Source organism: Nerophis ophidion, linkage group LG23 (assembly GCF_033978795.1).
Source record: "Nerophis ophidion isolate RoL-2023_Sa linkage group LG23, RoL_Noph_v1.0, whole genome shotgun sequence".
In the NCBI taxonomy this organism is placed as follows: domain Eukaryota; kingdom Metazoa; phylum Chordata; class Actinopteri; order Syngnathiformes; family Syngnathidae; genus Nerophis; species Nerophis ophidion.
This window is the reverse complement of record NC_084633.1, coordinates 10,928,204-11,072,382: the sequence shown is the minus strand read 5'-3', so window position 1 is coordinate 11,072,382 and position 144,179 is coordinate 10,928,204. Positions and strand designations below refer to the sequence as shown.

General features: G+C 41.4%; 1 protein-coding gene across 3 annotated transcripts; it reads left to right on the top strand.

Moving 5' to 3' along the window:
• The first annotated feature begins 41,369 nt into the window (after nt 1-41,369).
• pdgfab (platelet-derived growth factor alpha polypeptide b) lies at nt 41,370-103,238 on the top strand. Of its 3 annotated transcripts, none has more exons than XM_061884793.1 (6): nt 41,370-41,851; nt 42,257-42,353; nt 66,046-66,186; nt 74,062-74,252; nt 96,953-97,079; nt 99,585-99,694. In XM_061884793.1, the coding sequence occupies exons 1-6, from the start codon at nt 41,789-41,791 to the stop codon at nt 99,650-99,652; spliced, it is 687 nt and encodes a 228-aa protein (XP_061740777.1). In that variant the 5' UTR covers nt 41,370-41,788; the 3' UTR covers nt 99,653-99,694. The 3 variants fall into 3 exon arrangements, with proteins under 3 accessions (XP_061740777.1, XP_061740776.1, XP_061740778.1); XM_061884792.1 differs by having other exon boundaries at nt 41,371-41,851; nt 66,040-66,186; XM_061884794.1 differs by lacking the exon at nt 99,585-99,694 and adding an exon at nt 101,953-103,238 and having other exon boundaries at nt 41,372-41,851; nt 66,040-66,186.
• Nucleotides 103,239-144,179: the final 40,941 nt, after the last annotated feature.

The following is a 144,179-nucleotide window of genomic DNA, read 5'->3' as shown; positions in this document are numbered from 1 at the left end:
ATTTTGACGCTTCATTTTAAGTCCTCGGAGAAGGGGAGGAGGAGTGTTTTTTCTGGTTTGGGTACCATAATGACAGAATTTAACTGGCATCAAAGGCCTGTCTAGGTTGTGTCCCACATCTCTGCACACACACACTTGTGCATGAATGCAACATTTGCCCACAATGTCACTGTTGATACAATGAATTGATTGAGGACTGGGGCACCAAGGGTGTCCTGGAGGGCTTGTGGACTGGTGCCATGCAGCTTTTGATTCTTTTCCAAAAGGAATTTTTTCCTCAATGGGTTGTGAATGCAAAGGGAAAAAAAATAATACATTCAAAATATATCTCTTAGAGGCCTACTGAAACCCACTACTACCGACCACGCAGTCTGATAGTTTATATATCAATGATGAAATATTAACATTGCAACACATGCCAATACGGCCTTTTTAGTTTACTAAATTGCAATTTTAAATTTCCCGCAAAGTGTCCCGTTGAAAACGTCACGGACTGTTAGGAAATATTAGCGCTGCACACACACACAGCTAAAAGTCGTCTGCTTTAACCGCATAATTACACAGTATTTTGGACATCTGTGTTGCTGAATCTTTTGCAATTTGTTTAATTAATAATGGAGAAGTCAAAGTAGAAAGATGGAGGTGGGAAGCTTTAGCCTTTAGCCACACAAACACACGGTGATTCCTTGTTTAAAATTCCCGGAGGTGAAACTTTACTATGGATCAGAGCGGTCAAGCGAACATGGATCCGGACCAAATGTCAACCAGCAGTTTTTGGTGAGAAAATTGTGGTAAAAAGTCGCCACTTACCGGAGATCAGCTGAGCTTGTGCCGTCCGTACAACTGCCGTTGACTTCCATCAGACACTGGCGTCAAGACACCCGTGGATACACCCTTCCGACTATAAGGTACTATTAAACTCACTAAAACGCTAGCAACACAATAGAAAGATAAGGGATTTCCCAGAACTATCCTAGTAAATGTGTCTAAAAACATCTGAATCCGTCCCAATGCAATTGCGTTTTTTTTTTCTAGTCCGTCGTTATCAATATCCTCAAACACGAATCTTTCATCCTCGCTCAAATTAGTGGGGAAATTGTTGTTTTCTTGGTCCGAATAGCTCTTTTTGTTGGAGGCTCCCATTAAAAACAATGTGAGGATGTGAGGAGCCATCAACGGGTGACGTCATCGTCTGCTACTTCCGGTAAAGGCAGGGCTTTTCTGTTAGCGACCAAAAGTTGCGAACTTTATTGATTGATTGATTGATTGATACTTTTATTAGTAGATTGCACAGTACAGTACATATTCCGTACAATTGACCACTAAATGGTAACACCCGAATAAGTTTTTCAACTTGTTTAAGTCGGGGTCCACGTTAATCAATTCATTCGATGTTCTCTACTAAGTCCTTTCAACAAAAATATGGCAATATCGCGAAATGATCAAGTATGACACATAGAATGGACCTGCTATCCCCGTTTAAATAAGAAAATCTCATTTCAGTAGGCCTTTAATTGACTGAGTGAAACCCTTAGTACTCGGGCCGGTTTGTACTTCACAATGAGTGCTGTGACATTTTTAGTATCTCCAGAGAAGCTGGCTGCACTTGGCATATTAGATTTCCAGGGGCTCGTGTTAACCACCGCTGAGCATTAGCACCATTCTTGCAAAATGGACCCATGAACCTGGGTCAGGATTCTCTCCTGAAGTCTTTCTATTGCCCATCAAGCTGTTGATGCCATGCTGAGGAAAATCCTGATGGGATCCAATATCATTTTAAAAGGCCCCCAAATGAGCAGGATTAGGTCCTGTTGATGTACCCTTTACAGTTCAGCAACAACAACATGAAAGTGTACCGTCTAAAACAGGCCTGGGCAATTATTTTGTCTCGGGGGCCAAATTTAGAGAAAAAAATGTGTCTGAGGGCCGGTATGTCTATTTTTAGGAAAACTAATACACAACCTCACAATAAAGTCTGATTGATGCTAAAAATGTTATGACAGACCGCCTTAAAAATAGAATGGATTTTTTTTCTATGAAAGATAAAACCCTGAATATTAAGAACATATGAACGTCACAACATATTTTACAATCAAGCCAAATGCAACAAAAATGCAATAAACAAAGCGAAATATGAACACGTATGGTAAAAAAACAAAAAACATTGACAATCTGGTACATCACAAAGCTTTAGAACTTTGTTAAAGAAATCTCCTTCCGCCTCCCGCATTTCAGGCTGGCCGCTTTGGAAACACTCTGTGGAAACGCTCCCCACCCACACTGCTTGGTGCCTTTTCTGACCTACTGTGAGAAAGAATACCATAGTCACTAGTAGGGCTGTACGGTATACAGGTACTAGTATAGTATAGCGATACTAATGAATCATATTCAGTGCCACAGGGCTGAATCAGGTCCAGAATTTTTTATTTTAATTTTTTTTCCATCCAGGCTGTAAATGTCAAAAATGTGTCCGGGATAGCACCCCCTTGGCGGCCACGGATGTCTGCGTGAGCCCCTGTCGCTCAGGGCCTGGAAGTGCCGTTCAAAAAAGAACCATAAAAAAGAGGGGGAAAATCCACTAATTGTGTCCCAAAATGCCTCTGAAAAGTACCGGTCCGCCACACCCTGCGATTTTTTGTTAAAATAAAGCCAATAATGCAATTTTTTTTGGTGCCCTTTACTTAAAAAAGTATAGAAAAGTACCAAAAAGTATTGAAATAATATTGATATCAGGACAACACTAGTCACTAAAATATCATTCGAAAGTGCAGATTCCAACCATTGAAGTACTTTGTAAAGTTCAAGACCTACGGTCATTAGAAAACATCACTGCACATCATAATGGAAGCTACATGTTCCATCTTAAAGATCTAAAAAAAAAAAATATTTGGGAATGTCCGGCGGGCCAGATTGAAAAGCTTAACGGGCCGCATGTGGCACCTGGGCCTTAATTTGCCCAGGTCTGGTCTAAAAGGACGGTACGATGCCAACAATGTGCCAGTCCGCTTGTGTCCGCTTCCCAGACGACTAATGTGGCTCAAGTCAAGCAGAGAAAATTCAAGAGGCCCCCAACCAAGATGTACATCAGCACCATGGTCACAACCAGAGAAAAGTAAAGAAAAAGTGAAAAGAAAATGTTCCATTGGTGTCATTTAAAGGCCTACTGAAACCCACTACTACTGACCACGCAGTCTGATAGTTTATATATCAATGATGAAATATTAACATTGCAACACATGCCAATACGGCCTTTTTAGTTTACTAAATTGCAATTTAAAATTTCTTGCGAGTTTCTTGTTGAAAACGTCGCGGAATGATGACGTATACGCATGACGTCACGTGTTGGAGGGGACATATTAGCGTAGCACCAAACACGGCTAAAGTCGTCTCTGTTCATGGCGTAATTACACAGTAGTTTGGACATCTGTGTTGCTGAATCTTTTGCAATTTGTTCATTTAATAATGGAGTCTATAAAGAACAATGCTGATGGTGGAAAGCGGTGGATTGCAGCTGTCTTTAGCACCGAAACACAGCCGGCGTTTGTTTGTTTGTTGTGAAGCAGAGCGGTCAAGCGAACATGTTTTCTCTACGTCAACCAGCATTTTTTTGGATGGGGAAATTGTGATATATATCTTACAAAAGACATCAGTGGATTATTCGTCGTCCTACAGTAGCTGTGAGCTTGGCTCCTCGGCTTCTCTCTGAGACGTTGTGTGTTCACCGCAGCCATCCGACCTCGAGGTATGTCTTTACAATCTCACTAAAACACTATTAAAGCAATAAGCAGATAAGGGATCTTCCAGAATTATCCTAGTAAATGTGTCTAATTACACCTGAAACGCTCACACTGCCGTCGCCCGGAGCCGTTGCTTTTTTTTTTTTTTTTTTCCTAGTCCTTCACTATCAATATCGTAATTCACGAATCTTTCATCCTCTCTCAAATTAATGGGGAAATTGTCGCTTTCTCGGTCCGAATTGCTCTTACTGCTGGTGGCTCCCATTATAAACAATGTGAATATGTGTGGAGCCCTGCAACTCGTGACGTCACGCTCACATACTTCCGGTAGAGGCAAGGCTTTTCTATTAGCGACCAAAAGTTGCGAACTTTATTGTCGATGTTCTTTACTAAATCCTTTTAGCACAAATATGGCAATATCGCGAAATGATCAAGTATGACACATAGAATGGACCTGCTATCCCCGTTTAAATAAGACAATCTCATTTCAGTAGGCCTTTAAAGCAACTGCCCACCAGATCTGATTTTTTTTTTTTTTGCCCTTAAGTGACACAGATTAGATATTTTTTGCCAGTCTAAACACTCCAAAGCAAGCCTGGGCAATTATTTTGAGCCGGGGGCCAAAATTTGAGAAAAAAATGGGTCTTGGGGCCAGTAAATCTATTTTTAGGAACCTCACAATCATTTCTGATTGAAACCTAAAACGTTACGACAGACCGCCTTAAAAGACGGAATGGAATTTGATTTTTTTTTTACAGAATGAGACACCCAGAATGTACATGAAAATAAAGAATGTTGGCTTTACAATATTAACAATTAACGATAAAACACTGAATATTGACAACGTATGAACGCCACTCCCCCTCTCGATCGACACATTTTACAATCAAGCTTAATGCAACAAAAATGCAACAAACAGCAAAGGGTAAAAAAACCCCACCACCTACAGTCTAATATATCTTAAAGGCCTACTGAAACCCACTACTATCGACCACGCAGTCTGATAGTTTATATATCAATGATGAAATCTTAACATTGCAACATATGCCGATACGGCCGGTTTAGTTTACTAAATTGCAATTTTAAATTTCCCGCGAGGTATCCTGTTGAAAACATCGCGTAATGATGACGTGTGTTTGTGACGTTATTGGTTGTAGCGGACATTTTATCCCAGCCCCACTCACGGCTAAAAGTCGTCCGATTTAATCGCATAATTACACAGTAATTTTGGACATCTGTGTTGCTGAATCTTTTGCAATTTGTTCAATTAATAATGGAGACTATAAAGAAGAATGCTGTTGGTGGAAAGCGGTGGATTGCAGCTGCCTTTAGCAACACAAATACAGCCGGTGTTTCTTTGTTTGTTGTGAAGCTTTAATATAGAACAGAGCGATCAAGCGAACATGTTTCTCTACGACATGTCAACCGGCAGGTTTCGGTGAGAAAATTGTGGTAATAAGTCGGCTCTTACCGGAGACATGAGCGGAGCTTGCTTTCTCCTGCTACTGTCAAAGACGCAGCTGCAACATTCTTGGCTCCTCCATTGCTTCCATCAGAGACAATGGCGGTCACCACACCCCTTCGACTTTCAGGTATGTTTTTATAATCTCTCTAAAACACTAGTAACACAATAAGCAGATAAGGGATTTTCCAGAATTATCCTAGTAAATGTGTCTAATAACATCTGAATCGCTCCCACTGCCCTGTCTTTTTCTTCTTCTTTATAATTCACTCTAACTTTCCTCATCCACGAATCTTTCAGCCTCGCTCAAATTAATGGGGAAATTGTTGCTTTCTCGGTCCGAATCCCTCTTGCTGCTGGTGGCTATGATTATAAACAATTTGAGGATGTGAGGAGCCCTACAACCCGTGACGTCACGCACACATCGTCTGCTACTTACGGTACAGGCAAGGCTTTTTTATTAGCGACCAAAAGTTGCGAACTTTATCGTCGATGTTCTCTACTAAATCCTTTCAGCAAAAATATGGCTATATCGCGAAATGATCAAGTATGACACATAGAATAGACCTGCTATCTTTATCTCTTTACCTTTATCTCATCTTTTTTGTAAGGGGCGCTGGAAGCCGGCAGACCAGTCAGCGATCCTGTTCTGTCTCCCTGTAATGTTTGTCTAAACTTGAATGGGAATGTGCTGAAAATTTAAATTTTCCTGAAGGAACTCTCCTGACGGAATAAATAAAATACTATCTGATCTATCTAATCCCCGTTTGAATAAGAACATCTCATTTCAGTAGGCCTTTAGGGACTAAATTGCAATAAGAAACATATGTTTCATGTCCCGTAAGATTTTTGGTGAAAAAGCAAATAATGACATTTTTTGTGGTCCACTTTATTTAGAAAAGTATTGGAAATAATTTTGGTACCGGTACCAAAATATTGGTATCGGGACAACAATAATCCACATACGATGGAGTCGAACTTGAAAAATTTTGGAATTGCACTGTTCACATATACATGACAAAACCCGATACAGGTCACATACGGGTAAAAAAAAAATTGGAATTGACCTGCACTGTGAGCATAATGCACCCTCCAAGATTTCAACATTCTTACTTGATATAAGTTTCATATAACATTTATTTGGATAGCTATTCTTTAAAAGCTATTTGTGCCCACCTTTGATGCAAAACACAATAAACTCCCATGTTTATTATGACTGCATCCCTGTATATGTCTCCCTCTCTGGGTCCCAATTTCAGCATTTTTCCCATTCCTTTATATTTGTGCCACGATACAGTTTTGATATGACCGCCCCCCCAACATGAAGGCACAGACTGTGGGGGCGTAGTGGGAGTTCTCATCATTTCCAGGGGAGCTATGTAAGGCGGGTGGGGGGGGAGTCGGGTCAGACCACCACAGAGTCGGGGAGACCTCGGTCTTCCTCCTCGCCAGTTCCCACCGCTCCCAACATGGCGCACACATGTGGAAAAGGTCAGGTCTTGATAGACAACAGAGCACCGGCAATTACTGCGCTATTTCTTTTAGTTGCTGGAAGTCCCCCCGTTTTCTTTTCTGTGTGTGTGTGTGTGTGTGTGTGTGTGTGCAAAGTTTTTTTTTTGGCGTTCATAAAGAATAAAGAGGCAGTGTTCAAGGAGGAAAAAGGTTAGATGGTGGGGGTCTGCATGTAAGGACTTGTGCAGGGATTGTAGATTGCCGTCTGTTCATTTGTGGAAATCGGAGAAACCACATGAGTGTAGGTGTGTGTGTGTGTGTGTGTGCACGTGTGTGCATGTGTGTGTGTGTGTGTGCTTATTAGAGAATGCGAGAACGTCTTAAGCAACAAGTCTTTCACAAATTGTTCCCTTTTTAGATGAACTTGGGACATTAAAAGGTGTTTCAAATTCAGCTTCCTCCATCTCTAAGGCAGTGTTTTTCAACCTTTTTTGAGCCAAGGCACATTTTTTGCGTTGGAAAAACCCAGAGGCACACCACCAGCAGAAATCACTAAAAAAAACTAAACTCAGTTGACAGTAAAAAGTCATTGTCGCAATTTTTGGATATGACTTTAAAGAATAAGCAAGCTTGCAAAACTAGAATGCTGGACGACAGCAAAGACTTACTGCGGAGCAAAGATGGCGTCCACAAAGTACATCCGTACATGACAATCAACAATGTCCCCTCAAAGAAGGATAATCCATCCATTTCTACCGGGGTCACTGGAGCCTATCTCAGCTACAATCTGGCGGAAGGCGGGGTACGCCCTGTACAAGTCGCCACCTCATCACAGGGTAAAAACAACTGAAATATTCTTGATTGGTAAAACAAAGTAGATGCGGGAAATATCGCTCAAAAGGAAGACATGAAACTGCTACAGGAAAATACCCCCAAAAAATAGAAGCGCAAGGCAAGAAGTAAAACACTACACACAGGAAAACCGCATAAATACAAAATAATTTGACAGGTGGTAACAGTACACTTACTTTGAGACAAGAGCTATAGTGATGCATGCTTGGTTATGGTTTAAAGTCATATCCAACAATTGTGACAACGACTTTTTACTGTCAACTGAGTTTCGTTTTTTTAGTGATTTCTGCTGGTGGTGTGCCTCTGGGTTTTTCCAACGCAAAAAAATGTGCCTTGGCTCAAAAAAGGTTGAAAAACACTGCTCTAGACAACAACGACACATCATTTGCAGACTATTGTTTACAAGTTTATTCACAATACCATATAACATTTACAATAGTGGTGAATGTCATCATTTAAAGATGTTGGTTCGTGAAAGGGTCCCCCAAATAAGCTAGAAGAAGCTTTTGACAGGGGGTCCAAAGGACAGTATATACATGGAAAGATCAAATATGGTAGCAAGCAAAACAACGAAAAACAAAAACAAAACAACAACAACGCTATATGATAAACACAAGATAATAGTACTAAAGCAAGCATACACATACATTCAACCATGCAAAACCCAACAGTAGACTACCCCACATGAGGCATTAAAGATAGGTGTTTAATAGGTAATTTTTCAGTTTCTTTTTGAAGTTGGAGAAAGGATACAGCATCTTGAGGGTCTCATTAAGCTGGTTCCAAATCTTTGGTCCCCTGCATACAACACTGTGAGCGGTACAAGCCAGTAAACGATATTTACCTGTTATCAGATCGAAGTTACGAGTGTTGTGGGCATGCTGGGGATGGTAGATAGGAACCAAACTACAGAGCCTAAGATTCAGCTTGTAAATGACTTGATAGGTTAAACAAGCATTTTGATAAATATTGAACTCTGTTAGTCTTAAGAGATGATATTTATGAAATAGATGACGAGTGGGGGCATTAAACTTGGACCATGACAGGGCCCGTGTAATTTTCTTTTGCATGGATTCTAATATGTGAAGGTAGGTAGGGAAGGTGTTACACCAGATGATATTACAGTAGTTTAGATGTGGTTCAAAGAGAGTTTTGTACAAGGTAAGTAGAGCATAAAAAGGAAGATAATGACGAAGGTGAAAGAACAGGCCAAAGTATTTGCATAATTTGTTTAACAGATGGCTAATGTGACATTTGAAATTGAGGTATTCGTCGATGATGATCCCCAGGAATTTTGTGGAGTATACTCTCTGTATTTCCTGCCCATTGATGTTGATATGGCAGTGCTCAGTATTTGTCCGTTTTTTATTAGAACAAAATAGAATAAAATTGGTTTTATTTACATTAAGTGATGTTGTGATCCGATGGTCGGATCATCACCATATTGTTATTTTTGTTCCATTTTTATATCACTCTGCGGTTTGACATACTTAGTTCCTGTTTTGTTCGTTTCCATGGTCACTCATTAGTTTCAGCTGCTACTCTCTTTTCCAGCACACCTGTCTTGACTAATCACCACCTGTTTATAAGCCAGCGTTGTTTTCTGTTCACTGATTGTCGGATCTTAGTTTGTTCACATACATCTGTTTATGACTTGTCTCTCACTCTCGTTTTTCGCTAGCTCTCACGCTAAGCTTTATTTTATTCCTAGCTTTCACGCTAGTTGTTTGGTGTTTCCTTTTGTGTGCCTTAGTGCTTCGGTTTGTTTGTCCTAGCTTTCCATGCTAGCGCTTTTATTTGCCTTTTCTATTTGTATCAGTGTTTTTGTTCATAGCTCCTTTTGTTTAATAAATCCCTTAGTTCTTACCTTTTTGCTGTGTTCTTGCTGACGCATCCACGGAGGACCAAATCCGGCATTACAATGCCACACAAGCGTAACAAGTGACAGCTTATTGCATTTGAACCCGGAATCCGCTTTCGCAAGCTCTGAATTGACAGTTTCTTGTAGATCGTGTAGGCTCCTGTGTGAGGTAAACACATTTGTATCATCAGCAAAAATTATTTTATGAAAAGTCTCGGAGGAGTTTACGAAATCATTTATGTATAGGATAAAAAGGAGAGGCCCCGAGATGGATCCCTGGGGAACCCCATAATTTATGGTCATACAGGGTGAGTTGGGATCATTGACGAATACACATTGTTGCCTTCCGTAAAGGTAAGAACGGAACCAATCGAGAGGTACCCCTCTGACACCATAGTGATATAGCTTGTATAATAAGATCTCAAAGTCTATTGCAGGGGTAGGCAACCTATGGCTCGCGAGCCAGATGTGGCTCTTTTGATGACTGCATCTGGCTCTCGGATACATCTGAGCTGACATTGCTTAACATAATAAGTAATGAATAATTCCACTTTTAATAAGTGTTAAAAAAAATGTTCAAAACATAAAACATTCTCATGCATTTTTAGTCCATCCATCCGTTTACTACCGCACCTGTTCAAGAAGTTGCGTTAAGAAGTTATTTATTATTGGTTAGTGTGGGGCTTGTCTTCCTGGGGGTTCTTCAGACCACCAAGCACCGACATGAGAGCCCGTTTCAGGGTTACACTATTGTTTAATTTTTCAACAAGTCTCTCAGTTGCTTTCCAGCAATTGTATTGTTCTCTTTCGTTCTCGTTCGCGCTCTGGCTCCAGCCCCAACCCCGTCTCTCCTCCTGGCTGCTGCTTATAACAGAGCGACAGGTGATTAGATTACAAGGCCCAGGTGGGCCATCCACGCAGCTCTCGCTGATTTCGAGGCCGATCCTGGCACACCCCAGTGTGCTGCAGGCCTGCGGGCCACGCCCCCTCCACAGTTAGCTTCAGAATAACAATGCTATTACAATGAATAAGAGACCTATTATACTCTAGAAATGTTGGTCTTACTTAAAAATGCACGCGTTTAGTTGTGTTCAGTGTTAAACAAAATATTATATGGCTCTTACGGAAAGACATTTTAAAATATTTGGCTTTTTGGCTCTCTCAGCCATAAAGGTTCCCGACCCCTGGTCTATTGTGTCAAAGGCCTTGGACAGATCCAAAAAAATGCCAATACCACATTTTCCTTCTTCAATACAGTCATTGACCGTTTCCAAGAGGTCAAGTATAGCCGTACAGGTGGTGCTTTTTTTACGAAAACCATATTAGGAGAGGACAAGGATATTGAGTTTTTCTAGAAAGCCATTCAGACTACAATTACTGGTTTGCAAAAAATATTTTATTACCCTAAATAGGTGAAATTAGATCATCTCGCACGGCACATTAGTGTGCCGCGGCACAGTGGTTGCAAACCACTCTTCTAAGGTGTGTTTAGGCTCCTTATTATGTTGGAAAACTGCCGCACGAACCACTTTCCCCGGGGCGGGGACGTCACCCTCTCATCGTATGTATGGTTCCACTCAACTGGTGACCTAGACTCTGCTACTATCGTGCTTGAATGGAGGCAAGACAATTCTCTTACTACTCACTTGTGTTACCAGATGCTGTCGACAATAATGATGTGTGTTCAGTGTAGGATTGTGCGGTATACCGGTGTTAGTATAGTACCGCGATACTAATGAATCCTATCCGGTACTATACCGCCTCTGAAAAGCACCAGTCCCTCGCCCCCCTATCGTCGTTACGTCGTATCATTGCTGGTTCTACGAGCAGACGAGCATGTTCGGCAGCGCACAATCACAGAGTACTTACAAGCAGACACGGTGTTTGGACAGAAGGGGAGAACGGACGCATTTTGGCTTAAAAACCAAAGAAAAAGGTAAAGTTATTACACTGAAAGAGGTGCTTTAAGACAATGTTTTTCAACCCTTTTTGAGCCAAGGCACATTTTTTGCATTGAAAAAATTCAGAGGCACGCCACCAGCAGAAATCATTAAAAATCAAAACTCAGTTGACAGTAAAAAGTCGTTGGATATGACTTTAAACCATAACCAAGCATGCATCAATATAGTTCTTGTTTCAAAGTAGGTCTACTGTCACCATCTGTCACATTACTTATTTTGAATATTTTTGCTCTTTTTTCTTTGTGTGGTGTTTTAGTTCTTGTCTTGAGCTCCTATTTTGATGATTTTTTCTCCTTTTTTGGTATTTTCCTGTAGCAGTATCATGTCTTCCTTTGAGTGATATTTCCCGCATCTACTTTGTTTTAGCGACCATAATGTTTTTGTTCCCTTTATCCTTCTTTGTGTGGACATTGTTAATTGTCATGTCATGTTCGGATGTACTTTTTGGACGTCGTCTTTTGCTTCTCAGTAAGTCTTTGCTGTTGTCCAGCATTCTGTTTTTGTTTACTTTGTATCCAGTTCAGTTTTAGTCTAGTTCTGCATATCCTTCCCTAAGCTTCAATGCCTTTTCTTAGGGGCACTCACCTTTTGTTTATTTTTGGTTTAACCATTAGACACCTTTTTACCTGCACGCTTCCTCCCGCTGTTTCCGACATCTACAAAGCAATGAGCTACTGGCTGCCACCTACTGATATGGAAGAGTATTACACGGTCTAGACAGCACCGACCACTCAACAACAACATGTAATTTACAGACTATAAGTACTGGTTTGCAAAAAAATATTTTTTAACCCAAATAGGTAAAATTAGACAAACTCCCACGGCACACCAGACTGTATCCCACGGCACACTAGTGTGCCACGGCACAGTGGTTGAAAAACACTGCTTTAAGACATGGCTAGCTAGCTAAAGTCCAGCCCCAGTCTGCAGTGTTTTAGTTACTTCTAAATCACTAATAGGTTGATTGGCAACACTAAATTGGCCCTAGTGTGTGAATGTGAGTGTGAATGTTGTCTGTCTATCTGTGTTAGCCCTGCGATGAGGTGGCGACTTGTCCAGGGTGTACCCTGCCTTCCACCCGATTGTAGCTGAGATAGGCGCCAGCGCCCCTCGCGACCCCGAAAGGGAATAAGCGGTAGAAAATGGATGGATGGATGGATGGATAAATCACTAATCCTGGCGACAAATAAAGCAAGTTTCTTACAAGTATCATCCCTGCAGGACGAGGAGTAGCGAAACATGCTTCACTACACACCGTAGCTCACCGCCGTCAAAATGTAAACAAACGCCTTTCGTGGATCTACACCTAACATCCGCTGTAATGATACCAAGTACAGGAGCATATCTAGTCCATACTATGATTACTTTGATATTTTTTAACATCACAAAATGTTTTTTTCCGTTTTTAAAAATGTATATTATGTTTATAAACTCAGGAAATGTGTCCCTGGAGACATGAGGACTTTGAATATGATCGATGTATGATCCTGTAACGACTTGGTATCTGAATGATAACTAAATTGGTGGTATCATAAGCAATATCAGAAGTGTGAGCACCAGAACTGGATTTAGTATGGACAAATGGGGCTAATTATTTTCAATGTGTTTTTATTTTTGTAATTGTCTTGATCCTTTTGTGTGTGTTTTACACTTTTCTCTACTTTTTTTTTTTTTAAAAGCCTAACCAGGGACAAGGGTTGCAAATTAGCCTGTGGCTAGAAGTTCTATGTACTTTGACATCTTGTGTTCCCATGTTTAATTGTACTTTCAATGTGAAATAAATACATAAATAAATACAAAACAAATCATCCAAAATTAATGGAAAGTATCAAACAACAGAAGAATAAGTGCCATCCATCCATCGGTATAGCTCGGTTGGTAGAGTGGCCGTGCCAGCAACTTGAGGGTTGCAGGTTCGATTCCCGCTTCCACCATCCTAGTCACTGCCGTTGTGTCCTTGGGCAAGACACTTTACCCACCTGCTCCCAGTGCCACCCACACTGGTTTAAATGTAACTTAGATATTGGGTTTCACTATGTAAAGCGCTTTGAGTCACTAGAGAAAAGCGCTATATAAATATAATTCACTTCACTTCACATTTTCTACCGCTTATTCCCTTTCGGGGTCGCGGGGGGCGCTGGCGCCTATCTCAGCTACAATCGGGCGGAAGGCAGGGTACACCCTGGACAATTCGCCACCTCATCGCAGGGCTAACACAGATAGACAGACAACATTCACACTCACATTCACACACTAGGGCCAATTTAGTGTTGCCAATCAACCTATCCCCAGGTGCATGTCTTTGGAGGTGGGAGGAAGCCGGAGTACCCGGAGGGAACCCACGCATTCACGGGGAGAACATGCAAACTCCACACAGAAAGATCCCGAGCCTGGATTTGAACCCAGGACTGCAGGAACTTCGTATTGTGAGGCAGACGCACTAACCCCTCTGCTACCGTGAAGAATAAGTGATGATTACATTTTAACAGAAGTGTAGATAGAACATGTTAAAAGAGAAAGTACACTAGTTCAGTCACAAATCTCTATCGCTTTACAAGCTGAACACTGACTGCTGTAAAGTAAAGTTACATAAGTTTATTTTTTTCTAATTCCCTTAAAAAGACATACTGGAGATCTTTGTGTTTACATTGCACAAGTAAACCACTTCACGCTAGGACCACCTGTGGCGCTGACCACACGTCGTTTAGATTTCGCATGAGCAGAATTTGAAAGTTTAAACCAACCTTTTAACCTAGTTCCCAACATATTGTGTCATACTAGACTAGCATCAGTGGTGATGCAACAAACTGATAATGAAGACACGACAAATGCAGAGGCTTGAAACCGTGAAGCAGCACATGCCAAATGATCAACCTTCGGCAAGCATAAAGGGCTATAAAAACTCAGATTGAATCTAAGTCAAGGTCATTTTGGACCGAGCATCCTGGATGCCAAGGTTTGCTCTGTGCTTGCTCAGACCCAAACAATGAACGTTCAAACCCTTGAACCCCACGCGAGCTGACTCTTGTGAAACTGGCCAGCGATCGAGCAAACATGCCCACGCTTTGGCTCGCTCTAACGACTTCCCAGTAATTTCTCCCTTTGGTGCCATTTCGCCCTCGCACCACACGGCTATTTCCAGTTCCCTCGGGATGACCTTTTCACGCTGGACGGGGTCGAGACACGGTTGATGACGCAGTACAGGGTAGGTTCAAAGGCGATAAAGGGTCTTTGACCAGTACTTTTGCAGTCAGTCAGGTCCGTCGTACAAACCCCGTTTCCATATGAGTTGGGAAATTGTGTTAGATGTAAATATAAACGGAATACAATGATTTGCAAATCATTTTCAACCCATATTCAATGGAATGCACTACAAAGACAAGTTATTTAATGTTCAAACTCATGAACTTTACTTTTTTTTGCAAATAATAATTAACATAGAATTTCATGGCTGCAACACGTGCCAAAGTAGTTGGGAAAGGGCATGTTCACCACTGTGTTACATCACCTTTTCTTTTAACAACACTCAATAAACGTTTGGGAACTGAGGAAACTAATTGTTGAAGCTTTGAAAGTGGAATTCTTTCTTCCCATTCTTGTTTTATGTAGAGTTTCAGTCGTTCCACAGTCCGTGGTCTCCGCTGTCGTATTTTACGCTTCATAATGCGCCACACATTTTTGATGGGAGACAGGTCTAGACTGCAGGCGGACCAAGAAAGTACCCGCACTCAAAACCTGTATGTACCTTTTAGCATTAATGGTGCCTTCGCAGATGTGTGAGTTACCCATGCATTTGGCAATAATGCACTCACATACCATCACAAATGCTGTTTTTTTAACTTTGCGTCGATAACAGTCTGAATGGTACCGCTTCCCCTTTGGTCCGGATGACAAGATGTCGAATATTTCCAAAAACAATTTGAAATGTGGACTCGTCAGACCACAAAAAACTTTCCCACTTTGCATCAATCCATCTTAGATGATCTCGGGCCCAGAGAAGCCGGCGGCCTTTCCGGATGTTGTTGATGAATGGCTTTCGCTTTGCATAGTCGAGCTTCAACTTGCACTTACAGATGTAGCGACCAACTGTATTTAGTGACAGTGGTTTTCTGAAGTGTTCCTGAGCCCATGTGGTGATATCCTTTAGAGATTAATGTAGGGTTTTGATACAGTGCCGTCTGAGGGATCGAAGGTCACAGTCATTCAATGTTGGCTTCCGGCCATGCCGCTTACGTGGAGGGCTTTCTCCAGATTCTCTGAACCTTTTGATGATATTATGGACCGTAGATGTTGAAATCCCTAAATTTCTTGCAATTGCACTTTGAGAAACGTTGTTCTTAAACTGTTTGACTATTTGCTCACGCAGTTGTGGACAAAAGGGTCCTTTCCATCGTTTCTTGCTTTTATACCCAATCATGGCACCCACCTGTTCCCAATTAGCCTGCACACCTGTGGGATGTTCCAAATAAGTGTTTGATGAGCATTCCTCAACTTTATCAGTATTTATTGCCACCTTAAGAGGGGACTATAATTCACCAACTGGAGTATTTCATATATATTTCATATATATATATAAATATATAAAAATGTATGAAATACTTGACTTTGAGTGAATTCTAGCTATATATTTTATTATATATATAAATAAAAGAAATAGTTGAATTTCAAACGTCACCTATCAAATACACAGTAACAAAAACACAGTTGTTCTACTAACTGTACTGTGCTTGCTGGTTACTAAAAAAACACAAACAACACTTACCTTTCACTATTTGAGTAACCTTTGTTCTGCCATTTGCGTACTGGCGAGAGTCACTTGCCGCCAGGTGCGCAACACCACGTAAATTGTTGGCCAATCAAAAATCAACCCCGTCACGCTATAGCCAACATTCACCAGGAGATGGCGACAGACAACATAGAATCACTCTATTACAGACGGTGTCGCCATGGCTGTAACTTCCTCGTTCTTCTGCTTCGTCTCCTTATGTGTGCAGTTTTTTATTAGAATCCGTAGATGTTGTAACGTGATTGAGCAGGAAAGCTGTTTATATAGTGGGAAGGCGGGCGCGAAAAAAGGCTTTCTCCACTCAGGTCCGCATGGAGCTGGAGGGAGCGTGGCCTCCAGCTCTGCTGAATTTCGGGAGAGGCGCTGAATTTCGGGAGTCTCCCGGAAAATCCGGGAGGGTTGGCAAGTCTGCTTAAAATGCAATTGGACATTGGAGGTCTTAAAGTGACACCCCGGGTTCACCGGGGGTACCACGGGGCCACGGTGCGTGTTGCTGAATGCCTGTAAAAAGGCCGCAGCTGACTCTTGGAGCGGTGGCAAGGGCGGCTGCTGTGTTTGGCTTCCCCCTGACTCCTTCACATTCAGGTGAGAGTGGCTGTAACTCCCGTGTATGTGCACCCGCTTGTTTGTGTGCATAAAAAAAAAGGTTGCCCGGGATATGCACTCTGCTCTGGATATGTCCCAGCACTGAGGCTGTATCGCAACCAGCCACTGGAATCCACCTTTGCTCTTGGAAATTTTTTTACCTGAATTATGCATGTGAGGTGTGTGTGTGAGTGTGTGCGTGTGTGAGTAAGCCAACCACAAATGTAACCACTGCTTCTAAAAAGGGCCCCATCACAAGACAAGCTCCTGTGAAATAGCACATTAAAAAAGCCAGGGGCAAAAGCCAGTAATGGGTCCGACTGTGTCATCACAGGCGGAGATAAGTGAGTTGAGGTTTAAAGAGAACAAGGAGGAGGAGGAGGAAGATCAGTGGAAGTAGTGACCTGCGTCTTTAGTTGGTGACTCACGCACATTTGCGATACCGCACGATGTGTGTATGTGCCGCCTGTGTGTGTGTGTGTGTTTGTCCGTCACAAGGCAATCAACATGGTCTTTGACATTACAAGGTGCGATAGAACGAGGATGCCTTCCCTGCCTTGAAAGCGTGCCGGTATCGTCATAGCTGCTGGGAACACACCGCTATCAGTTGGTAGAGTTTCTATTATCTTATTTTTATGGTTGCATCCATGTGTTACGTTGCCTGCTGTTTGGATCATAGCTCAGGTTGAGGTGGCAAAGCCTGCTTTGACCGGGATTAGGATAGGACTTATTTTTTTTCACGGCCTTCCTATAATTCTGACCCATTTCAAACAATTAAGAATCGTTACGCAGATTTAAAAAAAAAAAGTATGGGTATTTTTTTATATTTCAACTTTTCGATTATTTCATTGACATGACAACAAGCAAATCAAACATTCCGAATGTACAATTTGTCCAACACAGCATACACTACGTTGCCAAAAGTATTTGGCCACCCATCCAAATAATCAGAATCCGGTGTCCTAATCACTTGGTGGATGAAATCAAGCACTTAGGCACAGAGACTGTTTCTACAAACATTTGTGAAAGATTGGGCCGCTCTCAGGAGCTCAGTGATTTCCAGCATGGAACTGTCATAAGATGATTAACGTGGACCCCGACTTAAACAAGTTGAAAAACTTATTCGGGTGTTACCATTTAGTGGTCAATTGTACGGAATATGTGCAATCTGTTAATAAAAGTTTCAATCAATCAATGCCACCTGTGCAACAAATCCAGTTGTGAAATGTCCTCGCTCCTAAATATTCAAAAGTCAAAGGCTTTATTTTTAGAAAATGGAAGAGTTTGGGAACAACAGCAACTCAGCCACCAAGTGGTACCATGAATTGAATAACGTGGACCCCGACTTAAAGGGGAACATTATCACCAGACCTATATAGGCGGCATAGCTCAGTTGGTAGAGTGGCCGTGTCAGCAACTTGAGGGTTGCAGGTTCGATTCCCACTTGTGCCATCCTAGTCACTGCCGTTGTGTCCTTGGGCAAGACACTTTACCCACCTGCTCCCAGTGCCACCCACACTGGTTTAAATGTAACTTAGATATTGGGTGTCACTATGTAAAGCGCTTTGAGTCACTTGAGAAAAGCGCTATATAAATATAATTCACTTCACTTCAATATATACCTTGATGGTGCAGAAAAAAAGACCATATATTTTTTTAAACAATTTCCGAACTCCAAATGGGTGAATTTTGGCAAATTAAACGCTCTTCTGTTTATGGCTCTTTTGGCGATGATGTAAGAACGTGACGTCACCGAGGTAATACAGCCGCCATTTTCATTTTCAACACATTGCAAACACCGGGTCTCAGCTCTGTTATTTTCCGTTTTTTCGACTATTTTTGGAACCTTGGAGACATCATGCCTCGTCGGTGTGTTGTCGGAGGGTGTAACAACACTAACAGGGAGGGATTCAAGTTGCACCACTGGCCCGAAGATGCGAAAGTGGCAAGAAATCTGCCGCCAGACCCCCATATAATGTGCCGGAGTGTCTGCACATTTTACCGGCGATGATAGACATGGCACAGAGATGTATGGATAACCTGCAGATGCATTTGCAACGATAAAGTCAACGAAATCACAAAGGTGAGTTTTGTTGATGTTGACTTATGTGCTAATCAGACATTTGGTCGCGGCGTGACTGCCAGCTAATCGATGCTAACATGCTACGCTAATCGATGCTAACATGCTGTTTACCGGCGGTGCTAAAGCAGACATGGCACAGAGATGTATGGATAACCTGCAGATGCATTTGCAACTATATTACGTTTCCTTCCACTCACATTTAATGCGAAAAAAAACACGTACCAGCGTCACAAGATGTGAAAGTCCTGATCGTTTGGTCCGCACATTTTACCGGCGATGCTAACGCAGCTATTCGGCCATGCTATGGCTATGAATAGCGTCAATAGCTATTCGCTCAATAGCTTCAGTTTCTTCTTCAATACTTTCATACTCCAACCATTCGTTTCAAAACATGCGTAATCTGTTGAGTCGCTTAAACCGCTAAAATCCGAGTCTGAATCCGAGCTAATGTCACTATATCTTGCTGTGCTATTTGCCATTGTTTGTTTACATAGGCAGCACTGTGTGACGTCACAAAAATGGATAGTGTCTTCGCAGAGAGCGAAAAAAAGGCACTTTAAAGCTTTTTCTAGGGATATTCCGGGACCGGTAAAATTTTGAAAAAAACTTCAAAAAATACAACAAGGCACTGGGAACTGATTTTTATTGTTTTTAACCCTTTTGAAATTGTGATAATGTTCCCCTATGAACAAGTTGAAAAACTTATTCGGGTGTTACCATTTAGTGGTCAATTGTACGGAATATGTACTGAACTGTGCAATCTACTAATAAAAGTTTCAATCAATCAATCAATCAAAAAAGGTCGCATAAACTGACTGAGAGGGGTCAGCTGATGCTGAAGCGCATAGTGGAAATAGGTCGCTGAGTTTCTGCACAGTCAGTTGTTACAAAGCTCCAAACTTCATGTGACCTTCCAATTAGCCCACGTACTGTACGCAGAGAGCTTCATGGAAAAGGTTTCCGTGGCCGAGCAGCTGCATCTAAGCCATACATCAACAAGTCCAAGGCGTCGGAAGCAGTGGTGTAAAGCACGTCACCACTGGACTCTAGAGCAGTGGAGACGTGTTCTCTGGAGTGATGAATCACGCATTTCCATCTGGCAGTCTGATGGACGAGTCTGGGTTTGGAAGTTGCTAAGAGAACGGTACATTTCGGATTGCATTGTACTAAGTGTGAAATTTGGTGGACGAGGGATTATGGTGTGGGGTTGTTTTTCAGGAGTTTGGCGTGGCCCCTTAGTTCTAGTGAAAGGAACTTTGAATGTTCCAGGATACCAAAAAATTGCTTCCAACCTTGTGGGAACAGTTTGGCGCGGGCCAGTTCCTCTTCCAACATGACTGTGCACCAGTGCACAAAGCAAGGTCCATAAAAATACGGATGACAAAGTCTGGTGTGGATGAACTTGACTGGCCTGCACAGAGTCCTGACTTGAACCTGATAGAACACCTTTGGGATAAATTAGAACGGAGACTGAGAGCCAGGCCTTCTCGACCAACATGTCTGACCTCACCGATCCGCTTTTGGAAGAAGGGTGGAAAACTCCCATAAACACACCCCGCAACCTTGTGGACAGCCTTCCCAGAAGAGTTGAAGCTTTAATAGCTGCAAAAGGTGAACTGACATCATATTGAACCCTATGGGTTAGGAATGGGATGGCACTTCAAGTTCATATGTGAGTCAAGGCAGGTGGCCAAATACTTTTGTATGTAAATGAGAGCAATAGAACTAAACAAATAAGATTCTGCATTGCAGATGGCAAAACCCCTAAATAAGTGGAGCCACAATTCTTGTTGACTGACGAAAATGAAAGAAATACAATCACATTTCTCCCAGACAATAATAAAATACTGCAATAAGTGCCTGGCCCTAAGTAAGTCAACATTCAATCGTAGAGCATAAAGAAATCAGAGTTCAAATGATCATAAACTTTACTATCAGTTACCTCTGCCTCCAGGTGAACCGTGAGGTTAAACATAAACAACTATTCATTTTGCCGTCAAGTGCTTTCCTCCCAAAAAAACGTTTCTTTCAAACTGTTGCCTCTTATTAAATGCAATTCTCATCAGTCCTGTGGCTTTATGTTTGCTGAGGCTGCCCTATTAACAGTAGGTCTTGGCTTAGCAGCACAGGCAGCTTCTTCCTGCTTCCATATACAACCCCCAAAACCAGTGAAGTTGGCACGTTGTGTAAATGGTAAATAAAAGCAGAATACAACGATTCGCAAATCCTTTTCAGCCTATATTCAATTGAATAGACTGCAAAGACAAGATACTTAATGTTCGAACTAAACTTTGTTATTTTTGGCAAATATTAGCTCATTTGGAATTTGATGCCTGCAAATGTTTCAAAAAAGCTGGCACAAGTGGCAAAAAAGACTGAGAAAGTTGAGGCATGCTCATCAAACACTTATTTGGAACATCCCACAAGTGAACAGGCTATTTGAACATGTGGGTGCCATGATTGGGTATAAAAGCAGCTTTTAATGCTCAGTCATTCACAAACAGGGATAGGGCAAGGGTCACCACTTTGTGAACAAACGCATGAGCAACTTAACCAACAGTTTAAGAACAATATTTCTCAACCAGCTATTGCAAGGAATTTAGGGATTTCACCATCTACGGACCGTAATATCATCAAAAGGTTCAGAAAATCTGGAGAAATCACTACACGTAAGCGATGCTTTTAGGGGCCTCTGATCTCTCAGGCGGTACTGCATAAAAAAAAAGCAACATCAGTGTGTAAAGGATATCACCACATGGGCTCAGGAACACTTCAGAAAACCACTGTTAGTAACTACAGTTGGTCGGTACATCTGTAAGGGAAAGTTAAAACTCTACTATGCAAAGCGAAAGCTATTTATCAACAACACCCAGAAACGCCGCCGGCTTCGCTGGGCCCGGTTTATCCAAGATGGATTGATGCAAAGTGGAAAAGTGTTCTGTGGTCCGAACAGTCCACATTTAAAATTGTTTTTGGAAACTGTGGATGTTGTGTCCTCCGGACCAAAGAGGAAAATAACCATCTTGACTGTTATAGGCGCGAAGTTCAAAAGCCAGCATCTGTGATGGTATGGGGGTGTATTAGTGTCCAAGGCATGGGTAACTTACACATCTGTGAAGGCACCATTAAATGCTGAAAGGTACATACAGATTTTGGAGCAACATATGTTGCCATCCAAGCAATGTCTTTTTCATGGACGCCCCTGCTTATTTCAGCAAGACAAGGCCAAGCCACATTCTGCTCGTGTTAGAACAGCATGGTGGCTTCGTAGTAAAAGAGTGCGAGTATTAGTCTGGTCTGCCTGTAGTCCAGACATGTCTCCCGTTGAAAATGTGTGGCACAGTATGAAGCCTAAAGTAATACAAAGGAGACCCCGGACTGTTGAACAACTTAAGCTGTACATCAAGCAAGAATGGGAAATAATTCTACCTGGAAAGCTTAAAAAATTGGTCTCCTCAGTTCTCAAATGTTTACTGAGTGTTGTTAAAAGGAAAGGCCATGTAACACAGTGGTAAAAATGCCCCTGTGCCAACTTTTTTGCAATATGTTGCTGCCATTGCAACAACAACAAAAATCAACTTTCTCAGTTTGAACATTAAATATCTTGTCTTTGAAGTCTTTTCAGTTGAATATAAGTTGAAAGGATTTGCAAATCATTGTATTCTGTTTTTATTTATGATTCACACAACGTGCCAACTTAACTAGTTTTCGGTTAAGTAGTAGGGAAAAGTATTCAAACCCCATTAAATGTTTCGCTCTCTGTTTCTTTGCAGCCGTTTGTTAAAATCGAAAAAGTTACTTTATTTGTTATTATTGTACACTCAGCACCCCATCTTGACAGACAAAAAACAGAAATGTAGTAATGTTTGCAAATGTATTAAAAAAATAACAACTGAAATGTCACAGGGTCTTAAGAACTCAGACCCTTTGCTGTGACACTTGCATGTTGCCCTTGTCTTCTGATCCTTCTTGAGATGGTTCTGCTCCTTCATTGGAGTCCAGCTGTGTTTGATTAAATTGATTGGGCTTGATTAGGCACACACCTGTCAATATAACACTTTACAGCTCACGGTTTACGTCAGAGCAAATGAGACTCGTTGTCATGGTCGGGTCGCTTGATGATGCGGGATTTTGTTCTCCCAGGGATGCAAAGGACGATTCGGACAGGGCTTGAAGGTAAGGACTTGATTTAATGGAAAAAATAACACTGGTAAAAAACAGACAGAAACAAACGAAAGAACGGCGTGCCGAACGTACCGGAAGCTAGGGCTAACACTTAGCACTGACTAGGACAACTAACAGAGGCTAGGAGACGAGATAGACTTACATGGCAGTAGCGTGATGCAAAAAAGAGAAGCTACATCGACTTACTGGCAAAGGGAGGCTTAAATAATAGTCTCAATGATGACAAACAGGTGTGTGTCAGCAACACAAGCGGCAGGTGAAAATAATAAGTAACCACGGAAACCAACTGAGAAGTGCACACACAGGAACCGAAGGAGTCCAAAACAAACAGAAAAACACAAATGACCCAAAAAACCCAAACAGAATATGATCCGTGCAGCGGATCATAACACTCGTGAGGTTGAAAGAAATGCCCAAGGAGCTCAGAGACAGTCACAAAATACTTTCTGCAACACTCAAGGGTTTTAAGAGCACAGTGGTTTCCATAATCCTTGATGGGAAGACGTTTGGGACGACCACAACTCTTCCTCCAACTGGCCGTCCAGCCAAAACTGAGCAGTCGTCGGAGAAAAGCCTTGGTGAGAGAGGTAAAGAAGAACCCAAAGACCATTGTGGTTGAGCTCCAGAGATGCAACAGGGAGATGGGAGAAAGGTCCACAAAGTCAACTATAACTGCAGATGGAAGCCTCTCAGTGCAAGACCTATGAAAGCCCCTATGAAGGACTCCCAGACTATGAGAAATAATATTTTCTGGTCTGATGAGACAAAGATTTAACTTTTTGGTGCTGATTCTAAGCACTAGTATGTGTTGAGAAAACCAGGCACTGCTCATCACCTGCCAAATACAATCCCAACAATGAAACATGGTGGTGGCAGCATCATGCTATGGGGGTGTTATTCTGCTGCAGAGACGGGACAACTGGTTGGAATTGAAGCAAACATAAATGTGACCAAGTACAGAGATATTCTGGAATAAAACCTCTTCCAGAGTGCTCAGGACCTTAAATAAAGATTGAATATCTTGAAGCAATGTTGGTAAAACTGGGTCGGGTGTTTTTCTCTTGTTTTCATCACTTCCCAACCAATTGGGCATACTTTCTCATTTGTCTGTGTTGATGGGCTCATGTTGATCACTCCTTTGAAGCCGAAATTGTCCTACAACAGGACAATCGTCTTCTTTCCCTCCTTTTTGTTGTTACTTTGCGGTTCTTCACACTAGCGAAACATTCTCTCTGTGTGTGAGCTAAACTGAGGAATCGTGGGAGAAAAGCTTTGGTGAGAGAGGTAAAGAAGAACCCAAAGACCATTATGGCTGAGCGCCAGAGATGCAATAAGGAGATGGGAGAAAGGTCCACAAAGTCAACAATCACTGCAGCCCTCTTTGGGGCTTTATGGCAGAGTTGATGGTAGCCTCTCAGTGTAAGACCTATGAAAGCCCCTATGAAAGACTCCCAGACTATGAGAAATAAGATTTTCTGGTCTGATGAGACAACTTTTTGATGCTAATTCTAAGCAGGAGTATGTGTTGAGAAAACCAGGCACTGCTCATCACCTGCCCAATACAATCCCAACAATGAAACATGGTGGTGGCAGCATCATGCTATAGGGGTGTTATTCTGCTGCAGAGACGGGACAACTGGTTGCAATTGAAGGAAACATATATGTGACCAAGTACAGAGATATTCTGGAATAAAACCTCTTCCAGAGTGCTCAGGACCTTAAATAAAGATTGTATATCTTGAAGTCCAGTTGGAAAAAATAGGTTGGGTGTTTTTCTCTTGTTGTCTACACCTCCCAACCAATTGGTGTCACATTGGGGTCGCATCTTTTTGCGGTCTTTTTCCTCCCAGATGCAAATCGGACAACTACGGACGAAAGTGTGGAGTTCGGCGATGATTTATTTCTCATAAATCACACACCGTAGATACAAGCAGAACAAAAACAAGAATAAACAGAAAAGCGGGCCGATAGCACGGGAAGCTATGGCGAATCTTAGCACAGGAACAAGAGTCAAGAATCACAGGAATGACTTGTTGCGTGGAGCAAACAAAGAAGCCAGGACGAGGGATCAGAAAGGCAGGCTTAAATAGTGTCTCTTGATTACAAACAGGTGAGTGTCCCGCACAACAGAGGCAGGTGAAAATCATAAGTAACCATGGTGACTAAACTCAGGAGGTGCACAAACAGGAACAAAGGGGTCCAAAACAAACAGAAAACACAAAACATGACAATTGGGCATACTTGCTCATTCGTCCGTTCTTCACACTGGCGAAGCATTCAGTGCGTGTCAGATAACGGTCTTGTCTCCACAAACCGAGACAAAGATAATAGATAACTGACAAAAAGTTTCGCTCCATTTAATTTTGCTATTGAATAAATGCGCTCAGGTGCTGAGAGTGAACCCTCTTGCACCCTAATTGAAAGCAAAAGACAACGAAAATACACACAGATTATGCAATTCATCGATGACGAGAAAGTTACTAACTTCATTTTCATTTAACGTTTGATGTGTTAATCCATTGACTATCGGCCCAGGCCTACTAGTTTGTAGTTACTCTGATTTTATACACCCGGTGTTGTTCACAATGTACCATTCTTCATGGAAAAATGAGCTTTGCCCCCGGGACGCTTGGAGAGGCATTTTACTGCGTCGTTTCGGATTTTATTCATGAGTCGCTTACTCAAGAAGCTGACTCCTCTCTTGTGATGACGTCTCGCTCACCGCAGACAAAACGGAGCCCCGCCCCTTTTCCTCGCCTCCCCAGCACATCCAATCACCAGTCAGGACTCAGCTGATACACATTCACTGTATCACAAACAGAATGTTAGAACACGATCGAAAAATGTTCAAAAGGTATCCCCAACATAAAGGTTGACGAGTCAACCATTGGTTTAGACCAGGGGTCTCAGACACGCGGCCCGCGAGACGTTATTTTGCTGGCCCCCACCTTAATGTGAAAGTTTAATGTCAGTGCGGCCCGCAAGTTTTATATGAATGGTGCTTGACAGCGTTGCGTTATTTGGGTCCAAAATGGCTCTTTCAACGTTCTGGGTTGCCTACCCCTGCATTAGTGGAAAAGCGGCAAGTGAGTGAAAGCCACAGAGACGTTGCCATGGAGACAAGGGTTTTCTTATGTGCCCGGTTGCAGTCACACTGCGACACCTGTCTGTCAGTAATAATAGTCCCCGATAACCTGGACCAATTCAAATTTTTTTTAAAATTATTGTTTAATTTGCATTGCCTCACACGATGAACACTACATATATGTCTATATGACACAGAATATCGGGAAGTCCTGTGGGGAGTGCTCAGAGAGTATGGGGTATCGGACTGTCTTATTGTGGCGGTCCGTTCCCTGTACGATCAGTGTCAGAGCTTGGTCCGCATTGCCGGCAATAAGTCGAACACATTTCCAGTGAGGGTTGGACTCCGCCAAGGCTGTCCTTTGTCACCGATTCTGTTCATAACTTTTACGGACAGAATTTCTAGGTGCAGTCAAGGCGTTGAGGGGTTCCGGTTTGGTAACCTCAGGATTAGGTCTCTGCTTTTTGCAGATGATGTGGTCCTGATGGCTTCATCTGACCGGGATCTTCAGCTCTCGCTGGATCGGTTCGCAGCCGAGTGTGAAGCGACCGGAATGAGAATCAGCACCTCCAAGTCCGAGTCCATGGTTCTCGCCCGGAAAAGGGTGGAATGCCATCTCCGGGTTGGGGAGGAGACACTGCCCCAAGTGGAGGAGTTCAAGTACCTAGGAGTCTTGTTCACGAGTGAGGGAAGAGTGGATCGTGAGATCGACAGGCGGATCGGTGCGGCGTCTTCAGTAATGCGGACGTTGTACCGATCCGTTGTGGTGAAGAAGGAGCTGAGCCGCGAGGCAAACCTCTCAATTTACCGGTCGATCTACGTTCCCATCCTCACCTATGGTCATGAGCTTTGGGTCATGACCAAAAGGATAAGCTCACGGGTACAAGCGGCCGAAATGAGTTTCCTCCGCCGTGTGGCGGGGCTCTCCCTTAGAGATAGAGTGAGAAGCTCTGCCATCCGGGAGGAACTCAAAGTAAAGCCGCTGCTCCTTCACATCGAGAGGAGCCAGATGAGGTGGTTCGGGCATCTGGTCAGGATGCCACCCGAACGCCTCCCTAGGGAGGTGTTTAGGGCACGTCCAGCTGGTAGGAGGCCACGGGGAAGACCCAGGACACGTTGGGAAGACTAAGTCTCCCGGCTGGCCTGGGAACGCCTCGGGATCCCCCGGGAAGAGCTAGACGAAGTGGCTGAGGAGAGGGAAGTCTGGGTTTCCCTGCTTAGGCTGTTGCCCCCGCGACCCAACCTCGGATAAGCGGAAGATGATGGATGGACACCGAATAACACTCCGGGAGCCGTCACTTTTTTGGACTCGCTATCCCGGTACTCACATTCACACACTAGGGCCAATTTAGTGTTGCCAATCAACCTATCCCCAGGTGCATGTCTTTGGAAGTGGGAGGAAGCCGGAGTACCCGGAGGGAACCCACGCATTCACGGGGAGAACATGCAAACTCCACACAGAAAGATCCCGAGCCTGGATTTGAACCCAGGACTGCAGGAACTTCGCCCTAGTGTGTGAATGTGAGTGTGAATGTTGTCTGTCTATCTGTGTTGGCCCTGCGATGAGGTGGCGACTTGTCCAGGGTGTACCCTGGCTTCCGCCCGATTGTAGCTGAGATAGGCGCCAGCGCCACCCGCGACCCTGAAAGGCAATAAGCGGTAGAAAATGGATGGATCCCGGTACTTTCTCGGCTATTATCCGCCGACCACCGTGTTGCTGTAGGGAGGGAAAGCGGAACGACACACATTGCGTAAAGAACATTATTCTCCGTGCGTCGGCTAATTACAAATATATTCCATGCTGAGGAGTATGCACATTTTTTTTTAGGAAATCTTTTCTTACGGCCCAGCATCACCCAGACTCTGCATCCAGTGGCCCCCAGGTAAAGTGAGTTTGAGACCCCTGGTTTAGACCAGGGGTCGGCAACCCAAAATGTTGAAATAGTCATATTGGACCAAAAATACAAAAAAGTAATCTGTCTGGAGCCGCAAAAAACTAAAAGACTTATATACGTGTTATAATGAAGACAACACATGAGGTAAGTAGGTAATTAGCTATATTAGCCTACTATCAAAATGACTGTGTCACAGGCTGATGCAAATCTTTGACAGAAATATTGAAGTGTGATATTTATTCTACATATTTTTACAAGATTGGAAAACATTAGTACAACTTCTCAGAAGGTGAGTTCACTCCTGGAAATGACTGTCATAGAATGGCCAAAACTATAGATGTGTGTGTCCAAGTTAAAGGAAATGTCCGTTGGTCTTCTTCCAATGTATTTATTACAATCTTTGCAAGCTGGCTAACGTTTGCTGTGATCTGGAACAACATGGCACACTGACAACTAACAGAAAGGCAGCCAATATTACATACTTTTAATTTTCCTGAGGGAACTCTCCTAAAGGAATCAAAGTACTATCTATCTATCTATCTATCTATCTATCTATCTATCTATCTATCTATCTATCTATCCATCTATCTACAGAAAATGTGTTATGAGACATGCGCATATAAATTAACATCCATCCATCCATCCATTTTCTACCGCTTATTCCCTTTCGGGGTCGCGGGGGGCGCGGGCGCCTATCTCAGCTACAATCAACATAAGTAAAGGAAATGAAATGAGCTCAAATATACCTACAAATGAGGCATAATGATGCAATATGTACATACAGCTAGCCTAAATAGCATGTTAGCATCGATTAACTTGCAGTAAGCCCTGCGATGAGATGGCGACTTGTCCAGGGTGTACGCCGCCCTCCGGCCTATTGTAGCTGAGATAGGCACCAGCGCCCCCCGCGATCCCAAAGGGAATAAGCGGTAGAAAATGGATGAATGGATGTAACTTGCAGTCATGCAGTGACCAAATATGCCTGATTACCACTCCATAACAAGTCAATAATATCAACAAAGCTCACCTTTGTGCATTCACGCACAGTTTAAAACATTTGGTGGACAACATGAGATAAAGAAGGAGTGGCATAGAACACGTCTTTCTGTGGCAGCTTCGGAGAACGTCATACATGTAAATAAGGTGTTGAGTCACAGTCCACACAACGGTGAGTTCAAGGGCCGCTGAAATTAGTAGGACAAAAATGCGTTCGCCAAATACTCTCATCAGTGAAGCATGTACACAAACATATCAAACAGTGGGCTTTCGAACAATTAGGAAGGTTTGTGTCGTGTTTGTCCTCCTACAGAAACCATATTACAACAAAAAAATATATTTTTCACCCCATTTTTTTTCCAATTCCCATAAATAAAATAAAAAAAACAGGTTTAAACAATTGTATGAATCTAAATTTGTGGGAACAGTTTGGGGACGATTACATTTTAGATCCCCAGTAAACAACAAAGACTTTTCATCCCCCTCCAATCCCCGAGGCAACCCTGATATATCACCTTCTCACATCTTACCTCCAGAAGCCCTCCGAGCTCCTTCCGCTACACCCCCGTACTCCCGTGAGCGGGAGCGATATGTGTGGCCCGGAGGAGAACGGCAGTCCTCACCACTTCAGTCGTCCTCGTAACGGCTGCATTTACAGTGCCGCGGCGTCTATAAAAGACATTTTACGGGGTTAAAATGTTGTTAGGCACACTGTTGCCAGTAAACATGTTGCCTGTGAGCTCATGAAGAAGACTGGAATACAGAGTCTGGTTTTGGTCTGTAAAAAAATCCCAATGTTCCGGACTTATTTAAAAAAAAAAAAACCTAGCTGTAGTAATTTCTTAATGATTTTTTGTATTTTTTTAATTTTTTTTTACCAGGGATTGGATTGAGAAAAGTAAAACCTAATGTGCGTCCAAAACCCGCAACTAGTGTTGTCCCAATACCAATATTTTGGTAGCGGTACCAAAATGATTTCAATACTTTTTTTGTACTTTTCAAAATAAAGGGGACCACAAAAAAATTGCATTATTTTCTTTATATAAACAAAAAAATCTTAGGGTAAATTAAACATATGTTTCTTATTGCAAGTTTTGTCAGGCTTTTCCGTGACAGTGTGGCCGTGTTTTAGTTTTTCCTGTCTGTTTCCTGTCAGCGCTCTTATTTTGCCTGTTTTCCCTCAGCTGCGGCTGATTGGCAGCTGGCCACACCTGGTGTCAATCAGCCCGATCCTATTTGAACCTGTTCGGTCCTCCGGTCGAGTGCTGGATTATTGTCATGTATTGTCGCTCCTGTCGTGTCGTGCCGTGTCGTGTCAATGCAGCGTTGCGGTAAGCTATATTTGGTAGCGGTTTGTAGCTTACTGTCTTTTGTTCCCTGCTTCCAAGTTTGTTTGTCCATAGCCAAGTTTGTTATCCGCCTCGTGCGCGCTTTTTGTTGTACCCTTTGTTTGGTTTTGTTTTCGTATCATTTTAATGAAATCCTGTTTTCTCACTCCATGCCTGCCTCCTTCTCTGCATCTTGGGGTTCGTCACAAACTAACTCTGACAAGTTTGTCCTTAAATAAAATAGCAAACATATAATACAACATGTCTTTTATTGGTGAATAAGCAAACAAAGGCTCCAAATTTCTCTGCTGACATATGCGGTAACATATTGTGTCATTTTTTATTTATTTTAATTTTTAATTTTTTATTGTGTCATTTTCCATTCTATTATTTTGTCAACATTATTAAGGACAAGCAGTAGAAAATTAATTATTAATCTACTTGTTCATTTATTGTTAATATCTGCTTACTTTCTCTTTTAACCTGTTCTACCTACACTTCTGTTAAAATGTGTATGTTGTAGCGTCCCGGAAGAGTTGGTGCTGCAAGGGGTTCTGGGTATTTTGTTCTATTTGTTTATGTTGTGTTACGGTGCGGATGTTTTCCCGAAATGTGTTTGTCATACATGTTTGGTGTGGGTTCACAGTGTGGCGCATATTTGTAACAGTGTTAAAGTGGTTTATACGGCCAACTGTATGGCGTTGCATTCACTCGTGTGTGTAAAAAGCCGTAGATATTTTATGACTGGGCCGACACGCAAAAGCAGTGCCTTTAAGGTTTGTTGGCGCGTTGTACTTCTTCCTATGTCAGTGTACCATTCCGTACAAAGACGTTTTAAAATTTTACTTTTTGAAACCGATAATTTCCGATATTACATTTTAAAGCATTTATCGGCCGATAATATTGGCAGTTCGATATAATCGGACATCTCTAGTTGTGATGCCAATAAATATCGACATAATCATAGTACTATCGACTAGATACGCTACTGTACTTGGTATCATTACAGTGGATGTCAAGTGTAGATCCTCCAATGGCATTTGTTTAACATTTTGACGCCGGTGAGCTACGGTGTGTAGTACTTTTACCGGTACTTTTTAGAGGCGGTATAGTACCGGATATGATTCATTAGTATCGCGATACTATACTATACCGTACAACCCTACCCCTACACATTAATTGTTTTCTGTCTGCTAAGATGAGCACGCTATTTTGTACCTGCGTGCCTCCCTACCCACCAGTCACACAATGCATCATATTCTCCTGCTTGTTTTCTTTCCCCCCTCCTTTCCACGCTGAACAATCCCTTTCTCCCTTCTTCCTTTTCCCACCAGGATGTGAAGTGTTCACCTCCACCAAATCTGAGTCATCGGGCATGTCACCGACTGGGAGACTGACCTGTGACATCACCACATGGCACAATGGACCAGTCATCTTTAATGCATCATTGTGTATTTTCTTGCAGCGTTCATTATTGGCAGAGTGTGTCCGGCTTGCGTGGACCCTATAGGTCAGGGGTCACCAACCTTTTTGAAACCAAGAGCTACTTCTTGGGTACTGAGTAATGCGAAGGGCTACCAGTTTGATACACACTTAAATAAATTGCCAGAAATAGCCAATTTGCTCAATTTACCTTTAATAAATAAATCTATATATACACACACACACATACATATACATATATATATATATACATACATATATATAAAAGGTTATTTCTGTTTGTCATTCCGTCAAACATTTTTTTTCATTTTACGGAAGGTTTTTTTGTAGGGAATAAATGATGAAAAAAACACTTAATTGAACGGTTTAAAAGAGGAGAAAACAGGAAAAAAAATGAAAATTAAATTTTGAAACATAGTTGATCTTCAATTTCGACTCTTTAAGATTCAAAATTCAACCGAACAAAACAAGAGAAAAACTAGCTAATTCGAATCTTTTTGAAAAAAAAAAAATAATAATTTATGGAACATCATTAGTAATTTTTCTTGATTAATATTAATTTTAGAATTTTGATGACATGTTTTAAATAGGTTAAAATCCAATCTGCATTTTGTTAGAATATTGGGACGGCGTGGCGCAGTGGGAGAGTGGCCGTGCGCAACCCGAGCGTCCCTGGTTCAAATCCCACCTAGAACCAACCTCGTCACGTCCGTTGTGTCCTGAGCAAGACACTTCACCCTTGCTCCTGATGGGTGCTGGTTGGCGCCTTGCATGGCAGCTCCCTCCATCAGTGTGTGAATGTGTGTGTGAATGGGTAAATGTGGAAGTAGTGTCAAAGCGCTTTGAGTACCTTGAAGGTAGAAAAGCGCTATACAAGTACAACCCATTTATCATTTATTAATATATAACAGATTGGACCAAGCTATATTTCTAACAAAGACAAATCATTATTTCTTCTAGATTTTCCAGAACAAAAATTTTAAAAGAAATTCAAAAGACTTTCAAATAAGATTTAAATTTGATTCTAAAGATTTTCCAAATTTGCCAGAATATTTTTTGGGAATTTTAATCATAATAAATTAGAAGAAACATTTCACAAATATCCTTCGTTGAAACAACAGAAGCTAAAGTGAAGAATTAAATCATTATTTTTTAATTATTCTTTACCATAAAAAAAATATTAATTACTTGAACATTGATTTAAATTGTCAGGAAAGAAGAGGAAGTAATTTAAAAGTTAAAAAGTTATATGTGTTTGAAAATCCTAAAATCATTTTTAAGGTTGTATTTTTTCTCTAAAATTGTCTTTCTGAAAGTTATAAGAACCAAAGTAAAAAAATAAATGAATTTATTTAAACAAGTGAAGACCAAGTCTTTAAAATATTTTCTTGGATTTTCAAATTCTATTTGAGTTTTGTCTCTCTTAGAATCAAAAATGTCGAGCAAAGCGAGACCAGCTTGCTAGTAAATAAATAAAATTTAAAAAATAGAGGCAGCTCATTGGCAAGTGCTGCTATTTGAGCTATTTTTAGAACAGGCCAGCGGGCTACTCATCTGGTCCTTACGGGCTACCTGGTGCCCGCGGGCACCGCGTTGGTGACCCCTGCTATAGGTCCATCAGGATGGAAGGTGGACCACCTGGTGGGGTGACCTTTACGCCTCCAAATGCTAAATTGTCACCTCTGGCTGGATGTGCACCACGTCTACGCGTCTCACCGCCCTGCAGGGATGTTGTCTTTTATCACATCTCCTTACTCCCTCAGGGGCCTCTGCTCGGCTCCTGGCAAGTTAGGACCCGTCGACTGTTAACCTGCCGTTAACTAGTTTCCTCCATGTGTCCGCATGTCCCCACACGTGTCTGTTGCAGTCCACTGTAGACATTTGGTTTTTCAGACGTCTAGACCAGTGTTTTTTTAACCACTGTGCCGCGGCACACTAGTGTCGTGAGATACAGTCTGGTGTGCCGTGGGAGATTATCTAATTTCACATATTTCACATAAAAAAAAAAAAAAAATTTTTGCAAACCAGTAATTCTAGTCTGCAAATGATGTGTCTAGAGCTCGGCGGAGTAACCGTGTAATACTCTTCCATATCAGTAGATGGCAGCCGGTAGCTAATTATTTTGTAAATGCAGGTAAAAAGGTGTCTTATGCTTAAACCAAAAATAAACAAAAGGTGAGTGCCCTTAAGAAAAAGCATTGAAGCATAGGGAAGGCTCCCCAGAACGAAAGTAAAACCGAACTGGCTACAAAGCAAACAAAAACAGAATGCTGGACGACAGCAAAGACTTACTGTGGAGCAAAGACGGCGTCCACAATGTACATCCCAACATGACATGACAATCAATGTTCCCACAGAGAGGGACAAAAACAACTGAAATATTCTCGATTGCTGAAACAAAGTCGATGCGAGAAATATAAGAGATGAAACTGCTACAGGAAAATACCAACAAAAGAGAAAAAGCCACCAAAATAGGAGCGCAAGACAAGAAGTAAAACACTACACACAGAAAAAAACACCAAAAAAGTCCAAATAAGTCAGGGTGTGATGTGACAGGTGGTGACAACACACCTACTTTGAGACAAGACCTATAGTGATGCTTACTTGGTTATGCTTTAAATTAATATCCAACAATTGCGACAATTACTTTTAACTGTCAACTGACTTTAAGATTTCTGCTGGTGGTGTGCCTTCCGATTTTTTCAATGCAAAAAATGTGCCTTGGCTCAAAAAAGGTTGAAAAACACTGGTCTAGACACATTTTGACCCTTGTGATACTGTGCCAGCATCACCCGGAATACGGGAATTGGATGATCAAACGCGTCATAACATTATTGGAATATATTCTTTTTTCTAGAAGGGAGGTCTGGGAAAAAAGACAAAGCTGACTCAGCCTATATTTATTGTCGTCTTGTACAAAACCCAAAACTGGTGAAGTTGGCACGTTGTGTAAATCGTAATTAAAAACAGAATACAAAGATTTGCCAATAATTTTTAACTTATATTCCATTGAATAGACTGCAAATACAAGATATCTAATGTTCGAACTGAGGAACTGAATTTTTTTGTTGCAAATAATCATTAACTTAGAATTTGAAGGCAGCAATACATTGCACAAAAGTTGGCACAGGGGCATTTTTACCACTGTGTTACATGGCCTTTCCTTTTAACAACACTCAGTAAACATTTGGGAACTGAGGAGACCAATTTTTTGAAGCTTTTCAGGTGGAATTCTTTCCCATTCTTGCTTGATGTACAGCTTAAGTTGTTCAACAGTCTTCGTTGTGGTGTTTTAGGCTTTATAATGCTCTGCATATTTTCAACGGGAGCGAGGTCTGGTCTATAGGCAGGCCAGTCTAGTACCTGCACGCTTTTACTATGAAGCCACGCTGTTGTAACACTGAAATAAGCAGGGGCGTCCATGATAAACGTTGCTTGGATGGCAACACATGCTGCTCCAAAACCTGTATGTACCATCCATCCATCCATTTTCTACCGCTTATTCCCTTTCGGGGTCGCGGGGGGCACTGGCGCCTATTTCAGCTACAATCGGGCGGAAGGCGGGGTACACCCTGGACAAGTCGCCACCTCATCGCAGGGCCAACACAGATAGACAGACAACATTTACACTCACATTCACACACTAGGGCCAATTTTTTAGTGTTGCCAATCAACCTATCCCCAGGTGCATGTCTTTGGAAGTGGGAGGAAGCCGGAGTACCCGGAGGGAACCCACGCATTCACGGGGAGAACATGCAAACTCCACACAGAAAGTTCCTGAGCCTGGATTTGAACCCAGTACTGCAGGACCTTCGTATTGTGAGGCAGACGCTCTAACCCCTCTTCCACCGTGAAGCCCTGTATATACCTTTTCAGCATTAATGGTGCCTTCACAGATGTGTATGTTACCCATGCCTTGGGTACAAATACACCCCCGTACCATCACAGATGCCGGCTTTTGATCTTTGTGCCTATAACAATCCGGATGTTTATTTTCCTCTTTGTTCCGGAGGACATGACGTCTACCGTTTCCAAAAATAATTTGAACTGTGGACTCGTCAGACCACAGAACACTTTTCCACTTTGCATCAGTCCATCTTAGATGAGCTCGGGCCCAGTGAAGCCGGCAGCGTTTTTGGGTGTTGTTGATAAATGTCTTTCGGGTTGCATAGTAGAGTTTTAACTTGCTCTTACAGATGTAGTGACAAACTGTAGTTCCTGACAAAGGTTTTCTAAAAGTGTTCCTGAGCCCATGTGGTGATATCCTTTCCAAAAAATAAAGTTTTCCAGCTTGAACGTTAAGTATCTTGCCTTTGCAGTATATTCAATTGAATATAGGTTGAAAAGGATTCGCAAATCGTATTTTGTTTGTATTTACGATTTACACAACGTGCCAACTTCACTGGATTTAGGGTTCCTACTTGCATCAATACAGTAATATTGAGATCCAGTAGAAGAGCTCTGTCTTTAAAACAAAAATCATTTTGTCCGTGTGTATTTTAGACATTTTCTGCACTGGTTATTTATTACCTGCTGGGTCAAAGCTGCACTTTTGTCTCAAACAAAGTACTTTACATCATATTTACTGCATACACCATGTTTTTCTTTTTTACATTTGTGCAGCATGCAATGCTCCTTCTCAGTTTCTTTAACAATGTGTTTTGAAATTCGCTTTTCACTTGTTATTTATGGACATGTTTTTTTCTTTAAACTAACAAAAAAAGAAACATCTATCAGAACGGGCTGAAACTTATTGACTGTGGGAAAATGACCTCCTACGCAGTTCTGGTCAACATGGGCTTCAATGTCTTATTTGATGCCATTAATGATTTATTTTAACCGTTCTTTTTCCAGGAAAGAATGATTATACAATCTTCAATGATTTTTAACAAGACTTTTGGATTTTCTCCTATCACTTGGTCAAATGTATGATTAATGTTGAAGGGTTTGATGAAATAATAATAATAATAATAAAAAAGTTAGGAGTCTTTCTTACCTCCCTGTATTTTTATGTGACCCAGCAGGCCTGAGACCCTGAAACACTGTTAAGAACTTGTTGAATTAGGTCCTGATGTTGAGCGACCCAAACTTAATGTTAAAACAACACGCTTTCTGACGACGTATCCGACCCACGGGATGAGTTTGCCAAGTATAGAAATTAACCTGAAATTTTTGAATGAAAAAAAACTGCTGTTCTAAACGTGTCCACTGGATGTCGCTATAGCAATTCTTTGTATCTTTGTAGATGATGCTACATAGAGTGAGGCAAAAAAGTATTTAGTCAGCCACCGATTGTGCAAGTTCTCCCACTTAAAATGATGACAGAGGTCTGTAATTTTCATCATAGGTACACTTCAACTGTGAGAGACAGAATGTGAAAAAAAATCAGGGAATTCACATTTTAGGAATTTTAAAGAATTTATTTGTAAATTATGGTGGAAAATAAGTATTTGGTCAAACCATTCAAAGCTCTCACTGATGGAAGGAGGTTTTGGCTGAAAATCTCACGATACATGGCCCCATTCATTCTTTCCTTAACACGGATCAATCGTCCTGTCCCCTTAGCAGAAAAACAGCCCCAAAGCATGATGTTTCCACCCCCAAGCTTCACAGTAGGTATGGTGTTCTTGGGATGCAACTCAGTATTCTTCTTCCTCCAAACACGACCAGTTGAGTTTATACCAGAATGGATACATGGATGATACAGCAGAGGATTGGGAGAATGTCATGTGGTCAGATGAAACCAAAATAGAACTTTTTGGTATAAACTCAACTCGTCGTGTTTGGAGGAAGAAGAATACTGAGTTGCATCCCAAGAACCCCATACCTACTGTGAAGCATGGGGGTGGAAACATCATGCTTTGGGGCTGTTTTTCTGTTAAGGGGACAGGACGATTGATCCTTGTTAAGGAAAGAATGAATGGGGCCATGTATCGTGATATTTTGAGCCTAAACCTCCTTCCATCAGTACATCATGTGTTGCCTTCACTATGCACTTATATAAGACTTTTAAAGTAATTTTGATCGGAGACTAATATAGCTAATATAGACACTTACATCATGTTTTGCCTTCATTATAACACTTATATAAGACTTTTAAAGTAATTTTGATAGTAGGATAATACTGCTATTACAGACACATCATGTGTTGCCTTCATTATAACACTTATATAAGACTTTTAAAGTCATTTTGATAGTAGGCTATTGTAGCTAGTATAGACACTTACATCATGCGTTGCCTTCATTATAACACTTATATAAGACTTTTAAAGTAATTTTGATAGTAGGCTCATATAGCTTATATAGACACATCATGTGTTGCCTTCATTATAACACTTACATAAGACTTTTAAAGTCATTTTGATAGTAGGATAATACTGCTATTATAGACACATCATGTGTTGCCTTCATTATAACACGTATACAAGACTTTTAAAGTCATTTTGATAGTAGGCTAATATAGACACATCATGTGTTGCCTTCATTATAACACTTATATAAGACTTTTAAAGTAATTTTGATCGGAGACTAATATAGCTAATATAGACACTTACATCATGTTTTGCCTTCATTATAACACTTATATAAGACTTTAAAGTAATTTTGATAGTAGGCTAATACTGCTATTACAGACACATCATGTGTTGCCTTCATTATAACACTTATACAATACATTTAAAGTCATTTTGATAGTAGTCTAATATAGACACTTACATCATGTGTTGCCTTCATTATAACACTTATATAAGACTTTTAAAGTAATTTTGATAGTAGGCTCATATAGCTTATATAGACACATCATGTGTTGCCTTTATTATAATACTTACATAAGACTTTTAAAGTCATTTTGATAGTAGGCTAATATAGCTAATATAGACACTTACATCATGCGTTGCCTTCATTATAACACGTATACAAGACTTTTAAAGTCATTTTGATAGTAGGCTAATATAGACACATCATGTGTTGCCTTCATTATAACACTTATATAAGACTTTTAAAGTAATTTTGATCGGAGACTAATATAGCTAATATAGACACTTACATCATGTTTTGCCTTCATTATAACACTTATATAAGACTTTTAAAGTAATGTTGATAGTAGGATAATACTGCTATTACAGACACATCATGTGTTGCCTTCATTATAACACTTATATAAGACTTTTAAAGTCATTTTGATAGTAGGCTAATGTAGCTAGTATAGACACTTACATCATGCGTTGCCTTCATTATAACACTTATATAAGACTTTTAAAGTAATTTTGATAGTAGGCTCATATAGCTTATATAGACACATCATGTGTTGCCTTCATTATAACACTTACATAAGACTTTTAAAGTCATTTTGATAGTAGGATAATACTGCTATTATAGACACATCATGTGTTGCCTTCATTATAACACGTATACAAGACTTTTAAAGTCATTTTGATAGTAGGCTAATATAGACACATCATGTGTTGCCTTCATTATAACACTTATATAAGACTTTTAAAGTAATTTTGATCGGAGACTAATATAGCTAATATAGACACTTACATCATGTTTTGCCTTCATTATAACACTTATATAAGACTTTAAAGTAATTTTGATAGTAGGCTAATACTGCTATTACAGACACATCATGTGTTGCCTTCATTATAACACTTATACAATACATTTAAAGTCATTTTGATAGTAGTCTAATATAGACACTTACATCATGTGTTGCCTTCATTATAACACTTATATAAGACTTTTAAAGTAATTTTGATAGTAGGCTCATATAGCTTATATAGACACATCATGTGTTGCCTTTATTATAATACTTACATAAGACTTTTAAAGTCATTTTGATAGTAGGCTAATATAGCTAATATAGACACTTACATCATGCGTTGCCTTCATTATAACACGTATACAAGACTTTTAAAGTCATTTTGATAGTAGGCTAATATAGACACATCATGTGTTGCCTTCATTATAACACTTATATAAGACTTTTAAAGTAATTTTGATCGGAGACTAATATAGCTAATATAGACACTTACATCATGTTTTGCCTTCATTATAACACTTATATAAGACTTTAAAGTAATTTTGATAGTAGGCTAATACTGCTATTACAGACACATCATGTGTTGCCTTCATTATAACACTTATACAATACATTTAAAGTCATTTTGATAGTAGTCTAATATAGACACTTACATCATGTGTTGCCTTCATTATAACACGTATACAAGACTTTTAAAGTCATTTTGATAGTAGGCTAATATAGACACTTTTGTCATGTGTTGCCTTGATTATAACACTTATGTAAGTCTTTTAAAGTCATTTTGATAGTAGGCTAATATAGACACATCATGTGTTGCCTTCATTATAACACTTATATAAGACTTTTAAAGTAATTTTGATCGGAGACTAATATAGCTAATATAGACACTTACATAATGTTTTGCCTTCATTATAACACTTATATAAGACTTTTAAAGTAATTTTGATAGTAGGCTAATACTGCTATTACAGACACATCATGTGTTGCCTTCATTATAACACTTATACAATACATTTAAAGTCATTTTGATAGTAGTCTAATATAGACACTTACATCATGTGTTGCCTTCATTATAACACTTATATAAGACTTTTAAAGTAATTTTGATAGTAGGCTCATATAGCTTATATAGACACATCATGTGTTGCCTTTATTATAATACTTACATAAGACTTTTAAAGTCATTTTGATAGTAGGCTAATATAGCTAATATAGACACTTACGTCATGCGTTGCCTTCATTATAACACGTATACAAGACTTTTAAAGTCATTTTGATAGTAGGCTAATATAGCTAGTATAGACACTTACATCATGTGTTGCCTCCATTGTAACACTTATACAAGACTTTTAAAGTCATTTTGATAGTAGGCTAATATAAACACTTACATCATGTGTTGCCTCCATTATAATACTTACATAAGACTTTTAAAGCCATTTTGATAGTAGGCTAATATAGCTAGTATAGACACTTACATCATGCGTTGCCTTCATTATAACACGTATACAAGACTTTTAAAGTCATTTTGATAGTAGGCTAATACAGACACTTACATCATGCGTTGCCTTCATTATAACACGTATACAAGACTTTTAAAGTCATTTTGATAGTAGGCTAATATAGCTAATATAGACACATCATGTGTTGCCTTCATTATGACACTTATATAAGACTTTTAATGTCATTTTGATAGTAGGCTATTATGGCTAGTATAGACACTTACCTTCATTATAACACTTATATACGGATTTTAATTTTTATGCGGCTCCAGACAGATTTGTTTTTTGTATTTTTGGTCCAATAGAGCTCTTTCGATGTTTTTTTTGGTTGCCGACCCCTGTCCAAAACCCCGCATCAGAATATTTGACGAGTGCATAATAAATCTTGCATGGATTAGATTAGTGCAGGTGTGCCTAATAAAGTGGCCTGCGTGGAACCCTCAGGGGCTTCATCTTTACACTCACATACAAGGGGTGGGCTTAGTGGGGGTTTTGGGGGGGGGTTCCTGCTCTTGAGTCTCAAGGCAGCCAACCAGCTCCCCTGGTGGAAGAAGACGCACCATCAGGGGAGACGCGAGTGGGAGGCGCAAATTACGCGCACGCCGCCTCTCTATAACCAGCCGCACACACTCTCCCACTCCACTCCACGGACACACTCCGCCAGCTCTGGATGCCTTTTTTATGCATGGACAACTTTTCCCCCCCCCTACTCATTCTTTCTTTGAGGATCTTCTCCACTGGATTATATCTTTATAAACTTTGAAGAAAACCCCCTGCGTGTGCGTGTGTGTGTGTGCGCGCGCGCGTGTGCGTGGGTGATAATAATAAGTGACAAGTGCACTGCGCGCACGGGGATTGTCCCACTTTTTGGAGGAGCTATGCCGAGCTATGCAAAGGAGTAACTGGAGTTTTTTCCGAACCTCCACAGCTTTCTCTCCCTGAGGGGATGGTTGAGGGTCCTCGGGGGCCAGGAGCGACTTTGGGGCTCCTACACGCCTGCTTCGTCTCGTTTGGGGTTCAATCCAAATTAAAAGGGAGATGAGAGCCACAATCTGTTCCTTCCTGCTGTGGACGACCTACCTGCTGCTGGCCACCGCTGAGGTAAACTTAATGCAAAACAATAAGGGCCACTTTTGCGCGTTTCGGGGCCCCAAAAAGCGGAGTTGGTGCAACCAAGCCGACCAACTCGCTGGGTTATTTCGGGCTTTTGTTGCCTAATTTGTTTGTAGCCTGAGCCAAGTTGGGCTTATAAATAGCCCCTGTGGCCCCCGCATAGCCCACCGGGTGCAGGAGCGCAACAAGTGCGCACAACCCGCTGCGCCTGCAGCCCCGAACGCGTCATGCACGCTCCAGTTAACGTTTGCATGCATTAAACGCCTGTTTAGTTGGATAATATTGTTCATGCAAGAGTTTGTTTGCAGCCAGCAACGATTACACTAACACATATTCCACCTCTCTCTTTCTCTTCTTTTCTCTGCAACCCTCCTCTTCTTCTCCACGCCGAAGGAAGTGCAGTTTCCCCAGGAACTGATAGACAGACTGGCCCACAGTGAAATCCACAGCATCAGCGACCTCCAGCGGTTACTGGATATTGAGTCCGTAGGTAAATTCTGCCTCTTGGTACCTCCTTTTTTATTTTTATTATTATTTTTTTAAAACTCTTGAATGCCAGAACAATTATCTGTGATTTGTGACGCGTGCAAATTTTACAAAGTCAGCAATTTTTTTTTGCATCGATACAACAGATGAAAATGAGCTTCTAGCTATATCGGGTCTGTGCAATATGTGTATTGTCCTTATCAAATAAGAAAATACATTTAAAAAAGGGTGGAAGTATATGTATCAAAAATTAGGAAATTTTACCCCACCAATCATTTTTTTTCCTAAAATGTTTGCGCAATAATTTATATATATATATATATATATATATATATATATATATATATCTTGATTGGATTATCCAGAGAATAGTGCTCGATACTGTGGTAGAGCGCAATATGTATGTGTGGGGAAAAATCACAAGACTACTTCATCTCTACAGAACTGTTTCATGAGGGGTTCCCTCAATCATCAGGAGATTTTAATGGAAGCATTCACATACAAAGACAATAATGTTGAATATTCAATAACATGGCAAATTATTGCATCCAGCACACCTTACGACAGTGGTAATAAAAGATGGAACCTATGCTTGAAAGAGAAACTGTTTATTATATATCATCCAGACCTGTCATCCCTCAACAAGCGCAGTGAAATCATATCAACATGCCGTCACGGACGGAAACACCTCCTAGGTAACACATGAGCCAATCACCACGCCCCTATGCCTGCCTGTACCCACCCACTCTGTGCCCTATATAAACCATTGTTTGTGAATGCTTCCATTAAAATCTCCTGATGATTGAGGGAACCCTTCATGAAACAGTTCTGTAGAGATGAAGTAGTCTTGTGACCCCCCCCCCCCCCCCCCCACACACACATATACATATATATATATATATATATATATATATATATATATATACAGTGGGGCAAAAAAGTATTAAGTCAGCCATCGATTGTGCAAGTTCTCCCACTTAAAATGATGACAGAGGTCTGTAATTTTCATCATAGGTACACTTCAACTGTGAGAGACAGAATGTGAAAGAAAAAAATCCAGGAATTCACATTGTAGGAATTTTAAAGAATTTATTTGTAAATTAGGGTGGAAAATAAGTATTTGGTCAACCATTCAAATCTCTCACTGATGGAAGGAGGTTTTGGCTCAAAATCTCACGATACATGGCCCCATTCATTCTTTCCTTAACACGGATCAATCGTCCTGTCCCCTTAGCAGAAAAACAGCCCTATAGCATGATGTTTCCACCCCCATGCTTAACAGTAGGTATGGTGTTCTTGGGATGCAACTCAGTATTCTTCTTCCTCCAAACACGACGAGTTGAGTTTATACCAAAATGGATTCTGCTAAGGGGACAGGACGATTGATCCGTGTTAAGGAAAGAATGAATGGGGCCATGTATCGTGAGATTTTGAGCCAAAACCTCCTTCCATCAGTGAGAGCTTTGAATGGTTGACCAAATACTTATTTTCCACCATAATTTACAAATACATTCTTTAAAATTCCTACAATGTGAATTCCTGTTTTTTTTTTTCACATTCTGTCTCTCGGGGAAACCTGCGAAACACACTTGTCGGGATGAAATAGCCTCTGTGTTTTTTCCTGACCTAACGTATATTCCGCTTTACCCTGTAACGGACAACGGATAAACCACAGGTAGTGTAGTTCAGGCCAAATGTTTGGACACACCTTCTCATTTCAATGCGTTTTCTTTATTTTCATGACTATTTACATTGTAAATTGCCACTTTTGGCCTGTCAAAAGTTTACATACACTTGTAAAGGACATAATGTCATGGCTGTCTTGAGTTTCCAATGATTTCTACAACTCTTATTTGTTTGTGATGGTTATTGGAGCTCATACAGTACTTGTTGGTCACAAAAAACATTCATGAAGTTTGGTTCTTTTTATGAATTTATTATGGGTCTACTGAAAATGTGACCGAATGTTCTGGGTCAATAGTATACATACAGCAATCTATTTTGGTGATGTAGAAAAGTTACAATAAAATCAAATTAGCTTCATGGCATGGCCTTTTAACTTCATGTGAGTGATTATGATTGACGACACCTGTTGACGTCTCTGAGCCCATTTAAAAAGGGCTCATGTGATGCAGTCATTAGACTCTGTTACAAACGCGACAATGGGGAAAGTCAAAGGTACTCAGCACAGATCTGAAATAACAAATCATTGACTTGAACAAGTCAGGAAAGTCACTTGGAACCATTTCAAAAGCAGCTTAAGCTCCCAAGAGTAACTGTGCAGACAATTGTTCGTAAGTATAAAGTGCATGGCACAGTTTTGTCACTGCCACGATCAGGAAGAAAATGCAAGCCATCACCTGCTGCTGAGAGAAAATTGGTCAGGATGATCAAGAGTCAACCAAGAACCAGCAAAAAGCAGTTCTGCAATGAAATGAAAGCTGCTGCAACACAGGTGTCAGTGTCCATCGTCAAGTGTTTTGCATCGCCATGGACTGAGAGGCTACCATGCAAAAAGAAAGCCCTCGCTCCAGAAGCAATACCTTAAGGCTCGTCTAAAGTTTGCTGCTGATTACATTGCCAAAGATAAGACCTTCCGGAGGAAAGTTCTGTGGTCAGATGAAACAAAAATTGAGCTGTTTGGCCACAATACCCCGCAATATGTTTGGAGGAGAAAAGGTGAGGCCTTTAATTCCAGGAACACCATTCGTACCGTCAAGCATGGTGGTGGTAGTATTATGCTCTGAGCCTGTTTTGCTGTCAATGGAACTGGTGCTTTGCAGAGAGTAAATGGGAATATGAAAAAGGAGGATTGCCTCCAAATTCTTCAGGACAACCTAAAATCATCAGCCTGGAGGTTGGGTCTTGGGCGCAGTTGGATGTTCCAACAGGACAACGACCCCAAACACATGTCAAACATGGTAAAGAAACGGCTAAATCAGGCTAGAATTAAGGTTTTAGAATGACCTTCCCAAAGTCCTGAGTTAAACCCCATTGAACATGTGGACAATGCTGAAGAAACAGGTCCAGGTCAGAAAACTGAACTCGACCAATTTTGTTAAGAAGAGTGGTCAAAAATTCAAACAGAAATGTGTGGATGGCTACCAAAAGCGCCTTAATTGTAGTGAAACTCGCCAAGGGACATGCAAGCAAATTTTAACATTGCTGTATGTATACTTTTGACCCAGCAGATTTGCTCACATTTTCAGTAGACCCATAATAAATTCATAAAAGAACCAAACTTCATGAATGTTTTTTTGTGACCAACATGAATGTGCTCCAATCACTCTATCACAAAAAATAAGAGTTGTACACATTATTGGAAACTTAAGACAGCCATGACATCATGTTCTTTACAAGTGTATGTAAACTTTTGACCACAACTGTGTATATATCCATCCATCCATTTTCTACCGCTTATTCCCTTTTGGGGTCGCTGGCGCCTATCTCAGCTACAATCGGGCGGAAGGCGGGGTACACCCTGGACAAGTCGCTACCTCATCGCAGGGCACTGTGTATGTATATATATATATATATATATATATATATATATATGTGTTTGGGAAAAATCACAAGACTACTTCATCTCTACAGAACTGTTTCATGAGGGGTTCCCTCAATCGTCAGGATATATATATATATATATGTCGAAGTTTCTGTGGTTTATCCATTATACAGTGCTCAATAGTGGGGTAGAGCAGAATATACGTTAGGTCAGGAAAAAACTGAGATTTCCCTGACCTTCAGGGGATCTCTCTTTTATTTTTACCCTGAAGAGCAGGGAAACCTGCGAAGCAGGCTAGTAGGGATGAAAAGTCTCTGTGGCATAAATATATATATATATATATATATATATATATATATATATATATATATATATATGTATATGTATGTATGTATTAGCGTGAGTCTCAATACTCTCTCAGCATTCACAGAACGAATGTTTCAGATGCACAACATAGCGCCAGTATGAATAATGGTTTCACAGCATACACCAAATAGCATTGGTGGGAATGCTAATCCCTCAGCATTCACACAATAAAAGGTTCAGGATGCACACAATATCTTCACCCTCAATGCTGGTCTCCCAGCATGCGGAAAGCACAAAAGATACTACATCTTTAGTGTTCAAAGTTAGTGCGAATGTTTGTCTCGCAGCATTCCCACAAACACGGCGGATGCCAGAACTCCCAACACTGCATAGCTCTGAGCCAGCGTAGTGAAGCGATGTTGCTGCTTTGGCACACACCCTCCGTGCTCTCCTGGAATCAAGTGCACAGGGCATCTCCACGGCAACGCCACTGGGCAGGAAACAAGCGTGCACCCGGCGAACCGCAACGAGCGGCGTCGCGTCACGATAAAACAACAACTATAATCGGCGCGGTGTATGTTGTGCGACCCCCTGCTGGGGGTTTTATTCGGGGGATATCATAGCTACTGTTACCGCGGCAACCTTGTCACATATACCGTAAACAGAGACGGCCTGCGCGCGGGCTTCGGGTTCTTGGAGGAGCTGCACTTTGGATTTCCAATCTTACACGAGCTCCTATTTACACAGGCGGCAGCCATTCATCAACTCTCCTTAAAGGCCTAGAGAAAAACCCACTACTACCGACCACGCAGTCTGATAGTTTATATATCGATGATGAAATATTAACATTGCAACACATGCCAATACGGCCTTTTTAGTTTACTAAATTGCAATTTTACATTTCCGGGGAGTTTCTTCTTGAAAACGTCGCGTAATGATGACGTGTACGCGTGAAGTCACGGGCTGTTAGGAGATATGAGCGCTGCACACACACACAGCTAAAAGTCGTCTGCTTTAACGGCATAATTACAGACTATTTTGGAGATCTGTGTTGCTGAATCTTTTGCAATTTGTTCAATTAATAATGGAGAAGTCAAAGTAGAAAGATGGAGGTGGGAAGCTTTAGCCTTTAGCCACACAAACACACGGTGATTCCTTGTTTAAAATTCCCGGAGGTGAAACTTTACTATGGATCACAGCGGTCAAGCGAACATGGATCCCGACCGAATGTCAACCAGCAGGTTTCCGTGAGAAAATTGTGTTGAAAAGTCGCTTCTTACCGGAGATCAGCTGAGCTTGCCCCGTCCATAAAGCTGCCGTCGACTTCCCCGAGACATTGGCGTCAACACACCCGTGGACACACCCCTCCGACTATCAGGTACTGTTAAACTCACTAAAACACTAGCAACACGATAGAAAGATAAGGGATTTTCCAGAATGATCCTAGTAAATGTGTCTATAAACATCTGAATCCGTCCCAATGCAATCGCGTTTTTTTTTTCTAGTCCGTCGCTATCAATATCCTCAAACACGAATCTTTCATCCTCGCTGAAATTAATGGGGAAATTGTCGTTTTCTCCGTTCGAATAGCTGTTTTTGTTGGAGGCTCCCATTAAAAACAATGTGAATATGTGAGGAGCCATCAACATGTGATGTCAGCGTCTGCGACTTCCTGTACAGGCAGGGCTTTTCTGTTAGCGACCGAAAGTTGCGAACTTTATCGTGGATGTTCTCTACTAAATCCTTTCAGCAAAAATATGGCAATATCGCGAAATGATCAAGTATGACACATAGAATGGACCTGCTATCCCCCTTTAAATAAGAAAATCTCATTTCAGAAGGCCTTCAAATTATGACAAGGTGTGGTAGAGTGGCCGTGTGCAACCCGCGGGTCCCTGGTTCAATCCCCACCTGGTACCAAACTCGTCACGTCCGTTGTGTCCTGAGCAAGACACTTCACCCTTGCTCCTGCTGGTTAGCGCCTTGAATGGCAGCTCCCTCCATCAGTGTGTGAATGTGTGTGTGAATGGGTGAATGTGGAAGTAGTGTCAAAGCGCTTTGAGTACGTTGAAGGTAGAAAAGCGCTATACAAGTACAACCCATTTATCATTTATCATTATAAAGTAATATAACAACAGGTTGTCAATTGAGAGTATTCCAATAGCTAAATTGGTAGTTAAAAAGGTTTTGGTATGTTTTTTTGTTTTTTTAAATATTGGAGTGAGAGAGAAATTCAAATACAATCATTCTATTATAGGCATTCTATCTTAAAATATGCACCCACAGTGAACCCAAATGCTTTAATCACATAAGCATCTGAGAATGTAGTACAGACTAATTTTTGCTGGAATTACTACCGCATAGTGAGACTCGGGTACATTTTAGAGAATGGACCTGCTATCCCCCTTTAAATAAGAAAATCTCATTTCAGTAGGCCTTTAAAAGACTTCTCAGTTATCATTCGCACAAGTATTGAACGCCAATCACATCCACTGTGACATATGCACGGTCCCCGGATGCAGGATGGACCCCCTAAAGGGGCTCTAGCATGAGAAGAAGTGTTTATAATTGAATTAGCATGTCTTGCTTCACACCGAGGAATGTTTCTCTCAGGGTAACAGTAGTAGGCTGATTATTATTACGAGGGCATAAATCTGTCGGAGGGCCAGCTCGGCGGCCCTGGCAGGCCCATTAAAAGATTTTTTTGACGCCAGCCGGAGGGGTATTTTCAGAGCTTTTCTTGCAAATGTCCGAGACTTTTAAAAAGTTGCATGGTTGGTCGAACTGGTCGAACCGAGGGCTGCAATCTATTTCGGGGATGTGGCAAAAAAAAAATAAAAAAGTGTGACAGAAATAATGTGGGAACCGTCGCCGGTAGAATGACTTCCATGAATCAGCCTCTAAAGATGTTTGGATTATTGGCAAAGGCCTCCGAAAAGGGGGAGGGGGGGCTGGATTTTTTTTTGTTTTTCGTAGTCTGCGGAAGACATTAGGAGACGCGAGAATCTGCTTGTTGGCATGGGAGTTACTGGATTCCTGCTAAAATATGAAGTTGTTGTGCGACCGTGCTCACTTCCTCCAAGTCGCTGTCAGCACATCCTTGGACCCGCTAAGCTCTTTTTAAAACAGTCATGATGTGAACACAAAACTCATTTTCCCGCAGAGAATCTGATCATCATCACTTTGCTTCAGATAAAACCTTTAATAGCAGTTTCAAGCATCATTTTAACACCGTATTTTCCGGAACATAGGGCACACTTGATACCTTGAGACCTCCGATTTCGGGAGGTGGCGGTGGGGGGTGTGGTGGAGGCGTGGTTGGGGCGGGGGTCGTGGTTAAGAGGAGAGTATATTTACAGCCAATAATTTTATATTGGCTGTAATATATATATATATATATATATATATATATATATATATATATATATATATATATATATATATATATATATATATATATATATATATATATACATATATATATATATATATGTATGAAATTCTTAACTTTCAGTGAATTCTAGCCATATATATTTATTTTATTATATATATATAAATAAAATAAATAGTTGAATTTCAGACGGCACCTATCAAATACACAGTAATAAAAACACAGTTGTTCTACTAACTGTACTGTGCTTGCTGGTTACTAAAAAAAACAAAAAAACATTTACCTTTCACTGTTTGAGTAACGTCACTTCCGAGTTTCCAGAAGATTGCGCCAATATGTGCTTTGCCCTGCCGTCTCTCGCTGTCAGCTCTGTTCGTTTTTGTGTTGTTTGCGTCCATTTTCGTCTCTGTCAGCTCACTGCTTGTGTTTGACCGCCAAACACTGTTGGATCTTTGCCCCTTTCCCACTGATATGATCAAGTTCGACGTTGGTTTTTCGACGTCCCAGTCAGCTTTTGCACCTGGCCGGATTCCTGCCTTCCTTTCCCCCCTCGTGGCTCCTCTACCCCGCCACCTGTGGGCTGCGCCCTTGGACGTGCTGCCCCCCGTCAGGTTCGGTCTTGTGAACGCAAGATCTTTGACAAACAAAATGTTTATCCTGAAGGGATTTCTTCACTTCCCGCGGACTTGACTTCCTCTGTGTGACGGAATCATGGCTGAGAGCCGGTGAGTCCGCCCCTCTTAATGAACTTCTGCCTCCGGAGTGTTCCTACTTTAAATCTCCGCGGTCGTCCGGTCGAAAAGGAGGAGAATTAGCAGTCGTTTTTAAAAATGACTTTAAATGCCGTCAGATCCGCCTGCAATCCCCCTTTTCAAGCTTCGAACTGTGCATGTTTGAGCTGGAGGGGGCGTGGCCTCCAGCTCCAGCTGAATTTTGGGAGATTTTCGGGAGAACATTTCTTCCGAGAGGTTTTCGGGAGAGGTGCTGAATTTCGGGAGTTTCCCGGAACATCCGGGAGGGTTGGCAAGTATGACGTAGGGCGCACGTCCAATGAATGGCTTATTTTTTATCCTTTTTTCATATATAAGGCGCACTGGATTATAGAGCGCATTAAACGAGTCATATTGTTGTTGTTTTTTTCTAAATGTAAAACAATTCCTTGTGGTCTACATAACATCTAATCTTTGGTCAAAATGTTGCATAGATGATGTTTTACAGATCATCTACAAGCCGGTTTCTGGAAGTCGCTTCCGGATGCGCTGTTTTGTGGGCAGTCTTATTTACGTGGCTCATCTTTATTGTAGCGGTGTAGCGTGCAAGGACGGGAGTGGAAGAAGTGTCAAAAGAAGGAGCTAACTGTTTTAATGACATTCAGACTTTACTTCAATAAATAACGGAGAACAATGTCCTCATCAGGAAACAACAACACCGGAAATGTGTCCCGTGAAAAAAAACATCCGACTGAAATTCTTGAGTAACTACAATTCCTTGGGTGAATAATGTGAACTCGCTACACCGGTATGTTTTAGCGCTTTCATGGCGAGTTTACTGACAGATATAAGTAAGAACTTTACGCTACTTTATATTAGAAATGGCAACAGCGGAGGATGAATGTCCCATAACAAGAAGATAGAGAAAAAGAAGAATATTATTGAAACGGACTACAAAGGCAGATGCGTGCAATTTTTTTTTCGGAATTTTCACATATCCCAAATACACATCAGCAGTTACCAGAAGATAAGAAAAGTTACTTTTGCTCAATATTGCGAAACAAAACGCCAGATAATCTGTCTACCCTTATACACACACTTCATGATAATACCAATTTAATGAGTTAATGTAGACAGGGTCTCAAAAGCACTTTGAATTTTCGACTTTTGCCCGACGTCTTGAACAGGAAAAACCCTTCACGGACATGATACCACCCCACGTATAGACCCACAGCTTTGCGGAAAGGGGGCTTCGCTACAGATCTGAAAAGAAACCCTATGGCCCCATTTACATTAAGCCGGATAAGGTTATCCAGGGTAAATCCCACCTAACCTTATACAGGTTCACACACAACAATGCCACCTTTTAAGACCCCCCCGCGTCCCTCCGTCCCCCGGTGCAATGCGACCTAGTATGCATGCGCACATCATAGTCACCTCCAGTGTTGCTATGTGTGCAAGTTCTTCAATTTAACTTATCTGAACAATATCCAGTGTTGTGGTATTTTAATTAACTGGAATCCAGTGTGTTGTGGGGCCCTATTGTAGTGAATCACACCTGAGCCATCATAAATTAATCAAATCTTTGTTGGACACGTAAATAATGTGATAAAGAACATTTTACATCAATCAATCTAGGGATGTAGAGATCTGGTCAGGACACTCCTCACCCTTTAGCCTTCACCTTCATTGTCCAATCCTTTTTGGTGACTTTATATACTCTGGACCTAGACGTTGAGTCCACGACATACATGGCGGACAATAACTGATACAGTCTGCTTTGCCATTCCGAAATCATTCCCTGTAGTCTTCCCTCGTCGACCAGGTAACACAAAGCACACACTACCTTATTTTAGTCACACCCACGGGGAGCTTGCATTTTCTCCTTCGACAAACGGACAAAGTTTTTCGCCAAGTAGAACCACAGCTGAGCTGGACGTTCGAAAGTTCTCTTGCCGTCTAAGAAGTGTTGTATCCCAAATAGCTGCAATCGCTTTCTCTTAAAGTATTCATGTGTGATTTCCACACATGTAGAAGAAGGACAAACACGGTCATGTCTGGATGACTCGCCTCAGTCTTTCAATTGGTTAGCTCCGAGTTACGAAACCGCTTTATGATGAAGCTGGACGTGGCGCGGTCTGTCTGCCGTCATTTCCTCTCCGAACTCAGTTTGTAAACGATCAATGAGTCCAGACAAAGCTAAGAGCCGGAGTTTCAAGAAATACAAAATTGCTACCTTAAACGACGGTTTAGTGTGGTTGAAAACGGGGCTTAGGCTGAATAATTATTCGTTTAAGGCAGGGGTAGGGAACCTAGGGCTTGCGAGCCAGATGTGGCTCTTGATGACTACATCTGGCTCTCAGGTAAATCTGAGCTGACATTGGAACTTGTAATCACAGTGGTAAAAATAATGTTGAAAATATAAAACATTCTCATGTATTTTCAATCCATCCATCCGTTTCCTACCGCACCTGTTTAAGAAGTTGTGTTAATGGTAAGAAGTTATCTATTTATTATTGGTTAGTGTGGGATTTGCTCTCCTGGGGGGGTCTTCACACCACCAAGCACCGACATGAGAGCCTGTTTCAGGGTTACAATATTGTTTTATTTTTCAATAGTTTCCAGCAGTTGTCTTTTTCTCTTTCGTTTTCGCTCGCACTCTGGCTCCAGCTCCAACCCCGTCTCTCCTCCTGGCTGCTGCTCATAACAGAGCGACAGGTAATTAGATAACAAGGCCCGTGTGGGCCATCTACGCACCTGTCGCTGATTTCGAGGCCGGTCCTTGCACACCTTGCTTTGCTGCAGGCCCGCAGGCCACGCCCCCTCCACAGTTAGCTTCAGAATACCAATGTAATTACAAAGAATAAGAGACCTATCATACTCTAGAAATGTTGGTCTTACCTAAAAATGCACGCGTTTAGTTGTGTTCAGTGTTGAAAAAAATATTATATGGTTCTTACGGAAATACATTTAAAAATATTTGGATTCTTGGCTCTCTCAGCCAAAAAGGTTCCCGACCCCTGGTTTAAGGGGTTCAATGACTTAGTGTAGCCATGGCCTATTGCTCTGCCAACTATCTGTAAATTCCAGCATGATGTTGGCGTTCAGATGTGACCGTGATGTTCGTCCGATCGCTCGCACAGCTACGGCAGTATTGCCCGGGCCCTCTCAAGTTAATGGAGCGAGTAATTAACAAGTCGTAAAAGTCTTTGACGACGCTCCTCCACGTTTGTTTTTACTCACTAACCAACAAGTGTGGACGCCTCCCTTCAAACGCTCTCCTTTACCGACATTCCGCTGACCACATTCGACCGTTTTCCCTTGCAATCCTGCTGACAATGAGATGGGAGGGGGGGCGAAAGAATTGGTTCGAGGATCGTTCTGCGGTGCTGAAAAATGGACTGTGCAGTTTATAAAAGGACTTCTTTATGTTCTGCTGCAGGCTCTGACATAAACTGTTCCTCCTCCTGACAGGAGGCGAGCGAGAGGAGGCACCCCTGGGGAGGGTTTTGGGGAGGGGTGGGGGGAAATGACCCGCGGTGTTTAAAAGGTTGTTAGGAAGGAAAATCACGTAGGGAAATGACAGCGGGCGCACATGCACGGTGTACACTGCAAAAACTGAAATCTAAGTAAGATTAAATATCTCAGATAAGGGTGATATTTGCTTATTTTATGTCTGATAAGATAATTCTTCTCACTAAGCAGATTTTATGTTAGAGTTTTTTACTTGTTTTAAGGGTTTTGGTCCTAAATGATCTCTGTAAGATATTACAGCTTGTAGCTGAGATGTTATGACCTATATTGAGTAAAACAGGCTTGAAACTAGAATATCAACTGTTGCAAAGCTGTGTCAGCAACACTCACAAGTATAATAATTTCCTATTTCAAGCATAAAAAAAAAAGACTTTGACACAACTTTGTCTCATAATTAAAACAAATGACTGCCAAAAGAAATTTGCTTTTTTTATTTTCATTGAAACAATAGAAACTACGTACTCGTAGAGTAGTTCAGTTGGCACAGTACAGTAAACCAATATTTAACCTTTTCTGCGATTTTTTTCATTGACAAAATTCTGAGGCACACCACCAGCAGAAAAGTTAAAAAATTAAAACTCGGTAGCCAATATTGACGATAAAAAGTCGTTTTCACAATTGTTGGATATGAATTCAAACCATAACCAAGCATGCATCAATATAGCTCTTGTCTCAAAGTAGGTGTACTCTCACCAGCTGTCGCATCACGCCGTAACGTATTGTGGATTTTTTTGATGTTTTCCTGTGTGTAGTGTTGTAGTTCTTGTCTTGCGCTCCTATTTTGGTGGCTTTTTCTGTTTTGTTGGTATTTTCCCGTGGCAGTTGTATGTCTTCCTTTAACGCTAGTCCCCGCATATACTCTGCAATCGAGTTTATTTAAGTTATGCGGATGCTATTCTTCTTTGTGGGGACATTGTTGATTGTCAAGTACGGACGTACTTTGTGGACGCCTTCTGCTCCACACTGTTTAAGTCTTTGCTGTCGTCCGGGATTCTGTTTTTGTTTATTTTGCAGCCAGTTCAGGTTTAGTTTTGTTTTACATAGCCATCCCTAGGCTTCTATGCCTTTTCTTAGCGGCACTCGCCTTTTGTTTATTTTTGGTTTAAGCGTTAGATACCTTTTTACCCTGACGCTGCCTCCTGCTGTTGTCTAAATATTGTGAGCATGTTCCCGACATCTACAAAGCAATTAGCTACCTGCCGCCACCTACTGATATGGAGGAATATTACACGGTTACTCTGCTGAGCTCTTAACAGCACACACACATTTAACAAGGGCACATTTGCGAATTACAACTACCGGTTTGCAAAAAATATATTTTTAAGCCAATTAGGTGAAATTACGTAATCTCCCACGGCACACTAGACTGTATCTCACGGCGCAGTAGTGTGCCGCGACACAGTGGTTGAAAAACACTGCAGTAAACTGACAGTTCATATTTAAACATTTCACATGTGACATTTCAAACAATTTTGAACAGAAATAGTTCATGCACATTCAGATAAATTCTTCAAAATTACAATTAAAAAAAATTTCGCCAGTGGCCAGGCTATATAATATATATATATATATTTATATATATATATATTAGTCCTTGCGCACTAATGACCGAAAGAGCACACACTTGGCGTGATGATGTCATGTTATTGATGGGAACATGCATTTTTAGACAATTAATTTGCCTGAGCAGCTAGTAAACCCCGCGAGTAACAAACGGTTACCTTGTTGCCTTTCCATTAAAAACAATAAACTAGTTTTTAGTACAAGTTTGCTGGTTTCAAGAAATGTAATGCCGAGCGCTTATCATTATGTCAAGATAATGTTACTAGAATTTACTTAATTTAAGAACATTTTTCAACATGTTGAGCAAAAAAATATTTTTTCTACCAAGAAAAATGCACTTGTTATTAGTGGGAATAGACTTATTTTAAAGGTATTTTTGGGTTCATTGAGGTTAGCTCATTTTACTTGTTTTGAAAAGTCTTGACAAGCCGCATTTTCTTGTTCACTAGCAGATAATTGTGCTCAGTTCAAGTGAAATACCCCTCATTTTTGTATTTTTTTCTTGTTTTTGATCACTGACTTTTTGCAGTGTATATTGAGTAAAACATGCTTGAAACTAGAGTTTCAACTGTTGCAAAGCTGTGTCATCAACACTCACAAGTATAAAACTACTTTTTTAAATTTCCTTTTTCAAGCATGAAAATAAAAATCATGACTTCGACACAATTTTGTCTCATATTTAAAACGGATGACCGCCAAAAGGACTTGGCTTTTTTATTTTCATTGAAACAATTAGAAACCATGTACTCATTTAGTAGTACAGTTGGCAGAGTGCAGTAACCTGACAGTTCATATTTAAACATTTCACATGTGACATTTCAAACAATTTTGAACAGAAATAGTTCGTGCTCATTCAGATAAATTCTTCAAAATTACAATTTAAAAATGTTTCCACGGAAGCCGGGCTTGTATATATGCGCACTAATTGACTGAAAGAGCACATACTTGGTGCGATGATATCACATTATCGATGGAAAAATGCATTTTTTTAGACAATTAATTTGCCTGAGCGGCTGGTAGAACCCGAGAGTAACAAACGGTTACCTTGTTGCCTTTCCATTAAAAACAATAAACTAGTTTTTAGTATAAGTTTGCTGGTTTCAAGAAATGTAATGCCGAGCGCTTATCATTATGTCAAGATAATGTCACCAGCATTTACTTAATTTAAAAAACATTTTTCAACATATTGAGCAATCTACCAAGGAAAGGGCACTTGTTATTAGTGGGAATATATTTATTTTAAGGTATTTTGAGGTTCCTTGAAGTTAGCTAATTTGACTTGTTTCAAAAAGTCTTGACAAACCACATTTTCTTGTTCTACTGGCAGATAATTGTGCTTAGTTCAAGTAAAATACCCCTCATTTTTGTCATTTTTAGGGTCCGCAGGCCCATGGCAAAGGACTCCTGTGGAGTCCTTTGCCATGGGCCTGCGGACCCTATTGAAACTGCTGTGTTGTATTATTATTCCGCACCTACGCGCTGTAATTTGACCCCCTTAACATGCTTCAAAACCTTCCCAAAACCTTCCCAACATATTAAGCAACCGATCCCCCAAAATGAAAATTGCGCTCTAGCGCCCCCTAGGAAAAAATTACAGACAAAACTGCATGAACTTCTGTTAGGAATGTCATAGCGACATGAAACCAAAACTCCTATGTAGGTCTGACTTAGACCCAATTTTCATACACTCACTTCTTTCAGCAAAAATCTACAGGAAGTTAGCAAAAACCCCTTCAAAATAAAATTTTCGCAAAAAAAGCCATTTTTGCCTCTTTGCGCTGCCATTTGACCCCTTTAAAATGCTTCAAAAGTCACCAAACTTGGCGCACACATAAGGACTGGCGAATATTGCGATCTAATGAAAAAAACAAACCCCGAAACTCAAAATTGCGCTCTAGCGCTATTTTTGAATAAAACACTGAAAAAACTGCTCCTAGAAGAAAACACAGACAAAACTGCTTGTAACTTCCGGTAAGAATGTCGGAGAGACGTGAAACAAAAACCTCTATGTAGGTCTCGCTTAGACCTACATTTCATAGATTGACAACCCCCAACAAAAATCAACAGGAAGTTTGCAATCCCCCCTTCAAAACAAAAGTTTTGTAAAAACCGGTCACCTTTCTTCAAACATTATCTCCTCTGAGTGTGTTTGTTATTTTGGCTTCAAACTCGCACAGGAGAGAGAGTGAACCCTTCTGATTAACAGTAAAGAACAGAGTTTTGATAAGTTCTCAGGTTTTGATTTTACGCGCCTTCAAAGAACCCCTGTGCAAAGTCTCCTAAAAAATGTCATTTTTGCCTCTTTGAGCTGTTATTTGACCCCCTTAAAATGCTTCTAAACTCACCAAACTTGACACACACATCAGGTCTGGCAAAAATTGCGATCTGATGAAAAAAACCTAACCTCAAAACTCAAAATTGCGCTCTACCGCCCCCCTAGGAATACAACACGGACAAACTGCTCCTAGGAAGAAAACACAGACAAAACTGCTTGTAACTTCCGGTAGGAATGTCAGAGAGACATGAAACAAAAAACACTATGTAGGTCTCACTTAGACCTACATTTTAATAATTAACATATTTTAGCAAAAATCAACAGGAAGTTTGATATTTTTACTTCAATATAACAACTGCATTACTTTCACAATGCATTAGATTCTCAAAATAGTGGCTCCAAGGCGTCTTCTAACGCTTATCCGGCCGTGTGCCTCGGGGGCAGCAGCCAAAGGCGGACCCGACCAACGCTGCTTGCAGCTTTAATTTTTCTTGTTTTTGAACACTGACTTTTTGTAATGTAGGACGCTTCCTCTGTCCGACTGATAGTTTGAAGTCAAATGTCCTCTCGCCGGGGCCGATTTCAGTTCGGGGTGGGGTGCGTAAAGAAGGCATCCAGAGACAATAAACACGGTGCATTAGTGGAGGAAATCCCATCAAGTGGCAGTCGTTTAGAGCACAAAAGGCGCTGGATGAGTGCTGCATATCTGGCCTGTGGCTATGCTTTGTTGTGCTCGGTGTACATTATAGGTTTCAACACGCAGCGCAGGATAATGAGGAGTTTATGTAGTTGAATGAGTTTACGTGAAGTGTGCAGGTGTGGGGACCGGACCCACCCACTGCACAAACATTCAGACTCTGCTCTCTGGGAAAGGCCGGCGTCGAATGTGAGCGCGCTTTATTATTTTATTACCAGTCTGCTGTGATATTCAGGGCGGAGACCAAAACAAGCTTTATCAGATGAGCGCAAGGGAGAGAGAGAGAGAGAAATAGCTGAGCTGGCAGCATTTGGAGAACAAAACATGGAAGTTCTTCATAGCCTGCAATGATTGCAGAGGTAAACATTTAGGGCTAAATGGGAGACATGAAACCACTCATTAGGCAGAGGGTTAATGGCGACTGAGTACCACCTGGCGAGTGACCACTTTGTGTGCGAAAAAGACTTGTTTTTTTCTGAGTCAGTGGTTGAGTTCTGACAATGAAGCGTTTAGTTAGACCGAGGGGTCGGCAACCCGCGGCTCTAGAACTGGATACGGCTCTTTAGCGGCACCCTAATGGCTCTCTGAACCTCTTTCAGAGATGTGTGAAAGTTTTAATATATTTTCTTTCGGAGAACAAACCTTCCAAATTGTTAGAAATCCCACTTGTTTATGTCATACAAACTTTACTGATGAGAGTATTTGTCAAGCAGCGTTTTGTCCTACTAATTTCAGCAGTCCTTGAACTCATCGTAGTTTGTTTACATGCACAACTTTCTCCGATGCTGCCACAGAAAAACGTGGGGCGGCATGGCGTAGTGGGTAGAGCGGCCGTACCAGAAACCTGAGGGTTGCAGGTTCGCTTCCCACCTATTGACATCCAAATCGCTGCCGTTGTGTCCTTGGGCAGGACACTTCACCCTTGCCCCCGGTGCCGCTCACACTGGTGAATGAATGATTGGTGGTGGTCGGAGGGGCCGTAGGCGCAAACTGGCAGCCACGCTTCCGTCGGTCTACCCCAGGGCAGCTGTGGCTACGGATGTAGCTTACCACCACCAGGTGTGAATGAATGATGGGTTCCAACTTTGAGTATCTAACAATAGAAAAAGCGCAATATAAATCTAATCCATTATTATTATTATTATTATTACTCCTCCTTTGTCTCATTTTGTCCACCAAACGTTTTATGCTGTGCGTGTGTTGATGTCGTTGACTTGCTGGCGTGCTAATCAGGCATATTTGTTCAATCAATGCTAACATGCTATTTAGGCTAGCTGTATGTACACATTGCATCATTATGCCTCATTTGTAGGAATATTTGAGCTCATTCAATATCCTTTACTTATGTCCTCTGTGCGTTTAAATTTATATTTGCATGTCTCATGACACATTATCTGTATGCAATATTGGCTGCATTTCTCATCGTTGTTTTTGTGCCATGTTGTTCCAGACCACAGCAAACGTTACCTAGCTTGCAAAGATTGTAATAAAGCTATTAGAAGAAGACATCCTGCCATTTTCTTTAACTTGGGCACACACATCTATTCCTTTGGCCAATCTGAGCCGGTAATTTCCAGGAGTTTTCTCATCCTGTGAGAATCCTCTGTTTTACTAATGATTTGCGTCAGCCTTTGATAGTAGGCCAATACAGCTAATATAGACATATGCCTTCATTATAACACTTATATAAGGCTTTTCATTTTCTGCAGTTTCAGACAGATTGTTTTTTTTTTTTTTTTGCATTATTGGTCCAATATGGCTATATTTTGGGTTGCCGACCCCTAAGTTAGACCCTCAGTATAGGTGACATCATTTATTCTACAGAAACTTACAACTTTCAACCAGGAAAAAAATAATTGCGTCCATGTCATGATCCACTACTTGGATCATGACATGTTCTGGTTTTGATCTGTTTTGTTATCACCCTGTTTAGTATTTGACATCCTTAGTTCCTGGTGGCACTTCCTGTTTTGTTTCTGTTGCCTAGTTACGCATTCAGTGTCACATGTGTCTTGTTTGTGTCACGCACCTGCCTCCTAATTTTCTGTCCCTACTTAAGCCTGCCCTTTTTGTTCCTTTGTCCTCGCAGCGTAGTTTGCTTTCCATGCAACAGGTGATGTAGCTTTCCCGTATTGTGGTAATACCCTTTTGTACTCGATTAGCTTCCATACTATTTTGTTTGTTGGTTTCCCTAGCTCACATGCTAGCGTCTTTTGTTCCTTCTTGCTCACAGGCTAGTTCAGTTGGTTTCGTTTGTTAGTGCCTTCGTGCAAGTGTTTTTTTTCTTAGTTTGTCCATTAGTATATAAAGAAATCATCATTCTTACCTTCATGCTGTGTTCCATTCCGACTGCACCAACGAGAGAATGCAATCCACACTACGATGCCCACCAAGCATCACTGTCCAGGGTGTATCCCGCCTTCTGACCAATTGTAACTGAGATAGGCTCCAGCGCCCCCTGCGACCCCTAAGGGAATAGGCGGTAGAAAATGGGTGGATGGATGGACACTGGAATGTGCAAAATATTTGAGTGCACTACTTAGTTGGAACCTTCACAGGCGCTGTTGATTCAGTCTCAACCAGAGTTTTGTATAAAGAGACTATGGACAACCCGGTTTCAAACTCCGCAATGATTGGTTAAAATATATTTTTGGATTGATTGATTGAAACTTTTATTAGTAGATTGCACAGTGCAGTACATATTCCGTACAATTGACCACTAAATGGTAACACCCCAATAAGTTTTTCAACTTGTTTAAGTCGGGGTCCACGTTAATCAATGCATGGTCACGTGACTACAGGGCGCCATGTTGCGTACCAGTTTGAAGCAGCAGCTAAGCGACATTGCACTTCCTTGTTATACATTTCTTGTATTTGAATAGTATTTGCTGTGTAAACATGCCCTGTCGTGTGGCACTCGCAAAAAATACAGAAGCAATTGCATACGTTTTTGGAAATATTCGACATTGTGTCATCCGGACCAAAGGGGAAGCAAACCATCCAGACTCTTATCGACACAAAGTTCAAAAGCCAGCATCTGTGATGGTATGGGGGTGCATTAGTGCCCAAGGCATGAGTAACTTACACATCTGTGAAGGCACCATTAATGCTGAAAGGTACATACAGGTTTTGGAACAACATATGCTGCCATCTAAGCGCCGTCTTTTTCATGGACGCCCCTGCTTATTTCAGCAAGACAATCCCAAGCCACATTCAGCACGTTCTACAACCGTGTGGCTTTGTAAAAAAAAAAAGAATGCGGTTACTTTCCTGGCCCGCCTGCAGTCCAGACCTGTCTCCCAGTGAAAATGTGTGGCGCATTATGAAGCGTAAAAGACAACAACAAGACCCCGGACTGTTGAACGACTGAAGCTCTACATAAAACAAGAATGGGAAAGAATTCCACTTTCAAAGCTTCAACAATTAGTTTCCTCAGTTCCCAAACGTTTGAGTGTTGTTAAAAGAAAAGGTGATGTAACACAGTGGTGAACATGCCCTTTCCCAACTACTTTGGGACATATTGCAGCCATTAAATTAAAAGTTAATTATTATTTGCTAAAAAAAAAAAAGTTTATGAGTTTGAACATCAAATATCTTGTCTTTGTAGTGCATTCAACTGAATATGGGTTGAAAAGGATTGGCAAATCATTGTATTCCGTTTATATTTACATCTAACACAATTTCCCAACTCATATTGAAACGGGGTTTGTACATCACACTCTCAGTAACAGTGAATTAATACACTTTGCCCGGCAACAAAGTTGCACCTTTTCTGCATGTGTCAACAATAATCCAAACCAAACTAACAAATATTGCAGTTAAAAGCAGGACTATTTCAGTATTTAAGTCAATATCGTGATAAATAAATCAGGAAGCCATGACTCGCCACAGCAAAACTTATAAAAAATACTCAAAGAAGCCAAAGTAAAAGCACAGACATGTATAGCGCAGTGATTACAAATACACTGGAGGCAGTTGACATACTTCACACAAAAGTCATAATTTCTTTTTAATTTTTTAAAAGTTAAGATTCATTTTGGCAAAATGAGGGTAATACATTTATTTTTGGTTGTTGTGTATCTTTCGATGTAGGGCTATATAAATAAACATTGATTGATTGATGACTATCCTTCCATCCATTTTTCGACCGCTTATTCCCTTCGGGGTCACGGGGCGTGCTGGAGCCTATCTCAGCTACAATCAGGCGGAAGGCGGGGTACACCCTGGACAAGTCGCCACTTCATCACAGGGCCAACACAGATAGACAGACAACATTCACACTCACATTCACACTCACATTCACACACTAAACATTGCATTAATATAGTGGCGGAGTGCATCAAAAGCATTTTTTATCGTACGTTTATGAGCTGAAGTATATCTAGAACTCCGCTATGAACGGAACTCTTGCTGCTGTGTTGGATCCGCTTTGGACTGGACTCTCGCGACTGTGTTGGATCCATTATGGATTGAACTTTCACAGTATCATGCTAGACCCGCTCGACATCCATTGCTTTCCTCCTCTCCAAGGTTCTCATAGTCATCATTGTCACCGACGTCCCACTGGGTCATTATTGTCACCGATGTCCCACTGGGTGTGAGTTTTCCTTGCCCTTATGTGGGCCTACCGAGGATGTTGTAGTGGTTTGTGCAGCCCTTTGAGACACTAGTGATTTAGGGCTATATAAGTAAACATTGATTGATTGATTGATTGATATATATGGTTATTACTTTGGTTAGAACATCTTAATTGCCTGATTACCGGCACAGCCGCACAGGTTCAAGCAGTGGCGGGCTGTGCGTTCCTCACCTAGGCCTTCAGTGATGTCTTACTTAGTCCGACTTCACCTCTCAAAATACCGTAATTTATGTCACCACATAGACATGGCTGGAGATACTATACAGAAACACACTTGCACACTACTGAGTATTGAAACCCCTCAACAGTGTACAAAACAGTCTATTTTTGGGCGCATTTAACATTCAACAAACCCGCTTTAGCAATTAAAATATACGTTACGTGGTACTATCAAAATTAAAAGACTTGTGTAAAACAAATAAAAAAATATATATATATATTTGAACTCACAATTTGTAGCACCCATCCGACGCCGTATAAGCCAGTGGTAACGTCGTAGTAGTCGGTTGATTCGTGTAAAAGTGGTGGACATTTGCCCATTTTTCCACTGTTGTTGGGCCAAAATGTGATTGCCTGCTAAAAAAAAAATGTTTTCATTCGCGGAAGCGCCCACCACTCGCTAAACCTGCATTGCTTGGCTTCGTCTGTCCACAGCTGATTACCAGGTGCAAGACCAACACTTAAGCTTCATGGTTATTGTACCGATGAGTTTTATGTGGTTTTTTATTGTTCCAGTTTTCGGAACTTGTGATTGGATACTCACTTGGGACTCCCAAGTGAGTATCCAATCCCAGCGTTAGGCCAGCTAGAAGGTTTTTCTGACAACAACTCGTGATGTGATTGGTTATCGCAAATTGTCTATCAACTGAATGTTCTCGTTCACGCCTGCATTGTTAGTTCTGAGGGCTCCGGGCAAATTTCGTGCAGCATAGCAACATAAGCTAGCTGAATTCTGATTGGATAAAAACTCTAACTTAAAAACAACAGCACAGCAAGGCGCATAATATGACATGAAGAAAATAAAAATATTTTTAGATATTTAAGGAAAGTAAATAAAAAAAATATTTTATCTTTAATTATGATCATAATCAGGACCACATCATCTGCAAAAAGCAGAGACCTAATCCTGCGGTCACCAAACCGGAACCCCTCAACGCCTTGACTGCGCCTAGAAATTCTGTCCATGAAAGTTATGAACAGAATCGGTGACAAAGGACAGCCTTGGCGGAGTCCAACCCTCACTGGAAATAAGTTTGACTTACTGCCGGCAATGCGGTCCAAGCTCTGGCACTGATCGTACAGGGAGCTCTCACTGGATCGGTTCGCAGCCGAGTGTGAAGCGACCGGAATGAGAATCAGCACCTCCAAGTCCGAGTCCATGGTTCTCGCCCGGAAAAGGGTGGAATGCCATCTTCGGGTTGGGGAGGAGACCCTGCCCCAAGTGGAGGAGTTCAAGTACCTAGGAGTCTTGTTCACGAGTGGGGGAAGAGTGGATCGTGAGATCGACAGGCGGATCGGTGCGGCGTCTTCAGTAATGCGGACGTTGTACCGAGCCGTTGTGGTGAAGAAGGAGCTGAGCCGGAAGGCAAAGCTCTCAATTTACCGGTCGATCTACGTTCCCATCCTCACCTATGGTCATGAGCTTTGGGTCATGACCGAAAGGACAAGATCACGGGTACAAGCGGCCGAAATGAGTTTCCTCCGCCGTGTGGCGGGGCTCTCCCTTAGAGATAGGGTGAGAAGCTCTGCCATCCGGGAGGAGCTCAAAGTAAAGCCGCTGCTCCTCCACATCGAGAGGAGCCAGATGAGGTGGTTCGGGCATCTGGTCAGGATGCCACCCGAACGCCTCCCTAGGGAGGTGTTTAGGGCACGTCCAACCGGTAGGAGGCCACGGGGAAGACCCAGGACACGTTGGGAAGACTATGTCCCCCGGCTGGCCTGGGAACGCCTCGGGATCCCCCGGGAAGAGCTAGACGAAGTGGCTGGGGAGAGGGAAGTCTGGGCTTCCCTGCTTAGGCTGCTGCCCCCGCGACCCGACCTCGGATAAGCGGAAGAAGATGGAAAATATAAATATTTTTAGATATTTAGGGAAAGTAAATAAAAAAATACTTTTATCTTTAATTATGATCATGATTTCTAGTTATGTTAGGCCAGCAGAGAAGACCTTGCTGGCCCACCACTGGGTTCCAGTTACCCAACACGGCACACATCTGACAGAGATACACAGATTAATGTTTACAAACCTACAGTTTGAAGTACAGAACCTAAATACAGACACAAATTGGAACACATTCGGAGCCCGTTAGGGTCACCGTTTCGTTTTTCCACTGCCGTGTCCGATCGTTTTAGGCTATGGAGTTGAGTCCTTTGCAGTCCGTGTTGATAAGGGTGAGTCCACAACGCACCAAATGGCTAACTAAATGATTGTGTTAGTGTGTTTGATTTAACGTGATGGGCTCCAGCACCCCCCATGACCCCGAAAGGGACAAGCTCTAGTAAATGGATGAATAGAATGTAATTGGTGAAGCTTGTGAACCCAGCAAAAAAATCCATAAATTAACCACAGCACTGCATAAAGTACAGGGCTCATAGCATGGGAAAAAATAAATTTAAATAAAATAACCAAGTTGGTGCTGCTTCATTTCATTGAGAATTCAAATGGAGCGCACCAAGTGTGAAATTTAGTACTTCCCAGCAATTACCATCCACTTTAGTGGAAATGTAGAACTTATGAGTGTAAACTGTATTTCTATGGAAAATATTTATATATATATATATATATTTAAAAATTTTTATGCTCAATGTGCAGGAGATACATCAGTTTATTTCAAACTATTGCTGTAATGTAGCCATGAAGCACTGGGCCCCAAAAACTGAACAATTGAAATGCATGCATGGAGACAACCCAGAAGCCCTTTAGGGTATTCTAAGTCGTAGGAACCTAGCATCTCATTAGGAGTGGTGTGACGAAGCATATTTAAAACATCAACGGTGACTTGAGACCATTAAATCTTGAATTTCCAGCCAGGAGCGGGCCGTTAGTAACGTGACTGTCTCCTGTTTTGACGAGGTACAGGAAACGATGTTATCGAGGAGCCCAGGCACCACAAACACCACAACAACCACCACCACCATCCCAAGAACCACTCCCGTCACCCTGGTTACTATAGCGACCTGAAGAGCTCGCAGCTACACAGTCGTCGCAAAAGGAGCATCGGTAAGACACATTTTTACTCTTTTATCAATGTTGGTGTTCAACTTCCTTTTTACGGTTGGGTAGGTATGCTTCCACATGTCGGCTGTTGCTGCCAAATTTGGATTTGAATCCACATTTATGTTATTAAAAAGTGTGTTTTTAGCCATTTTTACCGTAGAAAATCGGGATCTTGGTGTCATCAGTCAACTGGATTCGATCCAGATTGTTACATGCATGTACCGAGCCCAATCTCATTTAATAATTTCAAACCCATACAGAAAAGGTCACCAAACTACGGCCCGTGGGGAACCCGAAGTTAAAAAAAAAAAAAAAAAAAAAAAATAATTTTTTTAAATCTAAAATATTATAATTAAATTTAAACTTTTTAAAGTCCTTTCTAATCCATTTTCTACCGCTTTTTTCTAAAAATATATTTTTTCCCATCGATAACGTGACATCATCAACAGCAAGTGCGTGCTCTTTCAGTCAATTAGTGCCGAGGAATACACACACATACATACATACATACATATACATATAAATATATGTATATAGTCAAGGTTTCTGTGGTTTATCCGTTATACGCCGTTCAATACCTGGGGAGAGCGGAATATATGTTAAGTTAGGAAAAAACACAGAGGCAATTTCCTCCCTACAAGCCTGTTTCTTCAGAAAATCCCCTGAAGAGCAGAGAAACCTGCGAAAACAGGCTTGTAGGGATGAAATTGCCTCTGTTTTTTCCTGAACTAACGTATATATATATATATATATATATATATATATATATATATATATATATATATATATATATATATATATATATACATACACATATATATCCATTTTCTACCGCTTGGAGATATAGATATATATATATATATATATATACATATATATATCCATTCTCTACCGCTTGTCCCTTTCGGGGTCGCAGGGGGTGCTGAAGCATATCACGTTAAATCAAAAACACTCACACAATCATTTAGTAAGCCATTTGTTGCTTTGTGGACTCACCCTTATCAACACGGAATGCTGAACATACATATATATACACACACATTATATATATATATATACACATACATACGTACACGTTAGGTCAGGAAAAAACACAAGATGCTATATCAGTCCTACAAGCCTATATATGGGGCAAAATTGTTTTAACCCAATGCTGCCCCCGAGTCAAAAAGTTTGGGGACCCCTGCCTTACAGTATATACAGTTATACAGTGTGTCAAAAATCTAATCCATTTTTTTTTTTTTTTTAGATTCCTAATTCAATTCGTTGATTTGGATCAAACTTAACATCCTATTCGTTCTTCACATAGGCTTTTAAATGTTACCACTGAAAATATTCAATAAAATTTAAAAAATGCGAATTTTGAAAAATATTCAACGAATATCTATAACTTATTTGACTTTATGCTGTAAGAAAGTTACATAACGACATAAATGACTCCATGCACTTCATTTTCATGTCCTCTTAAATGAAGTGAAACGTAACGCTAATTTCAATCCAATCTAATATTTAGTGGCTTTTTCACGCCGTTTAAATCAGGGCGTTCACCCAGCATTTATGCCGTGATGAAGCGTTTGGGCTGGTGCGTGAGGATGCACTTTTTGATTGTCCGGAGGGCTTCCAAGATGTCAGGAAAGGAATATGTCCTTGAGTGTGGAAATTCCAGACATTCAGGCTTCAAGTTGCAGCTCGCCAGGTGTTCTGTCAGATTTCTTCATAAAATGCCATGCGCTATGATATCTGATCGAGGTGCACAGAGTGCCATGGAGTGTGTGTGTGTGTGTGTTCCCAACAGCACCACACTTGAAAGGAAGATTTCATTCGGTCATATTTCATCGACATGCTTCTAAAGTGCATTGAGTATATGTTGGAAGAAGTCCAAATAGATCTCAAGATGTCTTTCCTTCACTTGAGCTCATGGGTTTTCAAAGTGTGGCACAGCGTGTTTGCCCTGGGAGAACTGAAGTACGTTTTGGGGGCTCCCTGACTCTCTGGAAAACTGATTTTATTTGACGTTTACTGCTCAACCCAGGCCGTTTACCCTCCCACCATAAAAACTAGAAGTATATTCCACTTGCAGGTTTGAAAAAATTTGTTTTCTTAATTTTACTCCCCTAAAGTCTGCCCTCGAGGCCTGTACAGTTTATACAATAATAACACCGCTGTTCAAGGGGAGCTGCACTTTTTTTTTTGGAATATTGCCTATAATTCACAATTATTATGAGATACATGTTGACAAATGGATATTTTCAATGCATTTTAAATATTAAATGCATTTGATCAAAAGTCCGGTTGCAATTCTGCCTGTAGAATTCCTAAAACACATCCAAACACCTCCATTAGGTTTTATATACATGATGTAAGTATATATGTAATGTAGTAACAAGCACAGTTATAATAATTTTTACATATTTTGACATTTTTAAACATTTGCACTTATTCCAAAAATTCATACCGTTTCTTTTTTTATTTTCTTCATCACTGATTTATGCCCAATGAAGATTTTAAGAAAGCCAACAAACATAATAAAACACCACTTACTGTAAAAGGTCTGCTGTCAGTAGGATGCAGACTGCTGGGATGTTCATACTAAATTCCCATTTAGGTGAATAATAATATACAATTTTCGCTAACAAGCGCTTATCACGTTGTTGTTTGCAGTTCCAAGTCCTAAATGGCAGTCAAAGTGTGCCAAACATAATAAAACACCACTTACTGCACAAGGTCTGCTGTCAGTAGGATGCCGACTGCTGGATTGTCCATATATTCCCATTTAGGTGAAGAATAATATATAATTCTCGCCAACAAGCGCTTTTCACGTCATTCTCGGCAGTTCCAGGTCCTAAATGGCAGTCAAAGTGTGCCAAATATAATAAAACACCACTTACTGTACAAGGTCTGCTGTCAGTAGGATGCCGACTGATCGGATGTTCATATATTCCCATTTAGGTGAAGACTAATATATAATTCTCGTTGAAAAGTGCTTTTCACGTCGTTCTCGGAAGTTCCAGGTCTTAAATGGCGGTCAAAGTGTACCAAACATAATAAAACACCACTTACTGTACAAGGTCTGCTCTCAGTAGGATGCCGACTGATTGGATGTTCATATATTCCCATTTAGGTGAAGAATAATATATAATTCTCGTTGAAAAGTGCTTTTCACGTCTTTCTCGGAAGTTCCAGGTCCTAAATGGCAGTCAAAGTGTGCCAAACATAATAAAACACTTACTGTGCAAGGTCTGCTCTCAATAGGATGCCGACTCCTCTAATGTTCATTTATTCCTTAGGGGAAGAATAATATACAATTCTTGCTAACAAGCGCTTTTCACGTCGTTCTTGGCAGTTCCAGGTCCTAAATGGCAGTCAAAGTGTGCCAACATGTCGGAATACCTACTCAAACCTCTTCTGTGCAGGTGAGATGTATGATTTAATGATTTAGAATAAACTTAAAGGGGGCAGGGAAGCGAGGAAGCAGCAGATCATTCGATGACGTAAACATAGGTACACCCGCAATTGACAACGGCGCCGCTCTAAATAGTTGGTCTGCGTTAGGGTTTGTAATAACAATATCACTAATACTTGGTTAATATTCAAGTCACGAAATGTACATTGAGTATTGTTGGGGCTTTTTGAATGGTTATTTGTTGGATTTTATGGGCGGAATAGTGGAGCACACATAGGCTCCGCTGTAAACCTGGCATTTATTTACGTTTATTTAATATTTAGTATGCTTAAAAAAATCATCCGTCGTCATGTCTTTTATATGATTTTATACTATATTTTTATAAAGTGCAAGTCCCCTTCAAGCTTCCACTATAGCTGGATAGGTTGATTGTCAACACTAAATTGGCCCTAGTGTGTGAATGCGAGTGTGAATGTTGTCCGTCTATTCGTGTTGGCCCTGCGATGAGATGGTGACTTGTCCAGGGTGTACCCCGCCTTCCGCCCGAATGCAGCTGAGATTGACTCCAGCACCCCCCATGAGCCCGAAAGGGACAAGCGGTAGAAAAATGGAAGGATGGATCAATATAACTGGCAGGAGTTCAAAAGGTAATCATTTGTTGGGAAAAAGCTTGAAAACAAAAGTAATTCTGCATTAATTCCGAGCCAAATGTTGCACAATCAGAGAGCTGTATGGGCAAAATTAAAAAGTATTAGGCCACTTAGCCATACAGGAAGTGGTCTAGGAACACTTTAGTCCAGAGGTCTTGAACCAGTAGCTTACCAGAGGATCAACATATATTTGCTTCTGTCATGCTTGGACTTGGTCTTGGGGTTTTTTCCTGAGGTGCAAAGCGAATGGAGTGGAAACGGCGTGAAGGTAAAGACATCTTTATTTTAACACTAAAACTAAAAACAGGAACCAACAAAATGGCGGTACAAAAACTGGGCTATGAAACAAAAAGACTAGCACAAAGGCAATTAACTATAAACATGAAACAAAAACTTGCACTGTGGCATACATAAAAAGTAAACTTACTGTGACAAGGGTATGAGAAAAGCAGCATGGGTGCAGGAGGTGATGTTGCCAGACTGACTACCTGGTAACTGTGGCTTAAATAATGAACATAAGTGCAAACAGGTGTGAGACAAGACAGGTGAACTGATTGGTCGTCATGGTGACAAAACAGGGAGTGAAAAAAAAGGAACTTAAAGAGTCCAAAGGTCAAAAAGCACCCGGTATTCCTAGGCAGTCTCCCATCCAAGTACTAACCAGGCCAGACACTGCTTAGCTTTGAGAACAAACAAGATTGGGGATGCTCAGGGTAGTACGGCCATACAAAAGCATGATCAGACATGACAGATGAAAACCAATGAGTTGGCATGGTAACAAGACAAACAAGGAAATGCAAAACAGAACTAAATATCCAAAAAACTAAACCGAACATGACCGAAACAAAACATGAAGCATCAACATCAACTTTCTTAAACTGCGAAATTGATTATTTTGACCGATTCGATCAGAAAACAGCTTTGATTTATATTGTTTTGCTTTGATCAATTGTTAGTCTGACTGATAAAAGTTGATTAAATCCGAATCGCATGAAACTTTTAATGCATACACAATGTTTCCGCACGGCCACTCCAGTGCACCACACTGAGTGGGGGTGTGCGGGTACCGTGATATGTGTAGCGGCCAATAGCGGCGCTATACATACCAAAAAAAAAGTGTGATTTACCCATCGATTTATTACTAAAATGTAATGTTTTGAATGTGAGGAAGTGTGTGTGTGACTTTTTTTTATTGACTCATATTTTATGCATTTTTTTTTTTTGCACTGATGATTGGTATTTAATTCCATTGTTAGCAATGACATTAAAGTGATTCTATTCTATTCTAAAATAATCGGTGGATACAGCCTCATATTAAATGACAAATTATCCCAAAATAGCATAGAGATGATGACCTCACTGTTTGAGTGGAGATCTGCTTCCTAAAAAAAGTATGTTTAAATTAATATAGTTTATTAATATACATTTTCAGTATATATTATATGTCAATACTACTTATGTTATATTTTATATTGCCACTGCGGTGCATTTTTAGTCTACTTTATACAATTTTGTTTTCGGCCTCTTTTTGTTCCCTTGTGTGCATTATCCTTTCCATCCTTTCAAAAAAAAATACAAGGTAGACAACACATAACATGAATCAATACAATGCATGTTATTTCGTGTTGTCTACCTTGTACTTTCCTTTTGAATGTCATTGCCCGAAATAAATGAATAAATGGAAATAAATGAAATGAATGAAAGGATGGAAAGGATAAGGATGGAAAGGATAATGCACTTAAGTGCGAAAACAAAGGTATAAAGTAGACTAAAAATGCACCATAGTAGCAATATAAAATATAACATATGTAATATTTACAATATATAATGTATACTGATATATTATATTATTATATTGTATTAATTTAAATGTACTTTTTTTTTAAGGAGGCAGATCTCCATCCTTTGTAACCGAGCTACTATGTGGAACAATTTCTCTTGTGGATCAATAAAGTTTGTTTTTTGTCTACTTTAAATGTTGCCTGTCGTAAAACACAAAAATCCCGTCTTTTACTCAAAATACCTTAACCTCTTAAGGCCCAAGTTGTTTGTTTACATGCTGTTTTTATTTCTCTTTGTTATTTGGGCTTTTTGGACCCTAATTAGAATAAAAAACTAAAACTAACTAACAAACGTGTACTTCATGTTTAGTGACTTACTAATTCTTATGTTTACACTTTTTTTTTTCTTCCAAATTCCATTGTATGTTATACTCTTCTGACACCACCAGATGAAAGTATAAGTGTCCACATAAGGGGCCATTAGACCCCAATTGAGTAGTGTACACAATTTTGGAAATACGAGCTAAGGGAATGTGTCCACACATGTGGCCACTAAGGCCTTTAGAAGTTAATTAGTATTTAAAAACAAACTGCACTAGAAATAAATGCATACTGAAATATTCCTTTCCGGTCATTAAATGACAAATTGGAAATGCAGTATGCGATATACCGTATCTTAACTGTATGTACAGTGGGGCAAAAAAGTATTTAGTCAGCCACCGATTGTGCAAGTTCTCCCACTTAAAATGATGACAGAGGTCTGTAATTTTCCATCATAGGTACACTTCAACTGTGAGAGACAGAATGTGAAAAAAAAATCCAGGAATTTACATTGTAGGAATTTTAAAACATTTATTTGTAAATTATGGTGGAAAATAAGTATTTGGTCAACCATTCAAAGCTCTCACTGATGGAAGGAGGTTTTGGCTCTAAATCTCACGATACATGGCCCCATTCATTCTTTCCTTAACACGGATCAATCCTCCTGTCCCTTTAGCAGAAAAACAGCTCCAAAGCATGATGTTTCCACCCCCATGCTTCACAGTAGGTATGGTGTTCGTGGGATGCAACTCAGTATTCTTCTTCCTCCAAACACGACGAGTTGAGTTTATACTAAAAGGGATACATGGATGATACAGCAGAGGATTGGGAGAATGTCATGTGGTCAGATGAAACCAAAATATAACTTTTTGGTATAAACTCAACTCGTCGTGTTTGGAGGAAGAAGAATACTGAGTTGCATCCCAAGAACACCAAACCTACTGTGAAGCATGGTGGTGGAAACATCATGCTTTGGGGCTGTTTTTCTGCTAAGGGGACAGGACGACTGATCCGTGTTAATGAAAGAATGAATGGGGCCATGTATCGTGAGATTTTGAGCCAAAACCTCCTTCCATCAGTGAGAGCTTTGAATGGTTGACCAAATACTAATTTTCAACCATAATTTACAAATAAATTCTTTAAAATTCCTTCAATGTGAATTCCTGGATTTTTTTTTCACATTCTGTCTCTCACAGTTAAAGTGTACCTATGATGAAAATTACAGACCTCTGTCATCATTTTAAGTGGGAGAACTTGCACAATCGGGGCCTGACTAAATACTTTTTTTGCCCCACTGTGTGTTCCAAATCAATTGAAACCAATAAATAAATTTAAGATTAACACAATTTTTTTTTTTATTAAAAATGTGACATTTTGTTATTGTTCTGGCAAAAGAATGTCTTTTCCCTTTGAGTTGCAATAGCCATGAACAGGGTTACCAAACAAGTTGGAGTCCATGTTGTGTACAAGATAAGCATTATAATGGAGATGTCTTCTGAATAGCGATGTCGGGCGTGGTCTGAGGTAAGACAGGCCGTGTCCTTTAGTGAGTGACTCATCAAATAATAGACGGCGAAGGAATGCAGCCAGCAGCTGAGAGTGAAAAGTCCAAATTACAGCAATATGTCAGCACGCATTGGAACTGTTTGATACCCAGGGCTCAATCGGTTCAATTAACTCCGCCCTTCAACTCACCTTGCAATCCTTCCCCTCCCGCCCTTAGTCGAGGAGGCGGTCCCGGCGGTGTGCAAGACGCGGACGGTGATCTACGAGATTCCCAGGAGCCAGGTGGATCCCACGTCGGCCAACTTCCTGATATGGCCGCCCTGCGTGGAGGTGAAGCGCTGCACGGGATGCTGCAACACCAGCAACATGCGCTGCCACCCCTACCGCAAGCACCACCGCACCGTTAAGGTAAACACATGCGTATTCTTCAATGTGATTGTCAGGCTCATTGTATCCCCTCTCAGGGGGTAAGTGAATGACTCCATCTTTCAAGGCATCCCCCACCCATACCCCCTCTTAGTCCCCATACGTCTTCCATTACAGAAGCCTTCATTACTTCATCACTCAATCCTGTGTTTGGAGACGGGCCAGTGTGCCAACTCTAGGGCAGCTAAGGGTGGGGGGTTGGCTGGGAGTTGTCGGCACTTGTCAGTCAGGGACGGGTATGCGGCCTGAGAGGGGTACTCCTAACACAGGGGTCGGCAACCCAAGATGTTGGAAGAGCCATATTAGACCAAAAATACAAAAAACAAATCTATCCGTAGCGGAAAATAATGAAAGGCCGTACATACAGTGGGGCAAAAAAGTATTTAGTCAGCCACCGATTGTGCAAGTTCTCCCACTTAAAATGATGACAGAGGTCTGTCATTTTCATCATAGGTACACTTCAACTGTGAGAGACAGAATATGAAAAAAAAATCCAGGAATCCACATTGTAGGAATTTCAAAGAATTTATTTGTAATTTATGGTGGAAAATAAGTATTTGGTCAACCATTCAAAGCTCTCATTGATGGAAGGAGGTTTTGGCTCAAAATCTCACGATACATGGCCCCATTCATTCTTTCCTTAACACGGATCAATCGTCCTGTCCCCTTAGCAGAAAAACAGCCCCAAAGCATGATGTTTCCACCCCCACGCTTCACAGTAGGTGTGGTGTTCTTGGGATGCAACTCAGTATTCTTCTTCCTCCAAACACGACGAGTTGAGTTTATACCAAAAAGTTATATTTTGGTTTCGTCTGACCACATGACATTTTCCCAATGCTCTGCTGTATCATCCATGTATCCATTTTGGTATAAACTCAACTCATCGTGTTTGGAGGAAGAAGAATACTGAGTTGTATCCCAAGAACACCATACCTACTGTGAAGCATGGGGGTGGAAACATCATGCTTTGGGGTTGTTTTTATAATGAAGGCAACACATGATGTAAGTGTCTATTTTTGCTATACTAGCCTACTATCAAAATTACTTCAAAAGTCTTATAATGAAGGCAACACAAGATGTAAGTGTCTATATTTGCGATACTAGCCTAATAATAATAATAATAATATTAATAATAATAGATTTTATTTGTAAAAAAGCACTTTACATTGAGCAAACAACCTCAAAGTGCAACAGTGTAAAAAAATAGTAATAATAATAATAATAATATATAAAATATAAAACTAGAAACAGCCCATTAGCTAGAACAGCATGCACATGTATAAAAAAGCTTTTTTTTTTTTTTTTAAAAGAAGGCTTTTTAAGCCTATTTTAAAAGCATCCACAGTCTGAGGTGCCCTCAGGTGGTCAGGGAGAGCGTTCCACAAAATGGGAGCAGCGAAGCAGAAAGCCCGGTCCCCCATAAAATCGTAGCTTTGTCCTTGGAGGTTGGAGGAGGTTAGCCTGTTTGGAGCGGAGGTGTCGTGTGGAGGATTTGGGGGTGAGCAGTTCTGTGAGGTAGACAGGGGCATTTCTATGGAGGCACTGGTGCCTACTATCAAAATTACTTCAAAAGTCTTATGATAAAGGCAACACAAGATGTAAGTGTCTATATTTGCTATACTGGCCTTCTGTCTAAATTACTTCAAAAGTCTTATAATGAAGGCAACACATGATGTAAATATCTATATTAGCTTTAGTAGCCTACTATCAAAATGACTATGTGTCGCAGGCAGAAGCAAATCTTCGTTGACAGAAATGTCGAAATTTAATATTTATTCTACACATTTTAGAAACCTTTCGTAAATCAGAGGCCACTTAAAAGTTAAGTTAAAGTACCAGTGATTGTCACACACACACTAGGTGTGGCGAAATTATTATCTGCATTTGACCCATCACCCTTGATCGCCCCTGGGTGGTGAGGGGAGTAGTGGGCAGCAGCGATGGCCGCGCCCGGGTATCATTTTGGGTGATTTAACCCCCAATTCCAACCCTTGATGCTGGGTGCCAAGCAGGGAGGTATTGGGTCCCATTTTTTATAGTTTTTGGTATGACTCGGCCGGGGTTTCAACTCACAACCTACCGATCTTAGGGCAGACATTCTAACCAGGTGAGATAACTCCTGGAAAGTACTCTTTTTTAATGGCCAATAGGTATGGACGTGTGTGTCCAAGCTGAAGGAAACGTCTTCTGTTAATAGATTCATTTCAAGCTTTGGCAAGCTAGGTAATGTTTGCTGTGGTCTGGAACAACATGGCACACAAACTACTATCTGAAATGCAGCCAATATTACATACAAATGTGTCAGGAGACATGCAAAACTAAGTTATATACAAAGAGGATACTAGTAAAGGAAATTAAATAAGCTCCAATATACTTACAAATGAGGCATAACGATGCTATATGTGCATACATCCATCCATCCATCCATTTTCTACCGCTTATTCCCTTACAGCTAGCCTAAATAGCCTGATTAGCACTCCAACAAGTCAATAACATCAACAAAGCGCACCTTTTGTGCATTCACGCACAGTATAAAACTTTTAGTGGACAAAATGAGACAAAGAAGGAGTGGAAGATTTTACATGTAAACAAACTGTTGTGTCACAGTCCACACTATGGTGAGTTCAAGAACCGCCGAAATTAGTAGGACAAAACGATGTTCACCAAATACTAGTATTAAACATATCAAACAGTGGGCAACAGTTGGGAAAACATATTAAACAAAACAATTATTTTCCCGTATCTTTTTCCATTTTCCATCCTATTTTAAAAATGCTCAAAGGAGCCACTAGGGCGGCGTTAAAGAGCCGCAGATTGCTGACCCCCGTCCTAACAGATACAAGACCACCCGTGTGAGAAATTTGACATTTAACTCCGTTTCTTTGATATACATTGGTGGAAAATGTATCAACTAATTTATGGTTTTGTTCAAAATATTTTGATTTCCTGTTTCCATGCCTGTGAAATTTAGCATGAAGGAAGCTATCTTCTTTGGATCATAAACTAGTAGAGATAGCAGCAACAGCGCCTCTGCTGGTTGCAGCCAAGTACTGCACTTTGCCTCAATTTGCTTCAAGACTCTACTTTTGTTAGTTATGCTCTTTGTCAGCCAGGAAAGAAAACATTTTTTGGGATAACTTTGACATTTCCCATGTCAACACTACTAAAGAGAGACAGGGAAGCTCAGATGCTAAAACCTCTACACCGAATCCGGCCCTGGGAATGACACATATTCCGCCCCCCCCTCCCGAGTTCAGTTCAAAACCTGTGGAGATAAACATTTTTGCAGCAAATTCCTAAAAACACAAGAGTACTCCTGTTGAATCAAGGAACTTGGACCACTGTAAACATATTGGCAGAGCCTTGTATTGACATTTGAACCTTGCGGGCCAACATAGAATACTCGGGTCCAAACGTGGGATTTAATCATCCTCAAGTCACTCCTTTTAAATCCCCTCCTTTTTGGCACATTTTTCGTAATAAGATTTATATAACCAAGGTGTTCCTGCAGCTTGTTTACTTCAGATGCAGTCAGTAGTCATGCACTTCTTTGATCTTAAGACTAGTGTTCCTTAAAGGCCTACTGAAACCCACTACTAGCGACCACGCAGTCTGATAGTTTATATATCAATGATGAAATATTAACATTGCAACACATGCCAATACGGCCGCTTTAGTTGACTAAATTACAATTTTAAATTTCCCGCAGAGTTTCTTGTTGAAAACGTCACGGAATGATGACGGTTATGTTGACGCGCGCTTGTGTCGTTATTGGTTAAAGCGGACATTTTAGCCCAGCACCACACACGGCTAAAAGTCGTCTCTTTTCATCGCATAATTACACAGTAATTTGGACATCTGTGTTGCTGAATCTTTTGCAATTTGTTCAATTAATAATGGAGACTATAAAGAAGAATGCTGTTGGTGGAAAGCGGTGGATTGCAGCTGCCTTTAGCAACCGAAACACAGCCGGTGTTTCTTTGTTTGTTGTGAAGCTTTAACACAGAGCGGTCAAGCGAACATGTTTCTCGACGTCAACCAGCAAGTTTTTGGATGGGAAAATTGTGATATTAAGTCGGCTCTTACCGGAGACTTCAGTGTATCATGCGACATCCTCCTGCAGTTTAAAAAGGCAGCTGTGATCTTGGCTCCCCGGCTTCTCTCAGAGACACTGGCGTTCACCGCAGCCCTCCGACTTTCAAGTATGACTTTACAATCTCACTAAAACACTATTAAAACAATAGACGGATAAGGGATCTACCAGAATTATCCTAGTAAATGTGTCTAATTACATCTGAAACGGTCCCACTGCCGCTGCCTGGAGCCGTCACCTTTTTTTTTGTTTTGTGCTTCACTCTAACTTTCCTCGTCCACGAATCTTTCATCCTCGCTCAAATTAATGGGGAAATTGTCGCTTTCTCGGTCCGAATAGCTCTTGCTGCTGGTGGCTATGATTATAAACAATGTGAGGATGTGAGGAGCCCTACAACCCGTGATGTCACGCGCAAATCGTCTGCTACTTCCGGTACAGGCAAGGCTTTTTTATTAGCGACCAAAAGTTGCGAACTTTATTGTCGATGTTCTCTACTAAATCCTTTCAGCAAAAATATGGCACTATCGCGAAATGATCAAGTATGACACATAGAATGGACCTGCTATCCCGGTTTAAATAAGAAAATCTCATTTCAGTAGGCCTTTAAGGTATCATTTTAGGTCATTTGATATTCAACTGGTAGCCCGCAAGTTCAGTTAAATTTTTTTTTGCAGAAGATTCTTTTTGTCATTACAGCACGCACAAATATGCATGTAAACACTCCTACAGACATCACACACACACACATTCTTGCCAACCCTCCCGATTTTCCCGGGAGACTCCAGAATTTCAGTGCCTCACCCGGAAATCTCCCGGGGCAACCATTCTCCCGATTTCCACCCAATATTGCGGGAATGCCTTAAAAGGCACTGCCTTTAGCGTCCTCGCTCACCTGAAAAGGAGACTATTATATACGTCTCAGTTATCCATAGCTTTATCTATAACCCATAAAGTAGGCAGGCCCGGAGCTATTTCTCAGCGTGTTTTTATTCCAGCCGGCACGTTAATACACTGACACACACCATCCGGAATCCCGTCATGCATTGCTTCAACACTACGGCAAGTATTAATGTCCAAAAACATAACAAAGACAAAGCAGAAAAACGAAGAAGAGACATTGCAATGATGAGTAAGAAGAATTAAGCTTGCAAGTTCCAAAATGATTGGAAAAAAATATTTCAGTTCATTCAGGACAGCTCGAAGAGGAAGGTATGCTGCCTGCAAATTTTGTAGATCAGACTTCTCCATTAAACACAGTGGCCGAACGGATATACTCATTCATGAACTGATTATTTATATATATATATATATATATATATATAAGAAATACTTGAAAATATATACACCCGCAGTTTTGGTTATTTTATGAATTTATTCTGGGTCTACTGAAAATGTGACCAAAACTGCTGGGTCAAAAGTATACATACAGCAATGTTAATATTTGGTTACATGTCCCTTGGCAAGTTTCACTGCAATAAGGGACTTTTGGTAGCCATCCTCAAGCTTTTGGCAAGCTTCTGGTTGAATATTTCACCACTCCTCTTGACAAAATTGGTGCAGTTCAGCTAAATATGTTGGTTTTCTGACATGGACTTCTTTCTTCAGCATTGTCCACACGTTTAAATCAGGACTTTGGGAAGGCCATTCTAAAGACCTCCAGAAGGTCTTATCTTTGTCCATGTGATGTCAGATGAAACAAAAATTTAGCTGTTTGGCCACAATACCCAGCAATATATTTGGAGGAAAAAGCTGAGGCCTTTAATCCCAGGAACACCAAACCTACCGTCAAGCATGGTGGTGGTAGTATTATGCTCTGGGCCTGTTTTGCTGCCAATGGAACTGGTGCTTTACAGAGAGTAAATGGGACAATGAAAAAGGAGGATTACCTCCAAATTCTTCAGGGCAACCTAAAATCATCAGCCCGGAGGTTGGGTCTTGGGCGCAGTTGGGTGTTCCAACAGGACAATGACCCCAAACACACGTTGAAAGTGGTAAAGGAATGGCTAAATCAGGTTCGAATTAAGGTTTTAGGCCATTCTTAAACCTGTGGACAATGCTGAAGAAACAAGTCCATGTCAGAAAACCAACCAATTTGGCTGAACTGCACCAATTTTGTCAAGAGCAGTGGTCAAAAAATCAAGCAGAAGCTTGTGGATGGCTACCAAAAGCGCCTTATTGCAGTGAAACTTGCCAAGGGACATGTAACCAAATATTAACATTACTTATACTTTGGACCCAGCAGATTTTTTCACATTTTCAGTAGACCCATAATAAATTCATAAAAGAACCAAACTTTATGAATGTTTTTTTGTGAACTTCCAAGTATGTGCTCCAATCATTCTATCACAAAAAAATAAGAGTTGCAGAATTGATTGGAAACTCAAGACAGCCATGAGATTATGTCCTTCACATATGTAAAATTTTGACCACGACTCCATGTTCTTGACTCCGATCAGCTACTGTGCAGCTTGTTTGGCTCCTGTCTTGTGCGAAGGCCTGGTGCCAAATTGAGCGAAAGGGTTGCAGTTCCCAGAAGTTTCTTCTGGTCGCTACAAAACACGTCTTTCTGTTAAGCATCAGGAAGAGACGCCGTGGTTTGAGGCCGGTCCAACGCCTGCTGTATTTATGCACAGCTCCTTGTGGAGGTATGGCAGCTATGGGCTCTGTTTCTGCGAGACAACTGTGGGATAAACAGGACAGACGTCTGCACTCTATTGTCTGCGCTGCCTAAATCATCGCAAGCTGGGGGAAAAAAAAAAAAAAGACAACTCTGTCCTCAGTTTCTGTGCATGGATTTATGAGTGAGAGCATGGACAAGTACAAATGCCCCCTAGGAACAGAGGCTGGAACAAGGGTTTTTAGGGTGGGAAATGCTGAGTCACGTCGAAGCGAGACCGACTGTCTGCATGCAAACTTGTCTGTCTCACTGTGAACGACCGAGGGAGGTCAATAGGAGCTCTGTCTCAGTGGCACTGAAAACAAGCGATGTACGGAAAATAGATGGTGAACACTTTAGAACTGACGGAAAAGCTTCCTTTTTGAATTATTTCCTGTCTATATTAGTGTTATTCGGATACTTTTCGGTATTTTCTCTAAATAAAGGGCACCACAAAACATTTTTGGCTTTATTTTAACAAAAAAAAAACTTACGGTACATTAAACATATGTTTCTTATTGCAAGTTTGTCCTTAAAAAAAAATAGTGAACATATAAGACAACTTGTCTTTTATTACTAATTAAACAATAACAGGCTGCTAATTTAGCATATTACGTCATTTTCCATTCTATTATTTTGTCAACATTATTAAAGACAAGGGGTAGAAAATTAACCATTAATCAACTTGTTCATTTACTGTTAATATCTGCTTTCTCTTTTAACATGTTCTATCTACACTGTTATGATCCGCTGCCCGGATCATCACATATTCTAGTTTTGTTCCATCTCATTCTGTTGTTTGACTTCCTTAGTTTCTGTTTGTTATTATTATTAGTTCCACCTGCTACTCGCTGTTTACGCACACCAGTTTCTCTTGATTACTGCCTGATTTAAGCCTGCCCCTTTTGTTCATTCTTCCTCGGATTCTAATTTGCTTTCACGCAACAAGTGACGACTGCTTTCCATATTCTTACTCGCTAGCTTTCGCGCTATGCCTTATTTATCCCTAGCTCTCATGCTAGTTGTTTTTGTTTTCCCTTTTTGTGCCTCTGTGCCAAGTGTAAGTGTTTCTGTTTGTTTCCCTAGCTCCCATGCTAGCGCCTTTTGTTTGCCTTTTCTGCCAAGCACCAGTGTTTTTGTTCTTAGCCTGTTTTCGAGTTGAATAAATCTTTATTTCTTACCATGCGCTGTGTTCTTGTCCGAACACATCCACGGAAGAACAAATCCGGCATCGCTATGCCCAGCAAACGTCACATACACTTCTGTTAAAATGTAATAATCACTAATTCTTCTGTTTGATACTTTACATTAGTGTTGGATGATACCACAAATTTGGGTATCAATCCGATACCAAGTCGTTACAGGATCATACTTTGGTCATATTCAAAGTCCTCATGTGTCCAGGAACATATTTCCTGAGTTTACAAACATAATATAACTTTTTGTGATGTTGTGATGCCCAAAAAATATTGATATAATCATAGTAGTATCGACTAGATACACTCCTGTACTTAGTATCATTACAGTGTCTGTTAGGTGTAGTTCCACCAATGCCGTTTGTTTACATTTTGACGATGGTGAGCTACGGTGTGTCGTGAAGCATGTTTAGCTATTCCTCGTCTAGCAGGGATGATACTTGTAAGAAACTTATGTTACTTGTCGCCATGGCGGCGAGGATTAGTGATTTAGAAGTAGCTAAAACACTGCCGACTGGGGCTGGACTTTAGCCGCTAACTACCTAGCCATGTCTTAAAGCGCCTCTTTCTGAGGGAGTTTCAGTGTAATGATTTCACCTTTATCTTAAGTTTTTAAGCCAAAATGCGTCGGTTCTCCCATTTCTGTCTACACACTGTGTCTGTTTGTAAGTACTCTGTGACTGTGCACTGCCGAACATGCTCGTCTGCTTGTAAACCACTAATGATTACGATGGGGCCGCAGGGGTGATGGCGGACCGGTACTTTTCAGAGGCAGTATAGTACCGAATATGATTAATTAGTATCGCAGTACTATACTAATACTGTACAACCCAAGTCTAAATACAACTACATTTCCACTTTTCCAGAATGTTAAGGACCGGTGAGGACGGACTTCTCCCTTCACTATTAGTCTTATTTTGTATATTCTGGAGAACGAGCGTCCTCCACAGCAAACATTTGATTTTGGTCTGTTTATTTTGACAGAGTTGCAGGAGCGATTTGATGTTTTTAAGGAACTTCTGGCCAAAAAAAGCTAGTCAAAGATCATCTCTATGACAGCACTTGGTCATGTAAACCACAAGTGTGGAGAAAAGGGGGCGAGGTCAAATGTCAATACAAGGGTCTGCCAATGTGTTTACACTGGTCCAAGTTTTTCTCCCTAAAGCAGGGGTGTTTTAGAATAGAATAGAATAGAATAGAATAGAATGGACTTTATTGTCATTATATTTGCATATAACGAAATTAAGGACTCCAAGAGGTAATAAAGGAAAAACCTAACAATTGAAATAAACAGACTACTATCCAATAAAAATAGTAAGCAATCCTGTACAATATACAAAACACTATAGAAATACCAAATACTGTACAATATACAGAACAATTTAAAATTGTTGCAGAAATTTTTAGCAATTTTCTGCAAAAAAATGATTGTTCCCCAAGTTTTGAGCTGGCCTTTAATGGTGTCCGATTTGGCCCCCGGGGCTGCCAGTTGAACGTCCCCTGCTCTAAGTCATTGGAAATTTGAAAATGTCGCCGTTCTACTCAAGGTCTGGGCATGTTTCTGCTGAGCCAAGGATAGGAAAAGAACACATTTGATGCCACTTTGCATTTCTCCAAAGACAGCCTAATATTTATTTATTCACACTCTTCCTTTATGCCAGGGGTGTTAAACGTACGGATCAGGCCTGCAGGATGAGTTTGCTCAGTATAAAAATTAACCAGAAATTTTTGAATTAAAGAAACAGCTGTTCTAAGTGTGTCCACTAGATGTCACAATAGCAATTCTTTGTATATTTGTAGATGATGCTACATATGTACAATATAAACCATATGATGTTAACACATCAGTTTAAGAAAATAATCAAACTACATAAATAAACTGTAATTTAATTTTGATATATTTTTTTATCTTGATAGATTGAAAATGAACTTGACAGATTGTTGCGTTCCCAGATGGCTCTGAGGCTAGGGAATGTAGGAGAACACTACATAAAAGTGTATCAAGTAAATGAGGTGTATACTAAACACACCGATGCCAAGAATTGAAAACAAAACTAGTGTGATTGAAAAGTAACCAAAAGTAGAAAGGTAAAAAAAAAAAAAAAGATAAAAAAACAGGTGGCACAAGTTAAGCAAAGAGTTGAACAAAAATAAGTACAAAACAAAGTACACTCTTTTAAGGCTGCACACAACACGGCAGAAAGAGAATTAACCTGATCCAGTGGTGAGCAGGTGGTTTTAATGCAGGATGGGAGGTTGAATGGTGGACCGGGATTGGCTGGCTGATTAACAGGTGAAATGAGGAGCAGCTGGGAACAGGAACCGGTTGATTGGCAGCAGAGGCAGTGAATGAGTGTGACTTGTACAAAAAATAGAAGAAGAAAAACACAATATAAACAAACCACCATGTGGAATGTAACACTGATGAACATTATCACATTATTTATTCAGAAAATATAAATAACAACACATAGAGAATATATAACATTAACCACTATTAACTGTAAAAAAAACTAAAAAATTGATTGATAATTTAAAAATGTGCCTGTTCTATTTTTAAACAAAGAAAACAATCTGGATGTTGTCTTTATTTTTAAGTTATCATGCCGTGATTTTACCAGTCCGGCCCACTTGGGAGTAGATTTTTCTCCATCTAAAAGGAGTTTGACACCCCTGCTTTATGCTTTGTGTCTGACTGTACTGCACAAGTGTTGTATGTCGCTGTCATCTGGCATAATTATGAAATAACTTTAGAGACTGTTGATTGTTGTAAAAATCTCAAAACTTTTTTTAAAAACGTCAATGCATTTTCTCTCATCGCAGTTTTACTAATCATTTTACGGCCTTTTCGAACCGAGTCAAATACACAACGCCACATGCACGTGTGCGCTCTCGCATTCTTTCGCACTTTGTGTACTTGTGTGTGCACGTACGAAGCGCAACGCCTCCCTGTTTGCTCTTCCAAAGGGGCCCCGAGTAAACACGCCACGACACGGGCGGAAGAATAGCGCTTACTTCCCCGTCACTCATGCTATGCCCTCCTTTAAACTCATTCAGCAGTCGCAGCGCTTTTTGTTTGGCCATGTCGCTCATTCATCCGTGAGCTCGACTAATTATGTTCAAAATTTCCAGGTATTCTGGGTGTTGTTGATAAATGGCTTTTGCTTTTGCAAAGTAGAGTTTTAACTTGCACTTACAGATATAACGACCAACTGTAGTTACTGACAGTGGTTTTCTGAAGGGTTCCTGAGCCAATGTGGTGATATCCTTTACACAATGATATTGATTTTTGATGCAGTGCCGACTGAGGGATCGAGGAGTACGGGCATGCTACTTAGGTGCAGTAATTTCCCGAGAGACTCTAAACCTTTTGATGATATTGCAGACCATAAATGGTGAAAACCCTAAATTCCTTGCAATAACTGGTTGAGAAATGTTTTTCTTAAACAATTTGCTCTCACATTTGTTCACAAAGTGCTGACCCTCGCCCCATCCTTGTTTGTGAATGACTGAGCATTTCATGGAAGCTGCTTTTATAACCAATCATGGCACCCACCTGTTCCCAATTAGCCCGTTCACCTGCGTGGGATGTTCCGAATAAGCGTTTGATGAGCATTCCTCAACTTTTCTTAGTCTTTTTTTGCCCCTTGTGCCAGCTTTTTTGAAACATGTTGCAGGCATCCAATTCCAAATGAGCTAATGTTTGCAAAAAAATAACATTTTCCAGTTGGAACATTAAATATCTTGTCTTTGCAGTCTATTGAATTGAATATAAGTTGAAAAGGATTTGCGAATCATTGTATTCTGTTTTTATTTACCATTTACACAACGTGCTAACTTCACTGGTTTTGGGGGTTTGTATTAAACTCGCAAATGAGATAATTACTTGACCCTTGTTTTACACATTTGAACACAAACAAAAATACCTACAAAGTGGTTACCATGTTGATAAAAATGCAAAAGGTTCCCATCCCTAGTTCTGGTGCAGAATATTGCATGTTTTAAAGTTGCATGCCCACCATATTTGTAAGGGGGCGGATATCTGCAAAACCCTCCAGTTCTAAACTACTATAGCATTGGACTTTTTAATGCAATCCACTAATTTCCAGCAATAACACACTGAATCATGTCAGTGGGCTCAACCTTTAACCGTATAAGGTAGCGCCATCTAATCATGATGGTATATTTTGGCAACAAGTCACTTTGGATGGCCCCCGTGTTCAACTATTTGGCAGAGGTTGCCGGGGGTCATTGGCTCACATCTGTGTAAACCTAAAAGGGAGATTGTTTTCGTGTGTGTGTGTGTGTGTGTGTGTGTGTGTGTGTGTGTGTGTGTGTGTGTGAGACAGAGTGCGCTCTATGCTATGCTACGTAAACTCCCCCACCGCGGCGTGGCGACAAGGCCATTTGTGCGCGAGGGAGACGGGCCTCGGAGTAATGAAGTGTTGATGGCCGCCGGATCAAAGCGGAGGGGCTTGACAGAGGCCAGGGCGGATGTAGTCGGCGTGCTGAGTGCGGGGGTCCGCACATCTGAAACATCTTCACACGCCGACTGTTACCTCGGCGACAGCGGGTCAGGCCGCCGGTAGCCCCGTTTTATAATTAAAAATAGAATATAATGCCTTTCTTATGGTCACTATTAGAGATGCGCGGTTTGCGGTTATACACCCCCCCCGTGCGTCAGTAAGGTGGGCGGGGTTGGGGGCGCGGGGGTGTAAAATATATTCAGGCCCTATCACAGATACAAAGGATTATGGGTATTTGTTGTGTTGCGTTTATGTTGTGTTACTGTGAGGATGTTCTCCCGAAATGTGTTTGTCAATCTTGTTGGGTGTGGCTTCACAGCGTGGCTCATATTAGTAAGTGTTAAAGTTGTTTATATCACAAGCATCAGTGTACTCTGTATCACCCAGTATGGCTTTCAATCTTGAACGTGTGATTGCGGAAGCTGCACACAACATGTTGCCGGACCAACAATCGGTGTGTACATGTTGTTGAAGGTGTTTAAGGCAATGGCTTCTCAGCACGCCCATATTCTTGTAATCAGGATGAACGCTATTAGATAGTCGCGGGAACGTTAGCGGCTCCAATTGACATCATTACTCTGTGATACAGGTTTAAATCGCTCTGTAAATGGTAAAGGCGGACAACCTCTGATGTATTTCAGCGGGCGGTTGGTGGGCGGGTAGGTCCTGATAGAATGTTGGTCCGGGTGGACGGCGGGTGGATGACGACTTTGGTGATGCGGATGCGGATGATATAATTGCCTATCCGCGCATCTCTAGTCACTATGCACAGGTACAATGAGATTAAAAGCAAGTCCAGTATCAGTGCGACAGTCTACAAACATGCAGAAAATAGGAAGGAAAGAAAAGACAAATACTGCAAAAGGAGGTAAGGTGCACAGTCCAGTCCTGAGAACGAGTGTTCTGAATGTGTTGTTTAAATATGAAATATTATACTATATTAGTGTTGTAACGATACCGATATTTTGGTGCCGGTACTAAAATTATTTTGGTGCCTTTCTAAATAAAGGGGACCACAAAAAAAATTGCGTTATCATCGTAGGGTACATTAAACATATGTTTCTTATTGCAGTTAAGTCCTTAAATAAAATAGTGAACATACAAGACAACTTGACTTTTGGTAGTAAGTAAACAAACAAAGGCTCCTAATTAGTCTGCTGACGTATGCCGTAACATATTGTGTCATTTTCCATTCTTTTATTTTGTCAACATTATTAAGGACAAGCTGTAGAAAGTGAATTATTAATCTACTTGTTCATTTACTGTTAAAAAACATGTTCTATCTACACTTCTGTTAAAATGTAATAATCACTTATTCTTCTGTTGTTTGATACTTTACATTAGTTTTGGATGATACCACACATTTAGTTATCGATCCGATACCAAGTCGTTACAGGATCATACATTGGTCATATTCAAAGTCCTCATGAGTCCAGGGACATACAGTGAGGCAAAAGAAGTATTTAGTCAGCCACCGATTGTGCAAGTTCTCCCACTTAAAATGATGACAGAGGTCTGTAATTTTCATAATAGGTACACTCCAACTGTGAGAGACAGAATGTGAAAAAAAAAATCCAGGAATTCACATTATGGTATAAACTCAACTCGTCATGTTTGGAGGAAGAAGAATACAGAGTTGCATCCCAAGAACACCAAACCTACTGTGAAGCATAGGGGTGGAAACATTATGCTTTGGGGCTGTTTTTCTGCTAAGGGGACAGGACGATCGATCCGTGTTAAGGAAAGAATGAATGGGGCCATGTATCGTGAGATTTTGAGCCAAAACCTCCTTCCATCAGTGAGAGCTTTGAATGGTTGACCAAATACTTATTTTCCACCATCATTTACAATTCTTTACAATTCCTACAATGTGAATTCCTGGATTTTTTTTTTCACATTCTGTCTCTCACAGTTGAAGTGTACCTATGATGAAAATGACAGACCTCTGTCATCATTTTAAGCGGGAGAACTTGCACAATCGGTGGCTGACTAAATACTTTTTTGCCCCACTGTATACTCAGTGGCCTCGTGGTTAGAGTGTCAGCCCTAAGATCGGTAGGTTGTGAGTTCAAACCCCGGCCGAGTCATACCAAAGACTACAAAAATGGGAATCGGTGGTTAAATCACCAAAAATGATTGCCGGGCGGGGCCACCGCTGCTGCTCACTGCTCCCCTCACCTCCCGGGGGGTGAACAAGGGGATGGGTCAAATGCTGAGGACAAATTTCACCACACTGAGTGTGTGTGTGACTATCAGTGGTACTTTAACTTAAACTCTAAGTCAGTGGTTCTTAACCAGGGTTCGGTGAGTGGGCCTCAGGGGTTCGGTGGAGCCTCCACTCAAGCCACACCCGACTCATCGTGTACATAAAAACTTCTCCCTATCGGCATATGAGGGATACGGCAACAGCAGAACCCAAACTGATTTGCAGGTGTCTAATTTGTTTCGAGTTCACGCACTGTGTTTTTTTTGTTCTTTGAACAAGGTGATGTTCATGCACGGTTGTGCACCAGTAAAAGATCATATAACTTTGTCTTGAATTTGAAAAACATTTTATTTTTCACTAAAGACGGGTTCGGTGGATGCGCATATGAAACTGGTGGGGTTCAGTACCTCCAACAAGGTCAAGAACCACTGCTCTAAGTAAAAATGGCACACAGAGAGGCGCTAAACTATAAAATCGGAGCCTATGAGAGTTCAATGTGGTTCTGGCTTTGAAAAGGACGATTTACGAGGCGTCACCTGACCAAGGGAGAGCTCGCAACTCCCTTTTGATTCACTCGTGAGATTTTTTTTTTTTTTTTTTTTTGGTGTGTGCGGAGGAGGCCGGCCGGGCGGGTCATGGGAGCATCCCGACCGGGGTTAGGAGTCGGAGCGTTTGGCTTCTTGCGCACCGGCTGGACCACATCAGGGGAAAAAAGTAGCATTTTAATCATTTTTTTTTTGTGTGTGTTTGTGTGTGTGTGTGTGTGTGTGTGTGTGTGTGCTCTCCTCCTCCTCCTCCTCTGTGCTCCCTTTCACTCTTCCCCTCTGACTTCATCCTCCCCTCCCTCCTGCACTACTGGAGTCTGATTGTCTGTTATATGAAATCACTCCCGCCTTCCTCACCCTACCAGTCTCTCTCTCCTGGCCTCACCTCCGTGACCTTCTCCTTTGTAATGGCATTGTTCTGACCGGGATCATAAAAGCAAAGCTTTAAAGACTCTTTGATATTTGATATTGCGCCTTCTGCTGCCCTTAGATATCCACATCTGGCGATCAACGATATGCCACGCATGCAAGGGTCTCTTTTTGGGCATGGGCCCAAAAGTGATAAATGCTCCCCCCTTTCTGTGTGATAACCCTTCCACCCGTCACCCCGAGTGCATGTTGTGACGGGTTGAAGAAGAGGTGGCCCCCACTCCCTCCTAACCCCTCATCTCGCGTTTCTTCCCCGTCCAATCCCGGAGGTTCAGAGAGAGCTCCTTTGTGTCGAGGAAGTTTTGGCTTCTCCCACCGTTTAAGGTTTTTTTTTTCTTCTCCTCCTTCTCGCGGGGGCACAAGCTCTTATTGTCCGGCAGGCCTCATTTCCTCCCCGACGGTTGAGTCGCCGCCGTCCCACCCTTTTGCCGCTTTCCATCCCTCCGTTCCCCAAACAAACATTTGTATTTATTTTTCGCCGCGTTTTCTTGTCCGCCGTCCAAGTCATCATGGCCCGCGGTGCACATCCACATCCCCGTTGTGTTTTCCTTGGAAGGCGTGAGTAAAACTTTCCCCTCCGTCATGCTCTCATCAGCGCTCAGGGAATTCCCAATTAAAGCCGACCAAGACAATCGGCTTTACACAGAAGGCTCTTTGGTTTGTCCCAGGCCCCCCCCCCCCCCACCCCCCTACGCTCCTTTCCATCCCCACCACCAAAGGGGGTGCACTTCCCAGAGCCCCCCTGCCTCACCCCAACCCCGTGGATCGGATATCATTCCACAAGCAACTCAAGGGACTCTTTCTCAGGGCCCCGGCTTTCTTAGGAGCAGTTTGATTTATACAAAAAGAGCGTAGGGGCCCCCCCCCCTCGTCCGTAGCATGGGGGTCTCTTTCTGATGTATGTTTTATGTGGGAAGTCATTGACTCCGCGCCGGATAAGAAGCCTTTGTTAAGAAGTGTTAAGGCCGAAATAAATCTGCTTCGGAAAAGCCGGCAGCTTCCCTGTTAACACCTTTCCATAACACACACACAGGAAGTACGGGAGAGAGTGTTGACAAAGTAGGCGGAGGAGTATTGTTGTGCACACCGATATGAAAGGGGACCTCTTGGAGTGTTTTCCACCTTGCTGTGGGAAGAACAAGGAGAGGAGGGCCCTCTCATCAGGGGGCTTGATCGGACTGTCAATGGATGTTTGTTTTTCCACCAAGTTGCACAGTTAGGTACAGTTTGTGCAGTTGATTCAGGCCTCTTCCTCACTAAGGTTATCCAGGGTAAATCCCACCTAACCTTATCCTTGTCCACACACACACACACACACACACACACACAATGGTCGTTCAAAGGCCTACTGACATCAGATGTTCTTATTCAAACGAGGACAGCAGGTGCATTCCATGTGTCATAATTGATCATTTCGCGATATTGCCATATTTTTGCTGAAAGGATTTAGTAGAGAACATCGACGATAAAGTTCGCAACTTTTGGTCGCTAATAAAAAAAAAGCCTGGCCTTTACCGGAAGTAGCAGACGATGTGCGTGTGACGTCACGGGTTGTAGGGCTCCTCACATCCTCACATTGTTTATAATGTGAGCCTCCAGCAGCAAGAGCTATTCGGACTGAGAAAGCGACAATTTCCCTATTAATTTGAGCGAGGATGAAAGATTCTTGGATGAGGAAAGTTAAAGTGAAGCACAAAAAAAAAAAGAAGAAAAGGCGACGGCTCCAGGCGGCGGCAGTGGGACCGTTTCAGATGTAATTAGACACATTTACTCGGATCATTCTGGAAGATCCCGATGTGCGTGTGACGTCACGGGTTGTAGGGCTCCTCACATCCTCACATTGTTTATAATGTGAGCCTCCAGCAGCAAGAGCTATTCGGACCGAGAAAGCGACAATTTCCCCATTAATTTGAGCGAGGATGAAAGATTTGTGGATAAGGAAAGTTAAAGTGAGGTACAAAAAAAAAAAAAAAAAAAAGCGACGGCTCCGGGCGGCGGCAGTGGGATTGTTTCAGATGTAATTGGACACATTTACTCGGATCATTCTGGAAGATCCCGTATCTGCTTATTGTTTTAGAAGTGTTTTAGTGAGATTGTAAAGACATACCTGAAAGTCAGAGGGCTGCAGTAAACGCCAGTATCTCTCAGAGAAGCCAATGGAGGAGCCAAGATCAAAGCTGCCTTTTTGAGCTGCAGGTAAAAAATGTTGATTGAAATATCCTTAATAATTCTGCATTACTCTGCTTGGAAGAATTTAATGGCAGATTATGTCACACTATTCCACTTACAGAGATTATGACTCAGTGGCCTTGTGGTTAGACTGTCCTCCCTGTAATCGGTAGGTCGTGAGTTCAAACCCTGGCCGAGTCATACCAAAGACTATAAAAATGGGACCCTTTGCCTCCTTGCTTGGCACTCAGCATCAAGGGTTGGAATTGGGGGTTAAATCACCTAAATGATTCCCGAGCGCGGCCACTGCTGCTGCTCACTGCTGCTGCTCACTGCTCCCCTCACCTCCCAGGGGGTGGAACAAGGAGATGGGTCAAATGCAGAGGGTAATTTCACCACACCCAGTGTGTCTGAATATCAGTGGTACTTTAACTTTAACTTACAATATCAATTGATTCTTGTAGACATCAGCAGGTTTCTTTAATTTCTCTGAAAGCTCCTTTCTGATTGTTTTCAGTTGTTAACGTTCTTTTTCTTGCATTTAGCAAAGAGAGCACAGTATCAAGTCAAATTCCTTGTGTGTTAAACACTGGCACGTGCACACATAGGGCCCTTTGGGTGCTTGAGCCCCTGCCCTTCTTTGCCTCGTCTTTAAAAGTGCCCTCTGCCTGTGTGTGTGTGATTTTTTTTTTTTTTTTTTTTCTTTAAACAACATTCATAAATTCCTGTTAGGGATGTAAAAAAACTAAACAAAACAAAAAACAGCGGTACAAAAACTCCACGTTTTCTTGTAATACCGGGTTGTTTGAGCCTGCGCTTCCGCCAGAGAGAGAGAGAGAGGGCGAGTGAGTGAGTGAGTAAGTGAGAGGGGAGAGAGCCCCTGACTGAGGAGACGTGACAGTGGAGCAACCTGAACCTGTGAGTCATGATCTAGTCGGCGTCCACTTATTCAGCATCTAATATGAGTAATATTTCAGAAAAACGCTGTATTATTCTATTATTCAATGAGTCAGCTTCTGTTTTTGCCGGACGTCGGAGCATGGCGCATCAATTGAGCACGGCACATCAATTCCGCACAGAGCAGAGCGGATCGTGCGGGACAGGAAGTGGTGTACAAAATACAAAATAAAACACCGGGTTAATTTTCAAAATAAAATGCACTGTGTTTACGGCGGATCACATTTCTCTCACAGTAGAGGTTTAGATATAAAGTTGTATTGCGTTTCAGTTGTTTAGTCTGAGCATTAAGTGACAAAGACCATAAGTTACAACTTGATGGTGTTCTCATCAAGTTAAGGGAAGAAGGACAGATTTTCACATTTAAGTTTTTTCCATTTGGGTATTTATTTTTTTCGAAGTTCATGTTGCACTGTTCAATGTTCAATATTAAAGTGCTTATCTTTAACAATAAATAGTCTAATAATAAACCAGTGTTTTGTTGCTTTTCATGTCTTCCAAGCCTATGATAATGTGAATTAAATCATTATGACAATAATTTGTTGACACAAAAGAAATGGCAATCACTTTTACCTACAAAGGACACACAGCTAAGTAGTTAGCTTCCTACTAGCAAATTTGATTTTACATTCATTTCCATATTGTGTAAAGGACCAAAAAAAAATGTGCTGCCCTTTTTCTGACTTTGAGCCCCTGCCCCTCTATAATCATGTGCACGTCCCTGGTTAAACATACTTGTCCAATAAAACTGATTCCGATTTAGTCTCGGGCATACCGTCGTCATGTCTTGTCCGCCTTTAATCCGGCCGCAGTCTTATCTAGTCGTCATTATTTGTGTAGTACATTTCTTCTACATGGTAACCTAGAAACTTGATGTTAATAGGTAACACATGAATGTCATCTGATGCCGTTCATGATCACAGCCAAGCCTCTCCGCCCTCTTCCTCAAATAACCCCCTGCAAACACATCCCAGAATAAGCCTTTTGCACACCCGCCTCTCCTCCGATCAGGGACCCCTTTTCACACTGGCCGTGTCAAGGTCCGATAATGGTAAACACACCATTGCCAGCCCAGACGCCATTGTGCTCTGTTTGCTCACTGCATACCTCCTGTGCCTGCTTGCTCGCTTGCTCACCCCTCTTCTTCTTCCTTCATGGAAAGACACAGTTGCAAAGGCTGAACCTTCCATTGTAGCCACAGCGGCCTTTTTGTTTCGCATCCCTGGCGCGAGAGACATGGCGCTGCGTGAGTGTCAACACCACGCTTTGTTTTAGCAGACAGGCTTGGTATGTTCAATTGTCTGCATGACTAATTTACCACCGGGCACTGGGCCATCACAGGATACGGAAAAGAAAGCCTCTCATGTCTCATGCCGACTGTACCACCAGAGACCAATGGCTGGGTCATATCCTCTCCTGTGCAGTGAACTGGAGACGAGGTGAACCCCGCCTCGCAAACCCAATGACACTACAGTACCTGCCTTTGGCGCTCCAAATCAGAGAGCGTAAAAAGCATGTCGCTACCTCGCCCGGTTACGCAACTCTGATAGTACTAACATAACTCCCAGGAAACACACATTAATCCGAGTATTGCTTAGAATTCCAGTTGGTTTGACAGATTAGAAACGGTTCTTTCGCTCAGGTTCGACCAGAAAATCCCCACTGTGCCTATCTACTATAAGAACAAATATAGTCACACACACCGTTCTTAATCAATGAATCAATCTATGGTTGGTTCTTTAAACCTCAGCTCAATCAAGAGCACAGACTCTGGTCCAACAGAAACCGCAGTTCCGGATGAGTAGATACAAGTTCCCAGTCACAGTTCATGTCCTGCAGGAGTAATGACCCGAATGACCTGGAAGTGGATGCTCCTCCATGCCTGAAGTTGGATACAGGGAAATAGCTGTGAGGGTGGCAATGGGGATGTCTCCTCCTACTGTAAATGTTCTACCTTCAACTCTCTCCCTCTGTTCTGGCCTGTTTGGGCAAGTTCATTCGTTCCATTTGCACAGTTGATCAAAAGCTATAAGCAGAAGCCAATGTGGCGGACTTGTAGGGATTCTGCGGATGTAGACCCTGCTACTTAGGGCAGCTGGGTTGTAATTGATAAATACAAAAACAGGACTGACTGATTTGTACTTCAATGAAGTCCCTAAGACTGGTGCGAGTCTCTAGTCGGTGGTGACATCTCCCTGGTCCTCTGGCTCTGTAGGAGCTCTGTGGTTTTGGGCCCTCAGTCTCTTCAACTCTCAGTGACCCACCATGGAGCCCTCCACACAGCTGCATGTCTTAATCGGTTGTCGTCCTCCTCCTCCAGGTGGTACATGCACTTCTCCAGCTCCAGGTACTCCTGACCAGCTCCTGTTTGGTCATATTCTGCAGGTTCTCGATGTGGTACATCTCATAGGTCTGAGATGTAAAGAAGGTTTCTCAATTCTTGTATGTATGGAGGAATTGACATTAAATAATCTTTAAAGTCTCCCTAGCCGTTGCAGCTGCCACCAACTCCACCGCCACGCTCTAAGAGGTCCTCCTCGCTGTCCTTAAGTCTGGTTTTGGTGTTGAGGTCAGGCTCCTCCATACTTGCCAACCCTCACAGATTTTCCGGGAGACTCCCGAAATTCAGCGCCTCTCCCGAAAACCCCCCGGGACAAATTTTCTCCCGAAAATCTCCCAAAATTCAGGCGGAGCTGGAGGCCACGCCCCCTCCAGCTCCATGCGGACCTGAGTGAGGACAGCCTGTTTTCACGTCCGCTTTCCCAAAATATAAACAGCGTGGCTGCCCAATGACGTTATAACTATAGAATGATAGAGGGCGAGTTCTTGGTTTCTTATGTGGGTTTATTGTTAGGCAGTTTCATTAACGTCCTCCCAGCGCACTAACAACACACAACAACAGCAGTCACGTTTTCGTCTACCGTAAAGCAGTTTGTCTGCTGTAAACAGCAATGTTGGGACACTCTTAAACAGGACAACACTGCCATCTACTGTGCGTGCATATGGTTAAAAAATAGTGACAGAGAATAGAACAAGGATGGACAATTCAACCCTTAACTCAACAAATAGTAGATTAGTGTTATGTGTGTGTATATGTGTAAACAAATGAACACTGAAATTCAAGTATTTCATATATATATATATATATATATATATATATATATGAAATATTTGACTTGGTGAATTGTAGCTGAAAATATACTCCTCCCCTCTTAACCACGCCCCGATCCCACCCACGCCCCCCGACCCACCCCTGACCTTACCCCCCACCCACCCAGATCCCGAAATCGGAGGTCTCGAGGTTGGCAAGTATGGGCTCCTCTCCTCTCACGGCTATGCTCATCCGTGAGGAACTGGGTGGTGTTGTTGGGACCATTGGGAGCCTCTTGGCGAACACGTCCTCCCCTAGACCCGATCCTCCCGCACCTTACTTGTCAACATTTTATAGATATGTATATTTTATACTGTAAACATCAATCAATCAATGTTTATTTATATAGCCCTAAATCACAAGTGTCTCAAAGGGCTGCACAAACCACAACGACATCCTTGTTAGAGCCCACATGAGGGCAAGGAAAAACTCACACCCAATGGGACGTCGGTGACAGTGACACTGATGACTATGAGAAACCTTGGAGACCGAAAGCAATGGATGTCGAGCGGGTCTAACATGATATTGTGAAAGTCCAACCCTCAGTGGATCTAACATAACGGTGAGAGTCCAGTCCAAAGTGGATCCAATATAGTAGCGAGAGTCCCGTCCATAGTGGAGCCAGCAGGAAACCATCCCAAGCGGAACATCAGTCACTCCTTTACTTTGAGACCAAGATCATCCATGTAGACTTTGCAAATGCAGGAAAACCTTACTGTTTAAACCTACTAACCGTATATCTGTCTTCCTATAGGTGGCCAAGGTAGAGTACGTCAAGAGGAGACCCAAGCTGAAAGAGGTCTTCGTACGATTAGAAGACCACCTGGAGTGTGTTTGCACGTCGCATCATCATGTTGTGGAGCACTCCGATGCAGAAACAGGTAAATGTCAGCAACACTTTTCTGGCCTTCGCACGACTTTAATGTGGATGCTTTCACACAAGAACTCTCTGGTCCTCTTGGACTTATTATTATACCGCCTCTGAAAAGTACTGGTGCGCCAACCGCCTCGCGCCCTCGTCGTCGTCACGTCGTGACATTGCTGGTTTACGAGCAGACTAGCATATTCGGCAGCGCACAATCACCGAATACTTACAAACAGACACAGTGTGTAGACAGAAAAGGGAGAACTGACGCATTTTTGGTTAAAAAAAAGCTCAGAAAGAGGAGCTTTAAGACAGTGTTTTAGCTACTTCTAAATGACTAATCCTCGCCTCCATGGTGACAAATAAAGTACGTTTCCTACAAGTATCATCCCTGCAGCACGAAGAATAGCGAAAAATGCTTCACTACACACCGTGGATCACCAACGTCAAAATGTAAACAAACGCAATTGGTGGCTCTACACCTAACATCCACTGTAATGATACCAAGTACAGGAGCGTATCTAGTCGATACTACTATGATTACATCAATAATTTTTGGCGTCACAACATCTTGTATGTTTATATACTCTGGAAATATCTCCCAGGACACATGAGGACTTTGAATATGACCAATGTATGATCCTGTAACTACTTGGTATCGGATTGATACCCAAATTTGTGGTATCAACCAAAACTAATCATCCAATCAACGGAAGAATAAGTGATTACTGCATTTTAACAGAAGTGTAGATAGAGCATGTTAAAAGAGAAAGTAAGCAAATATTAACAGTAAATGAACAAGTAGATTAATAATTAATTTTCTACCGCTTGTCCTTAATAATTTTGACAAAATAATAGAATGATAAATGACATAATGTGTTACTGCATATGTCGGCAGCTAAATTTGGAGCCTTTATATCAGGGGTGTCAAACTCAAATACAGAGTGGGCCAAAATTTAAAACCGAACAAAGCAGCGGGCCGAGGTTGAACAAATTAACCTTTTAATAGGGACCCAAACAAGTTTTGCATTGAATCTTGAACAAAAAGGCTTACAGTATATACATCTATAGTGAGATACAAAATCGAGTTTCAAATAATAACAATAATTAAAAAATATCAATGGCATATCAAATAAAATTTCAATAAAAATGGAATGCCTCTTTACGGCGGCGGGGTAGAGGTGGACAGGGTTTGGTGATAGCGGGGGTAGGGAGGGGGGGTGTATCTTGTAGCGTCCCGGAAGAGTTAGTGCTGCAAGGGGTTGTGGGTATTTGTTCTGTTGTGTTTATGTTGTGTTACGGTGCAGGTAATCTCCCAAAATGTGTCATTCTTGTTTTGTGTGGGTTCACATTGTGGCGCATATTTGTAACCGTGTTAAAGTTGTTTATACGGCCACCCGCAGTGTGACCTGTATGGCTGTTGACCAAGTATGGCCTTGCATTCTCTTGTGTGTGTGTACAAGCCGTATATATTATGTGACTGGGCTGGCACGCTGTTTGTATGGAAGAAAAGCGGACGTAGGGACAGGTTGTAGAGAACGCCAAAGACAGTGCCTTTAAGGCCCACCCCCAATATTGTTGCCCGGGATGAAATTCGGGAGGGACACTGAACTTCGGGAGTCTCTCGTATTAGCGGTGAATGCGGTGTTACAGCAGCGGGCCAGCTCTAATCTTAATTTGATATTGCCTCAAGGGCCAAGTGAAATTACACGGCGGGCCAAATATGGCCCGCGGGCCAGAGTTTGACACCCATGCTTTATATGCTTGCTTACTACTAAAAGACAATTTGTCTTGTATGTTCACTATTTTATTAAAGGACAAAGATGCAATAATAAACAGATGTTTAATGCACCATAAAATTTTTTGGTTAAAATAAAGCCAATAATGCCATTTTTTGTGGTCCCCTTTATTTAGAGAATCCTCAAAAACTACCGAAAAGTATCGAAATAATTTTGGTACGTGCTCAAATGTAAGGCCATTTTTCTTCCTGTTTACGTTGTTGCGACCAATCAGAGAACAGAAACTAATCCGAGGGGGGAAATAGAAAATCCTTGGACCAGAGACAATGAACTCTAAGAGTGAAAGCACCCTCCTGATAGATCAAAACACAAAGTCCTACCTTCATCCCCTTCACCATCACCCTTTTCCTGCCATTTTTCACGTCTGTCTTTGTCCGGCTTTCTCACGCTTTTGCACCTGTTGACCCTTTTCCTTGACTGACACACCTGTCAGGTGGCCACATATTGCAAAACCGTAAAATAGTTCCTCAGAGGTGTGTGTGAAGGCAGAGGATGTAAAAAAAAAACCCAAAAAAACCTGCCTGGCATGACAACCAAGCAGTGCCTTTCCCTCCCTTGGAGCAGATATGATGTGAGCTGATAAGGCATGTCAAGTATTTATTAGTCTCTCTGCTTCTGTCCCAGGGCTCTTTCTTTCTATATGAAGCCTGCTTTTTGCCTCTTTTTTTTTTTTTTTTCTAACCCTCCCCTGTTTCAACCCTCCTTTGACTTTGTGTTTTCAGGCCACCGTAGGTCTAAAGGTAAAAAAAGGAAATCTAAAAAGCGCCGAAAGGATTTATTGGCAACATAATAAAGTCAAACCCATTACACCCCCCCCCCCCCCCCCCCCCCCCCACACCCACATCCTCCTACTCCCACTCAATGCCCACTGGAGAGCTGTGAAGGGGAACAGGTAGGCGTCCTCCCGCCTCGCCAAAAAACAAGGGGTCGCCGCCCTAATCACTGTTGCAAAGCCACCAATCACGTCAGATCGAGGAGAGATGCATGCTGTGATTTTTATTTTTTATTTTTTTGCAAGGCATGCATGCACGTTTTGTGTCGACTTGTGTGCACGCCGATTTGCGTAAGGAAAACATGTCCACCATGTCCTCGTCATCACCTTTTTGTGGCTGCGGGCACAAATGTTGAAAATACAGTGGCGGTCAAAAGTTTACATAGACAAGAACATAATGTCATGGCTGTCTTGAGTTTCCAATATTTTCTACAACTCTTATAATTTTGTGATAGAGTGATTGGGAGCACATACTTGTTGGTCACAAAAAACATTCATGGAGTTTGATTATTTTATGATATTATGGGGCTACTGAAAATGTGACCAAATCTGCTGGGTCAAAAGTATACATATATTACTTTACAATATTCTCAAAACAAGGTAATGTTGGAGTCTATTGACACAACACATGTTAGATTCACCATTGCCTTCCTTAGCTGTTATCAAAACAACATACAACATATACAGTATATGTAGTATATAGACATAACTGACCCCTCCCAGGTGTAGTCAGTCACCTGGTCGAGGCGACACACTCTGCCGTTGTCACGACTATGGACTATGGGGTTTGTTTTCCCAGAGGGCAAAGGAAAGTTGGCACGGGCAAGACGTGAATGTAAGCACATAATTTATTTTAACGCTAACAAACTACAAAAAAAGGAAGCAAACAAAAGGCACGCACAATGGCGGTACAAAAACATGGCTATGAAACAAAACTATGAACATAAAACAAAACACTTGCACAATGGCATGAATAACAAAAAAACTTACTTGGATTAAGACAAGGGGTATGGATCATTGGCCTGGAAGGCATAGAAGGTGGTAGACGGGGTGAGAAGGAGGTGAAGTTGCCAGAATGAACAACAGAAACAGACAGGCTTAAATAATACCGTGGTGATTAAGTGAAAACAGGTGTGAGACATGAGGACAGGTAAAAACTAGTGGGTAGTCATGGTGACAAAACAAACCAGGAAGTGCAAAACAGGAACTGAATGGCCAAAAGGCAAACAGAACATGACTAAAACAAAACGTGATCACATAGGCATGACAGCCGTAATCCTGGCCAGGATACAATATAGTACATTGATGGGTGCTTAATAGGGATGTACCTATTTTTGTTTAATCTGACCACAGAACTTTCCTCCAGAAGGTCTTATCTTTGTCCATGTGATGTCAGATTAAACAAAAATTTAGCTATTTGGCCGCAATATATTTGGAGGAGAAAAGGTGATGCCTTTACTTCCAGGAACACCACACCTACTGTCAAACATGGTGATGGTAGTATTATGCTCTGGGCCTATTTTGCTGCCAATGGAACTGGTGCTTTACAGAGAGCAAATGGGACAATGAAAAAGGGGGATTACCTCCAAATTCTTCAGGACAACCTAAAATCATCAGCTCGGAGGTTGGGTCTTGAGTGCAGAACAATGACCCCAAATACACATCAAAAGTGGTAAAGGAATGGCTAAATCAGGCTAGAATGAAGGTTTTTAGAAAGACTTAAACGTGTGGACAATGCAGAAGAAACAAGTCCATGTCAGAAAACCAGCAAATTTAGCTGAAATTGCACCAAATTTGTCAAGAGGAGTGGTCAAAAATTCCACCAGAAGCTTGTGGATGGCTACCAAAAGCGCCTTATTGCAGTGAAACTTGCCAAGGGACATGTAACCAAATATTAACATTACTTATACTTTTTACCCAGCAGATTTGGTCACATTTTAAGTAGACTCCAAAAAAATCATAGAAGAACCAAACTTCATGAATGTTTTTTGTGACCAACAAGTATGTGCTCCAATCACCCTATCACAAAAAAATAAGAGTTGTAGAAATTATTGGAAACTCAAGACATTATGGAAACTCAAGACATTATGTCCTTTACAAGTGTATGTACACTTTTAATCGCGACTGTATGAGAAACATACAGCAGACCCTGGGTACTTGAACGCACCATTTCTACATTTTAAAAGCTTTCAATTTCCCAAGTCCCGAGGCTCTACTGTATTGTTCGACAAGATGCATGCTGGAATAAATGCTTTGTATCAAGATAGAGCGCATTGTTTGTGTTTGCTAACCTCGTCTTTCTCTATTCTTCCTTCCAGTGGACGTGAGGTGAGACCAATGCGATCTGAGAAAAAAAACACACAAAAAAAAGGATGTCAGCGTGGGAGGGACCGCCTTCTATCATTCTTCGCTTCAAAGAACTTTTCCCGAAAGACAAGACTGATGAAAATAAAACAAGACAAATGATGCCAAAGGTGCTTTTAAAAACTATCCAGTGACTGATAGGAGGCCAAAAAGGGATTTGTTTCTCTGTTGAAGGGACACGAAAGAGTTGGATAGAGCCTTCGAATAAAAAGAAAAAAAAAAGAAAAGTGGAAGACCTCCAGCTGGGCAACTTAAAAAAAAAGTGCCCTCTTTAAATAAAAGACTCGTGCAGGAAGGAGAGCATCCTGTCTATGTACAGTTTTGCAAACTACAAACTATTTATACGCTTTTTTTCCAAGCGAAAGAACGCGTCGAGATCACCCTTTTGTTGTTATACCTGTCGTCCTATTATTATTATTATTATTATTATTATTACATCAATGTATCGAGTCTTGTATGTGGTTTGGATATGTGTGCGCAGAGGAGGAGACGTGCAGGAAGAGGCTTTATTTTTGTTATGAAATATATTATGCTTCCTTTTATCCGAGCAGAAATGTGTTTTTTTTTTTGTCGTTGTTATTGTTGGTTATTGAATGTCTATTTAATCCATTTGGAAAAGATGCAAACAAAAAAAAAAAGGGTGATGATTGTTGTGCATAGTAAGTGGTCCTTAATGCATTTCACACACAATCTACACTTTGTCACTGTAATGCTGATAAGAAGGATGCCCACCCAGTCTGCTGTAGCGACAACACACACACACACACACACACACACATGTACACACACACACACAGCGAACAAAGTCCACCTTAAAGAGTGAATGAATAAGCAGAGCAAATCGACAAGCGCATGAATAGGCTCCTTGTTTAGGCAAGCTTTGGTCCTCACAATGACTCCACCCGTCTTCTGCAGACACACCAAATCTGATGGAACTAACTGATTTTTGTAAAGAAAATACAAAAAACAAAAAACAAAAAAAACAAAAAAACAATTGTGCTTTTTCCACCCTGAGTCTAAACAATCAAGGTTTCATACTGGCAACGGAGTGAGTCACTGTAAACACGTGATCGCCGTGACATGGAACTGTATCAGCTGAGACCAGACAAAAGTCCACCTGGGAATGAACCATCACTTGAATAGTGCTTTATTTATATTGTCTCACTACTGTTTTATTTTTGTTTGTTTTTTTCCTTTTCTTCTCATCACACGACAGACAAAAATAAATGCCTTAAGCCAGGGGGTGTCAAACTCATTTTAGATGGAGAAAAATCTACTCCCGTGAAATCACGGCACGATAACTTCAAAATAAAGACAGCTTCAGATTGTTTTTCTTTGTTCGAAAAAAGAACAAGTGCATTCTGAAATTGTACAAACCATAATGTTGTTGAGGTTTTTTATTGCACCTACAGTCGCGATCAAAAGTTTACATAGATATGTAAAGAACATAATATCATAGCGGTTTTGAGCTTCCAATCATTTCGACAACTCTTATTTTTTTTGCGATAGAGTGATTGGAGCACGTACTTGTTGGTCACAAAAAACATTCATGAAGTTTGGTTCTGCCTGCTACTGAATATGTGAGCAAATCTGCTGGGTCAAAAGTATACATACAGCAATGTTAATATTTGGTTACATGTTTCACTGCAATAAGGCGCTTTTGATAGCCATTTACAAGCTTCTGGTTGAATTTTTGACCACTCCTCTTGACAAAATGTGTGCAGTTCAGCTAAATTTGTTGGTTTTCTGACATGGACTTGTTTCTTCAGCATTGTCCACACCTTTAAGTCAGGACTTTGGGAAGGCCATCCTAAAACCTTAATTCCATTCTGATTTAGCCACCCTTTACCACTTTTGACGTGTATTTGGGGTCATCGTCCTGTTGGAACACCCAACTACGCCCAAGAACCAACCTTCGGGCTGATGATTTTAGGTTGTCCTGAAGAATTTGGAGGTAATCCTCTGAGAACGACTTCCTGCCGCCATCGTGTGGGTTGCGTGGACCATTGATGGAGGACATCGCTTCGCACAGGTTTGACTCTTTATTATTTCAATAAAGCTGCTTGCAGTGTCAGTTGGTCGCTCTTTCAGCTCGTCCTTCGCTGCTCGCGCCGGTCTCCTTTTCAGTTGTCCGCGTCTTCCTTCCTATGCTGGTCTTCGTCGCTCCGTGGCTCCCGGTTGTTCTCGCTTGTCTGCTCGCTCGTCTCGTCTTCCGTCTGGTTGTCTCCTACTACTTCTTCCCACCCCGATCGCTCCTCCTTCGCCCCTTTTATTCTGCAGTAGACGATGCAGGGATTGAGAGCAGGTGTGTCGTTTACACACCTGACTCGGATTGCTGCGGTGTCGCTCCAAGTGCGCCCCGCCTCTCTGTTCCACTGCCTGCTCCGCCTCCGGGCCGCCATCTTGGGTAGGACTGCTGTTTGTCCTATCCCGCCGTCGGTTCGTCGGCTCCGTCTCTCCACATCCTCCTTTTTCATTGTCCCATTTAAAGCACCAGTTCCATCGGCAGCCAAACAGGCTCAGAGCATAATACTACCACCACCATGCTTGACGGTAGTCATGGTGCTCCTTGGATCAAAGGCCTCACCTTTTCTCCTCCAAACATATTGCTGGGTATTGTGGCCAAACAGCTCAATTTTTGTTTCATCCGACATCACATAGACAAAGATAAGATCTAATAAATTCATAAAAGAACCAAACTTAATGAATGTTTTTTTTTGTGACCAACAAGTATGTGCTCCAATCTCTTCATCACAATAAAAGAAGAGTTGTAGAAATGATTGGAAACTCAAGGCAGCCACGACATTATGTTCTTTACAAGTGTATGTAAACTTTTGATCGCGACTGTATATGTTGCGGTTAATAGTATTCTATCTTTATTTGTCGTTATTTATACAAACCCCGTTTCCGTATGAGATTGGAAATTGTGTTAGATGTAAATATAAACGGAATACAATGATTTGCAAATACTTTTCAACCCATATTCAATTGAATGCACTACAAAGACAAGATATTTGATGTTCAAACTCAAACTTTTTTTTTTTTGCAAATAATAATTAACTTAGAATGTAATGGCAGCAACATGTGCCAAAGTAGTTGGAAAGGGCATGTTCACCACTGTGTTACATCACCTTTTTTTTTAACAACACTCAAACGTTTGGGAACTGAGGAAACTAATTTCTGAAGCTTTGAAAGTGGACATTTTTTCCCATTCTTGTTTTATGTATAACTTCAGTCGTTCAACAGTCCGGGGTCTCCACTGTCGTAGTTTATGCTTCATACTGCGCCACACATTTTCGATGGGAGACAGGTCTGGACTGAAGGGGGGCCAGGAAAGTACCCACAATTTTTTTTACGAAGCCACACTGTTGTAGCACGTACAAAATGTGGCTTGGCATTGTCTTGCTGAAATAAGCAGGGGCGTCCATGAAAAAGACGGCGCTTAGATGGCAGCATATGTTGTTCTAAAACCTGCATGTACCTTTCAGCATTAATGGCGCCTTCACAGATGTGTAAGTTACCCATGCCTTGGGTACTAATGCACCCCCAGACCATCACAGATGCTGGCTTTTGAACTTTGCGTCGATAAGAGTCTGGATGTTTTGCTTTCCCTTTGTTCCGGATAACACAATGTTGAATATTTCCAAAAACAATTTGAAATGTGGACTCGTCAGACCACAGAACACTTTTCCACTTTGCATCAGTCCATCTTAGATAATCTCGGGCCCAGAGAAGCCGGCGGCATTTCTGGATGTTGTTGATAAATGGCTTTCCCTTTGCATAGTAGAGCTTTAACTTGCACTTACAGATGTAGCGACGAACTGTATTTAGTGACAGTGGTTTTCTGAAGTGTTCCTGAGCCCATGTGGTGATATCCTTTAGAGATTGATGTTGTTTTTTGATACAGTGCCGTCTGAGGGATCGAAGGTCACGGTCATTCAATGTTGGTTTCCGGCCATGCCGCTTACGTGGAGGGCTTTCTCCAGATTCTCTGAATCTTTTGATGATATTATGGACCGTAGATGTTGAAATCCCTTAAGTTTCTTGCAATTGCACTTTGAGAAACGTTGTTCTTAAACTGTTTGACTATTTGCTCACGCAGTTGTGGACAAAGGGGTGTACCTCGCCCCATCCTTTCTTGTGAAAGACTGAGCATTTTTTGTGAAGCTGTTTTTATACCCAATCATGGCACCCACCTGTTCCCAATTAGCCTGCACACCTGTGGGATGTTCCAAATAAGTGTTCAATGAGCTTTCCTCAACTTTATCAGTATTTATTGCCACATTTCCCAACTTCTTTGTCACATGTTGCTGGCATCAAATTCTAAAGTTAATGATTATTTGCAAAAAAAAAAATGTTTATCAGTTTGAACATCAAATATGTTGTCTTTGTAGTGCATTCAACTGAATATGGGTTGAAAATGATTTGCAAATCATTGTATTCCGTTTATATTTACATCTAACACAATTTCCCAACTCATATAGAAATGGGGTTTGTACTTTCTGAATAAATTATGTGATAATGTTTGTCAGTCAATTCATTCGTGTTAATTTTCAACCTATCAAGATAAAAAAATGATATCAAAATCAAATTGCAGTATGTTATTTATGTAGTTTGATCATTTTCCTCGACTGATATACTAACATGATTGGGTTTATTTTGTCTACATCTAGCATCATCTACAAAGATACAAAAAATTGCTATTGCGACATCCAGTGGACACATTTAGAACTGCTGTTTCATTCATTCAAAAATTTTGGTAAATTTTTATACTTAGTAAACTCATCCCGCGGGCCGAATAAATCCTGTTCGCGGGCCTGATCCGGTCCTCGGGCCGTACGTTTGACACCCCTGCCTGAAGCCTTTTTTTAAGAAAAAAAAAATGTTTTTCTTATTTGGACAAAGACAGCAATAATCATAATTTATATATTTATGTTCAAAAATAAAAGTATTTCTGCTCATGAATCGTTCACCGAATATGAGTCTTGTCATTTTTTTCTTTGGACGTGGATTTCCAAATTTGAAATCTGGTTACTATCTCTAACTGGTGGACCGCGGTCTGGACCCAGGCACTGTTCTATACGGACCTGGACTCAGTGTGAAGATACTAAAGTCTTTACTGGAGCAGTAAATGCTGACTAATCACAGTAAAGTAAGCCATCTCACTTGACACTACTCAGCCAATCAAATTAGTGCATTACAGGCCCTAAAAGTTCCATCTATTCATCCATTTTCTACCGCTCGTCCCTTTTGGGGTCTTGGGGTATGCTGGAGCCTATCCCAGCTGCACTCGGGCGGAAGGTTGGGTACACCCTGGACAAGTCTCCACCTCATCGCAGGGCCAACACAGATAGACAACATTCAAACACTAGAACCAGTTTTGTATTACCAATCAACAATCCCCAGGTGCATGTCTTTGGAGGTGGGAGGAAATTGGAGTACCCGGAGGGAACCCACGCAGTCACGGGGAGAACATGCATGTGGCCAAACAGCTAAATTTTTGTTTCGCATGACATCACATGGACAAAGATAAAACTTTCTGGAGGAAAGTTCTGTGGTCAAATTAAACAAAAATTGAGCCGCTAAGCCACAATACCCAGCAATATGTTTGGAGGAGAAAAGGTGGGGCCTTTCATCCCAGGACCACCAGACCTACCGTCAAGCATGGTGGTGGTAGTATAATGCTCTGGGCCTGTTTTGCTGCCACTGCCAATGGAACTGGTGCTTTACAGAAAGTAAATGGGACAATGAAAAAGGAAGATAACCTTCAAATTCTTCAGGACAACCTAAAATCATCAACCCATAGGTTGGGTCTTGGGCGAAGTTGGATGTTCCAACAGGACAATGACCCCAAACACACGTAAAATGTGGTAAAGGAATGGCTAAATCAGGCTACAATTAAGGCTTTAAAAACTTAAAAATAAAAAGTCCTTACTTAGATGTGTGGACAATGCTGAAGAAACAAGTCCATGTTAGAAAACCAACACATTTAGCTGAACTTCACCAATTTTGTCAAGAGGAGTGGTCAAAAATTCCAACAGAAGCTTGCCAGAAACGTGTGGATGGCTACTAAAAGCGCTTTATTGCGGTGAAACTTGCCAAGGGACGTGTAACCAAATATTAACATTGCTGTATGTATACTTTTGACCCAGCAGATTTGGTCACATTTTCAGTAGACCCATAATAAATTCATAAAAGAACCAAACTTCATGCATTTTTTTTGTGACCAACAAGTATGTGCTCCAATCACTCTATCACAAAAAATAACACGAGTTGTAAAAATGATTGGAAACTCAATACAGCCATGACATTATGTTCTTTACAAGTGTATGTAAACTTTTGACCACAACTGTACGTGTTTTAATGAAGGCAGCATATGACGTAAGCCTTTAAATTTGCTATATTAGCCTACTATCAAAGGCTGACGCTAATCTTTGTTGACTAAAATGTTGAATTTAAATTTTTACTCTACACATTTTTGCAACATTGGAAATCATTGGTAAAATGGATGCTTCTCACAGGATGAGATAAGTTCTGGAAATTACTGGCTTAGAATGGCCAAAGGTATAGATGTGTGTGTCCAGGTGTAAGGAAACGGCAGGCTGTCTTCTTCTAATGGATTCATTACAATCTCAGTGAGCTGGGTAACATTTGCTGTGGTCTGGGACACAATGGCACACAAATAACTATCAGAAGTGCAGCCAATATTACATACAGACAATGTGTCATGAGACATGCAAATATATAAATTAAATACACTAAGGACATAAGTAAATTAAATTTAATGAGCTCAATTACAGTATACCGACAAACGAGGCATAATGATGCAATATGTACATAACGCTAGCCTAAATAACATGTTAGCTCCGTAGTTTGCAGTCATGGATTGACCAAACATGCCTGATACGCATAATACAAATAAACAAAGCTCACCTTTGTGCATTCCTGCACAGCATAAAACGTTAGGTGGACAAAATGAGAAAAAGAAGGAGTGGCTTAAAACACATCTTTCTGTGGCAGCATCGTAGAGTAAAAAAACTATTTCAAGGATCGCTGAAATTAGTAGGACAAAACGGTGCTTGCCAAATACTCTCATCAGTGAAGCATGTATAACATAAACAGTGGGATATCTAACAATCAGGAAGGTTTGTTCTCCAACAGAAGCAAAATATATGTTTTTCTTCATCTTTTTCCATTTTCACACATCTCTGAAAGAGGTCCAGGAGCCATTAGGGCGGCGCTGAAGAGCCGTAAAGGCTCTAGAGCTGCGGGTTGCTGACCCTCGTCCTAGTCGAATCCAGCCCAGGTTAAAAATTCTCGCAGAATTAATTAGACATTGACGTTCCAGACTTCTGTTTGAAGAATATTTTTTTTTAACTTTGAATCAAAAAAACGGAAATGCTGATTATCGGTCCTGCTAGACACCGAACTCTATTTAATAATACAACTCTAACATTTGACAACCAAACAATTAAACAAGGCGACACGGTAAAGAATCTGGGTATTATCTTTGACCCAACTCTCTCCTTTGAGGCACACATTAAAAGCGTTACTAAAACGGCCTTCTTTCATCTCCGTAATATCGCTAAAATTCGCTCCATTCTGTCCACTAAAGACGCTGAGATCATTATCCATGCGTTTGTTACGTCTCGCCTCGACTACTGTAACGTATTATTTTCGGGTCTCCCCATGTCTAGCATTAAAAGATTACAGTTGGTACAAAATGCGGCTGCTAGACTTTTGACAAGAACAAGAAAGTTTGATCACATTACGCCTGTACTGGCTCACCTGCACTGGCTTCCTGTGCACTTAAGATGTGACTTTAAGGTTTTACTACTTACGTATAAAATACTACACGGTCTAGCTCCATCCTATCTTGACGATTGTATTGTACCATATGTCCCAGCAAGAAATCTGCGTTCAAAGGACTCCGGCTTATTAGTGATTCCCAAAGCCCAAAAAAAGTCTGCAGGCTATAGAGCTTTTTCATTTCGGGCTCCAGTACTCTGGGATGCCCTCCTGGTAACAGTTCGAGATGCCACCTCAGTAGAAGCATTTAAGTCTCACCTTAAAACTCATTTGTATACTCTAGCCTTTAAATAGACTCCCTTTTTAGACCAGTTGATCTGCCGTTTCTTTTCTTTTTCTCCTATGTCCCACTCTCCCTTGTGGAGGGGGTCCGGTCCGATCCGGTGGCCATGTACTGCTCGCCTGTGTATCGGCTGGGGACATTTCTGCGCTGCTGATCTGCCTCCGCTTGGGATGTTTTCCTGCTGGCTCCGCTGTGAACGGGACTCTCGCTGCTGTGTTGGATCCGCTTTGGACTGGACTCTCGCGACTGTGTTGGATCCATTATGGATTGAACTTTCACAGTATCATGTTAGAACCGCTCGACATCCATTGCTTTCCTCCTCTCCAAGGTTCTCATAGTCATCATTGTCACCGACGTCCCACTGGGTCATTATTGTCACCGATGTCCCACTGGTTGTGAGTTTTCCTTGCCCTTATGTGGGCCTACAGAGGATGTCGTGGTGGTTTGTGCAGCCCTTTGAGACACTAGTGATTTAGGGCTATATAAGTAAACATTGATTGATTGATTGATTGAATTACTCCTGTAGTAAATGTTAGTGACATTATTATTGATGTATTGTCGCACATAAAACCTTGCAGAGACTCATGCCTCAACATTTCACTTATCTAAACACAGGTCACAGGCTCAGTAAGGAAGGTCGGACTTTTTTCAGTCTCCGGCCATTTAATTTATAGAATTTCCGGGTTTACAAGCTTCAGACGTCGCCAACAAATTTTGCCTCGTTATATCAGACCCATGAAATTGCAGAAGAGGTCACGGTGGACTAATGAAATTGTTCACATTGAATGAAACGCACTCACGCAATCATTCAGCCAGCCATTTAGCCTGCTATGGACGCACCGTCAACATGGAGAAGAAACAATGACATGCGCGAGGCTTCGCCCCAGAACAGACGACGATTGACCATCGGCGAGCAGGAAAGGAAACAGCCGCTGAACGGAACGGAAACCCACCATCACTAACGAGCTGATGTGGGAGAAGGCACAAGCCCAGAAGCCACCAGTTTTGAGACGAAATTGAAAGTGAAAAAGAAAACAACCACACCGGCAATAAGTCCCGTGAAAACCTGTCCAACCGGAACTCTAATAACTAAAGTTCCTTGAATGAATAATGTAAACTTACCACACCGGTATGTTTTAGCACTTTCATGGTGAGTTTACTGACAAATATAAGTAAGAACTTTACACTACTTTATACTAGAAATGGCAACAGCGGAGGATGAATGTCCCATAACAAGAAGATAGAGAAAAAGAAGAAGCTTATCGACCACGTTGAAAGGTGGACAAAGGTGGACTCGCGCAAATTTCTAGGACTTATGCAGATCCCAAATAAAGATCAGCATGTACCAGAAGGCAAGAAATGTTGCTTGTGCATGCTATTACGAAACTAAACACCAGATAATGTCTTACCTTATACACATACCATAATAATACTTGTATGTAGAAGCGCAGTACAATCCATCAAGCGATGCGGCTTCATAGCTTACCAAAGTCGTACTAAAGCATTATGATATATTTTTGAGCGCCTGGTGTAATGTTCTATATTCTCAATGGAACATATACAATTTTGGTGCTGTTTATTTGAGTCATATTGCAGTCCACACGCATCTGCTGATCCGCCTCCGCTTGGGATGGTTTCCTGCTGGCTCCGCTGTGAACGGGACTCTCGCTGCTGTGTTGGATCCGCTTTGGACTGGACTCTCGCGACTGTGTTGGATCCATTACGGATTGAACTTTCACAGTATCATGTTAGACCCGCTCGACATCCATTGCTTTCCTCCTCTCCAAGGTTCTCATAGTCATCATTGTCACCGACGTCCACTGGGTCATTATTGTCACCGATGTCCCACTGGGTGTGAGTTTTCCTTGCCCTTATGTGGGCCTACCGAGGATGTCGTGGTGGTTTGTGCAGCCCTTTGAGACACTAGTGATTTAGGGCTATATAAGTAAACATTGATTGATTGATTGATCTCTTATGTGTGACTGCCATCTACTGGTCACACTTATCATTTCACCATGTAGCAAATAAAGTAGCTTCCAGATCGGTAAGTAAAACCAAAATGATTCCGTACATTAGGCGCACCGGGCTATAAGGCGATTGTCGAGTTTTGAGAAAATGGAAGGATTTTAAGTGCACCTAACAGCCCGAAAAATACGGTATATACTTTTTGCTCATTTATTAGGTTTGTTTACTTTTTCGATCATTGTCGAATCGGAGATATCGAACATTTTATTTCCGTTCAACCTGTTGACCTATTTTTTTTCATTTCCAATTAAACACATGCGTATTGAACACTGTAAACAGTGATGTATAGTAAATACAAATCTTAACATAACTTAAGATATTCATACATGATCCAACTATCTGGTATCTAATTATAAACACACTTGAACTGCATTTTTGCTGGTTGTGTCTTTTATGCACACACTCAGGCTCCCATGGCCAAATCTACTTCTGGTCGCCAAGAGTAATACAGTAAACCCTCGTTTATCGTTTAATAATTGGTTCCAGGCCTGGCTGTGGTTAAACACATTTCGGCAGAGTAGGAATTATTAATTAGAAGTTTATTATTTTCTTCGATAGAGCAGAAAAAACTTTTTACGGCTTTCTAAATGCGGCCTTTCTAAAATCTAGCCTAGTGAGTATTAGAATACTCACTAGGCTGCACCTCTGGCATGTGGTACACAGGTAATGTTAAAGACCCAAACGGGGCATTAGCGCGTCAATAGACATTGGCATAATGCAACTTCAAGTGCAGTTCTATAAATGCAGTGAAAATAAACAGTGATCTAATAAGTCATGTGTGAGATAGCGTAAACAGTAGGATCAAACATATGTAAACGAACTGAGGAAGCCTTTACGTAGGCCATGGTTTAGCATGAATATGTAAATAGTAAATCTGTACTGGTATATCAGCTGAAAACCAAATACTCAATAGTATCGTGGAACATTGATTTAGGTTGACCTTGACCTTGGTTCTTGAACAGGGTCTGGAAATGGAACAGTTTGTATATTGAGGCAATTCTCCACGAGAAACAACGTAAACACAAATATTGGGTTACAGCTTCGACAAAAGTCCATATTTTAATACAAACCCCGTTTCCATATGAGTTGGGAAATTGTGTTAAATGTAAATATAAACGGAATACGATGATTTGCAAATCCTTTTCAACCCATATTCAATTGAATACAATACAAAGACGAGATGTTCAAACTCATAAACTTTGTTTTTTTTTGATGCAAATAATAATTAACTTAGAATTTCATGGCTGCAACACGTGCCAAAGTAGTTGGGAAAGGGCATGTTCACCACTGTGTTACATCACCTTTTCTTTAAACAACACTCCATAAGCGTTTGGAAACTGAGGAAACTAATTGATAAAGCTTTGAAAGTGGAATTCTTGAGCCAATGTGGTGATATCCTTTAGAGATTGATGTTGGTTTTTGATACAAGGATCGAAGGTCATGGTCATACAATGTTGGTTTTGGGCCAGCCGCTTATGTGGAGTGATTTCTCCAGATTCTCTGAACCTTTTGATGATATTATGGACCATAGATGTTGAAATCCCAAATTTTTTTGCAATTGCACTTTGAGAACCGTTGTTCTTAAACTGTTTGACTACTTGCTCACGCAGTTGTGGACAAAGGGGTGTACCTCGCCCCATCCTTTCTTGTGAAAGACTGAGCATTTTTTCGGTAGCTGTTTTTATAACCAATCATGGCACCCACCTGTTCCGAATTAGCCTGCACACCTGTGGAGCATTCCTCAACTTTATCAGTATTTATCATCACCTTTACCAACTTCTTTGTCACGTGTTGCTGGCATCAAATTATAAAGTTAATGAATATTTGCAAAAAAAAAAAAAAAAATGTTTATCAGTTTGAACATCAACAATGTTGTCTTTGTTTGTAGCATATTTAACTGAGTATGGGTTGAAAATGATTTACATCCAACAAAATTTCACAACTCATATGGCAACGGGTTTTTTAAAAGTCTGTTCACTTTGAACACTGTACAGAGAACAAGGGGGTGGTGGATCAACTTTTTAATTTAATTACAAAATTGCAGCTTGTATATAAAACGTAGACGCAGGGTTTTGAAGTTGTTCTATAGGGCTTTGAAGGCTACAACGATGACTCCCATTAGCCGCATCCTTCAAGCGCTTTTTATCATCTTTAAAATTCCCCAAAAAATAAAACACAAGTGTGTTCTCGGATAAAGATTGTGAACGTTAGGCAAAATTCCCCCCAAAAATGCAGTTTCCCTTTAAGAAGCTTACAAGGTAGCATAGTAGCAAACAGCAAAACTGTGCGGACCCGTTAATGCAGACACACAATGGGTTGATGGAACATTTGATGAAACAAGTTGAAAAACTTATTCGGGTGTTACCATTTAGTGGTCAATTGTACGGAAGATGTACTGAACTGTGCAATCTACTAATAAAAGTTTCAATCAATCAAAAATGGAGACAAGGTTCGTACAAAAAAACGCATATTTCTGGGTTTAGTAAATCAAAACGTTTGTACAATGAGGGGTTTGTAAATTTAGGTTCCATTGTATCTTTGACTTCTATTTCAAAAGTTATGTCCCTTAAAAAGATATATAACATGCACAAAATGTTACCTCCTTTAAAGGTTACAAGGTCCAACTAGGAGCAAGACTTTATCTCAGGATGGGCCTAACACTCGACAGTCTACAGTCCGGATCAGGCCCGCGAACAGGTTTTATCCGGCCCGTGGGGTGAGTTGGCTAAGTATGAAAAAAATGCTGAAATTTTTGAACGAAAGAAAATGATGTTCTAAATATGTCCACTAGATGTCGCAATAGCAATTCTTTGTATCTTTGTAGATGATGTTACAAATGTAAAAAAAAGATTAAACCGCATGATGTTAGTGCAACAGTCGAGGAAGATGAGCAAACTACATGAATAACATCCTGTAATTTGATTTTGATATTCTTTTTGTCATGTCTTTGTGTTCATGTCTTGTTTGGCTATGTTCTGTTGACCTTTGGACTTTTTAAGTTCCTGTTTTTCCACTCCCTGTTTTGTCACCATGACTACCAATCAGTTCACCTGTCCTCACAACTCACGCACCTGATACATTTGAACTCACGCACCTGTTTTCAATCACCACATCAGTATTTCAGCTTCTTATTTCCAATCAGTCCTTCTGGCGTCATTGTGATATTTTCTTGCTCTGTGCTGACTTGTTTCATGCCTTGCCATAGTTTCATGCTTCATGCCATGCCAAGTAAGTTTTTATTTATTCATGTCATAGTTAACGATTTTTGTTTCTTGTCCATAGTTAGGTCTAAGTAGTGTTTTCGCCTAGTGCACCTTTTTGTTTGTTCCTTTTTTTGGTGAAGATTAAATCATGTTTTTACCTAAACGCCATGTCCCGAGTAGTCCGTCTGCCTTCCTGGGAGAACGACCCCGCAGCAAGTTTCTACCCCCCCATTGTGACACTTTTTTTTTATCTTGATAGTTTGAAAATTAACACCAATGATTTGACTGATGAACATTATCACATCATTTTTTCAGAATGTATAAATAACGACAAATAAAGATAGAATACTATTAAACGCAACATGTAAGTGTAAAAAAATAACATTATTATGGTGTGTACATTTTCAGAACGTGCTTGTTCTATTAAAAAAATACAATCAATCTGAAGTTGTCTTTTTTTTTAAGTTATCGTGCTGTGAATTTACCAGTCCGGCCCACTTGGGAGTAGATTTTCCTCCATGTGGCCCCCGATCTAAAATGAGTTTGACACCCCTGGTCTATTAGGTGCTGCATGGTCTTTTATTGTTTTTCTGTATGGCTCACGCTACCCTTTTGGAAAACAAATCTGACTTCGGACTAGGTTTTCCCCCGCAGCACACCCTGGATTATTAGCTCGATGGGGAATCGGGGAAAGGGAGAGACGGGTGAGAGCGAGTGGAGAAAGTGAGGACTGAAGTGGACTCAGGATGTGGGTAATAAGAGGGCAGACAGGGCAGCGCTAAGTGGACATGCTTTCATAAACAATGCCAGAGGGGGCCTGAGAGGCAGACGAGGTGTAAAGAGGGCGGCTGAATAGCCGCTCTGTGAGTCTGTGAGTGTGTGCTTTCAAAAGTACAAAGGCGGTCTCCTGGCGTGAAACATGGACCACTGGAATTCTGGGCCACCACAAAGGGCAAACTGCGACTTGGCTAAAATGATTTGGCTTTTACCTATAATGCACGGGGGTCAGGGTTCAGGGCTTGGGGGGGTCATGCAGAGAAGAGGGCGGCGGTGGGAAGTGTCGGATGTTGTTCGATTATCTCGCCCCATTCTTGCGTTTACTGTAAACACGCTGGGTTCTAATGCCACAGCTGGGCAAGGTGTCACCTTCTTACGCCCCAGTTGGTGTCTACCAATCAGTCTGCCAACCACCTTGAATGGAGCTTCCTTCCCAATTCACAGATCTTGTAACCTTTACTTCATTACTTACACCCCCTTTCTCCTATTTCCCCCCCCTAACCTGTGGCCCCCTTTCCTTTTGAGGAAAGGCAGAGGTGGCCTTTGAAGATAGCGAAGAAACTTGGTCCTGAATGCGTCTCTTTGTCTGCTTCTCTCACGTCCTCCGCTGACTCGCTCTCAGGCTCCCCCATCGAGCAAATGATCCCGCTAATTATGTATTTAAGGTATTTGGCTCCCGTGAAAACAGCTTTGGGTTCGGGGAAGGTGATGTCGGTCATAGAAGGGATGTGGGGTGGTCTCATGGTTATCATTACTGCCCGGCGTTTTGTGTAAACACCAGATTAAGGCGGCGGAGGTTGATTGAGGAGAAGGGGTGGCGGTGGTGATGGGTTTTGGCACAGGAGTCGGGTCGCCTGGGCTTCTGGGTTCTCCGGTTTCACCCGTGGGTGGCAATCCCTCAACGTTTTTGTCCTATGCACGCATGCACACATCTGACGCAGGGACAGGTAATGATTTAAATGTAAACCAGGCGGGATACGACCCAGATTGTGTGTTATCAGATCGCTCCATCTTGCCAAGCTTCAAACGTGAATGGACCAATCAACCTTTTGAAGAGATGGAAACTGGAGATAGGAGATTCTAAAGACGTTTGAGTAGGTGTAGGCTAAGGGCGCGGCAGTTTTTCAAAATGGCGCAGCAAAAACTAACCGAGCCTTGGATAGGACCGTCTACTAGCAGGACTGTGTACTTTCGGCCTTCTAAATATGCGACCATGTGTAGAAGGTCCTGAGTAGTCCTGAGTTCAATCCCGGGCTCGGGATCTTTCTGTGTGGAGTTTGCATGTTCTACCTGGGACTGCGTGGGTTCCCTCCGGGTACTTCGGCTTCCTCCCACCCACAAAAATCATGCACCTGGGGATAGGTTGATTGGCAACACTAAATTGGCCTTGGTGTGTGAATGTGAGTGTGAATGTTGTCTGTCTGTCTGTGTTGGCCCTGCGATGAGATGGGCTCCAGCGCCCCCCGCAACCCCAGGGGGGACGGGCGGTAGAAAATGGATGGATGGATGGGTGTAGTCATGGGAAGGGGAAACACAAAAAATTGACTGCAACAAAGATGTAAGCCAGAAGTGCAGCGCCCAAAGACGTGCAGCACTACATATCAAGCTCGATCAGAAATTCAATCAATCGATCAAAGTGTATTGATACGGCCCTTAATCACAAGTGTCTCAAAGGGCTGCAAGCCAAAACGACATCCTCGGCTAAGATCCCACATCAGGGCAAGAAAAAAATTCAACCCAATGGGATACAATGAGATGGACCGCAGATGTCAAAATGTTTTCGTATGGCTTTGAAGCCGCACCGCTTGATGGATTGTCGGCCCATTACGGCTACCGTAGTCAGAGATACAATTATTACTATGGTGTGTGTATAAGGACCGCTAAGTGGCACTCATTAGCAGACATTATCCGGCGTTTTGTTTCGCATCATTATGCAAAAGCAACTTTTCTTACCTTCTGGTACCTACAGATTTGTATTTCGGATCTGCATTAAGTCTGAAAAAGTGCGTGCTTCCGCCTTTGTAGTCCGTGTCAACACCATAGTCGATAAGCTAGTTATTTTTCTCTATGTTTTTGTTACGGGGCATTCATCCTCCGCTGTTGCCAATTTGAATATAAAGTATCAATCAATCAATCAATCAATGTTTACTTATATAGCCCTAAATCACTAGTGTCTCAAAGGGCTGAACTAACCACAACAAAAACCACTACGACATCCTCGGTAGGCCCACATAAGGGCAAGGAAAACTCACACACAGTGGGGCGTCGGTGACAATGTTGACTATGAGAACCTTGGAGAGGACAAAAGCAATGGATGTCGAGCGGGTCTAACATGATACTGTGAAAGTTCAATCCATAATGGATCCAACACAGCCGCGAGAGTCCAGTCCAAAGCGGATCCAACACAGCAGTGAGAGTCCCGTTCACAGCAAAGCCAGCAGGAAACCATCCCAAGCGGAAGCGGATCAGCAACACAGAGATGTCCCCAGCCGATACACAGGGGAGCAGTACATGGCCACCGGATTCTCCCTTCACAAGGGAGAATGGGACATAGGATATATATATATATATATATATATATATATATATATATATATATATATATATATATATATATATATATACATACATTAGGGGTTTAACGGTACGCAAAAATGTTGGTTCGGTACGTACCTCGGTTTAGAGGTCACGGTTTGGTTCATTTTCGGTACAGTAGGAAAACGATAACATATAATTTTTTGGGTTATTTATTTACCAAATTTGCAAAATCTTCCACCAAAAATATTTTTCTTATTGGAATATTTGATGTGAAGTAATCGGAAACTTGGATAGGTCAATAATTCGTAACAACATTGGTTTTGATTCACTGTTTTGAGCAATGACAGTTTGAAAGAAAAAAAACAGCTTTGCAGCGTAAAGTTATAACATATTTCTGTCAGAAAACTCACCATGAAAGCGCTAAAACATACCGGTGTAGTGCGTTTACATTATTCACCCAAGGAACTTTAGTTATTAGGGAGTTCCGGTCGGACGGTTTTTCACGGGACACATTTCCGGTGTTGTTGTTTATTCTGGATGAGGAGATGCTGCTCTGTTATTGATTGAAGTAAAGTCTGAATGTCACTTAAACAGTGAGCTCCATCTTTTAAAACTTCTTCAAGTCCCGTCCTTGCACGCTACACCGCTACGACAAAGATGATGTGGAGAAGACGCTGCAGAAGGTGAGCCACGTAAATAAAACCGCCCACAAAACGGCGCATCCCGAAGCAACTTTCAAAAAGCGTTTTGAGGATGATCTGTAAAACATGATCAATGCAACATTTTGACCAAAGAACCACCATTACATGTTATGTAGACCACAAAGAAATGTTTTGAATTTAGAAAAAAATCATAATATGACCCCTTCAATGCGCCTTCAGTATGAAAAAACTCCCGTCCTTGCACGCTACACCGCAACGACAAAGATGACGTGGAGAAGACGCTACAGAAGGTGAGCCACGTAAATAAAACCGCCCACAAAACGGCGCATCCCGAAGCAACTTTCAAAAAGCGTTTTGCGGATGATCTGTAAAACATGATCAATGCAACATTTTGACCAAAGAACTACCATTACATGTTATGTAGACCACAAGGAAAAGTTTTGAATTTAGAAAAAAATCATAATATGACCCCTTCAATGCGCCTTTAGTATGAAAAAACACCTGAATAGACCCGCTCTATGGTCCAGAAAATACAGTACTATAGCCTGTGCCTCCAGATGAGCCATGAAGTTCAACAAACTACACATTTTGTCATCAAAATCTTTTCTTTCAAACTGTTACTGTCAAGTTCGGGTCGCATAACAGCGAGAGTCGTGTTACCACGATGCAGTAGGACAGGCAAGATGCAGTGTGCAGAAGGGTCTTTACTTCTTTCTTAAGACAAAGCAAAAAAATACTATAACAGAGACGTGCCCCTCGGAAGTGCATGTGAGCCCATGGCAAAACTTTGGATTATTTGTCGCCAAGCCTCAAAAGGCATGGATGTTTGATGTAGCACTGAGCTAACATGAAACATAAACAATATCAGCAAACAACGGACGTCACCGTCGGCGGACAAAACACCCACACCGAGTGAATGGCAAAAGCATGTAGGAGGGCGTGATTAGTGTAGACAGCATGTTGAAACACTAATCGCTAAATAAAGGCAGGTGTGGAGAACGGCACTCAATAAGTGGTCACATCATAGCAGGACGACACACTGCAAAAAGTCAGTGTTCTAAAACAAGAAAAAAAAATACAAAAATGAGGGGTGTTTTATTTGAACTAAGCAAAATTATCTGCCAATAGAACAAGAAAATTTGGCTTGTCAAGACTTTCCAAAACAGGTACAATTAGCTAACCACAATAAACCCCAAAATACCTTCAAATAAGTATATTCTCACTAATAACAAGTGCACTTTTCTCTGTAGAAAAAAAAACGAGACCTTTTTGCTTCATATGTTGAAAAATAGGCTTCACGGTGGCAGAGGGGTTAGTGCGTCTGCCTCACAATACGAAGGTCCTGCAGTCCTGGGTTCAAATCCAGGCTCGGGATCTTTCTGTGTGGAGTTTGCATGTTCTCCCCGTGAATGGGTTCCCTCCGGGTACTCCGGCTTCCTCCCACTTCCAAAGACATGCACCTGGGGATAGGCTGATTGGCAACACTAAATTGGCCCTAGTGTGTGAATGTGAGTGTGAATGTTGTCTGTCTATCTGTGTTGGCCCTGCAATGAGGTGGTGACTTGTCCAGGGTGTACCCCGCCTTCCGCCCGATTGTAGCTGAGATAGGCGACAGCGCCCCCCACGACCCCAAAAGGGAATAAGCGGTAGAAAATGGATGGATGGATGGATGTTGAAAAATATTTTTAAATTAAGTAAATACTAATGCCATTATCTTGACATAATGATACGCCCTCAGCATGATTTTTTTTTTCATGCTTGAAATTATTACGTAAAAAAAGTAGTTTTATACTTGTGAGTGTTGATGACACAGCTTTGCAACAGTTAATATTCTAGTTTCCAGCATGTTTTACTCAATATAGGTCATAACATCTCAGCAACAAGCTGTAATATCTTACTGAGATAATTTAGGACCAAAACCCTTAAAACAAGTAGAATCCATTCTTCCATCCATTTTTCTACCGCTTATTCCCTTTTGGGGTTGCGGGGGGCGCTGGCGCCTATCTCAACAGAGCTTCAATGCTTAAGCTGCTGCACCTGCAACCCAACCTGTGATAGGCGGAAGTTTGAAGACTGGCCATGCTGTCTGTCAATGTCTTTTCAAAGGTCATTTTACAGTGCATATTTTCACAGACGATACAAATTTATACTGTTCGATAATATTGACGAGGAAATGGTTAAATTAAAAGTGTGGTTTGATGTAAATAAATTATCTTTAAATATGGAAAATAAGCACGGTGGTAGAGGGGTTAGTGCGTCTGCCTCACAATACGAAGGTCCTGCAGTTCTGGGTTCAAATCCAGGCTCGGGATCTTTCTGTGTGGAGTTTGCATGTTCTCCCCGTGAATGCGTGGGTTCCCTCCGGGTACTCCGGCTTCCTCCCACTTCCAAAGACATGCACCTGGGGATAGGTTGATTGGCAACACTAAATTGACCCTAGTGTGTGAATGTGAGTGTGAATTTTGTCTGTCTATCTGTGTTGGCCCTGCGATGAGGTGGCGACTTGTCCAGGGTGTACCCCACCTTCCGCCCGATTGTAGCTGAGATAGGTGCCAGCGCCCCCCGCGACCCCGAAAGGGAATAAGCGGTAGAAAATGGATGGATGGATGGATATGGAAAATAAATTTATGGTATTCAGTAATAAAAGAATGTTAGTTCATCCACAAACAAAGTGAGAATTGAGGTGTCTGAAATCAGGTATCTAAAAGCTTATTTATTTTGAACAAGGTTAAATATATTTTTCCATAAAACACAATGAGAATGTTATATTGGTCAATTATTCTGCCTTATTTCAATTATTGTGCAGAAATATGGGGAAATACATATCACAGCAACATAAAGCCTTTATTTCTTTCACAGAAAAGAGCAATTCGTATCATTTTTACAGTAGGATACAGAGACCACACGCAGATAAATATAACAAGAGTATTGTTGTGATCCGTGACTCGGATCTTCACATATTATTGTTTATTTTTCCATCTTTGTTGTCATTCTCCGTTTGATCCGTTTATTTCCCGTTTAGTCCATCACCATGGTTACTTATTAGTTTCAGCTGTTACTCCCGGTTCCTGCTCACCTGTTCTCTGCTAATCACCTTCCCTTTATAAGCCAACCTCTTCTGTTTTCTAGTTTGTTTTCACGCAACGTAACGTCGGTATGCTTTTCTCGCTAGCTCATTGGCTCAGCCACCCAGTCATCTTTAGCTCGCATGCTAATCATCTTTGTTTTTACTTTTTATGCCTTCATGCCAAGTCTTAGTTCTTTATATTTCCTAACTTTCACGCTCGCGTCTTTTGTTTCCCTTTTTATTAGCTCCAGTGTTTTTGTTCAGAGCTCACCTTTTGTTAATACATTTGTTAGATCCTACCTTTATTGTGTTCTTCGTTTGACGCATCCACGAGGGAATCGAACCCGGTACAACGATGCCGAACCTGCGTTACAAGTATTCTTCCATCTGCTCCTTTCTGATCATGGAAATGTATGAAAAAAAAAAAAAAAAAAAAAATGAAAGTGTCAACTGTACGTGGCTTGTATATATGCATTTTCATGAAAGGAATACAAATAAACGATGATGATGAAAGGACCCTCCATCCATCCATCCATCTTCTTCCGCTTATCCGAGGTCGGGTCACGGGGGCAGCAGCCTAAGCAGGGAAGCCCAGACTTCCCTCTCCCCAGCCACTTCGTCTAGCTCTTCCCGGGGGATCCCGAGGCGTTCCCAGGCCAGCCGGGAGACATAGTCTTCCCAACGTGTCCTGGGTCTTCCCCGTGGCCTCCTACCGGTTGGACGTGCCCTAAACACCTCCCTCGGGAGGCGTTCGGGCGGCATCCTGACCAGATGCCCGAACCACCTCATCTGGCTCCTCTCGATGTGGAGGAGCAGCGGCTTTACTTTGAGTTCCTCCCGGATGAAAGAGCTTCTCACCCTATCTCTAAGGGAGAGCCCCGCCACACGGCGGAGGAAACTCATTTCGGCCGCTTGTACCCGTGATCTTATCCTTTCGGTCATGACCCAAAGCTCATGACCATAGGTGAGGATGGGAACGTAGATCGACCGGGAAATTGAGAGCTTTGCCTTCCGGCTCAGCTCCTTCCTCACCACAACAGATCGGTACAACGTCCGCATTACTGAAGACGCCGCACCGATCCGCCTGTCGATCTCACGATCCACTCTTCCCCCACTCGTGAACAAGACTCCTAGGTACTTGAACTCCTCCACTTGGGGCAGGGTCTCCTCCCCAACCCGGAGATGGCACTCCACCCTTTTCCGGGAGAGAACCATGGACTCGGATTTGGAGGTGCTGATTCTCATTCCGGCCGCTTCACACTCGGCTGCGAACAGATCCAGTGAGAGCTGAAGATCCCGGCCAGATGAAGCCAACAGGACCAAACCGGAACCCCTCAACGCCTTGACTGCGCCTAGAAATTCTGTCCATAAAAGTTATGAACAGAATCGGTGACAAAGGGCAACCTTGGCGGAGTCCAACCCTCACTGGAAACGTGTCCGACTTACTGCCAGCAATGCGGACCAAGCTCTGACACTGATCGTACAGGGATCGGACCGCCACAATAAGACAGTCCGATACCCCATACTCTCTGAGCACTCCCCACAGGACTTCCCGAGGAAAGGACTTTATGGCAAAATCCGCCATTATAAAGGTTGCGTACCCATTCAGTGGTCGCTATGGTAACACAACATGTTCCCCAATATATAAATATAGGCTCCAGCACCCCCCCTGCGACCCAGAGAGGGACAAGCGGTAGAAAACGGATGGCTGGATATCACCGTGCATCTCTATTATTAATTTAGCTCAAGGTTCTTTGCAAGTTCTTTCGTCTTCTTGGACCTTATATGGCATGCTGTTATGCTGGAAACAGAAAAGTGTTCTCACAAAGTTATAAGTGTACAATCATCCAAAATGTCCTGGTAAGAGGAAGATTTAAGATTTAGTGGGAAGCCCAACTCCTAATTGACTAATTAGGATCAAGAGTTTTTATGCGTTTGTCTATATAGTGGAGCTGAAGGGATCCTGACAGGTCATATTTTAAACGATGGTAGGGTGGGAACTACTTAGTGTGTTTGTCTGCGCGGGGACATAATTTAACTCTACGTGTTGTAATTACAAAGTCTGTGTTAGTGTTTTCCAGTGGGAGCACAGCAAGCAAAGCCAGTTTTCCTTTACACATCAAATAAATCACTGGCGTTACAATTAGAATGAAGTGTTTGGTTTGTGGGGAAGAAAGCTTTGCAATGTGTCACTGTTGTGGAGGAATGAGGAGTGTGTATGTGTGTGAGGTCGGGAGTAGCCAAACATTCCTGTGCAGCGGTGTTTATTAACTGTGGCGGAACTATTATCGCTGTTTACTTTGATCCCGCCGCCGTGAGAGGAGTGAAGGACTCAGTCGACCTCATTTGCTCTTTTCCTGTCCGCGAATCTTCCCTTGATCGAGCGGCGGAGACCGTGTCGGATGAACTGGACCGGATTGATGGGTGATACCAATCCTTTGTTGTTGGACGGTGTACGGGAGGTAGAACACGACCACACACACACCCCCGCGCCTGTCAAATGTGGGTATGAGGAGAATATTTCGGAGAAGACCTCACACTGTTTTTACATCCTGCGAGCTGATGTAAAAACAGTGACACTGCGACATACCTGGAGACTAGGGGAAAAATACCAAATTCAAATACCGAAATTCCGTCAGAACGTTCAACTACCAACTGAGGTACAATTTCCGATACCCGGGTTGCACGTGACGCCACGTCCAGATGCAAACGTTGCATCGGCTTAAGCACTTCATCGCAGACTGCCTGTTACGGCCCAGACCCCTGCCAACGGCGCTCCAGTGAGCGCACTTCAGGACACGCCCACGGGAGCGCACATCCAGGGTCACGCTGTACGCGTCTCCGCCTGCAGCATCCACCAGCTGTAATCATTCACCGGCAATCAGCCCATCTGCATGTAATGAAGGAGCTGCCTTCTTAAGCCTGGACAACCTGCCATCGCTGGCCGTAGTATAGTCTTTTATCACGTACAGCAAGCCACGTCCTGCTTATGCAATCCTGCTCTCTCTGTTTGTTTTCCCTTCCATGTTTCATTGTCGTGTCATCCTGCCGCAGACCTCCGTTCCCGTGTTGGACGTTGCTGTGTGTGTCGTCATTCCTCCTCGTCGTTCCCCTGCTTCTCAGATTGCCCCTTGGATCTCGACCTCCCGCTTGGACACATTCTTCTCGACGCCTCTTGCTCGCACAGGATCATCTGCTTGCCCCACGGACTTCCGTGTTCTTTTGCTCTCACCAACATTTACGATAAAACTCTCCAGTTAAATACTACACATTGTCTTACACCATACACACTCTTGGATCTAGTTCACACTCCATTTCCTTAGTTTATATTTATATTGTTTGATTATTATATATATTGTTAATATATATATAATAAATCTATAGAACTAAATCTACCTCTAGTGTCTGTTGCCGTCACCTTCCTCAGTTAACCATAACACTGCCTCTAGGTTATTGTCCGTGGAAACAAAGTTACTTAAATGCTTCTACTGAGGTAGCAAGTTAACTATTACCAGTAGGGCATTTCAGACAAATGGAGCCCGAATACACAACCCTCTAACGCTGCCGACTTTTTTAGGGAACACACAAACCTTTAGCTAAGCTCAAATCTGCAGTGAATAAAAAAAATATCAAAAGAACAAAATATAAAATGTAAGACCCTGATTTAAGAGGACAGTTTAAACATCAGCAGCAGCTTGGGGCTGCTAATGGCCGGTATATCTCAGTTGGTAGGCAGCCGTGCCAGCAACTTGGGGGTTCCAGGTTCAATTCCTGCCTCCGCCATCCTAGTCACTCCCGTTGTGTCCTTGGGCAAGACACTATACCCACCTGCTCCCAGTGCCACCCACACTGCTTTAAGATTTAACTTAGATATTGTGTTTCACTATGTAAAAGCACTTTGAGTCACTAGAGAAAAGCGCTATATAAATATAATTCACTTCACTTGAAAATGATTAACCTTTTTTTTTTTTTAGCTCAACATTTTCAGGAGACCCTTGTTCCCTTTAAAAATGTAAGCCAGGAACACCAAGCTGTCAACTGCGGGATGCCGTGTGGCAGGTGACAATATTGCCACTGCAACTAAACACCCTGTCACATTTGTTGTGGCAGGGCTTCTCGAGTCAAGTATTTGAGACTGGGAAGCCCAAAACTAATTAATTATTTCTGTCAGCTTTTCAAATCCGTTTTGTTCATCTACTGGTATGGCGGCATTGTCCCATAATAACTTATGATCCAGCGTATCAAACGCTTTTTTTAAGAGCTACTTACTAAATATTGTTTTCTATCAACTGCAGTTGAAATGTATTCCATCATATCAATTATTGCTGTTGTGGAGTGATTGGGACAAAACCCATTGTGACTTTTACATAAACTGTCATATATATTAATACATTCATTTAACCTGAAAGCAAACCATTTCTCGAAGATCTTTGAGAACTTTGTCAGCAGTGATATGGTCTGTAACTCGAGTACTCGTGTTTGTTTTGACCTTTGTAAAGTGGTATCACTCTAGCAATTTTTATATGATCTGGAAATATCCCTTTCATGAATGATAACTAAGTCTGTGTTGCTTTTTATAAATGTCATATTCATGTCTGCATAATTGTTTGAGGTCTTATTTGGACACTGCTTCACAGTTTGTAATATTTCAATCATGTCTACTTTCGGAGTTTCGGAACCTGGTGAGGGACTTTGTTGTCTGGTGCCACACGAACGTCTTGCAGCTCAATCCGTCAAAGACCAAGGAGCTGGTCATTGACTTTGGGAGGTCGAGTCCACGGTCAAAACCTATTGTGATCGAGGGAGTTGAGGTACAGACCGTGGACTCATTCAAGTACCTCGGGTTTGGGTGGACAATAAGCTGGACTGGACTGTTAACACGGACCACCAGTACAAGAAAGGACAGAGCAGGCTGTACTTCCTCAGGAGACTGCACTCCTTCAACATTTGTAGAAAACTCCTGTGGATGTACTACCAGTCTGTTGTTGCCAGTGTTCTGTTCTACATGGTAGTGTGCTGGGGGGGCAGTACATCTAAGAAGGACAGCTCCAGACTTGAGAAACTGATCAGGCGGGCCGGTTCTACAATCGGAATGAAAGTGGACTCACTGGTGACGGTGGCAGAGAAGAGGACTGTTGACAAACTAGTGAGCATCCTGGATGATGCCAGTCACCCTCTGCATAGCATTATCAGTAGCCAGAGGAGCCTGTTCAGTGCTAGACTGCTTCATCCCAAGTGCAGGACTAATAGACTCAAGAACTCCTTTGTCCCACAGGCCATTAGACTGTACAACTCCTCTCTGGGACGGGGGACGGGGGGTATTAGGATGACAGGGGATGCAAAACATTAACAGTGCAATACGTTTTCATAACATGGTCACTACTGCCTACTTTGTCTTGTTATATTCTTATTTTACTGTTATATTGTTATTCCCATTGTTTTTATTCTTTTTCTAATATTTCTCTATTTTGTTTCCTTTTAAACCTCCATTATTTACTTTTTACTTTTTTTTTAAATTGATCTCAACTCTGTACACTGCTGCTGGAATTTTAATTTTCCTGAAGGAACTCTCCTGAAGGAATCAATAAAGTACTATCTATCTATCTATCTATTTGTCAAGAAAACTACTGATTATATTATCTACCACAGTTTCTCCCATTTTATCAACAACTTAAAGGCCTACTGAAACCCACTACTACCGACCACGCAGTCGTTTATATATCAATGATGAAATATTAACATTGCAACACATGCCAACACAGCCGGTTTAGTTCACAAAATTGGTATTTTAAATTTCCCGCGGAGTTTATTGTTGAAAACGTCGCGGAATGAAAAAACACGTGACGTCATGGACTGTAAGGAAATATTAGCGCTGCGCCACTCGTGGCTAAAAGTCGTCTGCTTTAACCGCATGATTACACAGTATTTTGGAGATCTGTGTTGCTGAATCTTTTGCAATTTGTTCAACTAATAATGGAGAAGTCAAAGTAGAAATATGGAGTTGGGAAGCTTTAACCTTTAGCCACACAAACACAAAGTTATTCCTTGTTTAAAATTCCCGGAGGTGAAACTTTACTATGGATCAGAGCGGTCAAGCGAACATGGATCCCGACCAAATGTCAACCAGCAGTTTTTGGTGAGGAAATTGTGGAAAAATGTCACCTCTTACCGGAGATCAGCCTAGCTTACGCCATCCATACAGCTGCCGTCGATTTCCCTCAGACACTGGACTCCAGACACCCGTGGACACACGTCCTTCGACTATCAGGTACTATTAAACTCACTAAAACACTAGCAACACAATAGAAAGATAAGGGATTTCCCAGAATTATCCTAGTAAATGTGTCTAAAAACATCTGAATCCGTCCCAATGCAATCGCCTTTTTATTTTTTAACTTATTTTTTTTTCTAGTCAGTTGCTATCAATATCCTCAAACACAAATCTTTCATCCTCGCTCAAATTAATAGGGAAATTGTCGTTTTCTCATTCCGAATAGCTCTTGCTGCTGGATGCTCCCATTAAAAAAAACAATGTGAGGACGTAAGGAGCCCTCACACTTGTGACGTCATCGTACAGGCAAGGCTTTTTTATCAGCACCAAAAGTTGCAAACTTTATCGTCAGTGTTCTCTACTAAATCCTTTCAACAAAAATATGGCATTATCGCGAAATGATCAAGTATGACACATAGAATGGACCTGCTATCCCTGTTTCAACAAGAACATCTCATTTTAGTAGGCCTTTAAATTGTTGGTATTGGTTTGACCAACCAGGGCAGCACGGTGACACAGGGGTTAGTGCATGTGCCTCACAATACGAAGGTCCTGAGTAGTCCTGACTTCAATCCCGGGCTCGGGATCTTTCTGTGTGGAGTTTGCATGTTCTCCCCGTGACTGTGTGGGTTCCCTCCATGTACTCCGGCTTCCTCCCACCGCCACAAACATGCACCTGGGGATAGGTTGATTGGCAACACTAAATTGGCCCTAGTGTGTGAATGTTGTCTGTCTATCGGTATTGGCCCTGTGACGAGGTGGCGACTTTTCCAGAATGTACCCAGTCTTCCGCTCAAATGCAGCTGAGATAGGCTCTATCAGCTCCCGTGATCCCGAAAGGGACAAGTGGTAGAAAATGGATGGATGGATGGATGGGTTTAACCAAGCTAGGGCCGACGTTTACAAAGAAATTATCAAAATCATTTTCTACATCATCTTTGTCTTAAACATCGTTAATATCTTTGTTGAAATTATTTGGCATTTCAAGTTGTGCTTTTTCTTTTTTTTTAGAACCCTGTTCATTATTCCCCATGTTCCTTTTATGTTGTCTTTATTTTTCTCGACCAATTGACTATAGTATTCGTTTTATGTTTTGTCATAATCCATATTTATTTGTTTTTATATTTGTTTTACTTCGCGTCGGTCTTTTGACCTTGATTTAAAAACAATTCTTCAAAAAGGATTTTTTTTCTTGCAAACATTTTCTTTTATCCACTTGTCATCCAATATTTGTTAATACATTTTTTTCTACCTTTGCCTCTGTGGAGGTTGCCCACCAGTGGGTTCTCCAGACCACCAATCATCGACATGAGAGCCCAGGTTTCAGGGTTTGATGCTGGTTTTTCACCACAAGGTCTGTCCGTCGCTCTCGCTCTCGCTCCAACTAATCTCCAGCTACAACTCCCACTCCAACAACTCTCTCCTCCCGACTGCTGCCTTTTAACAGAGCGACAGGTGATTAGGTAATTACGCAAAGCCGGTCTTGGCACACCTTGCTTCTTTGCAGGCCGGCAGGCCACGCCACCATCCACAGCCTCCAATTTTTATTTTTTACAGTTCTTGTCATACAGATTAATCAATATTTTCATAAATGAGTTACATGCATTATTCCCATCATCTTTGTACACTATATCCCATTTTTGTTTCTTTAAGTCTTTTTCAAAGTGTTCAAGGCTTCTATTGAGTCTTACAAATATCTGTGGTGGCTCTTGCACTACAGTAATACATTGGTTCTCATAAACACAAAATACAAGAACATGATTACTCACATTCGTCATCAAAATCCAACTTATGGGTATGAGCGCTGTGCAATGGGACATAAAACTCGGGGACGTCATTCCAGTGAGTCAACTCATTGAGCAACCGAAACGTTGGTTGACTGTTTCCCTTGTTAGCTTCCTGTGTTGGAAAAAGTACTCAATGTATCCTGACGAGAGTGCGCAAGCGTGATCATATCAGACCCATCCTCAAATCACTCCAGTGGCTCCCTATTGCATCCCGGACCCAATTCAAGATGAACCTGCTAACACACCAATGCATCTACGGCACTGCCCCCTCCTACCTCAAGGACTTAGTTTCCCCTCAACCTCCTACACGTAACCTTCGCTCCTCAAACACTAACCTCCTCAAACCCATCAGGACAAACTTACAATCCATGGGCCGCCGGGCTTTCTGCTCGACCGCACTCGAACTCTGGAACGCTCTCCCCGACCTTCTGAGAGCGCACAGTCGGTCGACCGTTTTAAGAAGGGACTAAAACCCACCTTTTTAGCACAGCTTTTATCTAATTTCTCTCCCTTCTTGTTTTTAAATTCACTGCTTGCCTGTCTGTTTCGTCCAGTTCTTTCATGCTTTTATTTCTATTTTTATCTGTTTCTGGTTTATCTAGTGTTAATCTAGTGTTTTCATTTCTATTTTAATTGTCTATCGTATATTCTTAACTTTCTATTTTTCATTTTTTTTTTTTATACTTTGTAGCACTTTGAGATTTTAACAAATGTAAAGTGCGTTACAAATCAATCAATCAATCAATCAATCAATGTATATTTATATAGCCCTAAATCACAAGTGTCTCAAAGGGCTGCACAAGCCACGACGACATCTTTGGTTCAGAGCCCACATAAGGGCAAGGAAAAACTCACAACCCAGTGGGACGTCAATGTGAATGACTATGAGAAACTTTAGAGGGAAGTGGGTGAGCCCCCCCTCCCCCCTAGGGGAGACCGGATGCAATGGACATCGAGTGGGTCCAACATAATATTGTAAGTAAACAAATATCAAATACATAAATAATTTGTATATACATAAACGATCTTAACTTAATAAGTTAATGCATGATTAAATCTAATTAATCAAGCTAATCAACTGGCCCTAGCTTAATTGCTCAGACAGCAAAGTGTTTATATACAAAAGGGAAAAAACGTTAATGTCAGGTTCAAACACTGACGACATCTATTAAACAAGACAAGAAGCAAGGAATCAAACAGAGACAGAGTAAAATTTGGCTCAATGAGGTGAACATGAGCAGTAATTCATTATTATTATTATTATTATTATTATTTCTGTAGCACAATGTACACATTTGAGAAAAGATGGTGCTCTGAGCAAGTCAGATGCAAAAGGAACATTTACTAACAAGCAACGGATTAAAACTCTTGTGGCCAGTCTCGACAAAAGGAAATGTTAGATTTTCTTTGGTGGTTCACATCATGACACCAGAGGCTTTGGAGGAAGAGGAGCAAGTCAGCGTCTTGAAACACAAACCAAGTTATATTTCTAAATTGGAATAAAAGAAAGATGTGCTCTCAAGTCAAGAATTGACAGCAAGGGTCTTTTTATTTTTTTTCCTGCCAAGGACGCCAAAACTATCAAATAAGATTGTAATTACATTAAACTGGTCCTACACTGCAAAAACTAAAATCTAAGTAAGATTAAATATCTCAAATAAGGGTGATATTTGCTTATTTTCTGTCTGATAAGATAATTCGTCTCACTAAACAGATTTTATGTTAGTGTTTTACGTGTTTTGGTCCTAAATGATCTCAGTAAGATATTACAGCTTGTTGCTGAGATTTTATGACCTATATTGAGTAAAACATGCTTGGAACTAGAATATCAACTGTTGCAAAGCTGCGTCATCAACACTCACAAGTATAAAACTACTTTTTTAAAGTAATAATTTCTTATTTCAAGAATGAAAAAAAAATCAGGATTTTGACACAATTGTGTCTCATAATTAAAACAGATGACAGCCGAATGGACTTTGCTGTTTTATTTCCAATGAAACAATAGAAAATACATACTGATACAGAAGTACAGTTGGCACAGTACAGCAAACTGACAGTTTATAATTAAACATTTAAAATGTGACATTTCTAACAATTTTGTACAGAAATAGTTCATGCACATTCAGATAAATTCTTCATAATTACAATAGAAAAAAAATTGCCTGGGCGCCGGGCTGTTTATATGCGCGCTGATTGACTGAAAGAGCACGCACTTGGCGGGATGATGTCGTGTTATCGATGGAAAACTGCATTTTTAGACCAAATGATTCGCCTGAGCGGCTAGGAGACCCCGAGAGTAACAACTAGTAAAAACTAGTTTTTAGTATAAGTTTGCTGGTTTCAAGTAATGAATCAATATGGCAAAAATAATGGCACTAACATTTACTTCATTTGAGAATATTTTCCAACATATTAAGCAAAAAGTTCTCCTTTTTTTCTACCAAGAAAAATACAATTGATATTAGTGAGAATATACTTATTTTAAGGTATTTTTGGTTTCATTGAGGTTAGCTAATTTTACTTGTTTTGGAAAGTCTTGACAAGCTTAATGTTCTTGTTCTATTGGATGAGATAATTTTGCTTAGTTCAAATAAATTACCCCTAATTTTTGTATTTTTTTTTCTTGTTTTCGAACACTGACTTTTTTCAGTGCAAAGGTACCTTATTTCACATTTTTACAGCTTGTCCAGAAATGACTAATGATCCAGCGTATCAAAACACTTTTTTGAAGAGCTACGAAAATACTTACTAAATATTGTTTTCTATCAATTGCATTTATAATGTATTGTACCAAATCAATTATTGCTGTTGTTGAGTGATTGGGATGAACTGGGCGGTGTCCCACCTTCCCTTTATCTCGAAAATCCTCTAAAAAAATTGTTGCATAGCAGCTAAATGAACACCTAGCATCTAACAATCTCTGTGAATCTTTTTACAGCTGAAGACCTTTGTTTTACAAAGTTTATACTTATATAGCAGATGTAGACTTTCCTTTGATGTCATCTGTGGTCGGGCGGTGTCATGTGGGACAATCTGTCCCTCAAACAACCCAGCAGCTCTACCCGGCTTTAACCTGTAGTGAGTCAGTGTTGCTTGCAAGAAAATCCAATGGCAAGTCTTCGCTTAGGGAGCGACCAAGACATGGACGTAGAAAATTGTGGTCAGTTTTTTTTTTTTTTATGTGAATTAATCAAATTGATACATCACACTTGTGATCGAATCCAAACGGCATGCTGAAAGACGCAGCAAAATGATTTGGTTTGTTAATTTCATACTAGATGGCGGCGCAGGCACTCGATACTAAAATATTTGCGAAAAAGACTGCGTGTCCCAAATTTGATTTTTTTTAAGTCAGATTTTTTCCAGATCGCTGTTGACACTGAAAGTAAAATGTGATCTTTATCAGACTCCAGTGTAAACGCAAACAGGCCCCAACGTGGCCCCTATGTGGCTTCGACATCACTTGAGGGCGCGGCTCGATAAGGTTAAAACAAAGAAAATTGATCGGATTCCATAAATGAACAAGGAAATTACTACTCCTACTACAAAATAATATAAGTCGCCACATATTAAAACATTGTGTTTTCTTATGTGACAATAAATTAAAGTACAAAACCCAAAACCAGTGAAGTTGGCACGTTGTGTAATTTGTAAATAAAAACAGAATACAATGATTTGCAAATCCTTTTCAACTTATATTCAATTGAATAAACTGCAAAGACAAAATATTTAATTTTCAAACTCAGAAACTTCATCACAGATGCTGGCTTTTGAATTTGAGAACGTTGCGCCTATAACAATCTGGATGGTTCTTTTCCTCTTTGTTCCAAAGGACACGACGTCCACAGTTTCCAATTACAATTTGAAATGTGGACTCGTCAGACCACAGAACACTTTTCCACTTTGCATCAGTCCATCTTAGATGAGCTCGGGCCCAGCGAAGCAGGCGGTGTTTTGGGGTGTTGTTGATAAATGGCTTTGGCTTTCCGTAGTAGAGTTTTAACTTTCACTTACAGATCTAAGATCAATTTTAGTTACTGACAGTGGTTTTCTGAAGTGTTCTTGAGCCCATGTGTTGATATATTTTACACACTGATGTCGCTTTTTGATGCAGTACCGCCTGAGGGATCGAAGGTCCGTAATATCATCGCTTACGTGCAGTGATTTCTCCAGATTCTCTGAACCTTTTGATGATATTACAGGCCTTAGATGATGAAATCCCTAAATTCCTTGCAATAGCTCGTTGAGAAATGTTGTTCTTAAACTGTTCGACAATTTGGTCAAGCATTTTTTCACAAAGTGGTGACCCTCGCCCTATACTTGTTTGTGAATGACTGAGTATTTCATGGAAGCTGCTTTTACACCCAATCACGGCACCCACCTGTTCCCAATTACCCTGTTCACTTGTGGGATGTTTCAAATAAGTGTTTGATGAGCATTCTTCAACTTTCTCAGTCTTTTTTACCACTTACCCCAGCTTTTTTGAAACATGTTGCAGGCATCAAATTCCAAATGAGCTTATATTTGCAAAAAATAACACAATTTTCCAATTTGAACGTTGTTGAGTATCTTGTCTTTGCAGTCTATTCAATTGAGTATAGGTTGAAAATGATTAGCAAATTGTTGTATTCTGTTTTTATTTACCATTTACACAACGTGCCAACTTCACTGGTTTTGGGGTTTGTAATATAATGTATGATGTATATAGTAATATATTTCGGGAGCGTTCTAATCTTTTATGGCTTTTAAGTAGAGGAGGCATGGACATTAACGTGGTTCTCCGTTAGCTTTGTTTTTCAACTCACTCACGAAAACTGTCACGCCTATGGATCATGTTTTGTTTTGGTTATGTTCGGTTTTGTTTTTTGGACACTTGTTTCCTGTTTTACACTTCCTGGTTTGTTTTCGTTACCACCTGCTACGCACCTTGCAAAAATCCATGTCTCGTTCTCAGTTCCATGTCATGTAAGTTTTTGTTTATAGTTCATTGTTATTCATGCCATTGAGCAAGTGTTTTGGTTTCCTGTTTATAGTTATAGCCTCTGTGCTAGTCATTTGTTTTCATTAGTCAAGTTTGTTCTCCGCCATTGTGCGCGCCATTTGTTTGCCTTTGTTGTAGTTTGTTTATGTAGCAATAATTAAAAATGTACTCACGTTCACGCCTGGCTCGTGCCAATCATCCTTTGCGTTGGAAAAACAAAATACCCCATAGTCCAAGTCCAAGTCTGACAAAAACAACTTGTTGTACGTAACATGTAAGCAAATACATCACAACGTCAGTTACGGTCCTTCAACATCGCCCTTTCTTTCTTCGGCATCAAAATATATATTCATTGGGGAGGTTTCTCTCCTCGGGGTTCCTCGAACCACCAAGCACTGACATGACAGTTCAGATTCCGGGTTAAAACACGGTTTTATTTTTCAATAAATTCTTTCTGTTGTGCTTTTTCAGCAAGTGTTCGTTCGTGGCTGTCTCTCTCTCACTCTCGCTGCCATCGACCACCCCCGTCTCCTTCCTCACTGCTGCCTTTGACAGAGCGACAGGTGATTAGACGAACACTCTCAGCTGTGTCATCTACGCACCTGTCGCTAATCTTGAACACACCTCGCTTCGTTGCAGGTCCTCAGGCCACGCCCACCACATTCATCTATTATTTGCTCACTATTGCCGAGTGATGCAAAAAAATTTGACCGTTGGAAAAAAGACTTCGCTCATCGAAACCGGATGTTGTGATTAACTATCCACTTCTGCTGGCGGGCTACATCTTTACCCGTGCACACGAACAACGGAGCTTGCCCAGAGCTAACAAAGAAAAATACGTACGGGTTGCGTTCAGGTCGCTTTCTTTGTCGTTTCAACTGCAGTCACATTTGAAAAGATCAGATTCCGATCAGATTCAGAATACCTCCTGATGTGGCTTGATTATGATGCGAAAAGATCGGATTTGAAGTGTTCACACTACAATGGCAACAAATCCGATCTGAGTCACTTCAGGGCAAAAAAATTGGATTTGGTGTACAGTAAAAAGCATCCTCTTTAATACTGGGATCTTGTTGTTACATGAATGAGGATTGATATATTGTTGAATACTGTATCATCAAGTTCCTGTTTTACTTTTGCAGCCTTAGAACCCAGTCATTGCGCCATGTTCACAACATGTGTGAATGATTCAGCCTGTTTCATTCGTCCACATTGCGTTGTCAACATTTCCCCAAACGAGGGAGGTGAGGATTTGGCGGCTGATGGCCCCAGTGCCCACTTGGTTGGTGGGTTGGAGGCGTTTTCTACTTCACACCCATCGAAAAGCATAACGTGAATGGTAATTTTTTCCACCTGTATCCGTTTGTTTGACCGCAAGATTACTGGGACGGGTTCCAACCTTTTGACTTGGTGAAGAAGGAGGGTGTCACTTGAGTCAAGCTATTACAGTTTGAACCAGATCTGTTTACCATGGCAGGAACAATATACCAGCCTGGGTGGAGTTCTTCACTGGTGCAGAATGACTTCATCCAGTTCTTAATATTTGAGTTGTGGGGGAGAACAATTAATATGTACAACTGTACAAACCACAATCAACATCATCCTTTCTCTGAGTGTCTAAAACTGGACACACTAGTCCAAAGAGCAAGGTTAGGCATCGAGCATCATTGGGAACCGAGACTTACGTTCCGATTTTCCCAGAATCGGCACTCTTGGAGGATCTTCATTCGTTGTTTAGTTTTGTGGGAAAAAAAAAAACAGATAAAGGACATGACACACAACTATAGTAATTCCAGATGACAACTTTTTCTGGCTTTAGGGAACATTACAAGAAATCAAATTAAAATTGTGGCAGTAAATAATAGATCAAGTGAGTGGAAAATATGGACTCACTCATTTCTGATGAAAAAATATGGGAGAGAATTCTTTTCAAAGGAATTTTCAGATGGAGAAGCGTGGAAACAAATCTTTAGAATGTCTCGGAGTTCATTCTTAAGGCTCTGTGGATTGATGGAAGGAGTTTTAAATCAAAAGGAAAAGACTGTCCGTGCCCCAGCCGATAATGCTCAGATGACGGTTGCGATTGTTCTGAACTATCTTGCCAGTTGTGTGGAATACAGAGTTATTGCAAATTAATTCGTTCTGGAGTCTGAATGCATTTCCTTAGCTACCATCCTGATTAAATCTCAGTTTCTTTTTTCTTCTATTGATGTACTTCAAATTGTTCTGTTCTTTTAATTTGTGAAACAAATGAACAGTCTCCTTTTCATTACAAATTTTGCTTATGTTTTTATTTAATGGTATCTGCTTCCGGGTTATGTCCTGCGCGTTGAGAATGGTGCATGCACGATACGAAAGGTCCTCTCTGGCCGCAAACAACTCCTAGAGAGATCTGGTTTCCAATCGCTTAAGTTAAAGTTAAAATTAAAGTACCAATGTGTCATTAACTTTCATCCGAGAATATACAAACCCCTTTTCCATATTAGTTGGGAAATTGTGTTAGATGTAAATATAAACGGAATACAATGATTTGCAAATCCTTTTCAACCCATATTCAATTGAATGCACTACAAAGACAGGATATTTAATGTTCAAACTCATAAACTTTATTTTTGTTTTGCAAAAATAAGGAACTTAGATTTTCATGGCTGCATCACGTCCCAAAGTAGTTGGGAAAGGGCATGTTCACCACTGTGTTACATCACCTTTTCTTTTAACAACACTCAATAAACGTTTGGGAACTGAGGAAATTAATTGTTGAAGCTTTGAAAGTAGAATTCTTTCCCATTCTCGTTTTACATAGAGCTTCAGTCGATCAACAGTCCGGGGTCTCCGCTGTCGTTTTTTACGCTTCATGATGCGCCACACATTTTCAATGGGAGACAGGTCTGGACTGCAGGCGGGCCAGGAAAGTACCCACACTCTTTTTTTACGAATCCACACTGTTGTAACACATGCTGAATGTGGCTTGGTATTGTCTTGCTGAAATAAGCAGGGGCGCCCATGAAAAAGACGGCGCTTAGATGGCAGCATATGTTGTTCCAAAACCTGTATGAACCTTTCAGCATTAATGGTGCCTTCACAGATGTGTAAGTTACCCATGCCTTGGGCACTGATGCACCCCAATACCATCACAGATGCTGGCTTTTGAACTTTGCGTCGATAACAGTCTGGATGGTTCACTTCCCCTTTGGTCCGGTAGACACAATGTGGAATATATCCAAAAACAATTTGAAATGTGGATTTGTCAGACCACAAAACACTTTTCCACTTTGCATCAGTCCATCTTAGATGATCTCGGGCACAGAGGAGCCGGCGGTGTTTCTGGATGTTGTTGATAAATGGCATTCACTTTGCATAGTAGAACTTTAACTTGCACTTACAGATGTAGCGACGAACTGTATTTAGTGACAGTGTTTTTCTGAAGTGTTCCTGAGCCCATATGGTGATATCCTTTAGAGATTGATGTCGTTTTTTTATTTTGCGCCATCCGAGGGATCGAAGGTCACGGTCATTCAATGTTGGTTTCCGGCCATGCCGCTTAAGTGGAGTGGTTTCTCCAGATTCTCTGAAACTTTTGATGATATTATGGACCGTAGATGTTAAAATCCCTAAATTTCTTGCAATGGTACTTTGAGAAATGTTATTCTTAAACTGTTTGACTATTTGTTCATGCAGTTGTGGAAAAAGGGGTGTACCTCGCCCCATCCTTTCTTGTGAAAGATTGAGCATTTTTTGGGAAGCTGTTTTTATACCCAATCATGGCACCCACCTGTTCCCAATTAGCCTGCACACCTGTGGGATGTTCCAAAAAAGCATCAATATTTATTGCCACCTTTCCCAACTTTTTTGTCACGTGTTGCTGGCATCAAATTCTAAAGTTAATGATTATTTGCAGAAAAAAAAGTTTGAACATCAAATATGTTGTGTTTGTCGCAAATTCAACTGAATATGGGTTGAATATTATTTGCGAATCTTTGTATTCCGTTTATATTTACATCTAACACAATTTCCCAACTCATATGGAAACAGGGTTTGTATTTAAGTATTCAGTAACACTGGAAATCACTTTTTTCCACAATGAAGAAATACTGGAAGTTTTACATTTCTGAGCCTAATCTCGCAATGAGGTTTGCTACCCCCCCTCCCCCCCCCACCCTCCCTTACCACCACTTTTAGAGATGATGTCAGTCCACACGTGCACAGTTCCCCTTTAACTCAAGTGCTTTAAAATTCAGTGGTTTTAAGCTGACCTGAATATCTCCGACATGACTTTCACCGAAGTTAATAGGAGCGGTGGGATAACTGCTTCCAGCGCCTGATGGAAGTTGCCTGGCAAAGTTATTGTCGTAGGATGAGAAACAGGCGCCGGTGGCGGTGGGGGAACTCAGTGACCTGCGTGCCAGTTTGACTGCGCCGTTTATGACTATTATTCAGGTTTACACGCACACACACACACACACACCCTCTCAATACAACTTGCTTTCCATGAGCTAAGAGGCGTGTGAACACCTGCTATTTTAAATGACATACTTATTGTCGGGACTTGTGTAAATCATTGTGGGCCACTGCGCGAGGCGCCCGCGCACGAACACAACATCAAATGACTGACACCTCTGGCCCGAAAGGAGGGCAAAACAGAACATGTGCTCAGCGTCCAGGAATTCCTGACTCCTCCTTCCCTATTTAAAAGTTGACCAAACACACACACGCACACACACTCGCGCTTATCAAACAGTGCTTTTGTGTTACAAGTCCTACTACCTTCTCCGGTCTCTAATCATTAATTAGGTACCTACTGTGTCTATTTAGTAACCCATTTTACATATTGAGCAGATGACAGATTTTGTACAAGAACTAATGCAAAACAGTCAGACATACAGTCGTGGTCAAAAGTTTAAGAACATAATGTCATGGCTGTCTTGAGTTTCCAATGCTTTCTACAACTCTTATTTTTTTGTGATTGAGTGATCGGAGCACATAAGTTTGGTTCTTTTATGATTTTATTATGGGTCTGCCAGGTCAAAAGTATACATACAGCAGGGGTCGGCAACCTTTACCACTCAAAGAGCCATTTTGATCCGTTTCACAAAATAAAAAAAAACAATGGGAGCAGCAACACTCTTTTGAAATTTAAATTGAAATAATACTGCATACAGGGTTTGATTTTGCTTTGTGCTATGTATAAACCAGGGGTCTCAGACACGAGAAAATTTAACGTTAGTGGGGCCTGCAAGTTTTATATGAATGCCGCTTGACAACATTACACTTGCAATCCCTCCCATATTTTCCGGAGGCTCCCGAATTATCAAAGTATCTATTCTCGCGAATATCTACTGATATCCACCCATCTCCATCTCCATCTTCTTCCCCTTATCCGAAGTCGGGTCGCGGGGGCAGCAGCCTAAGCAGGGAAGCCCAGACTTCCCTCTCCCCAGCCACTTTATCTAGCTCTTCCCGGGGGATCCAAAGGCGTTCCCAGGCCAGCCGGGAGACATAGTCTTCCCAAGGTGTCCTGGGTCTTCCCCGTGGCCTCCTAGCGGTTGGACGTGCCCTAAACACCTCCCTAGGGAGGCGTTCGGGTGACATCCTGAACAGATGCCCGAACCACCTCATCTGGCTCCTCTCGATGTGAAGGAGCAGCGGCTTTACTTTGAGTTCCTCCCGGATGGCAGAGCTTCTCACCCTATCTCTAAGGGAGAGCCCCACCACACGGCGGAGGAAACTAATTTCGGCCGCTTGTACACGTGATCTTATCCTTTCGGTCATGACCCAAACAACAACAACAATAGATATCCACCCAAACAACAATAATAAGGGCGTGTAATGAAGGCGCTGCCCTTATCGCCCTCTACGACACGTACAAACAGCTTGACAGTCCAGTTTCATGTTGTATGTGGCTTCCGCAGACACACGTACACGACTGCAAGGCATACTTGTTCAACAGCCATACAGGTCACACTGAGAGTGCCCGTTTAAACAACTTTAACACTCTTACTAATATGTGCCACACTGTGAACCCACACCAAACAAGAATGACAAACACATTTTGGAAGAAAACATCCGCACTGTAACACAACATAAACACAACAGTACAAATACCCAGAATCCATGCATCCCATTGGTGCTGGCGGGGGTGTATAATGTAGCCAGGAAGAGTTAGGGCTGCATGGGACAGTTCCATATGTGGCTGCAGGATCAGTGCTTCACACACAGATGACTATGTGTGTGTGTGTTTTGTCTATTCAGCAACATCATTTTATAAATGTATTGTGTTGCGATCCCCAGCTTTGCGCACATAATTAACTGTCAGTGTGCATATGTTTCTTTTGTCTACATTACGATTCAGAAAATATGTTGAAAATGTGTGCCGGTTCAACACATCGCACTAAGGTAGGAGCGGAAAATGAGTGTCTCCATGGTACAATCGTAATTTAAAAAGGGCAGTCTTCACCACTTTTCAATTGTACACACAGTTTTAGTAGGTCTCACTGTATTTTTTGCACACACTATCCAGTAGGGGTGTGGGAAAAAATCGATTCGAATTTGAATCGCGATTCTCACGTTGTGCGATTCAGAATTGATTGTCATTTTTTTAAAATCGATTTTTTTTTTAATCAATTCAACAAAACAATACACAGCAATACCATAACAATGCAATCCAATTCCAAAATCAAACCTGACCCAGCAACACTCACAACTGCAATAAACAGAGCAATTGAGAGGAGACCCAAACACGACACAGAACAAACCAAAAGTAGTCAAACAAAAATGAATAATCAACAACAGTATCAATATTAGTAATAATTTCAGGATAGCAGTGATTAAAAATCCCTCATTGACATTATCATTAGACATTTATATAAAAAAAAAGTGTCACAGTGGCTTACACTTGCATCGCATCTCATAAGCTTGACAACACACTGTGTCCAATATTTTCACAAAGACAAAATAAGTCATATTTTTGGTTCGTTTAATAGTTAAAAACTAATTTACATTATTGCAATCAGTTGATAAAACATTGTCCTTTACAATTATAAAAGCTTTTTACAAAAATCTACTACTGTGCTTGAATGTCAGCAGACTGGGGTAGATCCTGCTGAAATCCCATGTATTGAATGAATAGAGAATCCTTTTAAATCGGGAAAAAATTGTTTTTGAATCGAGAATCGTGTTGAATTGAAAAAAAAAAATTGATTTTGAATCGAATCGTGACCCAAGAATCGATATTGAATCGAATCGTGGGACACCCAAAGATTCGCAGCCCTAATGTTCAAGCACGTGGTGTTTGGATTGTAGGAAATGACCCTTGCTTGAACAGATAATGAAATTAAATGAAATTAATTATGTTTGCAAATACATCAAATATGCTATTTTAATCCATTTCTAATGGATAAAGCTTTGGCCTGGACAAGAGGTCACCAGGTGGTCCCCAACTTTCACCGAGTGTTTCGAACCCTTAACCACAACACTCTCCGGTTGGTGGGTCAGCAGCGATTGGCCAGATCACTGCCCCTCTCAGCCGGGTTTCCAGCTACTGTCCTCTGTTTTATGCCAGAGCCAACAGGAGACTCTCTCTGCCGCTTCTACCAGCCTACGAACGGCTGTTTTCCTCAAGTGACCTCTCAATCTGACCTTTGTCATCAGATTCCACACAGATTGAGCCGGGAATCCTAGACTTCCAACTTCCACTGTCATCAGCCGTGCTGTCCATCCCTTGTCCCGGCAGTCCTGGACAAGTTGTTGGTACTTTGTTTTCGCCCTCTCTGCCGCTTACTCGCATCCCTCCTCCCATGGGACAGTAAATTCCACCAGGATGATTTTCTTTCCCTCTGGGGACCACAAACCTTCTTTTAGACCAGACATAGCGCTTTTCTCTAGTGACTCAAAGCACTTTTACATAGTGAAACCCGATATCTAAGTTCCATTTAAACCAGTGTGGGTGGCACTTGGAGCAGGTGGGTAAAGTGTCTTGCCCAAGGACAACAACGGCAGCGAATAGGATGGCGGAAGTGGGGATCGAACCTGGAACACTCAAGTTGCTGGCACGGCCATTCTACCAACCAAGAAATACCGCCCCAGATTTGCTATTTCATTGCTTCTTATGGAAACAAACATATTGTCATAGTTAGTTTGTGAGGCATTTTGCAGGAAAACATGATTTAATTTAAAACACTAAGACGAAAACAAACAAAGGGTACAACAAAAAGCGCGCACGAGGCGGATAACCAACTAAGAAAGCTAGCATGAGAGCTAGAAAATAAAAGGAGCTTAGCATGGAAGCTAGAAAAAACAAATAGGGCTTAGCATGGAGGCTAGCATAAACAGAACCGGGAACAGGGCGGCATGGCGTAGTGGGTAGAGCGGCCGTGCCAGAAACCTGAGGGTTGTAGGTTCGCTTCCCACCTAATTACATCCAAAAAATCTCTGCCGTTGTGTCCTTGGGCAGGACACTTCACCCTTTGCCCCCGGTGCCGCTCACACTGGTGAATGAATGTTGAATGAATGATTGGTGGGGGTCGGAGGGGCCGTAGGCGCAAACTGGCAGCCACGCTTCCGTCAGTCTACCCCAGGGCAGTTGTGGCTACAGATGTAGCTTACCACCACCAGGTGTGAATGAATGATGGGTTCCCACTTCTCTGTGAGCACTTTGAGTATCTAACAATAGAAAAGCGCGATATAAATCTAATCCATTATTATTATTATTATAACAGAAGTCGTTACGTGTTGTATAAAGACGAATTGGAAGCACGGAACAAAAAACAGTAAGCTACAAAC

Bases quoted from the DNA above. Each gene is read 5' to 3' on its own strand.
- pdgfab (XM_061884792.1), top strand. From the start codon at position 41,789: ATGAGAGCCACAATCTGTTCCTTCCTGCTGTGGACGACCTACCTGCTG. The intron at 66,187-74,061 runs GTAAGACACATT...TCCCGCCCTTAG, and splicing joins TCGTCGCAAAAGGAGCATCG to TCGAGGAGGCGGTCCCGGCG. The intron at 74,253-96,952 runs GTAAACACATGC...GTCTTCCTATAG, and splicing joins AGCACCACCGCACCGTTAAG to GTGGCCAAGGTAGAGTACGT.